At 45.4% G+C, this 144179-nt stretch overlaps 2 protein-coding genes and 2 long non-coding RNA genes across 4 annotated transcripts; 3 read left to right on the top strand and 1 right to left on the bottom strand.

The window, feature by feature from the left end:
* Nucleotides 1-39732: 39732 nt before the first annotated feature.
* Nucleotides 39733-103298, bottom strand: LOC142258809 (uncharacterized). Its single transcript, XM_075331401.1, is given in 8 exon segments — nucleotides 39733-43924; nucleotides 43927-44954; nucleotides 49215-49284; nucleotides 88181-89439; nucleotides 96134-96247; nucleotides 96331-96454; nucleotides 96536-96715; nucleotides 103122-103298. Coding segments are annotated over 8 exon segments (3390 nt in total). The 3' UTR covers nucleotides 39733-43486.
* LOC142258825 (uncharacterized) lies at nucleotides 65683-71320 on the top strand. The gene is made up of 4 exons (XR_012727881.1): nucleotides 65683-65752; nucleotides 66562-66685; nucleotides 70733-70782; nucleotides 71016-71320. It is a non-coding gene; the product is annotated as an uncharacterized LOC142258825 (long non-coding RNA).
* A 1890-nt stretch (nucleotides 103299-105188) lies between the features above and the next one.
* LOC142258815 (oocyte zinc finger protein XlCOF7.1-like) lies at nucleotides 105189-112902 on the top strand. The gene is made up of 7 exons (XM_075331406.1): nucleotides 105189-105304; nucleotides 106486-106636; nucleotides 106766-106945; nucleotides 107027-107150; nucleotides 107234-107331; nucleotides 107529-107619; nucleotides 111686-112902. Exons 2-7 carry the CDS (start codon nucleotides 106559-106561, stop codon nucleotides 112468-112470), a joined length of 1356 nt encoding a protein of 451 aa, XP_075187521.1. The 5' UTR covers nucleotides 105189-105304; nucleotides 106486-106558; the 3' UTR covers nucleotides 112471-112902.
* A 20954-nt stretch (nucleotides 112903-133856) lies between these two features.
* On the top strand, nucleotides 133857-134981 carry LOC142258827 (uncharacterized). The gene is made up of 4 exons (XR_012727882.1): nucleotides 133857-134021; nucleotides 134475-134535; nucleotides 134631-134776; nucleotides 134895-134981. It is a non-coding gene; the product is annotated as an uncharacterized LOC142258827 (long non-coding RNA).
* Nucleotides 134982-144179: the final 9198 nt, after the last annotated feature.

The following is a 144179-nucleotide window of genomic DNA, read 5'->3' as shown; positions in this document are numbered from 1 at the left end:
GGGGAGCATCACCGTGGGTTCGGGGGAGGTCAGTTGGACATCAGTGGGACTACGCTGTCCTACGGTTTGTGAGGTAACTGCCACTGAGGTGGCCCTCGCAGAAGCAGAAACCTCACTCTGCAGAATGTTGTGTGAAGCTACCAGGGTGCGATGCTCTGCAGCCAAATCCTGCACCAGCTGCGTAAGGTTGGCTACTTGCTCGCACAAAGTACTGAGTGGATCCATTACAGTCTGTTATCCCGCAAAGTTGGATCCCACTACCAAGAATTAAATGGCTTCCCCCCCCCCTATGGGAGATAAAGCCTATTGGGGCCGGCTATACTGTAATGCTGCCACCAGGGGGAGCCAGAGCTCTGCAGCAGACGACACTACACAGAGCAATGAGAACCAGGAAGGAAATGCACAGCGTTCTCATGCACTGCCTAATCAGCACAGCTGAGAGGCAGAACTGCAGGGTATGTGAGGAATAGTGAGACAGGCTGGGTCAAACTCCGTACGGGCAGAAGCAGGACCGGAGGAGCGAGCAGAAGCGAAGTCAAAGTCAGGCTAAGGTCAGTACCGGAGGAAGCAACCGAGTGGGGAAATAGGAGGGGGGACACAAGACAGGAGGGACGACCAGGGGACAGAACACAGACAAGGGCACGGGGGCACAGGAACAGACAGATCAGGATATCACTCACAGGACCAGCAATCACAGGCAAAGCAGAGCTAAGCTTATAGCCGGCGCTGGTTCACTGGAAGTGTCAGCTTTTAAGGCATCTAGGGGCCGGAAGTGAGGCCCGAGAGAAGGCTCCGCCCCCTAGCCATATGGATAGGGAGGCGAATCATGACAATAGCTATAGTTTTTTAGCAGTATCTGGCACTGTGCGGATAGGAACCTTTTTACAACCGCTCCAGTGCACTAATGTTTGTGATGGTACCCTTATGAGATAAACGCTGTGTTTTTTGTGGTGAATAGAGGCCCCCTGTGCATATGCCTACACTGTTTTAAACCTCTTTTAAAATCAATTTAATTGTGATCTATCGATTTGACACTTGTATTTATCTGGCTTAACAGTGTCTATGCATTGCACAGATGGGATTTCTGTCAAACCCTGCTGACGCAATTGTTGTGTGACAATTGCATGTATTAAAATAATCAAAACCTTTTGTTTGAATAATACTCATGATGAATGCCTTTAGTCTCTTGATGAGATTTTACTCTTGCACTTGACTGTTTTTTGTTGTTTCTGCAGCAAATATACCTAGGCGTTCGGCAGGTTGTGTATGTGCTTCTTTTTAACATCTCCCCTCTCGGCCACATTATCCATTTATTGTACTCTCTACCTATTTATATATGTATTTTTGCTCACTTTTTGATATATTATAAACAAAAAATATAATAAAATATATATATATATATATATATTTCTTGAAGCAATCCTACTCGTCTTTCTCCTGTTTTTTGAAGATATAGGTGCAAGCCTCACTCACAAAGGTGACATATGCAGCTTCCTCGCACATTTATTACAATGATATCGGCAGCGGGATTTACCAGTCCTCTATCATGTGGGTCCTGCACTGCCGGAGGTCCACAGCAAGTCTGCTCCATGGGAACGTTGTCTAAAGATTACTGGAAAGTGACAATTTACAGATTAATTTAGGAAATGCCTAAATACCACAATTGTTCCCCCTACATGACGTCTCTCAGCATTGATCAGGAGGCCGGGATGTCACCTATTATTTTATCTTCTGTCAATATTCACTTAGCAGAACTTACTATGGACGGACTTAGTGGATTTACTTCTTTCTTACAGCTGGGCCTGTGGTCTGTATTGCCAGTCCACATTATACGCATATATAGCCTGGGTCTCAGCTTCCCATACATGGTAAGTTTTTTAACTGCATGAGAGGACACACACTAGCTAGGGACCCCAACGTAGAGAAATACTTTGGCGTAGTGTTGGGGCTCTATTGCATTGATCAATTCAATAGCAAATTTCTCTTGATTCATATCTTCATGGCAGTAATGCAGATTCCATTTTTCATATTTTCATTCTTACCATATAGCTATTGGATTTTTCATGTCAGTATTCACACAGCAGTTTCTGATTTTCATATATTCCCCTTACATAGTCACTGGTGTGCATAACTTCTCTCCATATCTTCTACACCTATAGTCCAAACTGTAATAAAGATTTGTGAGCAGAGATGAGCGAACCCGAACACTAACGGTTGTACCGACCATAAACTTTATATAAAAAAAAATCAGCGTTTCAGTTCAGAGTTTGGGTGCTATATTTATCCTAACCACTCGATCTAGCATTGGTGTGCTCGGGTACGCTCGGTGCTCAGTACAGTGTGAGCTGCTTGCAGTGTTTGAATGGCTTTCACTTAGGGGTAAAAACATTGTTATAGGATGTAAGTGTAAACCCCGACTTCACACCCCTGAAAATGCTCTGTTTATGGCTGGCTCCATGTGGGCGAAGACCCAACTTCCCAATCAGTGACTTCCAATGGAGTTCGTACCAAGTCCGGTTCCTGAACTGAACGTTACCTAAAGTCTATTTGAAAAATCCGAACCCAAACTTCAACGGGTCTGCTTATCTCTATTTGTGGGTAGCCCCACAAAAAAATAATCCCTTTGATATCAGACATATAAAATCCTTTCTATTTTTTTTATTACAGCAATTATCCTTTCTAATAGGAATCATTCTTATAACATAAAGGGCCCAATTTATACGGGGGCCACTCCTGATTCATGAAATGGTGCATGCCTCTTCATGAATCCGGAGCGTTTGACGATTGGCATGTGCCTCCTTGTGCCATGCTAGAAATAGTACTCCCTTCAGGGACTGGAGTGCGAGCTCTGGCATAGGGAACACCACAGCTAGTCATGACTTTAAGGAGATGTGCTGTCACACTCTCGTCCCACGTAAGCTCTGCCAATTTTGGAGTGAAAATGCCAAAAGCCGCCAAAATTTGGCACAACTATGAATTGATCCAAATTTTTGTGACTTTTCAAAGTGTCACTTTTTGTGCCACGTTTTGGCATAAAAGCTTTGATAAACTGGGTCCAGAGTGTCTTAACAGCTTCCCCATATCTAGGATTCAGTTCTCCCCTGTTATGGCTGGTGAAAGAAGCTATACCAGCAGTATAGTTCAATACAAAGGGAAGGGGAAAGGAATGCCCTATCACTAGGGAAAGGGGGAAGTGGTGACTCCTTACAATAACCTGCAGCTCACCCTCACTGCTCTTACCAACCCTATACAGGCTCTGCACCTATTGCCGAGCAGGAATACCTCAACCTAGGCAAACCCTGATTTGGGCCCTAAGTAAGGATGATGGGTATGAGCTCTTCGTCAACACTACTAACGTTAAAGGAGACAAAAAGGAAACAATACAGAGGAAATACAAATGCTACCACCTGAACCAAGGTACATAGCAAAAGTCAAACACTTATCTTAGGAGCAGTTACCACAGAAGTCTCTGGAACAACAAGAAGAGCCGACCACTGCAAACCACAGCCAGAAACAACTATAAACCTCACCCAGAGCACCTCAGGGTGAGGTTTATAAAGGAAGTCAGAGGCTGACAACTGAGAGGAAAAGCTGACCGTTTCCCAGGGTCATGGAGTCTGCTGCTGCAGAAACAGAGAACTGTCAGATAACAACACGTGCTGCAAATTTCTGGGATTTTCCAACACTTCTGCCACTAGACTGTCAGGCGGCCGTGACATCTCCGTGACATCCCCTCACTATTTTTGTGCAAAATGCATACAGCTCTGCCTCAACTCCAGAGGTTCTGAGACAAAATCATCACATCTAGACAATAGAGAAAGACAGGCATGAAGAATATATATTTACAAGCATTTATTAACAAAACAACAAGTTTTCAAATGCAATTATATACAATATAATATACTTTAAAGTTCCTATCTCCAATCTGGTGCTGCGCTTTTTAGTAAATAAAGCAGTGGGCAATCTGAGATTAGTGAATTATCTAAATATAATCCAGTATCAAAACCTTTTACAAATATTCCTAAAGGCTCTCAAAATACCCAATTTACTAGCAAAGTTGAGCCCGAACTTCTAGTATGTTGGATCTCAGTGTGCAGAGCGGGACCCCACAAATCTCTGCAGCTGTTCTAAGCACAAGACATTGCTCTCTCAACTAATCCAGCGTGGTCACATACTTTTTTAAGGTTTTACTTAACTGCTTAAGAAGGATGCTATAGAGCTGGGGTCCTAGAGCTCATTCTTTCACGGAGAGTGTGATCTCTGAGGGTTGTGTGATCTCACAACCTGGAAGATAATTTTGGGGGACATTAGGGACACTTCCAAAAGTTTTGGTACTGGATAATATTTAGAAAATGCACTAATCTGTGGCTCTCCACTGTTTTAGTAAATAAAAACAGCAGCCACAGATTTGCGATAAGCACTATTTAAAGGAAAAGTCATCAAACACATTGTGCTAGAGATTGGGGATATTACCCCTGTAACAGTGTCAGCAGCAGATTCCCCCCCCCCAAAATAGCACGTCATGACCACATTTTTTTGCAACAGTCTTTTTCCCTATTTTCCTTCTTCATAACCTAGGTGTGTCTTATGGTCCAAAAAATACAATAAGTTTAAAAAGAGATAAAATGGTTCTTTCCCTCACCAATTCTTACTTAAGCAATTGTAGCCGATTTTTCGATAAAACCCTTTGAATTATAGTACATCATGATGGCTTCTCCTGTGTTACTCATCTGACAACAGGACCTGATTAATGATAAAAAAAAAAACATTTGGCAAATTCTGAACACAAGAATGGCTGCTCCGCTCTGTTGGTTTTCTGATGGTCGGCAAGACTTGATTTACCAGTTAAACATTTCAATTATTCACAACATGAAAAAGGTTCCTTCCCTGTGCGGCTTCTTCAGATGTTTAACAAGACCTGATTTCTGAGAATTACATTTTACACATTCAGAACATAAAAATTGTTTATTTTGTGTGATTTTTTTGATGGTAAACAAGATATGACTTCCTAATGAAACATTTACTACATTCTGGGCAGGAAAATGGCTTCTCCCCTGTGTGAGATCTTTGATGCCTAACCAGAGCTGATTTCTGAATAAAACATTTCCCACATTCTGAACATGAAAATGGCTTTTCCCCTTTGTGAAATCTTTGATGCAAAACAAGTTCTGGATTCCGAATAAAACATTTCCCACACTCTGAACATGAAAATGGCTTCTCCCCTGTGTGAGATCTTTGATGCTCAACAAGTTCTGATTTTCGAATAAAACATTTCCCACATTGTGAACATGAAAATAGCTTCTCCCCGGTGTGACGTTTTCCATGGTCAACAAGATTTGATTTCCTACTAAAACATTTACCACATTCCAAGCATGAAAATGGCTTCGCCCCTGTGTGATTTTTCTTATGCACAACAAGATGTGATTTCTGAATAAAACATTTCCCACACTCTGAACATGAAAATGGCTTCTCCCCTGTGTGAATTCTTTGATGCTCAACAAGATTTGATTTCCATATGAAACATTTCCCACACTCTGAACATGAAAATGGCTTCTCCCCTGTATGATATCTTTGATGGTTAACAAGATATGATTTCCTGGTAAAACATTTCCCACATTTTGGACATGAAAACGGTTTCTCCTTTGTAGGAGCTGTTTCATGTTCCACATCCTTTCTGTAACTTTTATTTTGTTTACAATTCTGTGATAAATCGTAATTATGTACTTGAATGAAAAGATCAGATGATAAAGCTTTCCGAGGAAGAACTGGAGGTATATCTGGGACAACAGCATGCTCTTCATATGTGTCATGTGTGATACTTTCATCATTTGTTATAAATTCTGAAGATATTAGAGGTCCATCTGAACTCCCAATACAGTCATCTGCTAAAAATAAACACAATGTTATTATTTTTTAATGATATTATCTTGAAAATACATTTTTTTAAACCAAAACATCAGAAATTAAATGAGGAAAAAAATGTATCCTGAATCTGTTTTCCAATTTCGACATCTAAAGGCCCCGTTACACGCAACAACGTATCTAACGATATATCGCCGGGGTCACGGATTCCATGACACACATCCGGCATCGTTAGCGACGTCGTTGCGTGTGACACCAACTACCGGCCATTAACGATCAAAAATACTCACCTTATTGTTAATCATTGACACATCGTTCATTTTCAAAAAATCGTTGATTGTTGAGGACGCAGGTTGTTTGTCGTTCCCGAGGCAGCACACATCGCTATGTATGACACCTCGGGAACGACGAACTACAGCTTACCTGCGGCCACCGGCAATGAGGAAGGAAGGAGGTGGGATGTTACGGCCGCTCATCTCCGCCCCTCCGCTTCTATTGGGCGGCCGCTTAGTGACGCTGCTGTGACGCCGTTCAAACCGCCCCCTTAGAATCTTAGAAAGCAGGCGGTCCGCCGGCAACACCGACGTCGCTAGGCAGGTAAGTCCGTGTGACAGCTCCTAACGATTTTGTGTGCCACGGGCAGCGATTTGCCCGTGACGCACAAACGACGGGGGCAGGTGCTTTCACCAGCGATATCGCTAGCGATATCGCTGCGTGTAAAGCCTCCTTAAGAGTTACATCGGCATTAATTCGGATCTCACATTCCTAGCACCAGTTCTCTGGAATGTGCAACAGTAAATACTCTAATTGACTGTCACAATGTGACTGCAGGATAATGAGGGACAGGGGGCTCCTAAACTGTCCCTCACAATAGGGAACCCTAAGCTATTCTTAACCTCTGGATTACCCCTGAAGATGGAAGGAAGGGGCAGGAGTATGATGGAAACACAGATTAAGACAGACGGGACACATGGCAAACTCACAGAAATAAACAGTGAGAGACTAAGGAGAAAAGCAAGAGCAGGAAGGCAGCAACAAAAAGACAACAAGGCTTAACACCACAACAGCTCACAGTAATAATTCACAACAACCACCCATAAGTCTGGATCACAACACCTGACCAGACCAGTATAGGCAAGCTATAGCTGGCATTAATGAAATAGTCCAGCCAGCATATACAGAAGGGGAGCGAACAATACTTTCTCCTCTACAGCATGTGATCAAAGACATTAACAAGCAGCCCAGCAGAGAATTAAGGCCACTTTACACACAGAGATAAATCTGCGGCAGATCTGTGGTTGCAGTGAAATTGTGGACAATCAGTGCCAGGTTTGTGGCTGTGTACAAATGGAACAATACGTCCATGATTTCACTGCAACCACAGATCTGCCAAAGATTTATCTCTGTGTGTAAAGTGGCCTTAACTCTTGCTAGCCTGCCCAAGCCTGTGGTTCCACGCCTGCGTCTCCCTGTGCTGCTCACAGACATCAGAAAAGTTAACATACAGAGTAGCAGAATCTATAATTTCCACAGATCCTGACGCCGCCATGACAGTTGGCAAAAGCTGCAAAAATCTCCTTGTAACATTGATCCATAACACGGACAATTTCAAAGAGATTTTTTTTTCGAAGTTAATTTAGACTCCTGCAATTAACAGATCTTTGGTTACATCATGTCACATGACTTTGAAGTCAAAGGTCCTTAAACAATCAACCTTAGAATACAACTGATGAGGTCCCTAAGAGAGTGGGGTTCCTGAGAAATTGCGCAGTTTGACTCCTCCCAACGTTGGCCCTGACTGTAACTAGAGCTTATTTTTGGAATAGGGCTTATATTTCAAGCATTCTCCAAAAATCCCATAAAATCATGCTAGGTCTTATTTTCGGTTTAGGTCGTCTTTTCGGGGAAACAGGGTATTCATGAACCCTCTGCAGGTCTTTGAGTTGCCTTCATAACAACAAAGAGAAGACACTAGAAACAAACAGCAGAAGAAGCAGAAGCAAAGAAAATACAGCTGAAAAAACCCAGAGCAGAAAGTGAAAAAATGTAAACACAAAATTAGTGCAGAAAGTTCATGAGTAGATATCTCTTACAGGATAGAGCTGGAGGAAACACATCCTGAGGAACATCGGGATCTTCTTGTTTACAGTCCTGTGGGAGAAGAGGACGGGGACATCTCTCTGGTGTTGTCCTCTTACTGGATAGAACTGGAGGAGACACATACAGGGACTGAATTCATTCCTTACATACAGATAATTATAGGCCGTGTGTATTTAGTCCTGTCTATTACCTGGTGATGTGAGGGGCTGGGGAACCTCCATCATGACGTCCTTGTACAGATCTTTGTGTCCTTCTATATACTCCCACTCCTCCATGGAGAAATAGACGGTGACGTCCTGACACCTTATAGGAACCTGACACATACAATGATACCGTCACCCCCCAATCCCTTCATAGCGTTACTGTATAATGTCCCAGCATTCCCAGCAGTGTCACCTCTCCAGTCAGCAGCTCAATCATCTTGTAGGTGAGTTCTAGGATCTTCTGGTCATTGATGTCCTCATGTATCGGGGGGTGAGGTGGAGGCCCCGTGATTGGGCTCAGGGGTCTTCCCCATCCCTCAGACACAGGGGCCTGACAGCGCTCACTAGAGGTCTTCTTCACTACTGTGTAATCCTGGTTATGGAGAGACACAGTAATAAATCTCACTCCAGACATTTCCAGAGTCCTCACCTCTCCAGTTCTGTCCATCTGTTATTCCCATAGATAAGAATGATGTAATGTGACGTCATCAGAATCTCTCACCTCTCCAGTAAGCCGGAAGAGGATCTCTAGGGTGAGGTGTAATATCCTCTCCGCCATCTTGTTCCTGTCCATATCCATCCTTCACGGGGCAATCAGGAGAATTCTCTTCTATAGAGCGATTGTTCTCCCCCAGCATCTAATGTGTATGGAGCCTGAGCCCAGTAATGGGGAATCTCCACACACCTCCACCTGCAGAGCCGCACACTAGATATATGGCTGCTCTGTGCTTACAGGACCTGTGATGATGTCACATGGAGGGGAGGAGTCAGGGGTCACATGATCAGCTCCTCAGTGTAGTCCTATATTGGCGTGCACACACTGGATGTCTGAGGCGCGGTGTCAGTGGACAGTTATAGTAAGCCACTGTTGCGTATGTATGTGACCCCTGTTGCATATGTATGTGACCCCTTTACACTGTTATTTCAATCTTTGCCTAATTAAATTCTTTATTGATAAGTTCAGGTGAGGAGAAGATTTGTTGAGCGACTTTCAAATAAAGACGTTTGGACGTGATCGGTCTTGATCACAAGTCACTGAAAATGTGTGTATGACATATATGGAGCAGAGCCGCATGTGTACGATGTGTATGGAGCAGTGCTATGTGTGTACGATGTCTACGTCACAGAGCAGTGTATGTAACGGAGCCGTTTGTGCATGACGTGTATTTAGTGAAGCTGTGGGTGCACATGTATGTAGCAGATACCCTCTTTTACCACTTTATTAATCCCCAAAACACCCATGCATCTCCAAGATGATCCACACGAGGTCCCACAACGATTCAAGCTCTGCTACATGTAAAGTTACAGTGCGTGATCATGACTGCCCGCTATGAGGTTCAGGCAGACACTAAGCAGCGATCAGTGGTGACGTCACTCAGGTTAGCTGTGGCCACAGCTGGAGGTTTCCACGGTCCTCCACTTGTGATCGCAAGTAACTTGACCTCAGGTGACGTCAGCGACCTCACCTGAATTCATTCACCTGTAGGGAGTCGGGAATAGGTCACCCCTGCACAACTGCGACACACTGAGGGGTTTAGTATATTGTATTTCAATGCATAGTACTGTGTGTGGGTCGTCACCAGGTGGCAGTCTGGCCCAAGGATCATATAGTATGCTTGGCACCTGGGTTGGCGGATAGAGGGTTAATAGAGGAGGAGAACAGGTGTAAAAGGGAACATTGTTGGAAGGGGAATAAAAGCACCAACACCCCAACTATTGTTGTGCAAAAGGTGTAAAAGACCTTCGTCTCTTTACTATCACAAAGGATCTATTCCCAATATCACAAATATACTGTATATATTCCCAAGGGTAATAATTTCTCTGTTCCTATTGCCTTATTCTGCTTTGCCCTTAATACCTGGTGCATCCCAATCAAGCATATACTCAGTCACTTTGTTATAATAATAAAATATAACAAGTTTATTATTAACTAACAAGACTACAAGAATACACTATATAATTCAAGCACATGTAATCACTATGAAAAGCATATACTAATATATACACATACAATACAATAAAACACCAGTAAATACTTTACTATAAAACCCACTTTTACATACCACCCACTAAGGCACTCACACAGTTACAGCCCACCCAACAATATACTATCTATCCCTATATGAGGAGTACTCAGCCATCCTTTTGTGTGACCATCCAGGAAGCAAGAGAGAAGAAGAGAGAGAGGAGAGGTCAGCTTAATATAGGGCTTATGACCAACATTCATTTAGCCCTATGATTGGCTGTAACCTGTGATGTCATGGGGGTGTGTGTATAGCCAGGTGTTGGAGAACGCCTCCCAACCTGGCTGAGAGTAAAAGACATGATCTTCTGTGTGTGTTACCCTCCCCCATCCAGCACAATTAACTTCCCTGCTAGATTCCCCCTGTTGTCGAGAACACGACAATTATGATGCGGGAAGCTTAGTGCTGTGTCTATGTGTCTGCTCAATCCTATAACTGATAATAGTTCAGGATGGAATGAAGTATTAAACTTAGGTATCTAAACATCACCCATTCTGGTAACTCCCCTGCTGTATGGTAACCGTGTCCATCCACACAATATACCGTCTTCATCCTGGTGTCCTGGCGTGATGGGACTGCCGAGTGTCACAACCGGTAGTTGGGCCTGGCCTCGTGGAGCCCCTCCCTCATTTAGGGGTACCAATAATCATGGCCTGTCTACACTCCCTCACCCAGCCACTCTTTCCATCCTGGCGTGATGGGGAACGGACAACATCATTGCCGATCTTATAGTATCCGCCTACCCAAAGTCTGTTATTGCTGGTCAGACTCTAGAAGGGCTCCACCCACATTGACCATAGGTCGCCCACGTAACTATCCTATGTACACACCCCTTACCCTGCCATCTTACCATTGATGAGGTTCATCCATGAATAGATACATAGGTTTATGCATAGCAGGTCGGAATATTTAGGGTGGGGCGTGATGTCAGCGATACCTAAGTTGACTGCGGGATTTAAACACCGTCTTAACTAACTGACTTTCAATTCATCCCTTATGAACATTACCAAATGCTAGGGTTGAAGTGGAACATAACTATGAAATGAGGGGAGCTGTCCCTAAAGAACCTTATTCTAATTTCCCCATTCACACCACACGACACATAAAAATCTTTATTACACAAAATTTAAACCTTTGCTACGAATGCATATATAGACTTAAGGTAAAAATAGCAAATATCTCCTGATCCATAAAGCCCATCCATAAAGATTATTGACCCATGTGTATATGGATTATCTCCCAGTGATAAATGCATGCTTATGAATTTAGTAGGGGTGCAATACCCAGACATAGACAACAAACACAACATTACCATATATTTATACATAAAATGTTCATATATATATAAATATATATATATTGGATCCGGGGTAAAGGACTGGATTCATCTTTTGTCCTTAAGACCCCGTTTCTGGCTGCGTTATAGTGCTCAGCCTTATCTCTGTGCTGTTGAGTAGTCCCTCTTTTGGTACTCCTGAAATTTTAGACAGTCCAGTATATAATGATGGAGTCCAGTATTAATGATAATGACCACGACAAGGAGGCAATATTAGAAGAGTGATGTAACTTTGTGAATGTAAATTAACAACCAATCCCACCCTCCCGCCATGACACTGGAATCTTTATATCCCAGTCTCCTCATAGCTGAAATCTGTCAGGACAGGTCTTCCATTCTTTGTCAAACCCACAAAGGATTTTCTGGAACATCACAGCCGAATCTGTTTGACCTAAAACGAGAAAGGAATATACGCTCCTGGATTGTCAGGTGCAGTTAGAACATAATATACAATGTTTTATTTTATGCTCAGCGACTGCACTAAACTCACTCCTTCCACGTTATACAGTGTGAGTGTGGCTGTTATTTCAGGTCCACCTCCCCCTGTTAACCTTTGGAGAGCTGCCCAATAAAATATATCCCATTTCCATTGTTTCTGCATTCTCTATCAACAAAAACAAACTTAGATACACTGTTTTATTTGTTTCCTACATCAAGATTTGAATAATCGATATGCCATCCCTCCGAACTTCAAGATCTAAGCATAATGGATAATACGTCACTTCAGCGTGCACGCTCGTTATCCATTCATACCTCCTGATTCTATTCAACCTGCATGTATAGTACAACATGAAAAACCAGTAACTTAACAAAAGAGCTTACAGTCAACCCTCTGCATCTACTTAACTTAGAGACAAAGCAAATTTACATTCCCTGCACTGCTGCTCAGTTATCTCAGCGATCTGGTAAAAGACTGTAAAACTATAGAAGACTGTAGCTTAAAACAAAAGTACAATCTCATATACTTGACAAAGGAGGTCTGATAGAAAACATACAGAAAACAAAGCAACAGCCTAGGCTGAGTTTACATTTAAATTACTCTCACATAAGAACTAAGATTACAACATTCTTCCAGCTTGTCTATACCTCACAAATCTAACCATTATTTCTTATCAAAAGCGAATGATAATGACCAAGCAAAAATAAAATACCTAAATACAAGACAACTTAGTATATTCAAACCTATAAAGTATTAAAGAAAACAACTGTATACACACAATATTGTATAGCCCAAAATAATAACTATGGGCCTGTTATCTCAAATCAAGACCTTAGTTGTACTCAATATGTCTTCCCTGTTTGTCACCCAGCCATCTTGTTGCACATGTGGGACCACACATGAGAAAAACACACCTTTCTGCCTATTCTGAGGCTTTAGATGTCTACTCCCCCTGGCGATATTGCTGGACTTACAGTTCCTCGCAATATGTCCAAAAAGATGACATTTAAAACACTGAACAGAACCATCTTTCCTCTCTAGTTTGGTCTCTGACCATTTACAAAACCTGGCTATGTGACCTAATCCATTACAAGCATAGCATCTTACACATGCCATGCTATATTTTGGGCCTGGTTTGTTTTCTTTAGAAATTTTAAATTCTTCCATTAGTAGTGATGTACTTTTTACTACTTTACTTTTACGCTCATTAAGAGGACTATGTATCCCCCCTCTTTGCCCGATATAGGGCAAAACTCTGGAGCTTTTAGCATGGTGCGCACGTTCATCTTGCGATTTAACGTATACGGGCACATGCTGCCTAATTTTGATGGACTTTTTATTGTGCAATAGATCTTGTCTACACTGCTCAATAATCATGGCTGCATCAGTGAGCGATGGTTCCCTCGCTGCACTCAGCCGGATTGCGGTATCAAGGTATGGGAATTTCTCCACAAACATGCGGATCATGCCTTGTGGAATCCCAATTCCTTGATCCATTGTGACCTTCCTGTACATAGCTTCAAACCGACTACACAGAGACAAAGGCTCATCGTTTATTGTTGGCTTGAACTTTGTCAGGATATCCGGAGTAACGTCCTGGTGTCCCGTAGTCAGTGACATAAGTAAAGAAAGGCGCTCTTCCTCACTATGGTACTGACCATTTCTGGGATGTGCTTTCCACGTTGCCTCATATCTCTGATTGAGATGTGTAGGCAACCACAATTTGAACAATTCCATGCGATATTCAGGGGCCACAGAATATTTATTGCAATGACCCTCAAAGATATCGCATGAGGTAAACGGATCAACATTGGGATCATATTTTGGGATCTCCTTGCAAATCCGTAACAGGAAATTTATCCTTTCCATACTTTTATGGTTTGGATAAAATTCCTCCTGTCTTTCTGAACAATTTGGTAGATTGGAAGTGGTGGGATTTGCATCCCACCTACTTTCACATCTCCAACTGTAGTCCTGACCCTGGAATCGGCTGCTACATCTGTCCTCCATTGGTATTGGAGTAAACTGTAGCGACCGTTCCACCTGTCCTCTGGTCTCTGAGTCTCCAGATCTATGATCCCTAGGAGGCGTGGACACTGTTGCCGCCGTCTCCTCCTGTGCCGTTCCCGAAACACAAACCTGTTTTGTGGGGACGGTTGACATGCTATTCATATCAGGCCGTGACAGATTAGAGATAACCTGTTGCAAATCCGCAATGATTTGCGTTTTTGCAGCCAGATCTTCTCTAAGTGTTGATACCAATGCATCTGTGGATGCGACTCTATTCTTAAATTGATTTATCTCCGTGTACAGTTGGAGGAGCTCTTTGTCCATATCGGAATAATAGGTCTCCTTCTCCAAGATCCTAGATTCCAACATACAGATCTGCTTGCCCCTCTCAGCTGAGCACTCAACCCTATCTCGTAACTCTGTTTCCAGTGTGTGGATGTGTTTCGTGTTTTCCACACAACACTGGCAATGGAAGGTAACTTCCTCTGCCTTCCTTGTGCTAGCAAGTGTTTCCAAGTGCTCTGACTTGGAAATGCTCTCCTCAAATGTAGACACTAATTTTGCTAGCATTACTAAGCGTTTTTTTGTTTTTTTTAAATCACATCTACTTATGCATGATTTATCATAAGCATATGCCTGGTCCAGCAGAGCGGACCAGAGCATCTCCGTGGACTTGTATGTGTTGGGAATTACAGGAATAAATGTGCTGTTTTCACTTATGTGTTTAAGTGTGGGGAAATTCATACTCACTCGTTCGGCCATCTTTTTCGGTGTCAACGCTTCCTTAGTCCCTTTTCCGCTGCTTGAAAACAGGTCCAACACTGGATCGCCTTGTTTTCCGACCAGCTGGACTCCTTCGATGACCCGACCCTTGATGGTCTGCCAACGACGTGGTGATCTTCTCCACCGTAGACCGTATGTGGCAAAGAGCGTGCAAAGGAATCAGAAAAACATTAAAAATCTGACAAAACCAAAAGATTAAGTTCTTTGTTGAATTTTGTTTCGTGTATAGCTCAGGCTGAATATCTTCGTCACCTGTCTGGGCTACCAGCGCACCGAACGCACAGATCAATATAACGCTACACCACGTCTATATTATCTGTCGCACGTTCCTCCGGCCTGGTCACTACACAGAGGATGACCCCTCGATTTCAACAGAGCAAAACACGAAAAAAAAAAAAAAATAACTCAACAATGAATCTTGGATTTGTCCTCTTTGTTCCTGGAGAACAGTAACTGCCTGTGTAGAGATCTACCCAAACACCGTATGCAAAGTAAACAGAAAAAATGTGGATACCCTTAGGACACAAAACGCACTGATTCTTAAGTTCTCTGATTTTAATTTAATTCTATGTTAAGTATAATTGCCTGAACTTCAAGGCCTAGGTGCACAGAATAACACAACACTTCACCGTATTCAATGTTATCTATCTGCAATCCTCTCTCCCTATCTTAAGGTCCAGTCACACATAACGAGATCGTGAACGAGATCGCTACTACGTCACACTTTCTGGATCGTTTATGAGTCGTTGTTGAAATCGCATGTTGGGTGTCACACATAACGAGTTTATGAACGAGCATGCGTCCCGTATAACGATCTTTCAAATCGCTGGGACCCTGTCACACAGCAACTATGTTAACGATTCTAATCCCATTAGGGGCGTAGTAAAATGCAGTGAGTCACGTAGGCGTGCATTTGCGTCGCCTTTTCCATACCCCCCCTCCGCTTTCATTGGCGGCCAATACTGCGTTCTGATTGGGGGCGTATCTAGCGGTTAAATTTTGGATCGCGTCACCCTTTGTCACTTCTTTTGCGCTTTGCTTTGAGATAGAACCTGCGTCTCCACCCTGATTCCTTCGTCCATTGTACCCGGTCGCTTTGTTGGTGTGTTTTTCGGATCGAAGCCGCACCTGCACCTGGAGCTAACCAATCGGTGCAGAGAGGGGCGCGGAAACGGGGACGCAACAACACGCCTTCGTGCATCTCATCTAGGTCGTCAACGAAATCGTTAATAGGGTGTCAAACATACAGATTCATGCAGCCCAGCAGGACTCCAACGAGCCAGAAATGGCCCAAGCTGTTCGGCATCGATCAGCGATTTCGCAGCAGGGGGTGAATCGTTGGTACGTGTCAAACGTGACGAGATCGCAATTGAAGTCGTTCTTGCGTCACAGAAACTGTGACGTAGTAACGATCTCGTTTACGATCTCGTTATGTGTGAAGTGGCCTTAAGTTCACAATTAATCACATAAACACAGAAAAACAAATTAAAAACAGTCTGGGCCTTGGCTCGCCATTGTAAAAGGGAACAATGTTAAAAGGGGAGTAAAAGCACCAACACCCCAACTATTGTTGTGCAAAAGGTGTAAAAGACCTTCGTCTCTTTACTATTGTTAAAAAATATACTCTTAAATATATTTTTCTTCAAATACGTAAAGCCGCATGAAAGAAAGAACTTCCAAAGATGTAAAAAATAAATGTATTTTATCTATTTAAAAATGGTTGCCAGGGTTCAGTTACAGAAAGGAAAAATAATATACTTTGATAGCTTATGTAAAAAGAGTTCATTTAGTCCATACTGAACAATGGGAAGTCTTTACCCATCTCTCTTTGGCTCCTGAACGGCAATGCAGGGGATGTCATCTCTTAGGCTGGACAACGTGTCATATCTTGCAGCACTGGAGTCTTCTCACCGCAGGCAGTGTGGAGGAGCAAGCCAATAACCCCCTCCATCGTGTATAATATACCAGCTGCTCAGTCCATATAGGGTGTTCTAGTTGAATATAGCTCCATATGACATAAGCTTCTAGAAGCTACCAGAAGCTTCTGGAAGGATTTATATATATCCTTCCATGCTCAGCATATATATATATTCAATATGGATATTTTAATACTTATTCCTTATAAAAACTTTATTACTATACTATGCCCTTCAACATAAACAGAACTGTGAACTTATATGTCTTACTATGAAATATTTGATAACTAGATGTATTAATTTTAATGTTTTTACAAACCCCCCTTGAAGCGGGTGGAGTAACCCCGATAATTAATTAATACATCATTAAAATAACAAATCTTCTTTCCTTATTTGGTGATAATATATTAATATCAATAATAATGATGAATAATAATTAATTTGCATTATTCATGTTGTACGTTCAATAATATAATAATGTGGATTCATGTTATGATAGGCCATGACTGATCAATCATATAAAAATATATAACTATACTTTGCTAGACCTAAAAAGAAATGCAAAAACAAATCCGGTCACCATATGATGTCCTCTGAGTTGATGTCTTCTTATCTCCGATGTAATCCGGCATAAACACAGTCTCTTAGAAATAAATCCTTTGATAAAAATGAATGGTTACCAATTTATACAGTCCCATATTGCGTTTATCATTGTTAGATCACAGTCCATAAACTTTATTTTTTATTGCAAAGTCCATAGCCAATGTTGATAAACCACAGTTCATGAGTGTAGAAGAAGAATAGCAAAAAGTCTTTGATGTCTGTGCAGTGTGATTTACACTAGTCACCTTTCATGCTGCCTGTTGTCAAATAACCCAGGAACAGATGTTAAGACGTTCTTGGTCAGCACGACAGGGGTTAACTTTAACACGTCCTTGCTCTTCTTAGTAACTTTAGGGAGGTCTTAATGCACAGACCATGTGTCATTGTCCATCCTGGAATCATAGGACTATTGTGTTTCTGAAGTGCAAACGCGGTAAGTGTATTTTGTATGTTTCACAGTCTTATTTGAGACGTTACCTTTTGGACCTTTTTGCAGAATCCCTTTTAACTTTAGGATAATTATAAAGTCTTTTTATCTTCTATAATCTTGATTGAAGACTGATTCATTCCCTAATCTAAATACCAAATATGGCAATAACTATCACTAATAAATGTCACAGCGTACCATAACTCTAATACTATAATACCATGTCATTATTATTATCGTAAAAGTATTAATATAATTGATACTCAGAATGATAAAATACTGCATAATGGTATAGACAATAGTATTTTCTTGTAATGACCTTTTTTGTCATTGGTGCATTACCCTTCCAAACCCATAGGTGGCAATGTGTTGAATGTAACCAAAATATAATATAAAATATGAAACAATATAATGTGTACCTATAACATGTATCATATTATAAATATGAAAGCAACAATGTGGCTTTTTAGTTAGATCATTTGTGAAATTATAAACCAAAGCAAATAACCTTTTGGAAAAGACTGGATGATTTCATCAAAACACAATAATACCCATTATAAATTATTATTGATTAAAAATATAATATATATTATTTGTAAATTTAGAAAGGTAAACCTAAATGTACCTTGATCTTCCATCTTTATTATTCTAATTTAATGTATTTGATTTGTCTATTATTTATTAAATAACCTACTATAAAAAAATGTGTAACTATAAGTAATACTTCATCCTTATTGTGTTAACATACTAATATAAAAATAATGTATTACTAGAAAGTAAACAATTGTATATATGATGAAGGAAGTATCTTTTCTTCCAAAAAGGTGGAACTTTTCCCTTTTAATATGATTCATATTTAATAAAGTAATATTCTTATATTAGATATTACTGAACTAAATATTGAAGTGTTTTCTCAATTGAGATATTTAAAATCTGAAGAAAAAATAAAAATTGTAGAATTAAGATTTTGATTAAAAATGTGAATATTAAATAATAATTAATATAAAAAAAAATAGGAATAAAAAGAAAAATGAAAATCGGAATAAAAATAAAACTTGAAATAAAAATAAGGCCTTCTATGTATATAACACCTATGTCTTTAATAATACATAACCTTTAATGTTACCAGATAACCTTAATATTACCAGTATCTTATAAAATTACCAAACCTATCAATAACCAATAAAAATAATTAAGTCATGTAACCTTGCAAATAATACACTTCTCTTAGTATATAAATGCATTATGATATACTTCAAATATATATATTTTTTTTTTATTCCCAATTCTTCCTTTGTACTTGAAATATTAATTATTAAAGTATCCTGTAAACACATATATTATCAAATATAAATGTGTGTGATTGAGACCAAACCTCTCCCTTTCAATATCATGAAATATGATATTAGAAAAATTAATATGTTTAGATTAAATTAAATTAAAATTTGTGTTGTATATCTTCAAGACCATATTATAAATATCACTTCCATATTTGAAAAGAAAAATGATTTTCAATCTATGTACCAATAAAAGAAGTGACTAACACAAAAGATATAAAAAAAATCAAAACGTTATAACCTTATTCTAGAATGTAACTCTTCAGAATAAACCCTTAATAAAAAATCCTAATATCTCTATATTAAAGAAATATGTCTAAGAATAAGATATACCCAGTATAAATTCCTTCATTATTTATACTTATGTACTATAACTTATTTATTCTAGATAGTATACATACATATTATAACCTCAAAGTTAAAACAAAAATTCCCCTTTTTTTTTTTTTTTTTCACTCTCTCTCTGGATCCAAGTACTTTGACTTTAGCATTTGCAGCTGCTCAAACAATCAATCATTCATAGACACATCTATGCACTCAAGACTGCCATGGTCTTTAACATACACTTCTACATAGAAACTGACAAACACATATCCCTTTTTTTTCCAAGTATTCTATGCGCATTTCAAAAATTATGTTACTAATTTGAAGTACTTCTTGAAAAATACAAATTCCAATGTATTACATACTGTACATTTGACCATAGAAATATTTGATATTAGCTTTAGTAATTCAAGTCACATGCTCTAGTACGTGCAAGGAACACCATTCCAAAACAGCAAGCAGTTTTACTACATTCCAAAGCTCAGATTACATTTCTAATAACTCTAAAGAAGATGTATGTGTATTCATAAAAGAAACATTAAAATAATAGTTCTCTGGCAATTGGTACCTGAGAAAATAATTATTATTATTATTCGTGCTTTCGCGATTAATCTTACCCAATAAAATATATGTTACCTGATTGAGGACAAGAACAAATGTATAAATAAAAAGTTAATACTTCATCAATCTGCTTTACTGATAAATTCTGAGGGAAATAAAAGAATAAAATTATTATCATATTTATGATAAAAATGAAACACTTAAAATCTGTTACTTTCTCTTATTGTTTTATTTTAAATATTATTATTCATATACAGAGATCAAATTATTAATTTATAACATTAAACTATCATTTTACTAAATGAAAATATGACCTTGATTTACTATCACTACCTTTAATATATATATATATATATGTGCATAGATTCACTGTATATGAATAAACATATTTATCAAACAATAAAATTAATTTACCCAGAAATCCACTTTATTTAACTGAAGACCATACCTAATTTTTTCTTCAAAGATTCGATTTATTAGATTCCCTTTGAACTTATAGGAATCTCTGAACTTATGTAATTCAAGGTTTTCTCTTATTTGAGAGAGAATGTCTCTCTCTGAAAAACCACCCAGCTGTCGCGGGCTATCAAACCCTAACCCAGGGAAAGAGTCTGCACAAGACACCTGTTTCTGTCTTTCAAAGCTATTACTCATCATTTGTCTGGGATTTTCAATCCCAGTGACCAATCCCTTCACTGGTGACAGGGGTTTTTCCTGTGAAAAAAGACTTTTAGATGATAAAAATTGGGGTGGATTGTATGGTTTATAACACGTATGCATCTTCCTCCAAATTGCATATACCCTGTCACAGAAATATCTGGATCTGGGAGACACTGTTGGTTTTTCACGGAAACTCTCCCTTTTTCGTGTTGGTTTTTCAGAATTAATTAATTTCTGTCTTGATTGACTTTGGCGACCTCTAACAAAATTGATAAATGTCGTACATTCGAATAGGGACTTTTTATTTAATGCCACCGCACAAGCTGCATTATCAAGGAAATTAAATTTCTTGATGAATAAACGTATCATTCCATCCAATCTGACATTTGGAATGACCGCCCTATACAAACGTTCAAAAACGGACATAAATGAGAACGTACTCTCATTCTGTTCAATTTGTAATTCCTTCAACATCTCATAGTTTGGATCAGATTCATTCCTTGTACAGAAGATGAGATTTTTCAGCCTTATGATATCATTATCATTTGAACAATCCAATGTCTCATTGTCAGAAGACTTTTTTAATGCCAATTGTCTAAAAAAATGCTGAGGTATCCACATACGGAATAACTGATTCGTCTCACTATTGGTTAAATTTAACTTCTCGATGGAACTTTCAAATATCTCTGAATTTCTGCAAACATGTATTTTAGGATTATATGCGGGAATTAATTTGCATATGTCCAATAAATTTTTTCTAAGTGTAATCCCTAACTTAGCCTGTTCTAATTTTAGAAACTGATCGTCGCCATTTTCTCTCTCCACGTGTCCTTCTCTGACAGCTTTCTGCCTGTGTCCCATTCTGGCTCCTCCCCCTTCTGGCTTCTCTATGTCATTTCCTGCTTCTTTCTCAGTATCTTGAAAGGCACCTTGATTAGGTAACACGTGTCTGTCGCCATTATCAAGATTCTGATTTGAATTACAGTCTAAATCATCTGACTCATCATTTACAACATTACAGTCAGAATTCACCATATCACTGACTGACATTCCAGGTTCTAAGCAGTCTTTGGATTTCTCTATCACTGACTCTCCTGACAATTCAGGTTGTCTATTTCCACCATTTTTACACTTTTCTACGATTAACTTGTGAAAATCATAGACTAAATGACAGACATTTCTGATTTTCTGTTTCTCTCTATTAAAAGACCTTGCACATTCTACACGTGAATTCTCAAGTTCACACTCCTCATAAAAGCGTAACCAAATCTCTTCTACATTAGAAATATCTGGATAAGTGAACTGAAGTTTACTTTGCTTAACATATGAAGAGATAAAATCCATTTTCTTACCTGAAATGATCAGATGATCTGATGGATGATCCTGTAAGACTTGATTCACTTTGTTCAACAGGTCCAATACTTCTTATGGACTGACTCTATCTTTCTTGCTCAAAAATACGTCAAAAGTTAACTTCTGTAACTTTGTAAAGAGCTTTAAAGTTCATTAAAAAAACATTCATGCAATCTTGACTTATACGTATTTCCTAGGTTCTGCGTGATTTTTATAAATTGTCGATTCCTGATCCTTTGCAGGAGATACTTGAGTACTTGAGATACCCCCCTTATGCAAAGTGAAGGAACAACAAAAAAATGCAAAAAAATTACGAATGGGTGGCTCACCAAAATGTTAAAAAATATACTCTTAAATATATTTTTCTTCAAATACGTAAAGCCGCATGAAAGAAAGAACTTCCAAAAATGTAAAAAATAAATGTATTTTATCTATTTAAAAATGGTTGCCAGGGTTCAGTTACAGAAAGGAAAAATAATATACTTTGATAGCTTATGTAAAAAGAGTTCATTTAGTCCATACTGAACAATGGGAAGTCTTTACCCATCTCTCTTTGGCTCCTGAACGGCAATGCAGGGGATGTCATCTCTTAAGGCCCTGTCACACACAGAGATAAATCTGCGGCAGATCTGTGGTTGCAGTGAAATTGTGGACAATCAGTGCCAGGTTTGTGGCTGTGTACAAATGGAACAATATCTCCATGATTTCACTGCAACCACAGATCTGCCAAAGATTTATCTCTGTGTGTGGCAGGGCCTTTAGGCTGGACAACGTGTCATATCTTGCAGCACTGGAGTCTTCTCACCGCAGGCAGTGTGGAGGAGCAAGCCAATAACCCCCTCCATCGTGTATAATATACCAGCTGCTCAGTCCATATAGGGTGTTCTAGTTGAATATAGCTCCATATGACATAAGCTTCTAGAAGCTACCAGAAGCTTCTGGAAGGATTTATATATATCCTTCCATGCTCAGCATATATATATATATTCAATATGGATATTTTAATACTTATTCCTTATAAAAACTTTATTACTATACTATGCCCTTCAACATAAACAGAACTGTGAACTTATATAAAACCACCATTAATTGAATAAGATCCATAGTATCATGAATTTTAATATCTCTGAACCATGATCCCAAAATCTACATTGAAACCTACAAATGACCATTGGTTATCAATAAACCCATAAATAACAATCCAATTGGACACGTCTTTATCTGAAGAATTGTATATAAATCTTTATTATCAAAATTAATTTTTGTGAGGGCACACAATATGGATAGACAGTGTTATTAAAAACATGTGTAAACCACCATATTAAAAACCAACAGGGCAGTGTGGTCAGTAAATAATATCATTCAAATGAAGCATAATACAGCGGTCATGGTTAAGCATCACAGGCTCAATTGTCCCCAAAGGGATAGTGATCAATGCATTACAATTTGTATAGCAGCTTAAGATGGTGTTCCCCAGGTCCCATACACTGGGAAACTTCAATCCATAAAGCACAAATGTCACGTCTGCAGATAGTCCTGACAACCAGCAAAATAGTGCAATTTATTGGCAACATATATAGAGGTAGTCAATATTTAACCTCATTATTATAGATAATATGATCGTTTTTATCAGCCAAAATTGCAAACATAGTTGCGGGTAGTCATAAACCAAACATGATTATAGATATTACATCCAAAAGGGGGACATGCTTACAGTTAATGAAAGTACAGCTAGTTAATGCACATAAATGTAGTTAAATGGTACAGCCAAATACATCAATCCATATATGCAGCCACGGCTATAACCGATTTCTAGCAGTCAATCAAGAATGCACAATTATAAATAGCATCATATGCCATGGAGTTTATCATAGACATTGAGCCAGGGAATAATATAGGCGTAAGCCCAGGATTTAGAAAAACCTTTGGGTATTTGTCTGAAAATACAGACCCGCTGTAGCCATGGTACCAATCCCGACCACACTGCCCTGCACCTCGACGCGTTTCGCAGGAAAGCTTCGTCCAGGAGGTGCAGAGGCAGTGGGGAAGGCACTTTTTAAGGACACCAGAATATAACGCACCTGTGTGCATCGGCGCACGCCATCCGGCCAGGCCACCATCACCGCGGCTCCCGGCGTCCCGGAAACCAGACCGCGCATGCGCGCGCGGAGTGGATCCGATAGGACGCCAGGAGTCACGGGGAGGGAAGGACAGACCCGAACAGCGCGCGCACCACAGTGCTGCTAATACGGCCATATCATGTAAGGGCAACCTGAGGGCAAACCCTCTCCAATGGGTAAATATTGTCAGTATAGTGCATTAGTCCACACAAGAGAGCACAACTGTACAATAACAAACATCATGTAATGTATATAAATGTATATGATGTAAAGCATGGTTATTGTACCAATTTTCTAGGGAACTATATTTACCGATTTTTGTACATATTATAGAGTCCTCACACCCTGTCTACAACAGCGCAGACAAATGCAAAATACATAAACTCCAATGCGACAAATAACATTAATGAATCATCTTTGCTTGATCTCAGATGTCCTTGAGCATATTCATTTATGAATTGATATTTGTGCCAATCCACACAGCCCTGTAAATTAAGAAATATAAAACACACATTAAAAACAGTGCTGGAGACAAATCACCGCAGTCATTGTTATATACAGCGGAGAGCTACAGGAAGGGTCTGAAACTGATAGCATCATTTAACCCTTTCGGTTTGATTGTATCCAAAAGGGTAATCCACTTGGCCTCTTTCTGAGCAAGTAGGTTTTTGAAATTGCCTCCTCTCATCCCTGGATATACCTTATCAATTCCCCTAAATTTCAGGAGTCTCCAATTATTCGCATGAAATTCCCTAAAATGCTTAGGGATATTTTTAAGGGCTTCCACATCTTCCCTACTGACGGCTTTGCTGGCATTCTTGATATCTCTTATGTGTTCCATAATCCTCACTCTGAGTTCTCTAGATGTCAGCCCCACGTATATGAGCCCACATGGGCATATAGCCCAATAGATGACTCCTGTCGTGCGACAGTTTATGTAATGTAGGATCCTATACGTGGTGCTGCCATCATTGTTTGAGAAGTCACTAACCCTCATAAGCTGTGAACAAGCGCCACAATCGCCACAAGGGTAAGACCCCCATCTTGGGCCCTTTGTACTGCCCAAAAAGTTATTAGGAGGGGGGACATAGTGGCTGCGAACAACTAAATCCTTGATGGTTTTGGATTTTTTGGGGGTTATAGCTGGTCTGGGTGTTAAGACACCAGCTAGATCGTTATCTGACAGCAGGATAGGCCAGTATTTGTTAATGATATTCGTCATTTCACGCCATTGGGCGTGGTATGGGGTGATATATCTTACCTTATGATCTTGTTCTCTTGTTGCCGTTTTGAGAAGCTGGGATCGTGGAGTTTCTTTTGCCCGTGTATAGCCCTTATGTATGGAGTCCTCCCTGTAATGACGGGAACGAAAACGCCGTTTTAGGTCATTTGCTTGATGTTCAAACAACGTATTAGTTGAGCAAATACGTTTAGCACGTAGGAACTGACCTATTGGGACAGCTTTGATGGTTTGTGCCGGATGTGAGGACCTCGCACTCAACAAGGAATTGACAGCAGTTCCTTTCCGATGAACGTCTGTTATCAGCATGCCGTCACATCCTTTTGATACTTTGACATCCAGGTATTCAATACTTTCGCTGCTGAAATTAAAAGTAAGTCCGATGTTTAGCCTATTATTATTAAGTCCATCCATGAACTGTTTTAGCTGTTGGATCTCCCCCTCCCAAATCATAAATACATCATCTATAAAACGCAGCCACATGTGGACTGCGCCAGTTGGACCAGACGGAAATTCAATGGACCGTTCCCACCATCCAAGAAAGAGGTTAGCATACGAGGGCGCACAAGACGCCCCCATTGCGGTCCCCCTCTCCTGGAGGTAGTAGCGGTCCTTGAATAAAAAATAATTGTGGGTTAACACAAATTTTAAAAGTAAGAGGAGGAGATCCACCAGCTGTTGGTCCATGTCTGTCATTCTCAAATAAAACTCAGCTGCACGAAGTCCATCCTGATGCGCTATAGAAGTATATAGCGATTGGACATCAGCGGTGACCATGACCATGTCGGCTTCCATGGTCAGATCTTCTAGCCTGTTCAAGAATTCCGTGGAGTCCCTTATGTAAGAAGGCAAAGTACACACACTGATCTTAAGGTAGTGATCTAGGAATCTACATATTGGCTCACACAGGCTATTATTTCCCGATACTATGGGTCTTCCGGGAGGTTGTTCTATACTCTTGTGTATCTTGGGTAAGAAGTATATTGTGGGAGTCACCGGATGTTCTTGTATAAGACCCTCAAAAACTGATTTGGGAATAATCCCCTGATCATAAGCCTTCTGGAGTATGGCCAAAAGCTCAATGCTAAATTTAGTTGTTGGATTCCCCTCAAGTTTAGTATAGCAGGCTTTATCATGTAGTTGTTTATAGGCCTCCTGCTCATAAGCTTTTGTGGACCAAATAACCACGTTTCCACCCTTGTCGGCCTGCTTGATCACTATATCCTTCATCAATTGTAGTTCTTTTAATGCTTGTCTCTGATGGCTACTTAAATTGTCATGAGTTCTTTTTGATGGTAGTAAACTTGAGGGGAATCCAACAACTAAATTTAGCATTGAGCTTTTGGCCATACTCCAGAAGGCTTATGATGAGGGGATTATTCCCAAATCAGTTTTTGAGGGTCTTATACAAGAACATCCGGTGACTCCCACAATATACTTCTTACCCAAGATACACAAGAGTATAGAACAACCTCCCGGAAGACCCATAGTATCGGGAAATAATAGCCTGTGTGAGCCAATATGTAGATTCCTAGATCACTACCTTAAGATCAGTGTGTGTACTTTGCCTTCTTACATAAGGGACTCCACGGAATTCTTGAACAGGCTAGAAGATCTGACCATGGAAGCCGACATGGTCATGGTCACCGCTGATGTCCAATCGCTATATACTTCTATAGCGCATCAGGATGGACTTCGTGCAGCTGAGTTTTATTTGAGAATGACAGACATGGACCAACAGCTGGTGGATCTCCTCCTCTTACTTTTAAAATTTGTGTTAACCCACAATTATTTTTTATTCAAGGACCGCCACTACCTCCAGGAGAGGGGGACCGCAATGGGGGCGTCTTGTGCGCCCTCGTATGCTAACCTCTTTCTTGGATGGTGGGAGCGGTCCATTGAATTTCCGTCTGGTCCAACTGGCGCAGTCCACATGTGGCTGCGTTTTATAGATGATGTATTTATGATTTGGGAGGGGGAGATCCAACAGCTAAAACAGTTCATGGATGGACTTAATAATAATAGGCTAAACATCGGACTTACTTTTAATTTCAGCAGCGAAAGTATTGAATACCTGGATGTCAAAGTATCAAAAGGATGTGACGGCATGCTGATAACAGACGTTCATCGGAAAGGAACTGCTGTCAATTCCTTGTTGAGTGCGAGGTCCTCACATCCGGCACAAACCATCAAAGCTGTCCCAATAGGTCAGTTCCTACGTGCTAAATGTATTTGCTCAACTAATACGTTGTTTGAACATCAAGCAAATGACCTAAAACGGCGTTTTCGTTCCCGTCATTACAGGGAGGACTCCATACATAAGGGCTATACACGGGCAAAAGAAACTCCACGATCCCAGCTTCTCAAAACGGCAACAAGAGAACAAGATCATAAGGTAAGATATATCACCCCATACCACGCCCAATGGCGTGAAATGACGAATATCATTAACAAATACTGGCCTATCCTGCTGTCAGATAACGATCTAGCTGGTGTCTTAACACCCAGACCAGCTATAACCCCCAAAAAATCCAAAACCATCAAGGATTTAGTTGTTCGCAGCCACTATGTCCCCCCTCCTAATAACTTTTTGGGCAGTACAAAGGGCCCAAGATGGGGGTCTTACCCTTGTGGCGATTGTGGCGCTTGTTCACAGCTTATGAGGGTTAGTGACTTCTCTAACAATGATGGCAGCACCACGTATAGGATCCTACATTACATAAACTGTCGCACGACAGGAGTCATCTATTGGGCTATATGCCCATGTGGGCTCATATACGTGGGGCTGACATCTAGAGAACTCAGAGTGAGGATTATGGAACACATAAGAGATATCAAGAATGCCAGCAAAGCCGTCAGTAGGGAAGATGTGGAAGCCCTTAAAAATATCCCTAAGCATTTTAGGGAATTTCATGCGAATAATTGGAGACTCCTGAAATTTAGGGGAATTGATAAGGTATATCCAGGGATGAGAGGAGGCAATTTCAAAAACCTACTTGCTCAGAAAGAGGCCAAGTGGATTACCCTTTTGGATACAATCAAACCGAAAGGGTTAAATGATGCTATCAGTTTCAGACCCTTCCTGTAGCTCTCCGCTGTATATAACAATGACTGCGGTGATTTGTCTCCAGCACTGTTTTTAATGTGTGTTTTATATTTCTTAATTTACAGGGCTGTGTGGATTGGCACAAATATCAATTCATAAATGAATATGCTCAAGGACATCTGAGATCAAGCAAAGATGATTCATTAATGTTATTTGTTGCATTGGTGTTTATGTATTTTGCATTTGTCTGCGCTGTTGTAGACAGGGTGTGAGGACTCTATAATATGTACAAAAATCGGTAAATATAGTTCCCTAGAAAATTGGTACAATAACCATGCTTTACATCATATACATTTATATACATTACATGATGTTTGTTATTGTACAGTTGTGCTCTCTTGTGTGGACTAATGCACTATACTGACAATATTTACCCATTGGAGAGGGTTTGCCCTCAGGTTGCCCTTACATGATATGGCCGTATTAGCAGCACTGTGGTGCGCGCGCTGTTCGGGTCTGTCCTTCCCTCCCCGTGACTCCTGGCGTCCTATCGGATCCACTCCGCGCGCGCATGCGCGGTCTGGTTTCCGGGACGCCGGGAGCCGCGGTGATGGTGGCCTGGCCGGATGGCGTGCGCCGATGCACACAGGTGCGTTATATTCTGGTGTCCTTAAAAAGTGCCTTCCCCACTGCCTCTGCACCTCCTGGACGAAGCTTTCCTGCGAAACGCGTCGAGGTGCAGGGCAGTGTGGTCGGGATTGGTACCATGGCTACAGCGGGTCTGTATTTTCAGACAAATACCCAAAGGTTTTTCTAAATCCTGGGCTTACGCCTATATTATTCCCTGGCTCAATGTCTATGATAAACTCCATGGCATATGATGCTATTTATAATTGTGCATTCTTGATTGACTGCTAGAAATCGGTTATAGCCGTGGCTGCATATATGGATTGATGTATTTGGCTGTACCATTTAACTACATTTATGTGCATTAACTAGCTGTACTTTCATTAACTGTAAGCATGTCCCCCTTTTGGATGTAATATCTATAATCATGTTTGGTTTATGACTACCCGCAACTATGTTTGCAATTTTGGCTGATAAAAACGATCATATTATCTATAATAATGAGGTTAAATATTGACTACCTCTATATATGTTGCCAATAAATTGCACTATTTTGCTGGTTGTCAGGACTATCTGCAGACGTGACATTTGTGCTTTATGGATTGAAGTTTCCCAGTGTATGGGACCTGGGGAACACCATCTTAAGCTGCTATACAAATTGTAATGCATTGATCACTATCCCTTTGGGGACAATTGAGCCTGTGATGCTTAACCATGACCGCTGTATTATGCTTCATTTGAATGATATTATTTACTGACCACACTGCCCTGTTGGTTTTTAATATGGTGGTTTACACATGTTTTTAATAACACTGTCTATCCATATTGTGTGCCCTCACAAAAATTAATTTTGATAATAAAGATTTATATACAATTCTTCAGATAAAGACGTGTCCAATTGGATTGTTATTTATGGGTTTACTGTGAACTTATATGTCTTACTATGAAATATTTGATAACTAGATGTATTAATTTTAATGTTTTTACAACTATCACAAAGGATCTATTCCCAATATCACAAATATACTGTATATATTCCCAAGGGTAATAATTTCTCTGTTCCTATTGCCTTATTCTGCTTTGCCCTTAATACCTGGTGCATCCCAATCAAGCATATACTCAGTCACTTTGTTATAATAATAAAATATAACAAGTTTATTATTAACTAACAAGACTACAAGAATACACTATATAATTCAAGCACATGTAATCACTATGAAAAGCATATACTAATATATACACATACAATACAATAAAACACCAGTAAATACTTTACTATAAAACCCACAGTTACATACCACCCACTAAGGCACTCACACAGTTACAGCCCACCCAACAATATACTATCTATCCCTAGATGAGGAGTACTCAGCCATCCTTTTGTGTGACCATCCAGGAAGCAAGAGAAGAGAAGAGAAGAGAGAGGTCAGCTTAATATAGGGCTTATGACCAACATTCATTTAGCCCTATGATTGGCTGTAACCTGTGATGTCATGGGGGTGTGTGTATAGCCAGGTGTTGGAGAACGCCTCCCAACCTGGCTGAGAGTAAAAGACATGATCTTCTGTGTGTGTTACCCTCCCCCATCCAGCACAATTAACTTCCCTGCTACAGGGCGCAACATGGAGGATGGGGGGATGGAACATGATATGGGGGATGGAACATGATATGGGGGCGCAACATGGAGGATGGGGGGGATGCAGCATGATGCGGGGGGTGCAACATGGAGGATGGGGGGATGCAGCATGATGTGGGGGTGCAACTTGGAGGATGGGGGGGATGCAGCATGATGTGGGGGCGCAACATGGAGGATGGGGGGGATGCAGCATGATGTGGGGGCGCAACATGGAGGATGGGGGGGATGAAGCATGATATGGGGGTACAACATGGAGGATGGGGGGGATGCAGCATGATGTGGGGGCGCAACATGGAGGCTGGGGGGGATGCCGCATGATATGGGGCGCAACATGGAGGATGGGGGGGATGCAGCATGATGTGGGGGTGCAACATGGAGGATGGGGGGGATGCAGCATGATGTGGGGGCGCACCATGGAGGATAGGGGGATGCAGCATGATGTGGGGGTGCAACATGGAGGATGGGGGGATGCAGCATGATGTGGGGGCGCAACATGGAGGCTGGGGGGGATGCCGCATGATATGGGGGCGCAACATGGAGGATGGGGGGGATGCAGCATGATGTGGGGGTGCAACATGGAGGATGGGGGGGATGCAGCATGATGTGGGGGCGCAACATGGAGGCTGGGGGGATGCCGCATGATATGGGGCGCAACATGGAGGATGGGGGGATGCAGCATGATGTGGGGGTGCAACATGGAGGATGGGGGGGATGCAGCATGATGTGGGGGCGCAACATGGAGGCTGGGGGGGATGCCGCATGATGTGGGGGCGCAACATGGAGGATGGGGGGATGGAACATGATATGGGGGCGCAACATGGAGGATGGGGGGATGGAACATGATGTGGGGGATGGAACATGATATGGGGGGATGCAGCATGATGTGGGAGCACAACATGGAGGATGGGGGGGATGAAGCATGATGTGGGGGCGCAACATGGAGGCTGGGGGGGAAGCCGCATGATGTGGGGGCACAACATGGAGGATGGGGAGATGGAACATGATATGGGGGCGCAACATGGAGGATGGGGGGATGGAACATGATATGGGGGCGCAACATGGAGGATGGGGGGATGGAACATGATATGGAGGCGCAACATGGAGGATGGGGGGATGGAACATGATATGGGGGATGGAACATGATATGGGGGCGCAATATGGAGGATGGGGGGGATGCAGCATGATGCGGGGGTGCAAGAGAAGAGAGAGAGGTCAGCTTAATATAGGGCTTATGACCAACATTCATTTAGCCCTATGATTGGCTGTAACCTGTGATGTCATGGGGGTGTGTGTATAGCCAGGTGTTGGAGAACGCCTCCCAACCTGGCTGAGAGTAAAAGACATGATCTTCTGTGTGTGTTACCCTCCCCCATCCAGCACAATTAACTTCCCTGCTACAGGGCGCAACATGGAGGATGGGGGGATGGAACATGATATGGGGGATGGAACATGATATGGGGGCGCAACATGGAGGATGGAGGGGATGCAGCATGATGCGGGGGTGCAACATGGAGGATGGGGGGATGCAGCATGATGTGGGGGTGCAACTTGGAGGATGGGGGGGATGCAGCATGATGTGGGGGCGCAACATGGAGGATGGGGGGGATGTAGCATGATGTGGGGGCGCAACATGGAGGATGGGGGGGATGCAGCATGATGTGGGGGCGCAACATGGAGGATGGGGGGGATGCAGCATGATGTGGGGGTGCAACATGGAGGATTGGGGGGATGCAGCATGATGGGGGGGCGCAACATGGAGGATGGGGGGATGCAGCATGATGTGGGGGTGCAACATGGAGGATGGGGGGGATGCAGCATGATGTGGGGGTGCAACATGGAGGATGGGGGGGATGCAGCATGATGTGGGGGCGCAACATGGAGGCTGGGGGGGATGCCGCATGATATGGGGGCGCAACATGGAGGATGGGGGGGATGGAACATGATGTGGGGGCGCAACATGGAGGATGGGGGGGATGCAGCATGATGTGGGGGTGCAACATGGAGGATTGGGGGGATGCAGCATGATGGGGGGGCGCAACATGGAGGCTGGGGGGGGATGCCGCATGATATGGGGCGCAACATGGAGGATGGGGGGATGCAGCATGATGTGGGGGTGCAACATGGAGGATGGGGGGGATGCAGCATGATGTGGGGGCGCAACATGGAGGCTGGGGGGATGCCGCATGATGTGGGGGCGCAACATGGAGGATGGGGGGATGGAACATGATATGGGGGCGCAACATGGAGGATGGGGGGATGGAACATGATGTGGGGGATGGAACATGATATGGGGGGATGCAGCATGATGTGGGGGCACAACATGGAGGATGGGGGGAATGAAGCATGATGTGGGGGCGCAACATGGAGGCTGGGGGGGATGCCGCATGATGTGGGGGCACAACATGGAGGATGGGGAGATGGAACATGATATGGGGGCGCAACATGGAGGATGGGGGGATGGAACATGATATGGGGGCGCAACATGGAGGATGGGGGGATGGAACATGATATGGAGGCGCAACATGGAGGATGGGGGGATGGAACATGATATGGGGGATGGAACATGATATGGGGGCGCAATATGGAGGATGGGGGGGATGCAGCATGATGCGGGGGTGCAACATGGAGGATGGGGGGATGCAGCATGATGTGGGGGCGCAACTTGGAGGATCGGGGGGATGCAGCATGATGTGGGGGCGCAACATGGAGGATGGGGGGGATGCAGCATGATGTGAGGGCGCAACATGGAGGATGGGGGGGATGAAGCATGATATGGGGGTGCAACATGGAGGATGGGGGGGGATGCAGCATGATGTGGGGGCGCAACATGGAGGCTGGGGGGGATGCCGCATGATATGGGGCGCAACATGGAGGATGGGGGGGATGCAGCATGATGTGGGGGTGCAACATGGAGGATGGGGGGGATGCAGCATGATGTGGGGGCGCAACATGGAGGATGGGGGGATGCAGCATGATGTGGGGGTGCAACATGGAGGATGGGGGGGATGCAGCATGATGTGGGGGCGCAACATGGAGGCTGGGGGGGATGCCGCATGATATGGGGGCGCAACATGGAGGATGGGGGGGATGCAGCATGATGTGGGGGCGCAACATGGAGGATGGGGGGATGCCAGCATGATGTGGGGGTGCAACATGGAGGATTGGGGGGATGCAGCATGATGAGGGGGCGCAACATGGAGGCTGGGGGGGGGATGCCGCATGATATGGGGCGCAACATGGAGGATGGGGGGGATGCAGCATGATGTGGGGGTGCAACATGGAGGATGGGGGGGATGCAGCATGATGTGGGGGCGCAACATGGAGGCTGGGGGGGATGCCGCATGATGTGGGGGCGCAACATGGAGGATGGGGGGATGGAACATGATATGGGGGCGCAACATGGAGGATGGGGGGATGGAACATGATGTGGGGTCGCAACATGGAGGATGGGGGGATGCAGCATGATGTGGGGGCACAACATGGAGGATGGGGGGATGAAGCATGATGTGGGGGCGCAACATGGATGGGGGGATGCAGCATGATGTGGGGGCGCAACATGGAGGCTGGGGGGGGATGCCGCATGATGTGGGGGCGCAACATGGAGGATGTGGGGGCGCAACATGGAGGATGGGGGGATGGAACATGATATGGGGGTGCAACATGGAGGATGGGGGGATGGAACATGATGTGGGGGCGCAACATGGAGGATGGGGGGGTTGCAGCATGATGTGGGGGCGCAACATGGAGGATGGGGGGGATGGAACATGATATGGGGGCGCAACATGGAGGATGGGGGGATGGAACATGATATGGGGGCGCAACATGGAGGATGGGGGGATGGAACATGATATGGGGGCGCAACATGGAGGATGGGGGGGATGCAGCATGATGTGGGGGCGCAACATGGAGGATGTGGGGGCGCAACATGGAGGATGGGGGATGGAACATGATATGGGGGCGCAACATGGAGGATGGGGGGATGGAACATGATGTGGGGGCGTAATATGGAGGATGGGGGGATGCAGCATGATGTGGGGGCGCAACATGGAGGATGGGGGGGATGAAGCATGATGTGGGGGCGCAACATGGAGGATGGGGGGGATGAAGCATGATGTGGGGGCGCAACATGGAGGATGGGGGGGATGAAGCATGATGTGGGGGCGCAACATGGAGGATGTGGGGGCGCAACATGGAGGATGGGGGGATGGAACATGATATGGGGGTGCAACATGGAGGATAGGGGGATGGAACATGATGTGGGGGCGCAATATGGAGGATGGGGGGGATGCAGCATGATGTGGGGGCGCAACATGGAGGATGGGGGAGATGAAGCATGATGTGGGGGCGCAACATGGAGGATGGGGGGATGAAGCATGATGTGGGGCGCAACATGGAGGATGGGGGGGATGAAGCATGATGTGGGGGCGCAACATGGAGGATGGGGGGATGGAACATGATATGGGGGCGCAACATGGAGGATGGGGGGATGGAACATGATATGGGGGCGCAACATGGAGGATGGGGGGATGGAACATGATATGGGGGCGCAACATGGAGGATGGGGGGGATACAGCATGATGTGGGGGCGCAACATGGAGGATGTGGGGGCGCAACATGGAGGATGGGGGGATGGAACATGATATGGGGGCGCAACATGGAGGATGGGGGGATGGAACATGATGTGGGGGCGTAATATGGAGGATGGGGGGGATGCAGCATGATGTGGGGGCGCAACATGGAGGATGGGGGGGATGAAGCATGATGTGGGGGCGCAACATGGAGGATGGGGGGGATGAAGCATGATGTGGGGGCGCAACATGGAGGATGGGGGGGATGAAGCATGATGTGGGGGCGCAACATGGAGGATGTGGGGGCGCAGCATGGGGGATGGAGCAGAATGGGAAAATGGGGGGGGAGGGAAAATGAGGGAGGGTGGTGGACAGTATAGCGAATGGGAGTTACAGTATGGAGAATGAGAGGCATGGTATGGAGAATGGGGTAGCATGGGGGGAGGCATGGTATGGAGAATGGGGTAGCACGGGGGGTACTCTGTATGGAAGGGGAACCATGGTGGGCTTGATATGGAGAAGGGGCAGCATGGGGAGCGCTCAGTTAGGAGCCTGGAAGGGCTGGGTATACAGAATGCGAAGCATAAGGCTCATTATAGAGTGGGGACATCATGAGGGGGACAGTGAAGTGGGGGCTGCATGGAGAGGTGGGGACAGTGGAGGTCATAGTTCATAAGTGAGGAAGGTCTGGAGGGTATAATTCAGTGGGGAGGACAGTGGGGGTTTTCATGTGAGGGGGCAGTGTAGTGGAAATGTTATAGGAGAGAATGTGGAGGCTGTATACTGTAAGTGACACGGTGTGGGGTCATTCTTTGTGCTGTGAGCTCAGTGATGGGCAATTATTTATTCTTGGGCACAGCCTTGGGCTTACTTAGGGTGGTTACTCTTTAGTGAGAATTATGAGTCTGTCACCAGGTTTTTGACACCTAATTTGAGAGCAGCATAATGTAGGGGCAGAGATCCTGATTCCAGTGTTGTCACTTACTGGGCTGCTTAGTGTAGTTTTGATAACATCACTGTTTAATCAGCAGTAGTTATCATTACAGGACTACTTGGTGTGCTGCAGGTAGTCCAGTATATTCATGAGCTCTGTATAACTGCGAGATCTGCAGCAGAGAAAATGACAGCAAACAGCTCAGTAAGTGACACATTGCTGGAATCAGGGGCTCTGTATCTACATTATGCTGCTCTCAGATGGGGGAGCAAAACCTGGTGACAGATTCCCTATACGGGCACCATTGCAGTATGTGCTGCAGCAGACCAAATAAGAGGGGAGTCTTGGGAGACGCAGGACAATGTGTTGCTAAGAGCGATGACATTTTACTTTTACTCCCAAAATGGCAATTAATCTGCAGACATATTTATACAGGGGACGTCGCTCTGGCATGTACAGGTTTAACTTAATATTTTATTATATATATGCAAACTGTTCTGTCCCCCCTGGTGCGGCCGATGTCTTGGTGCAGATGTGCACCGTCCTATTTGCATATTAAAGACAGTCCCTCGTCCTTAGGTGAGTCAGTGCTGTCTAAAATCACTTAGCATTTCTGCATGTGTCCTGACACTGGAGGAGCAGAGTAGCACTCCAAGTGTCAGTGTGGGTGCGCCTGCAGTGTGACTGCAGTGTCAGTGTAGGTACGCCTGCAGTGTGACTGCAGTGTCAGTGTGGGTGCGCCTGCAGTGTGACTGCAGTGTCCGTGTGGGTGCGCCTGCAGTGTGACTGCAGTGTCCGCGTGGGTGCGCCTGCAATGTGACTGCAGTGTCCGCGTGGGTGCGCCTGCAGTGTGACTGCAGTGTCTGCGTGGGTGTGCATGCAATGTGATGCAGGTACGTTCTGACACCTGGTTGCTGCCTGTATTTGACTGCCGATTCAATGAGGAAGGTAGTTGAAGTGAGCAGACAGCAGATCACAGCGCCGTGTCCCCCTCCTCACTGTGCTCCTCCTGTGTTGGATGCACACATGCACTGACGCTTGGAGTGTGCCGCTGTGCTCCTCCTGTGTTGGATGCACACATGCACTGATGCTTGGAGTGTGCCGCTGTGCTCCTCCTGTGTTGGATGCACACATGCACTGATCCTTGGAGTGTGCCGCTGTGCTCCTCCTGTGTTGGATGCACACATGCACTGACGCTTGGAGTGTGCCGCTGTGCTCCTCCTGTGTTGGATGCACACATGCACTGATGCTTGGAGTGTGCCGCTGTGCTCCTCCTGTGTTGTGTGCACACCCGCACTGACGCTTGGAGTGTGCCGCAGTGTTGGGTGCGGTGCAGTCATGAGATTTGGTGTTATGGTGCTCACTCTCACCAATGGATCACTATTAATCAAGACACAGGCCTGGCTAGTATTTTCCTATATTCGGTGGTATCGGTGCACCAGGCTTAGGCCGCGCAGAAATGTCCTCATTTTCATATCAAATGTGGCTTTTTCAGTGAACATTAAAGGGAACCTGTTACACCCTTTTTCAATTTTAACTGCCCCCCCTCTTGTTAGTGACGCAATGTAAGTGATGCACATTTTCTGACTAACAAGACAATGGAGCAGTTTAATATTAAAGGTTGTGACCAGTTCCTTTTGGGCTGAACTCTATATGGGTGGGATTATTTCTCCACAGATCATGTCCCCCATATAAATATTTCCGCAGTCTAGGTGTCATTTTGGGGTGACAGATTCCCTTTCAGTCAGCTTAAAAATCATCTCACCTGACGAATGAAAGTTTTTTGCTCGTGCATCGGGTGATGGACACTGTTTAGATAAATCAGTTTCCCATCTTTGGCTGCAGTGTTAATGCTGCTTTTTAAAGGGGTTTTCTCACATTGGGAACTTACCCCCTATCCTTGGGATGGGGAATAACTTTCCAATCGCTGGGGGTCCGACTACCGTGGTCCCGAGTGTTTCCCAGAACCAGAACATGCAGACAGAATGGATTCCGGGAGTAAAATTTCATAGTCCTGTCTCCTGAGCTGTGCACTTAAGAGGTCTTTTGAGCAATTGGTGGGGGTCTCAAGTCCCACCCCATGATGCCCCTTCTCCCTACTGAGCCCACCTCTGCCCTACTAATCTCCTCAGAATTAATGGACCTAAACCTATAAGATCTCGTCCAAAAGTTAAGTCTACTGCCTGGGACTAATCAGTATTGTGGTTCTTATATGGTCCACAGTCTAATGATGGCTGGTAACAACTACCAGCATCTCCTTACCATTGTTAAGGACATACTGAGAGTTGTACGTTAATGCAATATATAGATGTATATGGGTCTAACCTGACACTGCACTTGATTGCTGTGTGTAGTTGGCACTGTATTCATGTACTGATGGTGGTTTTGGCGATGTATTGTCTTCAGGGTGGGTTTGGTGATGTGCTATTGTGTTTAGGGTGGTTTTGGTGATATTACTGTATTGACAGTAGTTCTGTTGATGTATTACTGTACTAACTGTGGTTTTGGTTACGTATTATAGTATGTAGTGTGGTTTTAGTTATGTATTACTGTACTGATGGTGGTTCTGGTGATAGTCATGTGGCTGTTGTAATCTTTACCTTATCAGTCTTGATCCTAAAACATAGGGTCAGCGTGCTGGACTAAAAATACAGCTATCTGCATGTCTGTCAGCCGAATAAGTAATAGACTAAAGCCCCATACACTATAGTCTGATTTTTAGGCCGGCAGCTATCTTGCTCAGCTCTCCCATATATAGGAGCACTCATTCTGCCAAGTGTTTGTGTTCTCTATTAGAGCCGCTGCTGGACATCTCCGACAGCAGCTTATCATTTAGAGGATATTAGGATCTACACTCCGTAATTGGACATTCTGGATCCTTATTCCCCTGACAATCAGAATTGAGAGCCCCCATACACATTGGGCTATCAGCAGAACCTGTCGATATTGGCGGGTTTAGACCACTTTAGGTTAATGTGTATGGAGGTCTTAACTACTATCTGAAGGCTATGGGCTCTATCAGGGAATGTGCACACGTCTTGTAGTGGTCTGTGAACCCCCGGAATTATTCAGACAGAAAACACTTTAGGACAGTCATCATTTTATCCTGAAGCAAATATTTATTTTTTTTGCTGTGGCTTCTTGGTTGTTTTTTCCAACATCTTTTAGCTACTGGATTTTACTTATTTTTTTAAATGAACTAGTAAGCGGCATCCAAGCAGCAGGCGCCATATAATGGACCGGTCACTGTCAGCCGCTTCATGTCTGAGGAAACCTGACGCGCTTAAAAAAACTCCAAAGACTGAACATATGGACAGCAAGTCGTTTTACACTGCAGTGTATGAGTTCATTTCTTTAATATTTAGAGTTTGGGTTTTTTGGGCGGGTTATAGGGCGGATCTGTCTGAAAAAAAAAAAAAAAAAAAGCTGTGTGCACATACCCGTAATCTGACTGATCAGAAGGGGGCGCCACCACTGACAGTGCCTAGGGCAGCAAAAACCCCAAATACGGCCCTGGACCTAGGTCTTTTTTCAACCTAAGTAACTATGTAACTATGAGAAATTCCAGTAATAAGAGTATTGTATCCAAGACATTTACTGCCATAATGAGGGAACAGGTTGGGCGACCTCTGCTCCAGCAAAAAGGAAATGGAGGAAGAAGAAATGAAGAACATTAGTTTAGATACTCAGACTTTATTGGAAAAAATGTTTTGAGTGACAGGTTATTGGGACAATTTAGTAAGTATTTATAATCAAAGTCCCCTTAGAACAGGGGTCTCAAACTCATAGAAAAAAAAATGAGAGGGGACGCATTCTTTGCAGGACAAAGTGACATTTTTAATGATTCCATGTTTTTGTCTATACACCTTTGGATCACTTTTTTTTTAACATATTTTGCTTGTTTCTTATGACAAACCAGCACTTTTTTGTTTAGTTAAGTTTATATATAAAAAAAGCATTTTATTGCCCAAAAAAAGTCATGCTCTATTTTGAATTTTTTTTACATTTTATCACCTTCTTGTAATATTGTTTTACAATTAACAGCATCATACAGTAATCTTAGCTAACATCTTGTAGTAATGTCCCCATCTGTGTGCATATGTAATGTCCCCCATCCTTGTAGTATTGGGCTCATCCTTGTGCCCTGTAGTATTGTGCTCATCCTTGTGCCCTGTAGTATTGTGCTCATCCTTGTGCCCTTAGTATTGTGGCCATCTTTATGCCTTGTAGTATTGTGCCCATCCTTGTGCCCAGTAGTATTGTGCCCATCCTTGTGCCCTGTAGTATTGTGCCCATCTTTGTAGTATTGTGCTCATCCTTGTGCCCTGTAGTATCGTGTACATCCTTGTGTCCAGTAGTATTGTGCCCATGCTGTAGTATTGTGCTCATCCTTGTGCCCTGTAGTACTGTATCCATCCTTGTGCCCTGTAGTAATGTGCTCATCCTTGTACCCTATAGTATTATGCCCATCCTTGTAGTATTGTGTTCATCATTGTGCCCTGTAGAATTGTGATCATTTTTGTGCCCTGTAGTAATGTGCTTATCCTTGTGCCCTGTAGTATTCTATCTATCCTTGTGCCCTGTAGTTTTGTACCCAGTAATATTGTGTCCATCCATGTGCCCTGTAGTATTGTGCCCATCCTTGTGCCCTGTAGTATTGTGCCCATCCTTGTAGTATTGTGCCCATCCTTGTAGTATTGTGTCCATCCTTGTGCCCAGAAGTATTGTGCTCATCCTTGTGAACATCCTTGTAGTATTGTCCATCTTTGTGCCCTGTAGTATCGTGCCCATCCTTGTAGTATTGTGCCCATCCTTGTAGTATTGTACCCATCCTTGTGCCCTGTAGTATTGTGCTCATCCTTGTGCCCTGTACTATTATGCCCATCCTTTAGTAATACACTAAAAAAAATTCTCACCTTTCCTCAGTTCCCTCTTATTAAGCTTTGTGCAGCATATTTCAGCTGCATCCAAAATGCTGCGATATACAGTACAAGCAAAAGGATTCTTAACACTATAACTACTGGACTCGTGACACCTATATAGAAATACATAGTGCAAAGTAGTCAAAATTACTACCTCAGTAGTTCAAGTGTTAAAGGGCCAGCATGCCCTAACCTGAAACAACATCTCAGCCAAGGGCTGAGAGGCACTAGATAGTTAAGGCATCCTCCCTCTATGGTAGATACCTGAGCAATATGGTGTATCCTTTGAGACAAGAAGAGGGAGGAGGAATGTTGGGTATTTTTGGGGGGAGGGTTGCAATCCTCTTGTCCATATAGTGAATATAAATATATAACAATGTGAAATGTTCAATGTACATGGAATATTACTTTGACTTTTAGAAAACAGACGTCTTTTAGTAACTGTATTTATTATAATTCTAATGTAACTTCTAGCGTGCTTTCCCTTTCTTGTTTACTTGCTTTTTTTTTTTTACTATCTCTTTTTTTGTGTTTTCTTGTTCAGTTTGCCAAATACTCTATATGGTTTCTTCTCATGTGAATTTTCTCAGTGGTTATCAAATTAAAATTTAAGTAAGATATTTGTCATCTTATACAGTGGTGTTCATAAGTCCTGCATAGGATAAATTGATTTTTCAGGTTTTAAACGTTTTCGGTCGAATATCTTCGATACTAATATGACATATTATATATGGTTTTGTTCAGAAAACAATTTTGCATTCTCTCTCTGTAATATTTTTAGCTTTTGAAGCAGTTTTGCATGAAATTATAGCAACAATATGGGAATTGAAAGCACAACTAAATATTGTACAGCTTCCGATCCAAAATTAGCCAATCACAGATGAGGTTCTTGTGACCAATCATAACCTGGATATGGCAGCCAATCACATTCCATTCCATTGCATCACATCTGCTGCTTAGTTTGTTAGTTTTATCTGTAGGTCTGTCTAGTGAATCATACTGTAGAGCTTTATGATGGGAGCCTTCAGATTTTTGTCAGCGGAGGATCGTGTGCGAGTTGTGGTGCTACATGAAGAGGGTTATACTGGCCCCCAGATCGCAGGGAAGGTCGGCTGTAATCAGAGGACAGTTGTAAGAATTTTGCAGAAACATAAGCAGCTTGGAATTACCCAGGACAAGCCCAGATCTGGTCGGCCCAGAAAGTCAACTAAAAGGGAGGATAGAGTACTGATAAGAACATCCCTTGCCAATCGAAAGCTCACCTCTCCTCAGCTTCTGCGAGAATGGCAAGAAAAGTGCAATATTGAGGTAGCAACATCAACTGTTAGGAAGAGATGTTTGGAAGCAGGATTGAGAGGGTGCAAGGCCCGAAGGAAGCCATTGATGACAACCATACAAAGACAAAGGCGAAAACTGTGGGCATTGAAATATTCAAAATGGAGGAAGGAGGAGTGGGAAAAAGTGCTATTTAGTGATGAAAGCACTTTTTGCATTTTAGGAAATGATGGCAAGTCTTATGTGAGAAGGTTTCCACATGAAGAGTACAAGCCAGAGTGTTTGAGCTTCTCTGTGAAACATCCGATGAAAGTAATGGTCTGGGGCTGTATGGCAGCCAATGGTGTTGGAAGGCTTCATATTGTGGAGGGTATGGTTAATGCAAAAAAATACATAGACATCCTTAATAAGAAAATGCTGCCTTCTGCTCAACACCTGTTTTCAGGGGATTATATCTTCCAGGATGATAATGCTCCTTGTCACAGAGCTAAGACAGTAACGGAATGGAAAACAATGAACAAGGTGGCTACTATTGACTGGCCAGCCCAGTCCCCAGACCTCAATCCAATTGAAAATTTGTGGCACAAGGTATCAATAGAGATATCTAAAAAACAGTCAAGGACCAAAAGAGAGTTGATTGAGGCTTTGATACAGGCCTGGAACAACATCATCACTCGGGAACATCTGCAGAAGCTTGTTCACTCAATGCCACAGAGATGCAAGTTGGTGCTCAAGAGCAAAGGCTGACAAAGTATTAGAAGCTAAAGATGCACTCAAAAGGCCCTTTTCAGGACTATGAATTACATAAAAATAATAAATCTTAAAAAGTAAAATTTAAGTCTGTGTGAGCTTGCATTGGACGTTAATGAACTTAGAAACCTGTTCACCATTCTACACACTGTACTGGTGTAGGTATGGTTATGCTGTAAAAAAATATCAAAAATGCACATATCATAACAATCTATACACTTGGGACATTCAAAAATGAGTATGGCATACAATGAGGGATTACAAAAACATATATGTTCCACCAGTTTCACTGTAGAGATGCAGAAGTATGAAATATGTAGTTTTCTTTATGCCTATGCAGAACTTATGAACACCACTGTAGGTATGATAATGGCTTCTACCCTTGTGAGTTTTGTGATGTTTAAAAAGATCACATTTGTGTGTAAAATATTTACCTTATTCTAAACATGTTCTCCCCTGTGTGAATTCTTTGGTGTTTAGCAAGATTATATTTTTTGTTAAAACATTTCCCACATTCTGAACATGAATATGGCTTCTCCCCCGAGTGAATTCTCTGGTGTTTAACAACACATGTTTTAGATGCAAAACATTTCCCACATTCTAAACATGAGAATGGCTTCTCCCCTGTGTGAGTTCTCAGGTGTATAACAAGTTCTGATTTCTGTACAAAACATTTCCCACATTCTGAACATGAATATGGCTTCTCCCCTGTGTGAGTTCTCTGGTGTATAACAAGTTCTGATTTCTGTACAAAACATTTCCCACATTCTGAACATGAATAAGGCTTCTCCCCCGTGTGAGTTCTTTGATGTCTAACAAAATGTGATTTGTGTGCAAAACATTTCCCACATTCTGAACATGAATATGGGGCTTCTCCCCCGTGTGAGTTCTCTGATGTGTAACAAGATGAGATTTTATTTTAAAACATTTCCCACATTCTGAACATGAAAAAGGCTTCTCCCCTGTGTGAGTTCTCTGGTGCATAACAACATTAGTTTTTGTTCTAAAACATTTCCCACATTCTGAACATGAATAAGGCTTCTCCCCCGTGTGAGTTCTTTGATGTCTAACAAAATGTGATTTGTGTGCAAAACATTTCCCACATTCTGAACATGAATATGGCTTCTCCCCCGTGTGAGTTCTCTGATGTGTAACAAGATGAGATTTTATGTTAAAACATTTCCCACATTCTGAACATAAAAAAGGCTTCTCCCCTGTGTGAGTTCTCTGGTGCATAACCACATAATTTTTTTTTGTAAAACATTTCCCACATTCTGAACATGAATATGGCTTCTCCCCCGTGTGAGTTCTCTGGTGTATAATAAAATTTGGTTTATGGGTAAAATATTTCCCACATTCTGAACATGAATATGGCTTCTCCCCAGTGTGAATTCTCATATGTGTAACAAAATGTGATTTACGTGCAAAACATTTACTACATTCTGAACATGAATATGGCTTCTCCCCCGTGTGAGTTCTCTGGTGTGTAACAAGATGAGATTTTTTGTTAAAACATTTCCCACATTCTGAACATGAATATGCCTTCTCCCCTATGTGATTTCTCTGGTAACTAACAGAGTCTGAAGAAATTTTTTTCTCACCTGTGTGAATTTTTTTATGTACTTTTTGATATTCTGAAGTTGAAAATAGCTTCTTTGTTGTCTGAGCACTTTGATTTTTAATGTCTCTTTTGTGTATTTTGTTTCTGTTAATAGTATGTGATGAATCAAAAGGTTCGACTTGTTTAAAAGAATCAGATGATAGCTCTTTGCTGTGAAGGGATGATGGTATATCTGGAATAGTGGAATTTGCTTCGGTTATATCTTGTGGGATATTAGGGTCATCTGATTTAAAAACTGAAGATGTCAGTTGTGCCTCTAATCGCCTGGTACAGTCATCTGCCAAGAATAAAAATTATTTTAATAATATATACAAATTTAAGGATATACAGTGGTACCTCGCTTAACGAGTAACCCACTTAACGAAAATTTCGCTTAACAAGCAAAGCTTTCTGTAAATTTGTAACCCGCTTTCCGAGAAAGCTTTGCTGTACGAGCGAAATCCTCACCTCAGACACTTCCGGTTCCGTCCATCCACCGCGCTCTGACCCGCACTTTGAGTCCACACAAACACACACACAAGCACGCACAAACACACATGCACGCACACACATACAGTATTATGCTCACCTTACCTTCCGTTCCACCGGAGGTCTCATGGTTCTTGTAGTTCCCGGGTACATCACGACGTGCTCGCGGCGAACTACAAGTACCATGAGGCCGGCGGTGGAACGGAAGGTAAGGTGAGCATATAATATGTGTACCTTCCGTTTCATCGCCGGCCTCCTGGGTCCTGTAGTGCTCCGCTCCACTCCAGGCATCTGTATACATAGCGACGAAGCAGGAACTTCCTGGTTCCTGTCACCGCTACTCAAAGGCAGCGCGCTGGCCAATCAGAGGCAAGCGGCTCTGCCTTGACGCCAGCGCTCTGGCAGGAAGTTCCTCCCTCGTCGTTATGGTAACCTGATACACGACCCGCACCGGAGAACAGCAAGTCCCAGGTGACTGGCGATGGAACGGGAGGTAAGGTGAGCATATAATATGTGCGTGTGCTTGCGTGCTTTTGTGTGTTTGTGTGTGTTTGTATGTGTTTGTATGTGCTTGTACATGTGTGGAATGACAGAATAAGGGACCAGGATGGGACATTTAACTAGTTGTGGAACGAATTGTCAGCATTGCAATGATTTCCTATGGGAAATCTTGCTCTGCTGAACGAGTAACTTGGTTAACAAGCACACTCCCAGAACGGATTGTTCTCATTAAGCAAGGTTCCACTGTAATTTTATAAAATAGTTTGTAATACCGTAACCAGCATTCCCTTACTGTCCTGTCCTCCTTTCCTCGGTAAGGACACTGGCATACTTAATATCCCGGCCGCTTATAATGGTTTCCATGTCCATTATTTACATGGTATCCATGCACACCAAGCAGGTCTTTTGGGAGTGCGCATGACTGTATTCTTAAAGGTACAGCGTGCCCTGACCTGGAACAGCATCTCAGCCTAGGGCTGAGAGGCACTAGATAGTTAAAGCATCCTCCCTCTATGGTAGGTGCCTAAGCAATATGGTATATCCTTTGAGACATGTGGCTAAATGTCAGGTCCCATGCAACTTGCTGAGTTTTATGCTGTCTTTGCAAACATGTATGGAACCTATTATCCGTTGTGCTAGCTGTACCTGCTGCATCTATCTATACCAGCTATGCCTGCGGGACCTGCAGCATCTACCAGTAGACCATGATGTTCAACCCTCTTTGTTCATTTTGCTTCCCCTATATTGGAATAATAAGCCACCAGATAGTGTTTTGTTGGCCAAAATTATACCAAACTGCTACTACAAAGTCCTTGATGCTTCTCAGCCTCGCAGTGTACCCAGACACTGTTAGTATCTACATGTTTGACATTGCAAGAAACCACATACAAATTTACAGATTGTGTGTCTCGTGGAGCAAGAGATGGGTACTGTGTAGTCTGCACTAAAATGGCAGATTTACAATTTTCACTCTACAACATCCACTTCTTGCTAATTTACTGAGACTGTCTGTGGAGTCAAAGTAGTCATTTACACTAAAGAAGAAAACAGTAAATGTTATTTACTGACTGTATGTTGTGGTATTTGAACACTTTTAATTCTTTAAAATGTGTCGAATTTCAGTTTTTGTATTTTTTTTAAATAAACGGAAAAAACAACAACCTCACATTACAGCTAAGAAAATAGAATATGCCACAGAAAAAAAAAATCTCAGAAACACTGGGTTCAGATTCAGCATTACAAAGGTGTTATCATGTAAAGTGACAGATGTCAGATTGGAGAAATGGGGCCTGGATAGGAGCAGAAAACTGGCTGCAGTGGAAAGCCATGAAATAAGAGTGGCTTTGGTACTAACTACTATAGAGAAAACTGTGACTATAGACAATATCTACTAAAATGACCGCCCTCCACCCGACAGCCTTCACCGTCAGTGATTTAGTAACTAGAGGTGACACATCTGGAGTAATTACAGTATGTGGCTCGGGGGCTCTCGGCAATCCAAACTATTGTAGGGGCCAATATCTTCTGTCAGATGAGATTCTTGAAGAAATATTAGACATTTACTTTCTGCCTCTCGGACTCCACAATGGACGGCTCCAGAACAAGTTCTTATATAATGGACATTTGTACAATTCAGAGAAAATATCTTTCAGGATCTTGAAGGTAAAAATATTAGATCTTTATGTGTTATTACTTTCCTTTTTTTTCTAATTACATTTTAGAAATCCTGTGGGTGGGCTGCCCGGCCTCCATGTACCCACTGTGGGGTAATCCTAACCTCCCTCATATGTTACAGTTACCCTGTGCCCAACTTTGGATACAAACGCGCCTATCAGCACATTCATCAGAAGGGAGAGAAGGAAGATCCATCAATAAGAGGCCGAGATTCTAGGAAGATGGAGTCATTGCTCTCAGTGGGAGAAACAATAAGAATCTTGTAGTTATACTTATTAATGGAGAACAAAAATAAAATAAATGATGTTGTGACGCCCTGGCTTATCAGGTCATCACAGGGTATTGTGCAATCTGCCCTTCTGCACAATATCCACCTCCTCTTTGGTTACGGGTCCCTGACCTTTGGTGTTGCCAAGAACAAGCTAATCAAAATCCTAGGAGCACTCTGCACCACACCCACCAGTGGACGGCCTGAGTGGAATAGGGTCTCCCACTTGGGGGGTTGGTTAAAGGGAGGTCAGGAGTGTCAGGAGCGGCGCAGAGTAGTGTTGGAGGTGAAAGTGAGAAGAGGTCAGGAGCTACTAGGTGGCAGATGTTGGTCTGGGCCTGGTAGGAGCTGGACCCCGGTCGCAGGGGACCATGAAAAGGGGCACGGACTGTCGAGGAGGTCAGCCGGCAGCCTTGTGCCATCACCGGGCAGGGGCCAGGGCATGACGGGGGACGTGGACCCTAGGTCAGGAAGTAGCTTCAGGCGTCCTGGCAATTTACCCAAAGAGGACGGAGCCTTCAAGATCCGTTCTCCACCCGCTCCAAAATCGGGGTACTAGCGCAAAGAGGGGGATAGGACTTTCCACACATACGGTCCAGAAAATCCCAAGCGTGAACCCTGAGAGCAAGCTCAACCAGTTAGCCATACTGGTGAGCAGGACCCTATTAGTATCACACTAAAGGTACCACCTAGAAGAAAAGGTGCCACAGTAAAGGTCACAGACTAACAGGCAACACCAACGGGCACGGAATCCAGGCGTGCTCCCTCTCAGCGGCAGTGGTGTCAAGAACTTTGGTTTACCACAGTTGTCGGTGTCAGTGTTATTGGACTGAGTACACAGGTGACCCTTACCGTCCCAACGGCACCTCCCCGTCGCCCTCATCGAGTCCCAGGGCATTCCCCCTAACCGTGGAGGGGTTAAACACCTGGCTGCCCACACCATCACCACCGGGTACTCCCAGTTGCAGCGGTGGTACTCCACTTTACCACACACCACGGGTGGGGTCACGAACTTTGCACATCATTCCCTGTAAATACTCCCCCGTTTTATCCGAGTGGCCGCGCGACCCCGACCCCCGAGTCCAGAGATTCCTCGAGCCACCGCGGATCCGGATCCAAGCAGCCTGGCTGCTGACGCAGGGGCAGCACAATGTTACAAAGCAAGCTTTCCAGACTACTTAGTTCTCTTCATCAACTACAAGATTATTATTTTGTTTCTCCTATTGAGAGCAATCAATCTTTATTCAACTGGTGAATACGGCACCAAACAATGAATCTAGGAGTTCAACAGCATCATTACCCTCCACTTTCTCTTAGGGGTCCACCATACTTATTTCTTTTTTCTTTGCAGATTAGGGATCTGGGCAGCTAAGGATCAACGTCTTCTAATTTCATGGGATAGGATGGATCCTACCTGTAAGATCTGGCTGATACAGATCTCACTCCAACAGAAGATCGAGCAATGCTCAAAATAATGGGGATAGTTTTTGGGTGGAGGAGCATGTGGTGGTCTAGCAGCAGAATGGTGACCATTTGATATGGCCGGACTACAACCCTGATAAAGCAGCCACAGCCGGTGACTGAGAAGAATCTGTGACTTCTCTGCATTTAGTGGTCACTACTCACCTGGGCGGTTATCTGTAGGAATCTCCTCTTTACTCCGCTCATCACCCCTCACATATGTCTCTGTAGTATTAATATGGGGCAGATTTTCCCCCTGAAACAAATATTGTAAAAGTCACAGACAGATGGAGAAGTCACATCTATGATTAGCTCTAATCCTGCCATCTCCACCGCTCTCATTACACAAGTATAACACATATAATACTGGAGGATAAAACAAGACTGAGCACAAGACCTTCACAGCCGTCTACACATCATAGGGAGATTTCATGGCACCTTCTCTTCATCTACCTGATGATCCTGAGGAACATCGGGATCTTCTTGTTTACAGTCCTGTGGGAGAAGAGGACGGGGACATCTCTCTGGTGTTGTCCTCTTACTGGATAGAACTGGAGGAGGCACATACAGGGACTGAATTCATTCCTTACATACAGATAATTATAGGCCGTGTGTATTTAGTCCTGTCTATTACCTGGTGATGTGAGGGGCTGGGGAACCTCCATCATGACGTCCTTGTACAGATCTTTGTGTCCTTCGAAATACTCCCACTCCTCCATGGAGAAATAGACGGTGACGTCCTGACACCTTATAGGAACCTGACACATACAATGATACCGTCACCCCCGATCCCTTCATAGCGTTACTGTATAATGTCCCAGCATTCCCAGCAGTGTCACCTCTCCAGTCAGCAGCTCTATCATCTTGTAGGTGAGTTCTAGGATCTTCTGGTCATTGATGTCCTCATGTATCGGGGGGTGAGGTGGAGGCCCTGTGATTGGGCTCAGGGGTCTTCCCCATCCCTCAGACACAGGGGCCTGACAGCGCTCACTAGAGCTCTTCTTCACTACTGTGTAATCCTGGTTATGGAGAGACACAGTAATATATCTCACTCCAGACATTTCCAGAGTCCTCACCTCTCCAGTTCTGTCCATCTGTTATTCCCATAGATAAGAATGATGTAATGTGACGTCATCAGAATCTCTCACCTCTCCAGTAAGCCGGAAGAGGATCTCTAGGGTGAGGTGTAATATCCTCTCCGCCAACTTGTCCCTGTCCATATCCATCCTCGATAGGTCAATTAGGAGAATTCTCTTATATAGAAGATCTCCACTGAGAGGATCCGATATTGTAGGGACCTGAATGGGGAGAAGATGACGATGTGACATTATAAATAGTAATATAATTACTGGAGACTTTATATCCGATAACTGGCTGCAGAAATAACGCTAACATGTATGGCACGAAGAAGAAGACAATTCCTGGTTTTGGGCTGCAGGAACCGAAATGAAGATTCTTGATCCAATAATATTACGAAGCGGCTTTTACTTGACATGTATGGCATGTGACTATTTTATAATATTCATCTGTTTGCTTGTTTTTAGGGGTTTTTTTTTGTATGTTTGCAGGTTTTTAGCTTTCTAGATTTTTTTGGATGATTTTTAAACTGCAATTTATTTTTAAATATTTGCAAAATTACTGCATAATAATGACATTGAAAAAGACGTGGGTGTGCGGGTGGACGAGAAAACCTACCAGTGCCAGGAAGTTGCTGCCAAGGCAGATAATATAATAGGATGCAGTGAACGAGGCACAGATGCTCCGGACAAGAACAGTTTTGCCTATATACAAGTCACTAGTGCGGCCACACTTATAATATTCTGTACAATTTTGGGCTCCAGTGAATGAGGAGGAAATAACTGAACTAGAGCGGGTGCATAGAAGAGTGACCATTAGGCCTGCGACACACATCCGTGCCCCCGGTACGTGTTTGGTACGTTTTTGCACATATCGGAGACATGGAGACACGTTGACCAATGTTACCCTATTGTAGAAGGCACACACACGTAAAACCACACAGAACGTGTGTCAGTGTGGTTAGTACGTGTGTGTGTTTTTCCACACGGTCGACATGTCCATTTTTGGCCGTCAACACGCAGGCACAGACCCGCTAAAGTCAATGGGTCCGTATCTGCATGGACGGCACACGTAGCATGTCCGTGTGCTACACGTACCGTCAGTGTGCGTTTTTAAACGAGCGATGTCGGTTTTTTTTTTTGTTAAATGTCAGTATACTTACCTTTTTTTCTGCTGTTCTCAGTCATCATCCCTTTTGCGCTCGGTCTGTAACTTCCCCTGTCGCATACTCACCGATCTCCATCACCAGCGCGGCGAAGAATAGCTGTGCCAAAGATACGCGGCTTCAATTAATTTGAAAAAGCCGGCCGCTCATTAATCAATCTACTATTCCCTGCTTCCCCCGCCCACAGGCGCCTATGATTGGTTGCAGTTAGACACGCCCACACGCTGAGTGACAGCTGTCTCACTGCAACCAATCACAGCCGCCGGTGGGCGGGTCTACACTGTGCAGTAAAATAAATAAATAATTAATTTAAAAAAAAACGACGTGCGCTCCCCCCCAATTTTGATACCAGCCAGGGTAAAGCCATACGGCTGAAGGCTGGTATTCTCAGGATGGGGAGCTCCACATTATGGGGAAACCCCCAGCCTAACAATATCAGCCAGCAGCCGCCCAGAATTGCCGTATCCATTAGATGCGTCCGTTGCGGAATTGTACCCGGGTCATCCTGAATTGCCCTGGTGCGTTGGCAATCGAGGTAATAAGGAGTTAATGGTAGCAACCCATAGCTGCTACTAAGTCCTAGATTAATCATGGCAGGCGTCTCCCCGAGAGTAATCTGAAAGTTAAAGTAAATAAACACATACACCAGAAAAAATTGTTTATTTGCAATGATAAACACTAACAAATACCCTCGTTCACCACTTTATTAAGCCCCAAAAACCCATCCATGTCCGGCGTAATCCATGGAGGTCCCGCGTCGCTTCCAGCTCTGCTACATGAAGGTGACAGGAGCTGCAGAAGAACACCGCCGCTCCTGTCAGCTCCATGAAGCAACTGAGGTGAGTATCGCGATCAGCGATGACGTCACTCAGGATACTCGCGGCCACCGCTGGATCCTCCAACTGTGACAGCAAGTCGCCCGAGTGACAGCGATGAAGTTACAGGTGAGTTGCGGTCTCGGGTGGAGGATCCAGCTAGCCGCGTGTAGCCTGAGTGACGGCAGCGCTAATCAGGGCGCTAACTTCAGTCACTCAGGGGATTATCGGTCACCGGTGAGTCCTTCACGGGTAACCGCTAATCAGTACGCGACACCCAGCCATAGCCGCGGTATGACAATGAAGTCGGGTGAAGTTCACCAGAGTTCATGCTCATCGCGCAACTCTGTCTGCTGTCAGCCGACATGTATCAATGACATTGTGCATCACACACGGATCATTTCACACGGACATTACATGTACGCATACACAGACATTCCACACGCACACATGGCAAGCATTCGCCATCACACGGATGTCACATGTACTGGAGAAACGCCCATAAAAAACGGGACACGGACCCGAAAAACGGAACGGGAGACACGTACGGTTTTTATGCGGAAGTGTGTTTTAGGCGTAAAAGGAATGAAAGGTCTGCAATAGGAGGACAGGTTAGCAAGCTTGGGGTTATTCATTTTAGGAACACAATGGCTACGAGGCGATTTTATTACAATGTACAAGTATATCAGGGGCATTACTGAGATATTTCTAATGAGCTTTTTACAACTGAGGCCTGTAATGATGACAAGGAGGTTCAATCATAATCACAGATGGGGATTCTTTACTGTAAGAGCAGTGAGAATATGGAACTCTCTGACACATGATGTGATAAATGTTGATAGACTACAAAAATTCAAGGTGGGCTTGGATGCCTTCCGTAAAAAGTATATTATTGCAGGTTATCAGGACTAGATTTTGTGATGGGACATTGATCCAGGGAACTAGTCTGATATTTTTAGTCATGAAGGAATTATGCCCCTTGTAAAAGGTATTCGCACCCCCGGAAGGTTTCCACTTATTTTAGCGTAATACCCACAAATGTAAATGCTTTTATTGTGATTTTATGTGATATACCAGCATTAAGTAACAAGTATTTGTGAAGTGTAAAGGAAATGATAGATAGTTTTCTAAATATTTAAAAATATAAATCTGAATATTGTGATGTGCATTTGTATTCAGTCCCTTGTAGTATGATGCCCCTGAGTGACCAATTGCCTCCAGAAGTCACATAATTAGTAAACTGAGTCACCAGTATCATTTATTCTCAGTATAACTACAGCTGTTTTGTGAAGGTTTCACAAGTTTTATTTCAGAACATTAGGGATCAAACAGCATCTTGAAAACCAGGGAACCCACCAGACAGGTCAGGGATAAAGTTGTGGAGAAGAGTAAAGCAGGGTTCAGGTATAAAAAAAAAATTGCCAAAGCTCTGAACATCTCACTAAGCACTTTTCAATCCATCATCCACAAATAGCAGAAGTATAGTGTGGAGACAAGAGGGTCAGTGAGTACAGTCGTCCGCTGGCCTAGCGGTCTTCAAAAAGACAGCTCAGACCAGGGTTCATCCCACTGAACGCTCGCACTCATTTGGGCAGAACACTTCTTAGACAACACAGGGTGAGGGAACCACACCTTGGTAGGACGTTACTGGTTCACCAACAGGCAAACACATATTGTACATTTCCAGCAAGATCACAAGGTGGTACAAGCAACAGAGTCTCTCCCATCCGTTGGCTCGCAAGGGATTAGAAACTCTGCGACTTCGGGGCTTCCTGGGCCAACTATCCCAGTCAGCAGCACCTCGGTTTTGATGAGCACCCGCTGAGAGGAGATAGCGGCAAGCTTAGAAAGATGACTGAGCACAGCAAGATATATAGCCAGGCAACTGAACTGTCCTCACCTGGGTTCTCCTGGCACAATTGTGGGCTCAGCATTGAGGAGTGAAGCACATCTGTGATCCTCCAGCTAAAAATGAGGATTTTATGCTGAAGTCCTGCAAAATGAATGTGGAAAGAGGAGCAAAGTCCTTTTTATACCCCTCAGTTCTCATTTCAGAGTATTGTATCTTACAGGATTGGTGGGAGATGGCTCCTCTCTCATTGGTTCAGTTCAATTCGACTGCATAATAATATTCCTCTAATTGACGTAGTCAAAGAGGCTGAAGCAATCAACATTTAACAGACAATAGGGCTCTGGTAAGTCTGACATGAAACAATGGCTAACTTCTCTTGATTTGGCAATCAAAGGCACAATATGTCTGGGTTAATTAAGAACAGTTCACTCCTCACACAAATCTCCAGATGCTGAGTTGTCACATTTAGCACAACTGCAAAACGACAAAGACATGGCCGTCCACCTAAACTGACATCCCAAGCAAGGAGAGCACTAATTATAGAAACGCAACCAAGAGGCCTATGGTCAGTAGAAAAGCAGGAGGGATCCAGAGCTCAAGGGGAGAATCTGTCCACAGGACAACTATAAGTCATAAACTCCACAAATTTGGCCTTTATGGAAGAGTGGACATTTTTAAAAGCAAATATAAAAATTGAAAATTCACAGACGCATTCATCAAATTTACCTGAGATAGAGCTGTTTTATAATGTAGAAGGGGCAAAAATATCACCTCTAGATGTGCAAAGCTGGTAGACGCATGCCCCAAGAGATTGGCAGCAGCAATTGAAGTGAAAGGAGGGTCCTGCAAAGTATTCACTCAGGGGGCTGAATACTAATGCACATCACAATTTTCAGAGTTAAATTTCTTAAAATATTTACAAATCCGTGTATAATTTCCTTTATACTTCACAAGTGTTTGCTACTTTGTGTTGGTATCACATAAACCCCCAATAAAATGTATTTGTTTGTGGCTGTAATGTGAAAAAATGTGGAAAAGTTCACCGGGTGTGAATAGTTTTTCAAAGAACGGTATGTCTACCTCCAACCTAAAAACTAGGAAATTTTGTCAGAAATGTTCTCCAGTCCACACCAGAGATATTTTATGTAGACCAAATATTTTGGTGCAAATTATGAGACTTTTTGCACTAAAAAGTCATAAACACAGGTCACAGGAAAAATACAAAGCGTTTCTATTGTGCGCAAATTTCATGATCCACTTGGACCAATATGAAGAATCTGGAACAAAAAACATTAATTAATACGAGAAGATGAAAAAAAAAGTGACTTAGAAAAACCCAACAGAATTGATGAGTTGGATGTAAGTTTTGTGGTGCGGAGCCCGTTATACCGGCAGACGGGATGTGACCGGAGGCAGAAATATTCAGGGAAGGGAAAGATTTTACACTTTCTAGATAAATCCTCTCTTCCCGGGATGTAACGGCCTCTAATGCCGGGATCACACGGCCGGATAAAGAATCATCACAGCTTCCTCCAGAAAACTAGGACAAGTCTTTTCTTATTTGTCGTCCATATACAATCCGGTATTTACAGCCGCTATTAATAATTTACAAGACCATTTACAGCTTCCTCCATTACAGAACTGCAATGTATCCGTAACACAATGTCTGCTGTATGGTGGAGCTGGTGGGAATCTAATGGTTTGTGCAGACACAGACCTGAATGGACGAGTCTCCTCCGATTTACGGAAGGCACTAGAGGATGCTGGGATTATTCTCACACGCAGATTCTGTCAGTGAGAAAGAAAATCCCCATCTGCACTGCCACATCCAATAACAATGGTCTGAGGGCGAGACGTTGTGTTATTTTATGGACAGCACTGAAAATACAGTAGTGTGAACGAGAACTAAAAGGAACCAAAGCTCTTATCTCTCCTAATCCTGCCATCTCCACCGCTCTCATTACACAAGTATAACACATATAATACTGGAGGATAAAACAAGACTGAGCACAAGACCTTCACAGCCGTCTACACATCATAGGGAGATTTCATGGCCCCTTCTCTCCATCTACCTGATGATCCTGAGGAACATCGGGGTCTTCTTGTTTACAGTCCTGTGGGAGAAGAGGACGAGGACATCTCTCTGGTGTTGTCCTCTTACTGGATAGACCTGGAGGAGACACATACAGGGGCTGAATTCATTCCTTACATACAGATAATTATAGGCCGTGTGTATTTAGTCCTGTCTATTACCTGGTGATGTGAGGGGCTGGGGAACCTCCATCATGACGTCCTTGTACAGATCTTTGTGTCCTTCTAAATACTCCCACTCCTCCATGGAGAAATAGACGGTGACGTCCTGACACCTTATAGGAACCTGACACATACAAGGATACCATCAGCCCCGATCCCTTCATAGCGTTACTGTATAATGTCCCAGCATTCCCAGCAGTGTTACCTCTCCAGTCAGCAGCTCAATCATCTTGTAGGTGAGTTCTAGGATCTTCTGGTCATTGATGTCCTCATGTATCGGGGGGTGAGGTGGAGGCCCCGTGATTGGGCTCAGGGGTCTTCCCCATCCCTCAGACACAGGGGCCTGACAGCGCTCACCAGAGGTCTTCTTCACTACTGTGTAATCCTGGTTATGGAGAGACACAGTAATAAATCTCACTCCAGACATTTCCAGAGTCCTCACCTCTCCAGTTCTGTCCATCTGTTATTCCCATAGATAAGAATGATGTAATGTGACGTCATCAGAAGCTCTCACCTCTCCAGTAAGCCGGAAGACGATCTCTAGGGTGAGGTGTAATATCCTCTCCGCCATCTTGTCCCTGTCCATATCCATCCTTCACGGGGCAATCAGGAGAATTCTCTTCCTTCTATAGAAGATCTCCACTGACAGGATCCGATATTATAAGGACCTGAATGGGAAGGAGATGAGCCGATATGTAGAATTAATGGAGATAAGGGAGGTGAGATATCATTTGGGAACTAAAAAATATTCAACATGAAATGTGCTATGTACCGGTAAATAGTACAACCATAAAAGTAGCACATTATCTGAACGGAAAAATAAAAGAGTAATTGCTCCTGGAATAAGAGTAGGAAAATACAAAAGAGCAAAAACAAATAATTTCCCAGTTTTTCGGTTAAGAACAGGGAATGGAATTAGGATTCGATGTATTCTTGTTTCTAACGGAAGACGAGGGGCACACGTGGTGTGCGGATCTGTGCACTCGCTGACGCACAATTTACCACCCATTTCTTGTATGAGGGCAACAAAATGGGAAAATTAACCCCATTATAAAATATGCCCACATTATATTTCACTCCTAAACTGGAAAAATTATGTAAATAAATTGTTTTAGATATTCTAAACTGGTTTCAGAGCTCGTAGACTTAAACCCCTTAATGACCGCGGGCAGTAAAATAATGTCCTAGCGATCATAGTGTTAATCCCCTCCCGCTGCTGCCGGCAAGCAATAAAGAAATAAAGTGTATACCGGCCCCCAGCATCGCAAAATTTCCATGGTTTTAGCTACCGAGGGTAGCTTAGACCCTGGAGAGCAAGATTCGGGCTGAAAAAAAATGATTTATCTCCCATCTGGCATGATCAGTCATGTCAGATGGGAGATATGTCGCCTCCCCCCGGTCCCCCGATGTGGCCAGAGTGCCCCCCCAGTCCCACGCCCCACCCGATCATCTAAAATGGCCGGCACACACGCTGCATTCATCCTCCTTCTCTGAGTTCTGTCGTATCTGACATGTCAGATGCGACATCAAAGTTCTCCCCAGGTCCAGCCAGGTCACCCCGTCAATCCCCGGTCTCCCGTTGCCTCCTGCAGTGACGATCCCCCACGATCCCTCCTCTACCTTCTCAGAAGATGCTGGCCACTTGTGCAGTGAGGCACTCAGATGGCTCCCTGCTAGTAGTGACACTGAGCTACTGCAGCTCACACTGCCATGCCATGCCATGTGGACTCGGGGAGTGTGAGTGTGGCTTCACTGCAACCACACTCCTCACATGGAGGGTTTGCACTTCCAGGAAATGGGGGATGCATTCTCTGAGCATGCCCCCCATATTCTGGAAGGGCCATAGTCATCGTAGGACCTCCAAAATGGATCACGGCGGACCAGATTTTTTTTCTTTTCAATAAATTGGTGAAAGAGGGAATGTGTTGGGGAGTGTTTTTTCAAATATTTTTTTTGTCTTTTTTTTATTACTGACTGGATTAGTGATGTCGGGTATCTGATAGACGCCGTAAACCCTAACCCCAACCATCCCATTTATTACCCCATTTGCCACCGCACCAGGGCAATGGGAAGAGCCGGAGTGAAGCACCAGGATTAGCGCATCTAATGGATGCGCCACTTCTGGGCGGCTGCGACCTGCTATTTTTAGGCTGGGAAGGGCCAAATAACCATTGTTCTTTCCACCCAGAGAATAAAAGACCACAGCTGTCCACTTTACCTTGGCTGGAAATCCAATTTTGGGGGGAACCCACTTTTTTTTTAATTACTTATAAATTAAAAATAAAAACAGCATTGGGAGACCTTCATATTGGAATACCAGCCAAGGTGAAGCTGCCAGCTGTGGTCTGCAGCCGTCTGCTTTACCCTGGCTCGTTTGTTTTGTTTTGATGTTTTCTTTTCTTTAAATTATTTATTTAATTTTTTTTTTTTGGGCTAAATACAAGGTTAAACACCCTTTAGTGCCACATGAAAGTTACTAAATGGTGCCAGCTTAGAATATGCAGAGGGGTGGGACATTATATATGTGTTTGACATCAATTTATCTAGCCATCTACCTATCCTAGCTTATTAGGCTGTGTGCCTATGATCAGGATTTGCAGTGGTTTGGACGCAGAGTGTTTTGACTGCGATGTTGTGCAGTACAAGCGCAGTAGCGGGATGTTTAGAAATCTCATGCCCACTGTGCTTCTTTTCTCTGCAGCATACCGTATTTTTCGGATTATAAGACGCACTTTTTTCCCCCCAAATGTTGGGGGAAATTGGGGGGTGCGTCTTATAGTCTGAATGTGGCTGCAGGGAATGAGGGTGCTGCGTTGGAGCGGGTCATCGGGGGCACAAGCAGGCTGTAGCAGCGTCTGCCGTGACCATGTGGGCCCACTCATTTCATATGCACCCTCCCGGCCATCATCTCTCACCGCTGAAGCCAGCGCTGGCAGGTGGGCGGGATGATGGGTGGGGGGTGCGCGCATAATTAACAGCCGGCCGTGATCACCCCTAGCAACTACAGCCTGGAGTGATCACGTGTGGCTGTATTCACTGCCCCCCGTGCATCATTATCAGCACGGGGTGCAGTGAATCAGTACACTCACCGGTCACCATGTGCGGAGCCGTCCCCCTGCAGTATCGCGATGTCTTCCTGTCTGTGCCGGTCAGCTGATCTGTGTAGAGAGCGGTGAGCACAGCGATGACGTCATTGCTGTGCGCGCCGCTAGTGTCCACACAGATCAGCTGACCGGCACAGACAGGAAGACATTGCGAACCTGCAGACAACGGTGACGGCTCCACACACGGTGATGGCTCCACTCAGAGGCGCTGCTGCTAAGACAGAGAGGAAGATGATCGGTGCTGCAGGGTGTGAGGAAAGGTGAGTATAAACGTTTATTTGTTTTTCTGTGCCATAGGATACAGGCCATTTACCAGGATGGGGGTATTTTTTGAGCAGGATGGGGGTATATAGCAGGATGGGAGTATATGAGCAGGATGGATGGGGGTTATATGAGCAGGATGGATGGGGGTTATATGAGCAGGGTGGATGGGGGAATATGAGCAGGATGGCTGGGGGAATATGAGCAGGATGGATGGGGGTTATATGAGCAGGATGGATGGGGGAATATGAGCAGGATGGATGGGGTATATGAGCAGGATGGATGGGGGTATATGAGCAGGATGGATGGGGGTATATGAGCAGGATGGATGGGGGTATATGAGCAGGATGGATGGGGGTATATGAGCAGGATGGATGGGGGTATATGAGCAGGATGGATGGGGGTATATGAGCAGGATGGATGGGGGTATATGAGCAGGATGGATGGGGGTATATGAGCAGGATGGATGGGGGTATATGAGCAGGATGGATGGGGGTATATGAGCAGGATGGATGGGGGTATATGAGCAGGATGGATGGGGGTATATGAGCAGGATGGATGAGGGTATATGAGCAGGATGGATGAGGGTATATGAGCAGGATGGATGAGGGTATATGAGCAGGATGGATGGGGGTATATGAGCAGGATGGATGGGGGTATATGAGCAGGATGGATGGGGGTATATGAGCAGGATGGGGGTATATGAGCAGGATCATATACAAGGCAGGAGGATCGTTACCAGAATGGGGTACCTTAGTAGAGAATTTGGGGACATTATCCCCATAACAGTGTCAGCAGCAGATCCTTGCCCCACAAGTGTGTCATGACCACATTTTTTGGTTAAAATTTTATTTTCCTATTTTCTTCCTCTAAAACCTGGGTGCGTCTTATGGTCTGAAAAATACGGTAAAATGACCTACAGCGTGGCTTCCTGAGACGCAGGATGTCAGTTTATGCTGTGGAGAGGAGTGTGTTCTTCGCAGGGAGAATAAAGTCCGCAGCGGCCTGAACCCGGATCGTGGGTACAGCAGCTGCATTGTCTTGTGGACACCGGCATTTGCGCAGAAGGGCTGACACTGCGTCAGCGGATTGTGGGCACATAGCCTAAAAGTGAGAAGTTTGGCACTACAGCAACATTTTTTTGAACTACCTGTGAAGTCAAAATGCTCACTGTAACCCTGAATAAAATTCTTGAGTGGTGTAGTGTCCAAAATGGGGTCACTTGTGGGGGGTTTCTGCTGTATAGGTACCTTAGGAGCCCTGCAAATGCGACATGGTGCCCACCATTTATTTCAACTTTTCCAAAATTCACATGGTGCTCCTTCTGTTTTGAGCCCTCCTGCTTTTCCAAACAAAGGTTTTTGGCCACATGTGGGGTATCCCTGAGCTCATAAAGATTTGGTTAAACTGTGGGGTCCACTTTTTGGTGTTTCTTCTTGAAAAAGTGAGAAATTTGGTGGTAAAGCAACATTTTTGTTAAAAAAATGAACGTTTTCAATATGACGACCTAAGGTTATCAAATTTTAAGTACCTGTGGGTTAAAAATGCTCAATATATCCCTGGATAAAATTCATGAGGGTTCTAATTTCCAAAATGGGATCACTTGTGGGGGAGCTCCACTGTTTAGGCACCTTAGGGGCTCTCTAAACACGACATGGCATTCGCTAATGATTCCAGCCAATTTTACAGTCAAGTGGCGCTCCTTCCCTTCCGAGCCCTGCCGTGCGCCCAAACAGTTGATTTCCAGCACATATGAGGTATCTGTGTACTCAGGAGAAACTGCACAATAAATTGTATCATGCATTTTTTCCTGTTATCCTTGTGAAAAAAAGCTATCTGGTTGAAGTAATATTTTTGTGGTTAAAATGTATTTTTGTTATTTTCCCGGCTCAACATTCTAAAATCCTGTAAAGCCTCCGGGGGTTCCAGGTGCTCACCAAACATGTAGAGAAATTCCTTGGGGGGGGTCTAGATTCCAAACTTGGGTCACTTGTGGGGGGTTTCTGCTGTTTAGGTACCTTAAGGGCCCTACAAATGCTACATGGTGCCCGCAATCTATTTCAGCCAAATTTGCTTTCCAAGATTCAAATATTGCTCCTTCTGTTCAGGCTCCTCCCATTTGTCCAAACAGAGGTTTCTGACCACATGTGGGGAATCACCGCGCTCATAATAAAGTGGGCAAAAAACTGTGGGGTCCACTTTTTGGCGTTACCTCTCAAAACCTGTCAAAATGACACTGGTCAGAATTACAAAAAAATGGCCGAGTCATGAAGTACAAAACTGACTCCGTCCTTAAGGGGTTAAATTGAATGTAAATGAGCCGGTCAGGAATAGCGGGAAACTGGTCCTGAACTGGTTAAAGGTGAAAATAGTTGAGAAATGAAGGGGTTAATGATAATGATGACCCCGAAATAGAAGAGACCCTGCACCTACCTCCACCTGCAGAGCCGCACACTAGATATATAATACCCTGCACCTACCTCCACCTGCAGAGCCGCACACTAGATATATAATACCCTGCACCTACCTCCACCTGCAGAGCCGCACACTAGATATATAATACCCTGCACCTACCTCCACCTGCAGAGCCGCACACTAGATATATAATACCCTGCACCTACCTCCACATGCAGAGCCGCACACTAGATATATAATACCCTGCACCTACCTCCTCCTGCAGAGCCGCACACTAGATATATAATACCCTGCACCTACCTCCACCTGCAGAGCCGCACACCAGATATATAATACCCTGCACCTACCTCCACCTGCAGAGCCGCACACCAGATATATAATAACCTGCACCTACCTCCACCTGCAGAGCCGCACACTAGATATATAATAACCTGCACCTACCTCCACCTGCAGAGCCGCACACTAGATATATAATACCCTGCACCTACCTCCACCTGCAGAGCCGCACACTAGATATATAATACCCTGCACCTACCTCCACCTGCAGAGCCGCACACTAGATATATAATACCCTGCACCTACCTCCACCTGCAGAGCCGCACACTAGATATATAATACCCTGCACCTACCTCCACCTGCAGAGCCGCACACTAGATATATAATACCCTGCACCTACCTCCACCTGCAGAGCCGCACACTAGATATATAATACCCTGCACTACCTCCACCTGCAGAGCCGCACACTAGATATATAATACCCTGCACCTACCTCCACCTGCAGAGCCGCACACTAGATATATAATACCCTGCACCTACCTCCACCTGCAGAGCCGCACACTAGATATATAATACCCTGCACCTACCTCCACCTGCAGAGCCGCACACTAGATATATAATACCCTGCACCTACCTCCTCCTGCAGAGCCGCACACAAGATATATAATACCCTGCACCTACCTCCACCTGCAGAGCCGCACACTAGATATATAATACCCTGCACCTACCTCCACCTGCAGAGCCGCACACTAGATATATAATACCCTGCACCTACCTCCACCTGCAGAGCCGCACACTAGATATATAATACCCTGCACCTACCTCCACCTGCAGAGCCGCACACTAGATATATAATACCCTGCACCTACCTCCACCTGCAGAGCCGCACACTAGATATATAATACCCTGCACCTACCTCCACCTGCAGAGCCGCACACTAGATATATAATACCCTGCACCTACCTCCACCTGCAGAGCCGCACACTAGATATATAATACCCTGCACCTACCTCCACCTGCAGAGCCGCACACTAGATATATAATACCCTGCACCTACCTCCACCTGCAGAGCCGCACACTAGATATATAATACCCTGCACCTACCTCCTCCTGCAGAGCCGCACACTAGATATATAATACCCTGCACCTACCTCCACCTGCAGAGCCGCACACTAGATATATAATAACCTGCACCTACCTCCACCTGCAGAGCCGCACACTAGATATATAATACCCTGCACCTACCTCCACCTGCAGAGCCGCACACTAGATATATAATACCCTGCACCTACCTCCACCTGCAGAGCCGCACACTAGATATATAATACCCTGCACCTACCTCCTCCTGCAGAGCCGCACACTAGATATATAATACCCTGCACCTACCTCCACCTGCAGAGCCGCACACTAGATATATAATACCCTGCACCTACCTCCACCTGCAGAGCCGCACACTAGATATATAATAACCTGCACCTACCTCCACCTGCAGAGCCGCACACTAGATATATAATACCCTGCACCTACCTCCACCTGCAGAGCCGCACACTAGATATATAATAACCTGCACCTACCTCCACCTGCAGAGCCGCACACTAGATATATAATACCCTGCACCTACCTCCTCCTGCAGAGCCGCACACTAGATATATAATACCCTGCACCTACCTCCTCCTGCAGAGCCGCACACTAGATATATAATACCCTGCACCTACCTCCACCTGCAGAGCCGCACACTAGATATATAATACCCTGCACCTACCTCCTCCTGCAGAGCCGCACACTAGATATATAATACCCTGCACCTACCTCCACCTGCAGAGCCGCACACTAGATATATAATACCCTGCACCTACCTCCACCTGCAGAGCCGCACACTAGATATATAATACCCTGCACCTACCTCCACCTGCAGAGCCGCACACTAGATATATAATACCCTGCACCTACCTCCACCTGCAGAGCCGCACACTAGATATATAATACCCTGCACCTACCTCCACCTGCAGAGCCGCACACTAGATATATAATACCCTGCACCTACCTCCACCTGCAGAGCCGCACACTAGATATATAATACCCTGCACCTACCTCCACCTGCAGAGCCGCACACTAGATATATAATACCCTGCACCTACCTCCACCTGCAGAGCCGCACACTAGATATATAATACCCTGCACCTACCTCCACCTGCAGAGCCGCACACTAGATATATAATACCCTGCACCTACCTCCACCTGCAGAGCCGCACACTAGATATATAATACCCTGCACCTACCTCCACCTGCAGAGCCGCACACTAGATATATAATACCCTGCACCTACCTCCACCTGCAGAGCCGCACACTAGATATATAATACCCTGCACCTACCTCCACCTGCAGAGCCGCACACTAGATATATAATACCCTGCACCTACCTCCTCCTGCAGAGCCGCACACTAGATATATAATAACCTGCACCTACCTCCACCTGCAGAGCCGCACACTAGATATATAATACCCTGCACCTACCTCCACCTGCAGAGCCGCACACTAGATATATAATACCCTGCACCTACCTCCACCTGCAGAGCCGCACACTAGATATATAATACCCTGCACCTACCTCCACCTGCAGAGCCGCACACTAGATATATAATACCCTGCACCTACCTCCACCTGCAGAGCCGCACACTAGATATATAATAACCTGCACCTACCTCCACCTGCAGAGCCGCACACTAGATATATAATACCCTGCACCTACCTCCACCTGCAGAGCCGCACACTAGATATATAATACCCTGCACCTACCTCCACCTGCAGAGCCGCGCACTAGATATATAATACCCTGCACCTACCTCCACCTGCAGAGCCGCACACTAGATATATAATACCCTGCACCTACCTCCACCTGCAGAGCCGCACACTAGATATATAATACCCTGCACCTACCTCCACCTGCAGAGCCGCACACTAGATATATAATACCCTGCACCTACCTCCACCTGCAGAGCCGCACACTAGATATATAATACCCTGCACCTACCTCCACCTGCAGAGCCGCACACTAGATATATAATACCCTGCACCTACCTCCACCTGCAGAGCCGCACACTAGATATATAATACCCTGCACCTACCTCCTCCTGCAGAGCCGCACACTAGATATACAATACCCTGCACCTACCTCCACCTGCAGAGCCGCACACTAGATATATAATACCCTGCACCTACCTCCACCTGCAGAGCCGCACACTAGATATATAATACCCTGCACCTACCTCCACCTGCAGAGCCGCACACTAGATATATAATACCCTGCACCTACCTCCACCTGCAGAGCCGCACACTAGATATATGGCTGCTCTGTGCTTACAGGACCTGTGATGATGTCACATGGAGGGGAGGAGTCAGGGGTCACATGGTCAGCTCCTCAGTGTATGCAGGACTCTGCTGTGCTGGTTGTCATGGTGCTGGATGAGGGGAAGTTTATGTGTGAGGTCAGGAGGGGTTTACAGTGTGGATGTAGCAGAGCCGTGTGTGTGTGTACGAGGTGTACGGAGCGGAGTCGTGTGTGTACGAGGTGTACGGAGTGGAGCTGTATGTGTATGACATGTACGGAGCAGAGCCGTGTGTGTACGAGGTGTACGGAGCGGAGCCGTGTGTGTACGGAGCGGAGCCGTGTGTGTACGAGGTGTACGGAGCGGAGCCGTGTGTGTACGAGGTGTACGGAGCGGAGCCGTGTGTGTACGAGGTGTACGGAGCGGAGCCGTGTGTGTACGAGGTGTACGGAGCGGAGCCGTGTGTGTACGAGGTGTACGGAACGGAGCCGTGTGTGTACGAGGTGTACGGAGCGGAGCCGTGTGTGTACGAGGTGTACGGAGCGGAGCCGTGTGTGTACGAGGTGTACGGAGCGGAGCCGTGTGTGTACGAGGTGTACGGAGCGGAGCCGTGTGTGTACGAGGTGTACGGAGCGGAGCCGTGTGTGTACGAGGTGTACGGAGCGGAGCCGTGTGTGTACGAGGTGTACGGAGCGGAGCCGTGTGTGTACGAGGTGTACGGAGCGGAGCCGTGTGTGTACGAGGTGTACGGAGCGGAGCCGTGTGTGTACGAGGTGTACGGAGCGGAGCCGTGTGTGTACGAGGTGTACGGAGCGGAGCCGTGTATGTACGAGGTGTACGGAGCGGAGCCGTGTGTGTACGAGGTGTACGGAGCGGAGCCGTGTGTGTACGAGGTGTACGGAGCGGAGCCGTGTGTGTACGATGTCTGATGTGTTCCCAGTTTTAATTGCATCTATAACTGTTGTCAGGGGCTCATGTAGCAGAGTTGTTGGAAGATCGGGGACGAGGAGCAGAAGAAGCCGCAGCAGGAGACGTTCTGGAGGCCACAGACAGTCGCTGTGCACATAATAACAGTCTTACTACAAGGCACAGGTTATGTATTGATCGGCTTTATATAGGCCTCGGAAGCTCCACACATGGAGCACGCTGGATACTGGCAAAGCCCAATGTGGAGCATAAGTTTAGCAGCCCGGGGTGTAGGGAGAAGAGGCCAGACCCAGGACAGGGTGTGACAGGACCCCCTCAAAGCTCCCAAAAGAGTGTGTAACTGCGCCATTGGGAGCCATGGTCTTGGATTCTGTCAGGGGCTTGCAAAGTGAGGTAATGGAGGCTGTAGATCAGGGGGGAACCTTTTTTCTGCAGGGGGCCATTTGGAAATTTCTTCCAACCTTCAGGGGCCACAAAAAATTATCAATATGAAAATGACCCTCTATATTTGTTCAAACAATTACCGTATTTTTTGTTTTATAAGACGCACCCCAAATTTGGAGAAAAAAAGGTAGAAAAAAAAAGAGGTTTGTATTATAATCCGGTGGTGTCGTATCAGGGAGAGGGGGCAGCAGCAGAGCGGGGGTCACAGGAGCCAGAGGCAGTACTGGAGCACTGTAATGCTGCCAGTGGTACAGAGGTGGTCCAGATACTCACTGCAGGTGGTGCTCTGTGCGGGCCTGGTGACATGGCTCAGCTCTGCTGTTCGGATCTGGTGATGCGGCTCAGCTCTGCTGTGCAGGCCTGGTAATGCGGCTCTGCTGTGCGGGCCTGGTGACGCTGCTTGGCTCTGCTGTGCGGGCCTGGTGACGTGGCTCTACTGTGCAGGCCTGGTGATGCGGCTCTGCTGTGCAGGCCTGGTAATGCGGCTCTGCATTGCGGGCCTGGTGATGCGGCTCTGCTGTGCAGGCATGGTGATGCGGCTCTACTGTGCAGGCCTGGTGATGCGGCTCTACTGTGCAGGCCTGGTGATGCGGCTCTGCTGTGCAGGCCTGGTGATGCGGCTCTGCTGTGCAGGCCTGGTGATGCGGCTCTGCTGTGCAGGCCTGGTGATGCGGCTCTGCTGTGCAGGCCTGGTGATGCGGCTCTGCTGTGCGGGCCTGGTGTTGCCGCTCGGCTCTGCTGTGCTGTGTTGGTCTGGTGACGCAGCTTGGCCCTGTTCTGCGCGAGAGGCAGTGAGTTACCGGCGCGTGAGCAGATGAGAGCTTGAGTTGAGAGCTTCATCTGCACACGCATAGACTGTAGGCGCCATTATTTGAAGCCCTGATCGCCGACATCTTCAAAATGACCGCCCGCCAAACAGAGCAGTCGCATGCCGAGCAAAGCAGGACAGAGCAGAGCAGCCCTGTACAGAATAGCGCCACATCACCAGTCCCGCACAGAGCAAAGCTGATCTGCGCCACGCGATGTACAGAACAGCACCACACAGACCAGCGTGAGCACACCACATAGCATTACCCCTGCCTCCTTTGACTCCTCTTCACCACCCCGTGGTAAACTACTTTTGGATTTTAAAAGGCACCCTTCATTTTCCTCCCACATTTTGGGAGGAAAAGTGCGCCTTATAATCTGAAAAATGCAGTAATTAACTCACCCCTTGTCTTGGTCTGGAGCACAGCCAACTCTTTGTGATAATAAGATTGGTAAATCATATACAGCACATAACAGACGCTGTATATACATCACCGGAGACGCTGGAGGCACATATATCACATAGGAGACACTGGTACTGTTGTATATACATCATAGGAGACACTGGAAGCACATACATCACTGGAGGGGCTGGGGGCATATACATCACATAGGTGATGCTGGGACTGCTGTATATACATAACAGGAGATGCTGGGACTGCTGTATATACATCACAGGAGACACTGGGGGCACATACATTACACGTGGGGCTGGGGACATGTAAATGCCCCCAGCCCCTACTGTGATGTATATGCCCCCAGCCCTTTCTGTGATGTATATGCTGCCAACATCTCCTGTGATGTATATGCCCCCATCATCTCCTGTGAAGTGCATGCCCCCAGAGTCTCCTGTGATGTATATGCCCCAGCATCTCCAATGTGATGTGTAAGTCACAGGAGACACTGGTGGCATGCACATTACAGGAGGGGCTGGGACACAGACATCACAAGAGGAGCTGGGGAACAGACATCACAAGAGAGGCTTGGGCACAAACATCACAAGAGGGGCTGGGGCACAGGCATCACTGGGGGGCACAGACATCACTAAGAAGGGCACAGACATCACTGGGAAGGGCATAGAAAGAAGAATCCGGCACTCAATATTGTAGTGAAAAAAAGATGATCCTTTTAATTGGTATAGTGTATAATATCAATATCATCGACGTGTTGGTCTATATGACCTTCCTTATGTATACACTGTCAAACATGCTGAACGCAAAGAAGACAGATCAGCTGTGAAATGCTGTGCAGAGCAGGTGAGGGAATATGAGAGATCAGACCAGGTGGAGAAAGTGAATACTGCTCTTAAGGCCGCTTTACACGCTGCAATCTCGTTAGCGAGATTGCTAGCGTGCGTACCCGCCCCCATCGTTTGTGCGTCACGGGCAAATCGCTGCCCGTGGTGCACAAAATCGCGCGGACCCGTCACACTACTTACCTACCTAGCGACGTCGCTGTGACATTCTAAGGGGGCGGTTCATTCGGCGTCACAGCAACGTCACTAAGCGGCCACCCAATCAAAGCAGAGGGGCAGAGATGAGCGGCCATAACATCCCGCCCACCTCCTTCCTTCCTCATTGCGGGCGGCCGCAGGTAAGGTGAGGTTCCTCGTTCCTGCGGTGTCACACGTAGCGATGTGTGCTGCCGCAGGAACGACGAACAACATCGTACCTGCAGCAGCAACGATAATTGGGAATAGGGGGGCATGTCACAGGTTAGCGATTTTGCACGTTTTTACGACGATTTAAAATCGCTCATAGGTGTCACACGCAACGACATCGCTAAAGCGGCCGGATGTTCGTCACAAATTCCGTGACCCCAACGACATCGCTTTAGTGATGTCGTAGCGTGGAAAGCGGCCTTTAGAGTGACTCGTGACACAGGAAACCCTCACAGAATTCCACAATCATCTCAGTAGCATTTGGCCTGAGTTATCTTTTGTTATACACTCAGACCTAACACAGATTAACTTCTTGGATACAATGATCTGTAAAAGTGCTACTGGCGTGCTATCTACTGATCTTTACATCAAACAGACTGATAGGAACAATTTCTTACATTTTTCTTGTTGCCATCCTACTGCCACCAAATGTGCTATACCCAAATCCCAGTACATGAGGGTCAACAGGATTGTCTCTGACCCGGTTACTAAACAACAGAGACTGAAAGAGATGCAAGTCCGTTTCAGGACTCGTGACTGCCCTAATCATATTCTTGACCATGGTGATCAGTCTGAAAGGAGATCTGGTATTACTGACCCGGGTAAACGTATACCACTGGTACAGACATACCACCCTTATGCCTATAAATTACACAAAATTATACGGAAACATTGGAAGCTTTTGGAAGAGAGTTATCCTAACATTCCAGAATTTCGGAATCCTTTTCTCCCTTGTTTCAGATGTCCTAGTAATCTACAAAATAAATTGGTACGAGCAGACATAGGTTCGGGCTCACCAGGAAAGATTCAAAGCCATCTCCTAACACCTAGGTCAGGAACATGTCCTTGTTTGGGCTGCTTACAATGCAGCAATGTGCTAGAGGGTGATAAAGTATATCATCCACATGGCTACCCTATTAAGGGTGACTTTACGTGCAAGTCATCATTTGTGGTTTATGCCATCAAATGTCCCTGTACTTTATTATATATTGGGGAAACCCCACAACAGGTTAGGGACAGGATTTCGCAGCATAAGTCTACCATCCGCTGGGAAAAATGATCTCTGCCTTTGCCATTCCATTTTCATCAAAAGGGCCATAGAGTCTCACAGTTGCGTTACCAAGTTATTGAACAAATCCCAAAACACAGAAGAGGTGGTAGTAGGGTCTCTCTTTTGAAGAAGAGAGAGGCCTTTTGGATTTTTACATTCCAAACCTTAGAACCCCGGGGTCTTAGAGTTCGATATTAGTGGTTTCTGCTGAATTAATATGTGTCTAACTCTCCTTTTCCTTCTCCTACAGCACCGGTCATAACATGCTTTGGACGATGCTCTCACATTCTCACAGGATCGGTACCACTCTTGCACTGTTTCTTTCTCTCTCCCATTTTTTTACCATAATTTATTATTTTTCTCTCCTCCATACCTCTTTTCTTATTTTTATTTTTTTATTATTTTTTATTTTAGATTTTTATTATTTTCCCCTTATTATTCTCCCCCCCTCTTTTTTTCCCCTTCATTTTCTTACAGATTCTTCTAACAGGCTTCTTTAGTTTCTATGTCTCATTTTCTTTCCTTTCTCACAGATCAGATCACGCTTATATCAGCCTATTATTTCAGGCATGCGCACTTGTGCTCCCCATGTTATCAGACATTGCCATCCATTGCCAACCACAACAGTACCGCCAACCACATCACAGGATGTGACGTCACACCAGCATTGCTGGTTCACATACAGGAGCAAGTACGGGATCCACGTCACTTCCGGTCCCGCGGCACCTATTACCGCTCACTTGGAGGTTTTAAAAGCCCACCCTATCACAGCTCAGTCACGCCATTCACCACAGCGACACCGCTATCCGCAGGCGTGCAGTATTCATTTTCTCCACCTGGTCAGGTAAGTGTTTTCCCTCCAGTGACTCCTGCAATAACCATGGTTGGCTTATACTTTTTAACATAATGTATTCACCATTGTGCCTCTTTCTCATCACAGATCCCTCACCTGCTGTGCACAGCATTTCACAGCTAATTATCTGTTTTCTTTGTGTCCAGCATGTTTGACAGTGTATACATGAGGAAGGTCATATAGACCGAAACATCAATGATATTGATATTATAAAATATACCAATTAAAGGAATCATCTTTTCTTTCACTACAATATTGAGTGCCGGATTCTTCTTTCTATATGAATAAGGAGTTGGACCCTTTCTGAGCCCCAATCATAACCCCAGGAGTGCTGTACTCCTATATATTTGAAATCACTGGGAATGGCACAGACATCACTAGGGGGCAGCACAGACATCACTTGGGGGCGCAGACATTACTGGGGATAGCACAGACATCACTGGGGGGAGGCACAGACATCACAGACGTAGTTATACGGGCTAGGCCGCAGTGAGTTCGAGACGCCACCCACGGTGTGTGGTGAGGTGGGACACCATCACTGCTGTTGTGGGGCACTCGGGGTGTGATGTTGTGCAGGAAGTTGTTAACCCATCCGTGGGTAGGGATGGTGGCCCTGGGGCCCAGTGGCACAGTGCAGGGAATGGTAACCGCAGGGTGTGTGGTTGTACTCACTTTTAGTAAATACACGAGTCTCTGATAAATCAAGGTGGTGGTGGCCGGCGCCGCGGCCGGTTGCGTTCTGGTCCCCCACCCAGCTGGTAGTCTCTATCCTCCTCCTGCACTGTTTGTGTATGGTGGACTGTCCTTGTATAAAACTCAGGAGTCCACTCCAGGCTGGATGTGGCCTAAGGAGCCGTGCCCACAGACGCTGGCCCATGGGATCTATGGGCCCTGGCGGTGACCTCTTATCCCTAATCGGTGGGCTGTTGTCTTCTATGAGGGACTTTGGGTGGGACAGGACCTCTAGTCCTGGCCTCAATCGGTTAATTAGCTGGTCTCAGTTGTTTCTGGTGCCGGCTTCAGGGTCCGAGTACCCCCCTTTTGTGCTACGGTTTCCGGGTCGGTTCCCCGTGTCGGTACCGGCGGGCTACAACCCTGATCCGGTCCACCTTGGTTCTGCCAAGCTGTCTTCCCGTCTCCTGCTGACGGAGACCACCGTCTGCCTCCTAGCCAGTGGCACCAGGGCTCCTACCCTGGCACCGTTCAAATTGGGTTTCACTGCTGGAGGTACCCCTTGCTCCAGCCCACACTCCTCTCCAAACAGAACTTGACTCCTCTCTACAACAGATCTCAACTTTTTCCCGCCCCGGGCTGTCTAGACCCCTAGGTGGGCGTGCACCAACCGCCTGGTCACGCCCACTGGTGTGTCCATCTGTCCCTAAGGGGGGGTGACTAGGGTTTACTGGTTGGCTGGTGTTGCATTGTGAGGGAAGGTGTTGTGCAGGGGCCTATTTGTGACTACCTGGTTTTGCCAGGGCATCACATTCCCCCTTGGTTAAACACAGACCGTCTGCGGGCTGTCCGACCACCACCGTTTATTTTCTAAGAAAAAAAATGGGTAAACATTTTACAAATATATTAACATTTTTACAGTCAACCAGGTTTGTATTTTTCTTCCCTTTACAGGATGCATTTTTCTTAAACGTTTCACGTATAAAACAACCGGGACGGGACGGGACCAGGTCCTTTTCGCTTAGCCCACCCAAAACACCCTAACCCTGGTGCCACCACTAAAACACAGGTTGGCACCCCTTGCCCAATGTTCGGGTTAGGTCCGGGTGTTGCCCAAACGGGCTGGGTAAAAAGTTCCTTACCCGGCAGTCCTTTTTCAAGGGCCCCACATCGAGGGGACCCCTGACCCGGAGGGTAGTCACCGGTCTAAGTGGTGACAGGGCCTCGTCCTACTCTACTGCAGGCCCTTCCTCCAACCAGCCTCTCCAGAGACTGCGGCTTGGCGAAAAGGTTGGTCAGGGGCTAATTACAAGACCCAAACGTTTATGGGTTGGCCCGCAAATTCTGAGCCATTGTCTTTAGTAACGGTTTTAACTGTCAAGACACACAATCCCAACGGGGACTTCAACTTGTTGGTAGCTGGGAACCACTACATGAACATTCTTTTTAATATACGGGACTGAAGAGTGGCGGAGAGGGGTGGACGTGCAGCTAGGCTCGAAGGGTCACCCTTCTCCTGACATCCAGGGCAAACCACGCCCTCTCGCCGCAGTGTCAGGTGTAGGTCACTAGCTCCCCAGGCTCCAGGTCCCTGTCTGGATGACCAATGGGCAGGTGAGGGGCCACGTCCCTCCGGGACACAAAGATTTCGGCCTCCATGCCTTGCTCATATATGAACCCCCATCCTTTTTGGGGGTTGAAGTTCCGGACTTGGCCTTCGTATGTCGGGCCCCTCACCCGGAACGTAGCATTGCGAAGGTTGTCCTTCTCAGAGTAGGTCCGGACCAGGACCTCCGCCTTCCTCTTCTCCCGGGTGGTGATCTCTTTCCCCAGCTGGCACCGCTGCCACTCCCTGTATGGAGCTTCGGCAGCCTGCTCTGGTTCATCCTGTGCGGGGTCTGGGCCCAGCTGGAGTCCCTCCGTGCCGGCTACGACCGACACCTCTGGCAACGGGGGACCCCGCTGTGACTTGGCCTGTACTGCTGCTCTGCAATGGCAGCCCCGCTGTGCCTCAGCCGAGGCCAGGGATCTGGGAGCGGCCAGCATGGCCTGCCGTGCCGGCTTCCGGTCAGGAACCGCCTCCGCTTTGGCCAGGTGGACTGCCGGGGCCGTCGTTGTCTCCAGCGCGGCCTCTTCCGGGATTGCTGGTGAGTCCAAGGCTGGACGGTGCACCTTCCGAGCGCTGGTCTGGCGGGGAGCCGGGACGGGTGCCATAATGGTAGCTGGCGGGCTACGGGCGGCTTCCTCGGGCTGGTCCTCGCAGGCCGGTAGGAAGGACACCACTGCCGGTACCAGTGGCAGCGGGGAGTCAGAGGCACGTGCGTGAGGCAGCGTGGCGGGCAGGTACATTGCCCCCTGGGAAATATGCAAATCAAAAAGGTCTGTGGAGCCTCTGTTAGGAGTCTCAACACAGAAACCAGCCAGATATCCCTCCGGGAAGGGCCCTGGTCTCGTAAAAAGAGTCACCCCTTGTCTGGGCCCTTCCCTGAGGGATATCTGGCTGGTTTCTGTGTTGAGACTCCTAACATAGGTATCATACATGTTGTGAAAAAATCTGAAATTTGATGGAAAATTTTCAAAATTTTGCAATTTTCAAACTTTTAATTTTTATGCCCTTAAACCAAAGACTTATGTCACACAAAATAGTTAATAAATTACATTTCCCACTTGTCACTTTACATCAGCGCAATTTCTAAAATAATTTTTTTTAGGAAGTTAGAAGGGGTCAAAGTTCATCAGCAATTTCCCATTTTTTCAACAAAATTCACAAAACCATTTTTTAGAGGCCACATCATGTTTGAAGTCACTTTGAGAGGCCGAGGTGACAGAAAATACCAAAAAGTGACCCCATTCTAAAAACTGCATCCCTCAAAGTACTCAAAACCACATTCAAGAATTTTTTTTAACCCTTCATTTGCCTCACCAGAACAAAAGCAATGTGGAATGAAAAAATATATATATATATATTTTACCTAACAATGTTGCTCATGCGCCAATTTATACACTTTTTGAAGAAATAACACAACAAAATGGAACTCAAAATTTGTTACCCAATTTCTTCTGAGCGCAGTGATTCCCCACATGTGGTCAGAAACCTCTGTTTGGACAAATAGGAGGAGCCGGAACAGAAGGAGCAATATTTGAATTTTGGAAAGCAAATTTGGCTGAAAAAGATTGCGGGCATGTGACACCCTGGTCACAGAGGTTTGCATCCATCTTTTTGTTGCAGATCTCACTCTCCCTTGGGGAGTTTCCAACATAGTGACACACAACACCAGTGGGAGGGGCTGAGAGGTCTGAAGTGTCTGGGAGGGAACTATATAGGGAGTTTCCAGTTTGCAGGAGCAGTCAGTCTGCAGCAGGTGTAGAGTCTGGAAGGAGCTCCGGTGTGGAGCTAGGGAGAGGGGCAGTAAGGGCCTCAGGAATAGGCCAGCCGCTTGCGGGGAACCCGAAGTGGACCGGGACAGGGTAGTGGCCCGCCGGTGCAGACTGTCGGGGCCCGGTCTGGACCCGTGCACAGAGCAGACATAGACATGAGGCAGGAGAAAAGCACCTGAATTACACCCCTGGGTGAGCGGCCCGTCCTCACAGCATCCGAGGGCACCAGTTACCAGCCATTTGGTTAATTCCTGGACTTGTGTCAGTTATTGCCTGATATCATGAGTACTCCTGCACCACCTGGTCCAAGCTGTGGACTACACCCGCCACTCCCCGTGTCTTGGACACTGAGCCCCGGGGCATCCACCCCTACCCACGGAGGGGTTAACACCCAGCTGCCATCTCATCACCCCCGGGTGCTCCCTAATAGCAGCAGTGGTACCACATCTTACCACGCACCGTGGGTGGCGTCACGAAGTAGTCACAACAATCCCTGTATATATACGTTCCCTTTTTCATTTGAGTGTCCGCGCGACCCCTGGGTCTGGAGACCCCTCGAGCCACTATGGATCGGACCCAAGCAGGCCGGCTGCTACTGACGTGGGGTGGCACAGGCACCATGTTGAATTTGTAGGGCCCCTAAGGTACCTAAACAGCAAAAACCTCCCACAAGTGACCGCATTTTGGAAACTAGACCCCTAAAGGAATTTATGTAGATGTTTGGTGAGAACTTTGAACCCCCAGGGGCTTCACAAAATTTTATAACGTTGAGCTGTGAAAATAAAAAAAAATACATTTTTACCAAAAAATTGTTACTTCAACCAAGTAGCTTTTTGTTTTTACAAGGGTATCAGGAAAAAATGCACCCAAAAATGTATTGTGCAATTTCTCCTGAGTATGCCAGTACATCATATGTGCTGGAAATCAACTGTTTGGATGCACGGTAGGGCTCGGAACGGAAGGAGTGCCATTTGACTGCAAAATTGGCTGGAATCCTTAGCCGCCGCCATGCCGCGTTTGGAGAGCTCCTGAGGTGCCTAAACAGTGGAGCTCCCCCATAAATGACCCCATTCTTGATACTAGACCGCTCAAGGATTTTATCCAGTGGTATAGTAAGCATTTTAACCCATAGGTACTGTGAGGTAGCGTCGTCGGCTGCGCTGCAGAAGACACGGGATCCAGGCACCAAGGTTCACAGCACACGGTTTATTCCAAAGAAAAAGTCCACAATAGTACATATGTGCCTTTCCGGCAGAGAACTCAGGGAGATGTGATCACTCCCTCACACCCGGCACACCTGCCCTTGTTCCTGAATCTATTTAACCCTCCCTTCAGCCTGTAGGGAAACAGCATTAACCCTATAGTGGATTATCATGGAGTGAGCACAACCGGGGCGAGACATACCGGCCGTCATAGATAACCCCGGTCACAGTCTCACATACCCCCCCCTCAGTTCAAGCGTGCGGGGTTGAACTCCTGCCATCAAACACGGGCCGCGGGACAAGGCATCGGCGTTGCCCTGCAACCTACCGGCCCGGTGTTCAACCGTAAACCGGAAGTTCTGCAGAGAAAGGAACCACCGGGTAACCCGGGCATTCCGTTCCTTGGCGGACCTCATCCAGACCAGTGGAGAGTGATCCGTCACCAAGCGAAACTGACGTCCCAGCAGGTAATAGCGTAGGGACTCCAAGGCCCACTTGATCGCCAGGCACTCCTTCTCCACTACGCTATAATTCCGCTCGGGAGGGGTGAGCTTCCTACTTAAGAAGGTGACGGGGTGTTCCACCCCCTGAACCACCTGAGACAGCACTGCCCCCAGGCCGACCTCCGAGGCGTCAGTCTGTACTATGAACTCTTTCCGGAAATCAGGGTTTACAAGAACGGGCTGTCCGCACAGGACCCCCTTCAGGGCCCGGAAGGAGTCCTCGGCCTGCGGAGTCCAGCGCACCATGACGGACTTCTTGCCTTTGAGAAGGTCCGTCAAGGGGGCTGATAGTCCCGCAAAATCCTTTACAAACCTCCTGTAGTACCCCACGATACCCAGGAAGGCCCTAACCTGCTTCGTGGTCAGGGGTCTAGGCCACTTCTGGATCGCCTCAACTTTGTTAATTTGGGGCTTAATCACTCCTTGGCCTATTACGTAGCCCAAGTAGCGGGCTTCCGTGAGTCCCAACGCACATTTCTTGGGATTGGCTGTCAATCCGGCTGTTTGAAGCGCGTCCACCACCGCTTGTACCTGTTCCAAGTGGGTCTGCCAATCGGAACTGTAAATAATGATGTCATCAAGGTACGCTGATGCATACGCCTGGTGGGGTTCCAGCACTAAGTCCATCAACCTCTGGAACGTGGCCGGAGCGCCATGTAACCCAAAAGGCAAGACAACATAGTGGAAGAGACCCTCCGGCGTAACAAAAGCGGTTTTCTCCTTGGCGGACTCCGTTAGTGGCACCTGCCAGTACCCCTTGGTCAGGTCGAGCGTGGTAAAATATCGCGCCTGTCCCAGCCTATCAATCAGCTCATCCACCCGGGGCATGGGGTAGAGATCGAACTTGGATATTTCGTTCAATCTCCTAAAGTCATTGCAGAACCTTAAGGAGCCATCGGGTTTTGGTATTAGGACAATCGGACTAGCCCATTCACTCCGGGATTTTTCGATGACCCCCAGGCGTAGCATTGTCTTCACTTCCTCTGATATGGCTTGTCGTCGAGCCTCCGGTACTCGGTATGACTTCAGGCGTACCTTCAGGTGGGGCTCTGTGACAATATCATGTCGTATCAGACTGGTCCTACCGGGCAGCTCGGAGAAGACATCGGGGTTCTGCTGAACCAACCGTCTGGCCTCTCGCCTCTGTGTCTTGGTGAGGGCTTCTCCAATCCTTACTTCCGGTTCATCCTCTCTGGAGGGCGCTGGAGCCGGAGGTGAACGACCCGAAGAGGAGGGAGATGGGGAAAAAACAGCCATCAGGCTTTCCCGTTCCTGCCAAGGTTTTAATAGGTTGACATGGTATATTTGTTCAGGTTTCCGCCTACCGGGCTGCAATACTTTATAGTTAACCACCCCGACTCTTTCCTTTATCTCGTAGGGGCCTTGCCACTGAGCCAGGAATTTACTCTCCGCCGTGGGAATCAATACCAACACCCGATCCCCGGGATTAAAGGTCCGCACGGTGGCTTGTCTATTGTAGCGGCCGCTTTGCGCGGCCTGAGCCTCCTGTAAATGCTCCTTCACAATTGGCATGACCGCGCTTATGCGGTTCTGCATACCCAAAATGTGTTCAATCACACTTTTATGGGGGGTGGGCTCCTGCTCCCAGGTTTCTTTTGCCAGGTCCAACAATCCCCGGGGATGTCGCCCGTATAACAATTCAAAAGGCGAAAACCCCGTGGATGCCTGTGGCACCTCTCGTATGGCAAACATCAAATAGGGAAGCATCATATCCCAGTCTTTCCCGTCTTTGGAAATCACCCTTTTGAGCATGGTTTTCAGGGTTTTATTGAATCGTTCCACTAAACCATCCGTCTGAGGATGATACACAGACGTACGCAACTGCTTGATCTGGAGTAGCCGGCATAGCTCTTTGGTCACTTTAGACATGAATGGGGTCCCCTGATCCGTAAGGATCTCCTTGGGCAACCCCACCCGGCAGAACACAGCAAACAACTCCCGAGCTATAAGCTTGGCTGCAGTATGTCTGAGAGGTATCGCCTCTGGATACCGGGTGGCATAGTCAACGATCACTAGGATATGCTGGTGCCCTCGAGCAGACTTTACGAGGGGCCCCACCAGATCCATCCCTATCCGTTCAAAAGGGACTTCTATAATGGGTAACGGTACCAACGGACTGCGAAAGTGGGTCAGGGGTGCGGTAAGCTGACACTCCGGGCAGGTTTCGCAGAACCGTTTTACCTCCCCAAAGACCCCGGGCCAATAGAACCTTTGCAATATTCGCTCCTGCGTTTTCTTGACCCCTAGGTGACCACTCATCAGGTGTTTATGAGCCAAGTCGAGGACCCGCCGGCGATACGGCTGGGGCACCACCAACTGCTCTACCCCTACGCCCCGTATTTCATCTACCCGGTAGAGTAAATCCTGCTTAAGAGCGAAATGGGGGTATCTTACCTGGGCACCAGGCAGCTGTGCCACCCCGTCAACTACTGTCACCCGACTCCGGGCATGTATTAATGTAGGGTCCTGGAGTTGGGCTGTCCCAAACGTATCCGGGGACGCCTCCAACTCCGGGATGGGCTCGACCGTCTCAGCCTCTCCTGCCAATACCTCTAGGGGCGACCTATCAGGTTCACATCCTGTCCCTATCATGGGGACCCCTACGGCAGGCGTCCCGGATTCAGGATTGTAGGGCTCAGGTCCCGGACTGACCAATATCTGAGGGGACTTAGGAGGTCCCTTCCATAAAGTCCACAAATAGGGCAGATCCCTTCCTAGGATCACATCATAGGGAAGAGTATTAATAAGTCCCACCTCATGTTGCACCTGACCGCAAGGTGCTGTGATGGTGACAATCCCCGTGGGATAGTCTCGGCGGTCCCCATGTATGCAAACCACCCCCACGGTACGTCCTGTGGCCTTTACTTTAGCCCTTAGGGTTGATCGCACAAGGGTCACTAAGCTTCCGGAATCCAACAAGCCTGTAACCGGACATCCATTCACCTGAATTTGGCACAAGTGGGGCTCAGTCTCTGGGTAGACCAGGTCAGCGGTACACACCACCTGAGCATACATTGAACCCCGCCGGGTAACCCCACAATCCATGGGCTCCGTGGTGAGTGGACACTGGGCTTCCATATGTCCCACCCGCTGGCACCGCCAACATCTAATAGGGAAGGACACCCCCTTGACGAGTTGTCGTTTAGGGTACATAGTTTTCCGGACCTCAGGGACGGAGGGTGCGGCTTCAGACGGGACGGTAGCGGACTCCCGCACCGGTGTCAGCGGTGGGTCCTTGGCCCTAGGCTTGGAGGGGCCGGACCGACGGGCGGTACGCAAAGTCTCAGTGTCCCGTATCAAGTCCTGCGTAGCCACATGCCGCTCTACCAGGGACACTAATTGATCCAGGGTACTCGGGTCACCCTGTCCGACCCACCGTTGAACGGTGACGGGTAAAGTGCGCACAAAACGATCCACTACTACCCTTTCCACCATTTGCGCCGGGCTCAGAGTGTCAGGCTGCAACCACTTTTTTTCAAGATGTAACAAGTCATAGGCCTGGGAGCGTACGGGTTTGGCTTCCTCAAAGAACCACTGATTTACCCGCTGAGCCCGTACATAGGTATTCACCCCCAACCGAGCCAGTATTTCGGCTTTCAGGGTCACATAGTCAATGGCGTCCTCGGTACAGAGGTCCAGGTATGCTTTTTGGGGTTCCCCCGTCAGATAGGGTGACAATACCTCAGCCCACTGCGGGGTCGGCAGCTTTTCCCGCTCGGCCACCCGTTCAAACACCGCCAGGAACGCTTCCACATCATCACCCGGGGTCATCTTTTGCAACGCTTGTCTCACCGCTTTCCGGACGCTGCCGTCGTCACCCGGTCCCTGGGTTGTTGCTGCCGGTCCGGCACGGATCGACTTGGCCAGGAGAACCATCTGTTCTTGGTGCCTTTTTTCCTGCAATTGCAAGGCTTGCTGCTGACGTGCATTGGCCTGATCCATCTGTTCTTGGAATTTTTTTTCCTGCACTTGCAAGGATTGGAGCAGGTGTGCATTGGTCTGTTGCTGCTGTGCATTAGCCTGTTGCTGCTGTGCATTAGCCTGAGCCAAATGCTTTATTATGTCCTCCATGGCGTCGCCGGGTTTGGGCTGTAGTATAGCCGCTCGAATCCAGGACATGCGCAGCTGGGTCACCAGGGATGGATGCTACACCTCACCGGCTGTCATGCCCGCCGATTCTCCACCATATGTGAGGTAGCGTCGTCGGCTGCGCTGCAGAAGACACGGGATCCAGGCACCAAGGTTCACAGCACACGGTTTATTCCAAAGAAAAAAGTCCACAATAGTACATATGTGCCTTTCCGGCAGAGAACTCAGGGAGATGTGATCACTCCCTCACACCCGGCACACCTGCCCTTGTTCCTGAATCTATTTAACCCTCCCTTCATCCTGTAGGGAAACAGCATTAACCCTATAGTGGATTATCATGGAGTGAGCACAACCGGGGCGAGACATACCGGCCGTCATAGATAACCCCGGTCACAGTCTCACAGTACTTTACAGATTTTGATAACCTTAGGTTGTCATATTGAAAAATTTCATTTTGTTTCACAAAAATCTTGCTTTAGCACTAAATTTATCCCTTTTTCAAGAGGAAACACCAAAAACCTCTGTTTCAACAAATAGGAGGGCTTGAAATGGACATAGCACCATTTGCATTTTGGTAAAGCTGAAATAGATTGTGGGCACCATGTTGCATTTTCAGAGCCCCTAGGTTATCTATACAGCCCCACAAGTGACCCCAATTTGGAAACTAGACCCCTCAAGGGTTTTATTCAGTGGTATAGTGAGCATTTTGAACCCCCAGGGGCATCATAAAAATGTTGCTCTTTGGGGGGGATAAAGTGGAAATAAAAGAGGGTGGGTTAAGACAAGGGTGGGTAAATTGGTAAGGCGAATTTATTCTTGTTCAAATGTTAGACATATTGTAATGATTCTGAAAACTGCAATAAAATTTGTGTTTAAAAAAAAAAAATGTTGCTCTAGCAGCAAATTTCTCACTTTTAGGCTATGTGCCCATGATCCGGCGACAATGAGTCTGTGGAAATGTGAGTGATGTCCACGGCCATGATCAAGGTTTAGGCCGCTGCTGATTTTAGCTCTATTCTCTCCGCAGAGAACTCTCGTCTCCGCAGCATAAATTGACATGTTGCAGCACCATATGCCAGTTTATGCTGTGGAGAAAATAAACACCGTGAGCAGGAGATTTCTAAAAATCCTCCCACTGCACTTCTACTGCATAACGCAGCATTATGGACGCAGCGAAAACTCAGTGTCCACAACTATTGAAACCCTAATTGCGGGCATGCAGCCTAAAAAGCTAGGATTGATAGATAGACAGACAGATGTCAAACACATATATAATGTCCCACCTCCCTACAAATTCTAAGCTGGCATACTTTAGTGACTCATGTGGCACTAAAGGGTGCCTAGACTTGTATTTAGCCAAAAAATAAATAATTAAAAAACAAATAAAAACGTAGGGTCCCCCTATTTTTGATAGCCAGCTCAGGTAAAGCAGACAGCTGCAGCCTGCAAACCACAGATGGCATTTTTACCTTGGTTGCTGATCCAATTTCGAGGGCACCCCAGGCTCTTTTTTATAATTATTTATACATGAATAATAAAAAAAAACATGGGGTCCCCCCCAAATTGGATCACCAGCTAAGGTAAAGCAGACAGCTGTGGTCTGGTATTCTCAGGGTGGGTAGGTCCATAGTTATTGGCCCTTCCCAGCCTAAAAATAGCAGGCCGCAGCCACCCCAGACGTGGAGCATCGATTAGATGTGCCAGTCCTGGTGCTTTGCCCCAGCTCATCCTGTTGCCCTGGTGCGATGGCAAACGGGGTAAGATATGGGGTTGATACCAGCTGTGTAATGTCACCTGGCATCAAATCCTGGGGTTTGTGATGTCACGACGTCTGTCAGATACCCGATATCACATACCCAGTCACTAATAAAAAAAAAGACAACAAAAAAATGTTATTTGAAAAAACACTCCCCAACACGTTCCCTCTTTCACCAATTATTAAAAAAAACAAACAAACTGGTCCGCCGTAATCCATTTTGTAGGTCCCACGACAACTCTGTGTTCCAGGATATGGGTATACGCTCAGGGAACGTATCCACCATTTTCTGGAACTGCAGGCACTCCATGTGAGGAGTGTGAGTGCAGTGATACTGCACTCACGCTCCCCAGCACGTTCCCGGGTCCACAGCACAGCAGTGTTAAGCTGCAGCAAGCTGTGTCCCTGCTTAAAGAGAGCCGGCTGACAGGCGCTCTGCGCATGCGGACACCATTGCTGCTGAAGACAAGGCGAAGGAGGGGCGCGGGTGACCGACGCTGCAGGAGGTAACGAGGGAGACCGTGGGAGATCGGAGGGGGGGATGACAGCCTGACAGGGGGTGACCTGGGAGGACCTTTTTGTGCCATCTGACATGGCAGATGGCACAGAAATCAAAGAAGTAGAATGAATGCGGCAGGAAGTATCTTAGGAAAAAGACGTCTCAGAAGAGATCTCATTTATTTGTATAAATACATATGTGGTCAATATAAAGGACTGGCACGTGACTAATTTCTTCCAAAGACAATACTAAGGACCAGGGGGCATACACTGCTAGTGGAAGAAAAGCGATTCCGGCAGCTAAATAGGAGAGGGTTCTTTACGGTTAGAGCAGTCAGACTGTGGAATGCCCTACCACAAGAGGTAGTAATGGCATATATCAAAGCTACTCAGCCCTCTTCCTCCAAATCCAGCTTCTCCACCATGACAGAAAACACTGTTTCCACTCTACTCTCAAGATCACATCTAACCACCTGTGCACTTGACCCGCTCCCATCGCACCTTATCCCCAACATCACCGCAGTCCTCATCCCAGCCCTAACCCATCTCTTCAACCTATCACTAACAAGTGGTATATTCCCCTCATGCTTTAAACATGCCTCCATTACACCCATCCTCAAAAAGCCCTCCCTTGACTCATCCTCTGTGTCAAACTATCGCCTCATATCCCTTCTCCCCTATGCCTCAAAACTACTGGAACAGCATGTCCATCTTGAATTGTCCTCATACCTCTCCTCCTGCTCCCTCTTTGACCGGCTACAATCTGGCTTCCGACCACATCACTCTACTGAAACTGCCCTAACCAAAGTCTCCAATGATCTACTAACCGCCAAAGCCAAGCGACACTACTCTATCCTCCTCCTCCTGGACCTGTCCTCTGCCTTCGACACAGTAGACGATTCCCTCCTACTACAGATTCTCTCATCTCAGGGGAACACACACTTGGCCCTATCTTGGATATCCTCATACCTAACCGACTGAACTTTCAGCGTCTCCCATTCTCACACCACTTCCTCATCTCGCCCTCTATCTGTCAGTGTCCCCCAAGGGTCAGTTCTTGGACCCCTGCTGTTCTCCATCTGCATCTTCGGCCTGGGACAGCTCATAGAGTCCCACGACTTGCAGTATCATCTCTATGCCGATGACACACTGATCTACCTCTCTGGACCTGACATTACCTCTCTACTAACCAAAATTCCACAATGTCTGTCTGCTATTTCATCCTTCTTCTCTGCGCGATTCCTAAAGCTTAACATGGACAAAACAGAGTTCATTTTCTTTCCTCCTCCTCACTCATCTCCTCCAACAAGCCTTTCCATCAAACTTGATGGTTGCTCACTCTCCCCAGTCTCACAAGCTTGGTGCCTTGGAGTAACCCTCGACTCTGCTCTATCCTTCAAGCCCTCTTCACCTCATATAGACTACAACTTAAAAATATCTCCTGGATCCGTGCTTTCCTTAACCAAGAATCAGCAAAAACATTAGTGCATGCCCTCATCATCTCCCGCCTCGACTACTGCAACCTCCTGCTCTCTGGCCTCCCATCCAACACTCTCGCACCCCTCCAATCTATCCTAAACTCTGCGGCCCGCTTAATCCACCTCTCCCCTCGCTATTCCCCAGCCTCGCCACTCTGCCAATCCCTTCACTGGCTTCCCATCGCCCAACGACTCCAGTTCAAAACACAACTTGTCTCCTTCTTACATCTGTGACCTAGTCTCCCGGTACCTACCTGCATGCAACCTCAGATCCTCACAAGATCTCTTTCTCTACTCCTCTCTTATCTCCTCTTCCCACAATCACGTACAAGATTTCTCCCGTGCCTCCCCCATACTCTGGAACGCGCTACCTCAGCATATCAGACTCTCCCCTACCTTGGAAAGCTTCAAGAGGAACCTCAAGACCCACCTCTTCCAACAAGCCTACAACCTACAATAGCCCTCAGTCCAGTACACCACTGCGCAACCAGCTCTGTCCTCACCTATTGTACCATCACCCATTCCCTGTAGAATGTGAGCCCTCGCGGGCAGTGTCCTCTCTCCTCCTATACCATTCTGTTTTGTACTGTTAATGATTGTTGTACATATACCCTCTTTCACTTGTAAAGCGCCATGGAATAAATGGCGCTATAATAATAAATAATAATGGCAGATACTATAACAGCTTTTAAAAAAGGGCTGGATGATTTCCTCAGTACACACAACATTGTTGGTTATAAATGACTTAGTGACCAAATGTAGAACTGGTGGAGGAAGGTTGAACTAGATGGACATAGGTCTTTTTTCTACCTAAGTAACTATGTAACACGACTCGTGCGGCGGCGGCCATTTTAGTTCGTCGGAAGGGGGACAAAAACGGTGACCGGGACAGAGGGGGGGATGAGCAGACTTTGGCCATACCGGGGACCGGGGGAGGACATTCATCTCCCATCTAACATGTTTGATCATGCCAGGAGGGAGATGAATCATTTTTTACCAGTGCTGCATTAACTTTCACGTCGTCGCTGTTACACGGTTTGTAATTGCTATCACGTGAATGGGGACCAGAAAAAACGACCCTGATCGTGCTCTCCAGGTTCTCGGCTACCCCTGGTAGCTGAAATCCCGGAGATTTTCCGACTCTGGGGGGCACTATACCCTTTTTCCCAACCGCCGTTAAAAAGCGGTGGATCGGAAGAAGTAGCCTTAATTACCGCCGTTAAAAGGCTTATCGGCGGTCGTTAAGGGGATAATCTTTCTCCCTTTTGAACCCAGCAGGAGCTCGACTTCCACCCAGCTGTTGATTATCAGTATTCCCTTGGTGTTTAAATTCCCCTTCCTTCCTTTGGATTGTGCTGGTGATATTTTCAGTTCCTTCAAGCTGAGGTTGGAAGCAGGTGGTTTGGTCTCCTCTGTGGTATTGTGGCTGAAATCTCTGCTGAACTCTATCCGGAATCATCTAATGATAAGTAGTTCATGCTTTTTCCCGTCTCCCCCTTGTGTCCTCTATAGTTGTTTAGTGGGGTTGACAAAGAGCTCATCCCATCTGTTCCCTATTTAGGGCCCAGCATTAGGGATACCTAGGGTCAGGTATCCGGCTTGGCACATACGTGCTGAACCTGTTTTGGGTGATAAGGGACCCCAGGGACCAGCAGTAGGTTCAGTCAGGGATCACCATCTTCCTAGACACAGGGTTTCCCTTCCGCCGTGCACTTGGTACATCCCTATACCTAGCGTAACACTAGTGCAGTGTCATTAAATTTTCCCCTCCCTATTTTTGTGTCAAATGTCTACAGCTCTGCCTCAACTCGAGGTTCTGAGGCAAAATCATCACATCTAAATAACAGAAAGACAGGCATGAAAAATATATATTTACAAGCATTTATTAACAAAACAAAAAGCAATTATATACAATGTGATATACTTCAATACTCACTCTTCAATATTCACTGCTCCTCACTCCCATAAGCTGCGGCTGAGTGATTACGTGTGTCTGCTATTAGAGAATGAATATTCACTGCTCCTCCAGTCCATAATTCCGGGTGTGGGTAGCAATGGATATTCCGGTAGCTGATGTCTGTGTATAACTGCAGGTGCATGGCAGTGACGTCATGCAATGCACCGCTTACAAACTGAATTCACTTGCTGTCACCAAAGACAACACCGCATACTGGGGGAGCAGAGGGATGGTGAGTATAATCTTTTTTTTTTTTGTCTGCAGTGTGATGAGGGACATATATACCTGGATGACGGCAGAGGGAGATACATCATTAGTGCAACCTGCAGCCCAAGAGGTAAGGGGCCCATTTTCACCTGTACATACCTAGATGGGAATCATAAATAAAAGACATATTCCAGAATGGGCCCAGGATGGGGGCCATATATACCAGGATGAGCCCAGGATGAGGGCCTTATATACCAGGATGAGAGCTATACATACCAGGATGAGCACCATATATACCAGGATGGGGATCATATATACAAGGATGAGCCCAGAATGAAGGCCATATATACCAGGATGAGAGCTATACATACCAGGATGAGAGCCATATATACCAGGATGGGGATCATACATACCAGGATGAGCCCAGGATATAGGCCATACATACCATGATGATTGCCATATATACCAGGATGAGAGCTATACATACCAGGATGAGGGCCATATATACCAGAATGGGGATCATATATACCAGGATGAGGCCAGGATAAGGGCCATATATACCAGGATGCGAGCCATATACACCAGGATAAGACAAAAATAGGGAACATATTTACCAGGAAGAACCACATATACACCAGAATGATCGACACATGTAACTGAAAGGGGCCCAGGATGGGGGACATTAGTATAGAATTGGGGGATATTACAGTTATCAGCAGATTCCCCGCCACAAGTGCATCATTACTATATTTTTGCTACAATACTTTTCCCTATTTTCCTCCTCTAAAACCTAGGTGTGTCTTATGGTCATATTAATACAGTAAGTTTAAAAAGAAAGAAAATGGTGCTTTCCTTGACCAATTCTTACTTGAGCAATTGATTTTTGGATAAAATGCTTTGACTCACGGTACATCATGATGGCTTCTCCCATGTGACTCATCTGACAACAGTACCTGACTAATGATAAAAACATTTGCAAAATTCTGAATACAAGAATGGCTCCTCTACTGTGTGGGTTTTCTCATGGTCAATAAGAATTGATTTACCAGTTAAACATTTCAATTATTCACAACATGAAAAAGGTTCCTTCCCTGTGCGGCTTCTTCAGATGTTTAACGAGATCTGATTTCTGAGAATAACATTTTCCACATTCAGAACATAAAAATGGTTTATCCCCTGTGTGAAGTTTTCCATGGTCAACAAGAGATGATTTCCTAGTAAAACATTTACCACATTCCAGGCATGAAAATGGCTTCTCCCCTGTGTGAGATATTTGATGCGTAACAAGATGTGATTTTCGAATAAAACATTTCCCACACTCTGAACATGAAAATGGCTTCTCCCCTGTATGAGATCTTTGATGCACAACAAGATCTGATTTCCAATTAAAACATTTTCCACACTCTGAACATGAAAATGGCTTCTCCCCTGTGTGAGTTTTCTGATGTCTAACAAGTTCTGATTTCTGAATAAAACATTTCCCACACTTTGAACATGAATATGGCTTCTCCCCTGTGTGAGTTTTCTGATGTCTAACAAGTTCTGATTTCTGAATAAAACATTTCCCACATTCTGAACATGAAAATGGCTTCTCCCCTGTGTGATTTTTCTGATGTCTAACAAGTTCTGAATTGAGAATAAAACATTTCCCACATTCTGAACATGAAAATGGTTTCTCCCCTGTGTGAGTTTTCTGATGTCTAAGAAGGTCTGATTTGTAAATAAAACATTTCCCACATTCTAAACATGAAAATGGCTTCTCCCCTTTGTGATATTTTTGATGATAAATAAGGTTTGCTTTTCGAGCAAAACATTTCTCACATTCTAGACATGAAAACGGATTTTCATGTGTGTGAACCTTTTGATGGGCAACAAGATTTGATTTCCTAATAAAACATTTCCCACATTCTGAACATGAAAATGGCTTCTCCCCTTTGTGATATTTTTGATGATCAATAAGGTTTGATTTTCGAGCAAAACATTTCTCACATTCTGGACATGAAAACGGATTTTCATGTGTGTGAACCTTTTGATGGGCAACAAGATTTGATTTCCTGGTAAAACATTTCCCACATTTTGAACATGAAAATGGTTTCTCCCTTGTAGGAGCCATTTCATGTTCCACATCTCTTCTGTAACTTTTATTTTGCTTACAATTCTGTGATAAATCGGAATTTTGGACTTGTTTGAAAAGATCAGATGATAGCGCTTTCTGAGGAAGGACTGGAGGTATATCTGGGACAACAGCATGCTCTTCATATGTATCATGTGTGATACTTTCATCATCTGTTATAAATTCTGAAGATAATAGAGGTCCATCTAAACTCCCAATACAGTCATCTGCTAAAATAAACACAATGTTATTAGTTTTTAATGATATTATCTTGAAAATACACTTGTTTTTTTAATCCATAACATCAGAAATTAAATTAGGAAAACATGTATTCTGAATCTGTTTTCCAATTTCAACACCTAAGAGTTACATCTTTGTTAATTTGGATCTCCCATTCCTATCACCAGTTCTCTAGAATGTGCTACAATAATCTGATTGATTGTCACAATGTGACTGCAGGGTAATGAGGGACAGGGGGCTCCTATACTGTCTTTCATACTAATGGACCCTAAGCTATTCCTAACCTCTGGATTACCCCTGAAGTTGGACATGGCGGAGTCCCATGCCTTACTACATTTCCTGACCAGATCTAATCTGTTATATCCCTGGGGAAGGAAGGGTCAGGCATGTGATGGAAACACAGATTAAGACAGATGGGACACATTGCAAACTCACAGAAATAAACAGTGAGAGACTAAGGAGAAAAGCAAGAGAAGGAAGGCAGCAACAAAAATACAACAAGGGTTAATACCAGAACAGCTCACAGCAATAACACACAACAACCACTCGTAAGTCTGGATCACAACACCTCACCAGACCAGTATAGGTAAACTATACCTGGCATTAATAGAAAAGTCCAGCCAGCATATACAGAAGGGGAGCGAATGACACTGGCTCTCCTATAGCATGTGATCAAAGACATTAACAAGCAGCCCAGCAGACAATAACTCTTGCTACCCTGCCCAAGCCTGTGGTTCATACATAAAATTAACACTGCACTCTCAATGGGCAAGAATGAATAAAGATATAACTCTTTTTCTCAATGCTAATAGATTTTTAATACAGAAGGCAAGATAGTAACAAATGAAAGACATGCGACACTTGCGGCAATTAAAGTTTCGGTCCTCCAGGACCTTGATCACATTAATCGCAGAAATAAAAAAAAATGGCAATACGGTGAGGTTTTTCCTGTTCCCTCCACAGTGGAATTCAGAGTAGGAATATCCTGTCCTTCCTGGGCAGTTAGGGAAAACTAATCGCCTGTATAGAAATGCAGGAAGATCCTTGAAGTAATTAATGCATCTAGAGCACATATTCATTTTATGAGCCCACTCATAAGATATATGCATTAATTACTTCAAGGATCTTCCTGCATTTCTATACAGGCGATTAGTTTTCCCTAACTGCCCAGGAAGGACAGGATATTCCTACCCTGAATTCCACTGTGGAGGGAACAGGAAAAACCTCACCGTATTGCCATTTTTTTTTATTTCTGCGATTAATGTGATCAAGGTCCTGGAGGACCGAAACGCTAATTGTCGCAAGTGTCGCATGTCTTTCATTTGTTGCTAACTTGCCTTCTGTATTAAAAATCTATTAGCATTGAGAAAAAGAGTTATATCTTTATTCATTCTTGCCCATTGAGAGTGCAGTGTTATATTTATGTATGATTTTTCAGGGATTTTTGATCCTCTTACACTAGCACCTCCCCCATTCTTATAATTCTAAGTGTGTGCACACTATTTTCTTATTTTCAAGCCTGTGGTTCGACGCCAAAGTAGGTAGCAGGGTCTTGCGGTCTGTGCAGATAAACATTAGGGCTCCAAATCATCAAGACCAGCGATGGACACTGAAAAATGATGTCAAGGACTGGAGTGAGATTTCTGTAATATGGAATGCCACAGTTTGTTACAAATTAGAGAAGCGGTGGCATCATAATAATAATTATAATAATTTTGTTATTAGAGAAGCGGTGGCATCACACCCTTCTTCTGGCCGTGCTCTGCCCATTTTGGCAAAGCTGGTTAAAATTGGCGTTAACACACACACACACACACAGACACCAGCCTGTCGAATTTTCAGCTTTAGACTTCTGTAATTAAAGGGAACCTGTCACCAGTTTTTTGATTATTAGGCTATGTGCGCACACTGCATCTTTTTGACGCTGCGTTTTTGTGCGTTTTTGGCCACTAAAAACGCACAAAAACGCACCTGCGTCGAAAAAACGCACGCGTTTTGCCGCGATTTGGTGAGTTTTTTGCTGCGTTTTGCTGCGTTTTTGCTCACTGCGTCTTTTTTATCAGTGAACAAAAAAAAAAGGTCTGATTGAATTTCCTTCTTCAATGTGTTCTTCATTCTCCACTAGTGTATGCAGAAGAGCAGACAGCTGCAGAACTACAAGGCTCAGCATACTCCATCCAATAGTGTATGCAGGAGAGCAGACAGCTGCAGAACTACAAGGCTCAGCATACTCCATCCAATAGTGTATGCAGGAGAGCAGACAGCAGCTGCAGAACTACAAGGCTCAGCATGCTCCATCCAGGACTATATGCTTGAGGGAGAGTCAGGGGGAGCAGACCTACAAGGCTCAGCATCCTCTTTCCAGGACTGTATGCAGGATTTCTTTGCCCCCCCAAACAAAAAAAATGACGTGGGCTTCGCCATATTTTTGTATACTAGCCGGGTACAGCAGGCAGGTACGGGCTGCCCCCAACCCCCAGCTGCCTATTTGTACCCGGCTGGGAACCAAAAATATAGGGAAGCCCTTTTTTTTAAATTATTTCATGAATTTCATGAAATAATTTAAAAAAAAATGACGTGAGCGTCGCCCAATTTTTGAGTCCAGCCGGGTACAACTAGGCAGCTGGGGATTGGAATCCACAGTGCAGGGTGCCCATGCTTTCTGTGCACCCCCGCTGTGAATTGCAGTCCCGCAGCCACCCCAGAAAATGGCGCTTTCATAGAAGCGCCATCTTCTGGCGCTGTATCCAACTCTTCCAGCTGCCCTGATGTCGGGTGGCCCACTGGGTAATAATGGGGTTAGGGCTAGCTGTATAGCTGGCCCTAAGCCCGAAATTCATGGTGTCACGCCAATATTAGACATGGCCACCATGAATTTCTAGTAAAGATAAAAAAAAAACACAACACACAGAAAAATATTTTTATTAGAAATAAAACACAACACAATTAGTGACTCCATCTTTATTGAAATAAAGAACCCCCCCTCCGCAGTAATCCTGGGTCAGGGTCCCGCACCGTCCAATCCGGATCCAATATCATCTGATCGGTTTGCTGGAAGGCAAAGCGATCAGATGATGTGTCAGGATCAAGTGCCTGAATCCCATCACACATCAGCTGATTGTATAAATGCCGTTTATACAATCAGCAGATGCATCAGTAGAAAAAAAAAAAAAAAAAAAATACTCACTTATGTGCTGATTACCGGCAGCTCCTGCAGCGATGGGGCGGGAGTCTGATCCCGTCCGATCGCTGCAGCAGCTCCCGGTAATCAGGGATGAAGTCTCCTGAATCATCCGCTGATACCGGCCGGGAGCCCGCGTCACCGCGATACTTACAATCACCTGATGCGTCAGGTGACTGCATCAGGTGATCCATCGCCAGGTCCTGCATCCATCGGAGGTTTCCCGGCCGTCTGCACACAGCCGGAGCGGGGGTGGCGATACCGTGAGAGATGGGAGCGGGCATGGCACCGGGAGGCTGCAGACAGGTGAGTATAACTTTTTTTTTTTTTTTCTACTGTTAACTTTTGTTTTCGCAGCTGCTTCCACCTCCTGCCCATACATGGCGCCGCACGGCAGCATACATGCACAGGACGGGAGGTGGACGCAGCGGTGACGGTACCGGGAGGATTCACGCTTCTGTATATACTGACAGAAGGAATCCTCTTCCTGTACACGTCACTTTACTACCCACCTCCTGCGTTTATAGCTGCGTTTTTGGTCTTAGAAACGCACCAAAACGCAGCTATTTGCGTTTCTCATTGCGTCTTTCAACATCCCATTGAACTCAATGGATGAAAAGCGCAGTGAAAAACGCGAGAATAATTGACATGCTGCGTTTTTGTGGCACCACAAAAACGCAGCTGAAAAAAAACAGATGTGTGCGGACAGCAAAAATTAAAACTCATAGACTTTGCTGGGGAAGCAAAGTCCTGCAGTTTTGAGGCCAAAAACGCACCCGAAAAACGCGCAAAAACGCCGCGAAAAACGCACTGTGTGCACATAGCCTTAAACCAAAAGTCTCACCTTCTGCAGCTCCTGGGCTGCATTCTATGAAGGTGCACCTTGTTGCTGTCCCCACTTGCAGACCACAAAAAGAAATTTATAAAATCTCACTGTTTTGTATGCTAATGATCTGTGTTGGCCAAATGGGCAGGCTCTATTTGGCTCCTGTCCCTCCTTTTGGCCTTGCTTGCCGTCCTCCTGTCATGATTGACACGCCGCCGTCATCATACATTCCGCTGGCCAAGTCTCGTGCTAGCACAGATACATCACCGGCATGTGAGGGAAACTGTTTTTTGCTCGGCCCGTGATATGGGCAGAGCGCACTGAGCCTGCGCGAGACTTGGCCAGCAGCGTGCATGGTGACTGCGGCGTGTCAATAATGACAGGAGACCGGCGAGCAAGGCCAAAAGTAGGGACAGGAGCCGAAATAGAGCCCTCCCATCTGGCCAACACAGCTCATTAGCATACAAAATGGTTATATTTTTTAAAGTTCTTTTTGTGGTCTGCAAGTGGGGACAGCAACAAGGTGCACCTTCATAGAATGCAGCCCAGGAGCTGCAGAAGGTGACACTTTTGGTTTAACAGTCAAAAAATTGGTGTGTTTCCCTTTAAGAGATCTTTGATCACATGACATGATGTCAACAGGGTCCTTAAGCAGTCCTATAATCATCATATAAACACCGGGCCCTAGGAGAATGGGGGCCTGTGAAATTGTCCAGTTTGCTCTTGTGACGCCCATCTGTAGCGGTCGCCTCCGGGACATCAATCCACCTCCAGGGACGCCACAGGGTCTTCACTTGGTTATCTCTGGCAACAGGTATGTCAGTTTTATATGTATAGGAGTCGTGATGCCACTCACAGTTTGCGGTCAGGGTTATGGGTGACCGCCACTGCAGGTTTAACGAGCGTCTGGGGCTGATGGAGTCTGCAGTCGGGTGGTGTGGCCTCCCATGAGTGAGGCTGGCCCTGGGGCTCGGGTGTATACAACAACAGGTCTCAGAATAACTCAGTCTCAGTACAAGGAGTCTTTCAACTTGTTTACTCACTTTTGATGTTTTGTGAGGTACCTGGGCGAGATTAGACCAGGTGGAACCAGGTATCCTTTAGGCCGGTCTAAGGGTAACCGTTAACTCGCCTTCCTAGCACTTCTTGTTTCAGATAACCCATGACTTAAAGTACCGTGGGATTCATCAAGGGAAGTCGCTACTGCCTTTTCTCCCCTTTTTGGCCCGTTTGCCGGCAGCGTGGACCAAGGAAGATGGCTCCAGGCTCGATCCTCCTTATAGGCCCCCTTGTTGCTGCTGAGGCTCGGACTCTAGTTGGTGCAGGACTTGTTGTTCCCCTCACCGGCAGGTTTAGCAAATCAGTAAATGGACGTCTATTCTAGGGACCTGTTCCCCGTGCGTGCCTAGCCACCAGTAGTCCCTGTACTCGACTTCCTCTCTTCAGGTGTCTTTCAGACTGATTTGCTGATGACCGTTCTACCCCGCTAACGGCTACTTCACGTGCAAGGTCTTACTAGTGGCAGCGCACGTCCCACTTGCAACTGCCGCGCTTCCCTCTCAGACAGGCTCTCTCCTTTCTTCTTTCCTGACAGCCGCTGCAACCTAGCTTCCAGCCCCTCCCCCTACACCCCTTGCTGAGATGTGGAGGCAAGCCCCCTCTTGGGTCTGCCCAAGGGTCCCCTCTCAAGGTGTGGGAGACCTGGTTGCTATGTGTCTGTGCGTACACACCCTATTCCAGCCTTCAGGATTACCTGGAAGCATTGCCCCAGCATGGGTGCAGTACTCAGTGGCGCCTGACCAGGTTAGGGGCACCACACTCTCCCTTTACCCTAATGCCAGTCCTGCATGCCAGCCTGTGTCCTGTTCAGTTCTTTTAGACTTCTGCAATTAAGAGACCTTTGGTTACATCACGTCACGACTCTGAAGTCATCTAAGGTCCTTAAACAATCTACCTCAGAATACAACTGATGGGGACCCTAAGGCTATGTGCGCCTGTGTGCATATTACATGCAGTTACGCTGCGATCTGCACCGCAGCGTAACTGCATGCGTCCTGCGTCCCCTGCACAATCTATGGAGATTGTGCAGGAGCCGTGCGCACGTGGCATATTAGAACGCAGCGATTGGGCTGCTGCCCGAATCGCTGCGTTCTAAGAAGTGACATGTCACTTCTTCCGTGCGCTTTGCATGCTGTCTATAGGGAGAGGCACCATGCAAAGCCCACAAATTCTGCAGGCACCATGCGCTTCAGAACGCAGCTTTTCAGCTGCGCTCTGAAGCGCACCTTTTCTTTGCGGTGCATAGCGCACATGTGCGCACATAGCCTAAGAGAGTGCGACTCCTGAGAAATTGCAGTTATACTCCTCCCAACGCTGGCCCTGACTGTAACTAGGGTTTATTTATGGAGTAGGGCTTATATTTCAACCATTCTCCAAAAATGCCATAAAATCATGCTAGAGATTATTTATGGTGTAGGTCGTCTTTTCGGAGGAACTGGGTATTCATGAACCCTCTGAAGGTCTTTGAGTTGCCTTCATAACGACATAGAGAAGACACTAGAAACAAACAGCAGAAGAAGCAGAAGCAAAGAAAATACAGCTGAAAAACCCAGAGCAGAAAGTCTAAAAATGTAAAGACATAATTAGTGCAGAAAGTACATGAGTAGATATCCCTTACTGGATAGAGCTGGAGGAAACACATCCTGAGGAACATCGGGATCTTCTTGTTTACAGTCCTGTGGGAGAAGAGGACGGGGACATCTCTCTGGTGTTGTCCTCTTACTGGATAGAACTGGAGGAGACACATACAGGGACTGAATTCATTCCTTACATACAGATAATTATAGGCCGTGTGTATTTAGTCCTGTCTATTACCTGGTGATGTGAGGGGCTGGGGAACCTCCATCATGACGTCCTTGTACAGATCTTTGTGTCCTTCTAAATACTTCCACTCCTCCATGGAGAAATAGACGGTGACGTCCTGACACCTTATAGGAACCTGACACATACAATGATACCGTCACCCCCGATCTCTTCATAGCGTTACTGTATAATGTCCCAGCATTCCCAGCAGTGTCACCTCTCCAGTCAGCAGCTCAATCATCTTGTAGGTGAGTTCTAGGATCTTCTGGTCATTGATGTCCTCATGTATCGGGGGGTGAGGTGGAGGCCCCGTGATTGGGCTCAGGGGTCTTCCCCATCCCTCAGACACAGGGGCCTGACAGCGCTCACTAGAGGTCTTCTTCACTACTGTGTAATCCTGGTTATGGAGAGACACAGTAATAAATCTCACTCCAGACATTTCCAGAGTCCTCACCTCTCCAGTTCTGTCCATCTGTTATTCCCATAGATAAGAATGATGTAATGTGACGCCATCAGAATCTCTCACCTCTCCAGTAAGCCGGAAGAGGATCTCTAGGGTGAGGTGTAATATCCTCTCCGCCATCTTGTCCCTGTCCATATCCATCCTTCACGGGGCAATCAGGAGAATTCTCTTCTATAGAAGATCTCCACTGAGAGGATCCGATATTGTAGGGACCTGAATATGGAGAAGAGGACGATGTAACATCATAGAGAATCCGCTGTAATAATACAATTACTGGAGAGAATAAGGGGAAACATATAATGAGAACATTCTGGGGGAACATTATACTGTGTGAGGGCAGAAAGGGGCCGAGGACCGAGGGCAGAAAGGGACCGAGGACCGAGCGCAGAAAGGGGCCGAGGACAGAGGGCACAAAGGGGCCGAGGACTGAGGGCACAAAGGGGCCGAGGACTGAGGGCAGAAAGGGGCCGAGGACTGAGGGCAGAAAGGGGCCGAGGACTGAGGGCAGAAAGGGGCCGAGGACTGAGGGCAGATGGGTTTCCTCACTTCCGGCCTCTCATAGTTGAGGCGTCTGTATCTATCAGAGGAAAAAGAATAAAAACCTCATGATTCATAGAAATCAGCGAGAGAAAAACTCCAAGAAAGTCTCAGAGCTGAAGGGGTTAATGCCGCCTGCCCCAGTAATGGGGAATCTCCACACACCTCCACCTGCAGAGCCGCACACTAGATATATAATACCCTGCACCTACCTCCACCTGCAGAGCCGCACACAGATATATAATACCCTGCACCTACCTCCACCTGCAGAGCCGCACACAGATATATAATACCCTGCACCTACCTCCACCTGCAGAGCCGCACACAGATATATAATACCCTGCACCTACCTCCACCTGCAGAGCCGCACACTAGATATACAATACCCTGCACCTACCTCCACCTGCAGAGCCGCACACTAGATATATAGTACCCTGCACCAACCTCCACCTGCAGAGCCGCACACTAGATATATAATAACCTGCACCTACCTCCACCTGCAGAGCCGCACACTAGATATATAATAACCTGCACCTACCTCCACCTGCAGAGCCGCACACTAGATATATAATATCCTGCACCTACCTCCACCTGCAGAGCCGCACACTAGATATATAATACCCTGCACCTACCTCCACCTGCAGAGCCGCACACTAGATATATAATACCCTGCACCTACCTCCACCTGCAGAGCCGCACACTAGATATATAATAACCTGCACCTACCTCCACCTGCAGAGCCGCACACTAGATATATAATACCCTGCACCTACCTCCACCTGCAGAGCCGCACACTAGATATATAATACCCTGCACCTACCTCCACCTGCAGAGCCGCACACTAGATATATAATACCCTGCACCTACCTCCACCTGCAGAGCCGCACACTAGATATATAATACCCTGCACCTACCTCCACCTGCAGAGCCGCACACTAGATATACAATACCCTGCACCTACCTCCACCTGCAGAGCCGCACACTAGATATATAATACCCTACACCTACCTCCACCTGCAGAGCCGCACACTAGATATATAATACCCTGCACCTACCTCCACCTGCAGAGCCACACACTAGATATATAATACCCTGCACCTACCTCCACCTGCAGAGCCACACACTAGATATATAATAACCTGCACCTACCTCCTCCTGCAGAGCCGCACACTAGATATATAATAACCTGCACCTACCTCCACCTGCAGAGCCGCACACCAGATATATAATACCCTGCACCTACCTCCACCTGCAGAGCCGCACACTAGATATATAATACCCTGCACCTACCTCCACCTGCAGAGCCGCACACCAGATATATAATACCCTGCACCTACCTCCACCTGCAGAGCCGCACACTAGATATATAATACCCTGCACCTACCTCCACCTGCAGAGCCGCACACAGCTATATAATAACCTGCACCTACCTCCACCTGCAGAGCCGCACACAGCTATATAATAACCTGCACCTACCTCCACCTGCAGAGCCGCACACCAGATATATAATACCCTGCACCTACCTCCACCTGCAGAGCCGCACACCAGATATATAATACCCTGCACCTACCTCCACCTGCAGAGCCGCACACAGATATATAATACCCTGCACCTACCTCCTCCTGCAGAGCCGCACACTAGATATATAATACCCTGCACCTACCTCCTCCTGCAGAGCCGCACACTAGATATATAATACCCTGCACCTACCTCCACCTGCAGAGCCGCACACTAGATATATAATACCCTGCACCTACCTCCACCTGCAGAGCCGCACACAGATATATAATACCCTGCACCTACCTCCACCTGCAGAGCCGCACACTAGATATATAATAACCTGCACCTACCTCCACCTGCAGAGCCGCACACTAGATATATAATACCCTGCACCTACCTCCACCTGCAGAGCCGCACACAGATATATAATACCCTGCACCTACCTCCACCTGCAGAGCCGCACACTAGATATATAATACCCTGCACCTACCTCCACCTGCAGAGCCGCACACTAGATATATAATACCCTGCACCTACCTCCACCTGCAGAGCCGCACACTAGATATATAATACCCTGCACCTACCTCCACCTGCAGAGCCGCACACTAGATATATAATACCCTGCACCTACCTCCACCTGCAGAGCCGCACACTAGATATATAATACCCTGCCCCTACCTCCACCTGCAGAGCCGCACACTAGATATATAATACCCTGCACCTACCTCCACCTGCAGAGCCGCACACTAGATATATAATACCCTGCACCTACCTCCACCTGCAGAGCCGCACACTAGATATATAATACCCTGCCCCTACCTCCACCTGCAGAGCCGCACACTAGATATATAATACCCTGCACCTACCTCCACCTGCAGAGCCGCACACTAGATATATAATACCCTGCACCTACCTCCACCTGCAGAGCCGCACACTAGATATATAATACCCTGCACCTACCTCCACCTGCAGAGCCGCACACTAGATATATAATACCCTGCACCTACCTCCTCCTGCAGAGCCGCACACTAGATATATAATAACCTGCACCTACCTCCACCTGCAGAGCCGCACACTAGATATATAATACCCTGCACCTACCTCCACCTGCAGAGCCGCACACTAGATATATAATACCCTGCACCTACCTCCACCTGCAGAGCCGCACACTAGATATATAATACCCTGCACCTACCTCCTCCTGCAGAGCCGCACACTAGATATATAATACCCTGCACCTACCTCCTCCTGCAGAGCCGCACACTAGATATATAATACCCTGCACCTACCTCCACCTGCAGAGCCGCACACTAGATATATAATACCCTGCACCTACCTCCACCTGCAGAGCCGCACACTAGATATATAATACCCTGCACCTACCTCCTCCTGCAGAGCCGCACACTAGATATATAATACCCTGCACCTACCTCCACCTGCAGAGCCGCACACTAGATATATAATACCCTGCACCTACCTCCACCTGCAGAGCCGCACACTAGATATATAATACCCTGCACCTACCTCCTCCTGCAGAGCCGCACACTAGATATATAATACCCTGCACCTACCTCCACCTGCAGAGCCGCACACCAGATATATAATACCCTGCACCTACCTCCACCTGCAGAGCCGCACACTAGATATATAATACCCTGCACCTACCTCCTCCTGCAGAGCCGCACACTAGATATATAATACCCTGCACCTACCTCCACCTGCAGAGCCGCACACTAGATATATAATACCCTGCACCTACCTCCACCTGCAGAGCCGCACACTAGATATATAATAACCTGCACCTACCTCCACCTGCAGAGCCGCACACTAGATATATAATACCCTGCACCTACCTCCACCTGCAGAGCCGCACACTAGATATATAATACCCTGCACCTACCTCCACCTGCAGAGCCGCACACTAGATATATAATACCCTGCACCTACCTCCACCTGCAGAGCCGCACACTAGATATATAATACCCTGCACCTACCTCCACCTGCAGAGCCGTACACTAGATATATAATACCCTGCACCTACCTCCACCTGCAGAGCCGCACACTAGATATATAATACCCTGCACCTACCTCCACCTGCAGAGCCGCACACTAGATATATAATACCCTGCACCTACCTCCACCTGCAGAGCCGCACACTAGATATATAATACCCTGCACCTACCTCCACCTGCAGAGCCGCACACTAGATATATAATACCCTGCACCTACCTCCACCTGCAGAGCCGCACACTAGATATATAATACCCTGCACCTACCTCCTCCTGCAGAGCCGCACACTAGATATATAATACCCTGCACCTACCTCCACCTGCAGAGCCGCACACTAGATATATAATACCCTGCACCTGCCTCCACCTGCAGAGCCGCACACTAGATATATAATACCCTGCACCTACCTCCTCCTGCAGAGCCGCACACTAGATATATAATACCCTGCACCTACCTCCACCTGCAGAGCCGCACACTAGATATATAATAACCTGCACCTACCTCCACCTGCAGAGCCGCACACTAGATATATAATACCCTGCACCTACCTCCACCTGCAGAGCCGCACACTAGATATATAATACCCTGCACCTACCTCCACCTGCAGAGCCGCACACTAGATATATAATACCCTGCACCTACCTCCACCTGCAGAGCCGCACACTAGATATATAATACCCTGCACCTACCTCCACCTGCAGAGCCGCACACTAGATATATGGCTGCTCTGTGCTTCCAGGACCTGTGATGATGTCACATGGAGGGGAGGAGTCAGGGGTCACATGATCAGCTCCTCAGTGTAGTCCTATATTGGCGTGCACACACTGGATGCGATGAGGCGCAGTGTCAGTGGACAGTTATAGTAAGCCACTGTTGTGCATGTATGTGACCCTTGTTGCGTATGTATGTGACCCCTGTTGTGTATGTATGTGACCCCTGTTGCGTATGTATGTGACACCTTCAAACTCATTTCAAACTTTGCTAAATTTAATTCTTTATTGATAAGTTCAGGTGAGGAGACGATTTGTTGAGCGACTTTAGAAGAAAAACGTTTGGACCTGATCGGTCTCGATCACAAGTCGCTGAAAATGTGCGTATGACATATATGGAGCAGAGCCGCTTGTGTACGATGTGTACGGAACAGTGCTATGTGTCAACGTAGTGGAGCTGTGTATGTAGCAAAGCCCTGTGTGCACAACATGTATGTAGCGGATACCCTCTTTTACCACTTTACTAATCCCCAAAACACCCGTGCAGGTTCAACATAATCCACACGAGGTCCCACGAAGCTTCAAGCTCTGCTTCATGTAGTCACAGCGCGCGATCATGGCACATGACCGCCCGCTGTGAGGTTCAGGCAGAGACTGAGCTGCGATCAGTGGTGACGTCACTCAGGTTAGCCACGGCCACAGCTGGAGGTTCTCCACTTGTGACTGCAGGTAACTTGACCTCAGGTGACTTTAGTGACCTCACCTGAGTTCATTCACAGCTCATCACACGACTCACTCAGTCTGTGCTTGACCATCACAGTGTAGGTAGGAAATACTGCGGATAGAAGCGCAGAATAGGGTCTTAGCAGGTAAGGTAACAGATAAGCCAAGGTAACTTCATTCACCTATTAGGGTTGTGCCAACTCATAAACACACATAAACATTGGTGACAGCCGCAGCCCTGGAAAGCGAATTCAGTGCAGTGTCCCACGCTGGACCAGGTCCGGGCCTTCTTTCCATAATGGATGCAATCTCCCTCAGCTTTTCACTCACAACAGTCTTTGGGACACTTTGCTTTTTGGGCAGCTTTCCTCTCGCTCAGACTTTTGTGTCTCTCTCCTCCGGCAGCTTTCCTCTCAGAGTTTTGTTTCCTCTTATGCCTAGAAAGTCCCGCTGCCGGGATCCACCTTTGGGCTGCGGATTTTCCTTCTTGCCACACCCCACCTGGGGTTGACTGACAGTCATTAATGCTCCCGGGGGTGGGCCACACTTTTGCGCCATTCTGCTGTGACTCTGCCCACGCTGGGCCCGCCGCTCTTCCAAAGCGACCAGCGCCATTTTAGTTCTTCTCATGCACACATCACCAAGGGTTTTCTTTCTCTTTTTCTTCACTCTCACCGATTGGGTCACGTTAAAGCAAGGAAGTTGATACTGCCGACTACACCAAGATGTGAGACGCACGGGGCAGGCCGTAGTAGTTGTGCTTGCAGGGGTCAGCCAGCCACAGCACAGCCGCTCGCTAACCCCTGCCTCCCCGCTGCCACATCACGTACAGGATCACTCCCAACTCATCCACGCCACACTTCAGTCATTTTCAAAGGACATAAACAAGACGCCATATCATTTGAATTAATCAACTTGTCTTTACTTCCTTTCTTCGTTTCAATTACAATTCCACTTCTTTCCTTCACAACATTTGTTAACGTCTGGGCTACACGGTCACCGTATTCAGACCCATGGGGGTTCCCTCCAGACTCCATCTCGTAAATCAATTTAGTGGCCGACCGTCTTCCTTGCACCTGGGTTCTGTAAGATGCCGCTAGGCCCCTCAGTTCCCCGTTTGACGTCACTTTGGCGTTGACTGGATCATATAGTCTCTTAAGCCTTCCGATCCCTCCCACAGGAATGCTTGCGCTAGGAATAGCTCATAGCGTTTTTAACTCCTTGGTCACTGCTTAGGTCAATAACAAGCGTGTCCTTCTGCTTGAGGGCACCACTGACTTCGGTCTCACTAGGGACTTCGTAGGGAAATACGCTTCCAGGAAGATGGCCACCACCCCAATCACGGACTATACCCCAAGCACAGGGGACGTAACTAGACCGTTCTCCAACTTGTCGGCCTCCCACGTATCTGTAATCCAGGGATGACTCTTAAGCGAGCTTTACACAGAGCGACATCACTAGCGATGTCGCTGATGAAAGCACCAGCCCCCGTCGGTTGTGCATCATGGGCAAATCGCTGCAAGTGGCGCACAACATTGCTTACACCCGTCACACATACTTACCTGCTTAGCGACGTCGCTGTGGCCAGCAAACCGCCTGCTTTCTAAGGGGGCGGATTGTTCGGCGTCACAGCGGCCGCCCAATAAAAGCAGAGGGGTGGAGATGAGCGGACCGAACATCCTGCCCACCTCCTTCCTTCCTTATTGCGGGCGGCCGCAGGTATGGTGTTGTTCCTTGTTCCTGCGGTGTCACACATAGCGATGTGTGCTGCCTCAGGAACGACGAACAACCTGCGTCCTGCAACAGCAACTATAATCAGGATAGGAACGATTGGTCAACGATCAATGATTTGGTAAGTAATTTTGATCGTTAACGGTCATTTCTGCGTTTCACACGCAACGATGTCGCTAACGAGGCCGGATGTGCGTCATGAATTCCATGATCCCAACGACATCTCGTTAGCGATGTCGCTGTGTGTAAAGCCCGCTTTTGAGTCAGAAATCAGTCTCAATGTTGGCCTTATCTTTTCTACTTCTTCTTTGGGACTCACCTACCCTTTTCCCTCTAACCGCCCTATTTATAGTATCCTGTTCTCCTCCTCTATTAACCCTCTATCCGCCAACCCAGGTGCCAAGCATACTGTATGATCCTTGGGCCAGACTGCCACCTGGTGGCGACCCACACACAGTACTATGCATTGAAATACAATATACTAAACCCCTCAGTGTGTCGCAGTTGTGCAGGGGTGACCTATTCCCGACTCCCTACAGATGAATGAATTCAGGTGAGGTCGCTGACGTCACCTGAGGTCAAGTTACCTGCGATCACAAGTGGAGGACCGTGGAAACCTCCAGCTGTGGCCACAGCTAACCTGAGTGACGTCACCACTGATCGCTGCTTAGTGTCTGCCTGAACCTCATAGCGGGCAGTCATGATCACGCACTGTAACTTTACATGTAGCAGAGCTTGAATCGTTGTGGGACCTCGTGTGGATCATCTTGGAGATGCATGGGTGTTTTGGGGATTAATAAAGTGGTAAAAGAGGGTATCTGCTACATACATGTGCACCCACAGCTTCACTAAATACACGTCATGCACAAACGGCTCCGTTACATACACTGCTCTGCGACGTAGACATCGTACACACATAGCACTGCTCCATACACATCGTACACATGCGGCTCTGCTCCATATACGTCATACACACATTTTCAGTGACTTGTGATCAAGACCGATCAGGTCCAAACGTCTTTATTTGAAAGTCGCTCAACAAATCTTCTCCTCACCTGAACTTATCAATAAAGAATTTAATTAGGCAAAGATTGAAATAACAGTGTGAAGGGGTCACATACATACGCAACAGTGGCTTACTATAACTGTCCACTGACACCGCGCCTCAGACATCCAGTGTGTGCACGCCAATATAGGACTACACTGAGGATCTGATCATGTGACCCCTGACTCCTCCCCTCCATGTGACATCATCACAGGTCCTGGAAGCACAAAGCAGCCATATATCTAGTGTGCGGCTCTGCAGGTGGAGGTAGGTGCAGGGTATTATATATCTAGTGTGCGGCTCTGCAGGTGGAGGTAGGTGCAGGGTATTATATATCTAGTGTGCGGCTCTGCAGGTGGAGGTAGGTGCAGGGTATTATATATCTAGTGTGCGGCTCTGCAGGTGGAGGTAGGTGCAGGGTATTATATATCTAGTGTGCGGCTCTGCAGGTGGAGGTAGGTGCAGGGTATTATATATCTAGTGTGCGGCTCTGCAGGTGGAGGTAGGTGCAGGGTATTATATATCTAGTGTGCGGCTCTGCAGGTGGAGGTAGGTGCAGGGTATTATATATCTAGTGTGCGGCTCTGCAGGAGGAGGTAGGTGCAGGGTATTATATATCTAGTGTGCGGCTCTGCAGGTGGAGGTAGGTGCAGGGTATTATATATCTAGTGTGCGGCTCTGCAGGTGGAGGTAGGTGCAGGGTATTATATATCTAGTGTGCGGCTCTGCAGGTGGAGGTAGGTGCAGGGTATTATATATCTAGTGTGCGGCTCTGCAGGTGGAGGTAGGTGCAGGGTATTATATATCTAGTGTGCGGCTCTGCAGGTGGAGGTAGGTGCAGGGTATTATATATCTAGTGTGCGGCTCTGCAGGTGGAGGTAGGTGCAGGGTATTATATATCTAGTGTGCGGCTCTGCAGGTGGAGGTAGGTGCAGGGTATTATATATCTAGTGTGCGGCTCTGCAGGTGGAGGTAGGTGCAGGGTATTATATATCTAGTGTGCGGCTCTGCAGGAGGAGGTAGGTGCAGGGTATTATATATCTAGTGTGCGGCTCTGCAGGTGGAGGTAGGTGCAGGGTATTATATATCTAGTGTGCGGCTCTGCAGGTGGAGGTAGGTGCAGGGTATTATATATCTAGTGTGCGGCTCTGCAGGTGGAGGTGTGTGGAGATTCCCCATTACTGGGGCAGGCGGCATTAACCCCTTCAGCTCTGAGACTTTCTTGCTGTTTTTCTCTTGGTGATTTCTAAGCAGGTTTTTGTTCCTTTTCCTCTGATAGATACAGACGCCCCAACTATGAGAGGCCGGAAGTGAGGAAACCCGTCTGCCCTCAGTCCTCGGCCCCTTTCGTTGCTCACACAGTATAATGTTCCCCTTATTATCTCCAGTAATTGTATTATTACAGCGCATTCTTTATGATGTTACATCGTCATCTTCTCCCCATTCAGGTCCCTACAATATCGGATCCTCTCAAGTGGAGATCTTCTATAGAAGAGAATTCTCCTGATTGCCCCGTGAAGGATGGATATGGACAGGGACAAGATGGCGGAGAGGATATTACACCTCACCCTCGAGATCCTCTTCCGGCTTACTGGAGAGGTGAGAGATTCTGATGACGTCACATTACATCATTCTTATCTATGGGAATAACAGATGGACAGAACTGGAGAGGTGAGGACTCTGGAAATGTCTGGAGTGAGATTTATTACTGTGTCTCTCCATAACCAGGATTACACAGTAGTGAAGAAGACCTCTAGTGAGCGCTGTCAGGCCCCTGTGTCTGAGGGATGGGGAAGACCCCTGAGCCCAATCACGGGGCCTCCACCTCACCCCCCGATACAAGAGGACATCAATGACCAGAAGATCCTAGAACTCACCTACAAGATGATTGAGCTGCTGACTGGAGAGGTGACACTGCTGGGAATGCTGGGACATTATACAGTAACGCTATGAAGGGATCGGGGGTGACGGTATCATTGTATGTGTCAGGTTCCTATAAGGTGTCAGGACGTCACCGTCTATTTCTCCATGGAAGAATGGGAGTATTTAGAAGGACACAAAGATCTGTACAAGGACGTCATGATGGAGGTTCCCCAGCCCCTCACATCACCAGGTAATAGACAGGACTAAATACACATGGCCTATAATTATCTGTATGTAAGGAATGAATTCAGTCCCTGTATGTGTCTCCTCCAGGTCAATCCAGTAAGAGGACAACACCAGAGAGATGTCCCCGTCCTCTTCTCCCACAGGACTGTAAACAAGAAGATCCCGATGTTCCTCAGGATTATCAGGTAGATGGAGAGAAGGGGCCATGAAATCTCCCTATGATATGTAGACGGCTGTGAAGGTCTTGTGCTCAGTCTTGTTTTATCCTCCAGTATTATATGTGTTATACTTGTGTAATGAGAGCGGTGGAGATGGCAGGATTAGAGCTGATCATAGATGGGACTTCTCCATTTGTCTGTGACTTTTACAATATTTGTTTCAGGGGGAAGATCTGCCCCATATTAATACTACAGAGACATATGTGAGGGGTGATGAGCGGAGTAAAGAGGAGATTCCTACAGATAACCGCCCAGGTGAGTAGTGACCACTAAATGCAGAGAAGTCACAGATTCTTCTCAGTCACCGGCTGTGGCTACTTTATCAGGGTTGTAGTCCGGCCATATTAAATGGTCACCATTCTGCTGCTAGACCACCACATGCTCCTCCACCCAAAACTGTCCCCATTATTTTGGGCATTGGACGCTCTTCTGTTGGAGTGAGATCTGTATCAGCCAGATTTTACAGGTAGGATCCTTCCTATCCCCTGAAATCAGAAGATGATGACCCTTAGCTGCCCAGATCTCTAATCTGTAAAGCCAAATGACAGTGTACGCAGAATGTGCAGACAACTTGGAAATCATGGGAAGAAGAATCTAATCAGTATGGTGGACGCCTATGAGAAAGCGGAGGGTAATGATGCTGGTGACCTCCTAGATTCTTAGTTTGGTGCCGTGTTCACCAGGTGAATAAAGATTGATTGCTCTCAGTGGGAGAAACTAAATAATAATCTTGTAGTTGATGAAGAGACCTCAGTAGTCTGGAAAGCTTGCTTTGTAACATAATTTATTTTATCTTTATCCGCCATTAATAAGTATCATAACTACAAGATTCTTATTGTTTCTCCAACTGAGAACAATGAATCCATCTTCCTAGAATCTCGGCCTCCTATTGATGGATCTTACTTCTCTCCCTTCTGATGAATGTGCTGATAGGGGCGTTTTTATCCAACGTTCAGCACAGGGTAAAGGCCACTTCACACATAACGAGATCGCTAACGACATCGTTGTTACGTCACAGTTTCTGTGACAAAACAACGACTTCACCAGCGATCTCGTTATGTTTGACATGCACCAACGATCCGCCCCCTGCTGTGAGATCGTTGGTCGTTGCTGAATGTCCTGGGCCATTTTTGGCTCGTTGGAGTCCTGTTGGGCCGGATGGATCTGTATGTTTGACACCTACCAGCGATCTCATTAACGACCTAGATGAGAGCTTAAAGTGTGACACGTAGGCGTGTAGTTGCGTCACCTTTTCCGCGCCCCCTCTGCACTGATTGGTTGGCGCTGAGAACAGTACTGCGTTCTGATTGGGTATCGCTTCATGCTTCGTTCCTTTTTGAGCCTTGCTTTGAGGATAGAACCTGCTCAAAATGGGACAAAGGATGAAGCGATACAAAGTTGCGTTCTAGGCCGGCCGCCTAATCAGAACGCAGTATTGGCCAGCAATCGGAGCAGAGGGGTGTGGAAAAGGTAACGCATATGCACACCTACGTGGCTTACAGCGTCAAACACTACGCCCCTATTCGAGGTCAGAATCGTTACATAGCTGCTGTGTGACAGGGTCCCATCGACCAACGAGATCGTTATACAGGTCGCTACATCGTTACTAAAGTTGTTGGGAAAATGACTGTGTGACATCTCACCAACGATCTCACCAACGATTTAACAACGATCCGGAAACTGTGACGTAGTAACGATCTCGTTAACTATCTCGTTATGTGTGACTGGACCTTAACTGTAACATATGAGGGAGGTTAGGATTACCCCACAGTGGGTACATGGAGGGGGAGTTGGAAGTTTCGCCCCCAACATTTCGTCCCCAGCATTTCACCCCCAGGTACACTTTGCACCCGAACATTTCACCCCCAGCATTTCGCCCCCAGGATGTTTCGCCCCCAGCAGTTAGCCCCCCGATGTTTTGCCCCCAGATGTTTCGCCCCCAGCAGTTCGCCCCGGATGTTTCGCCCCCAGGATGTTTCGCCCATTTCGCCCCCGCACATTTCGCCAACAGCAGTTCGCCCATGGATATTTCGCCCCCAGCTTTTTGCCCCCAGATGTTTCGGCCCCAAATTAGGCAGGGAATTTCGGCCTTGTGTTTTAGCCCTAAGACCTCTTTCACAGTAGGCACTTACCCAAGTGCTAAGCACTGGAAAATCGCTAAGAAGATTGCCAATTTTGAATATATAAGTCAATGGCTAGAAAAGCGAGGTGTTGTTTCGGCCAGCTCTTTTTTTTTTTTATTTTATTACAGGAGCTATTTTTGAGCACTTAGCGTTCATCAATAGCCTGTATCTTATGGGTCATTACCGAGAGCGCTCACAAAAGCGCTCTCAAAAATGACAGTAAAGCAAGTGCTTTGGAGTTCTAAAACAGTGGCAGCATCAGGGTGCTTTCACACTTCCGCTACATATGCACTACAGGCCGCCCGTTCGCTTCTGTAATGCCGCCGTTCCGCTAACCTGCGGGCTGCAGTTAGGACGATGGAACCGCCGCTGCTGGGTTGGCTATCCCTAGTGCTGGTGGCAATGGCAGCTGTGGTGGTAGGCCCTCCGCAGGTAGGGCTCAGCCCAGGGAGCTATATGGTAGACGTGCCGGAGTAAAGGAGGCCACACCGGGGTTGTAATTCACAGTCTGTACTCACTCTTGGACCCTTGGACAGCTGGTTCAGGTCCCTGTATTTCCAGTGCCAGCTTGATTACTTTGCTCTGTTCCCGGCACCCTCATTGTGTTTTGGGTCCCCGTACCTTGAAGCGTTTTGGGGGCCAACTGTCCCTTATTGTGCCAGTCTCCTTGTCCATATGGCGGGCAGTGTGGATCCTGTAGGGCTGGTCTGTGTCCTGAACCCTGATCCTTGCTTTACTGCTGGTGCCCCCGGATCTGTGGGGCAGTGAGGTCCATAAAGGTCCCCTCACTGTGCAGGTATTTGCCAGGCCGTATGAAACTATCGCCTGACCTAGAGATCTGTGCCCCGTCGGTGCTCTGGTCCCAGCGGTACTCTGGTGTACCCGCCCAGGCAACCACTCTCCTGTGCCCCCGGGTCACTGTTACATGACCCAGCTCAAGGCACCTCACTCTCCTTCACTGTGCACTACTGTTCTGTCTTGTCCACTCCCACCAGGCTGTCTAGTCGCCTGGTCTAGCTCCGCCCTATAGGTGGCCATTCCCCAGTGTCTGACTAGTCCAGGCCCCCTGGTGTGTCATGGAAACTAGGATTTTAGTGTGTGTGTGTGTGTGCGTGTGTGTGTGTGTGTGTGTGTGTGTGTGTAGATGTTACAGGCACTGGTGTTCCAGGTTTAGAGGGTAGGCCCTGCATCCTTGTGAAGATGCAGTATCTAGTAGTGCCCTGAGTGGCTCAGGGGCGCTACACTTGCGCACCATTGCACTGTGTCCCAGGATTCTCTGCTTGCCAGAAGCAATCAGTATCTCTGGATGAGGTGAATGTGCGTGTGTGCGCGCGATGTGTGTATGTGAGTGTCTGCCAGAGCAGGGAAGGACCACACGGAGCATACCTGCTGGGAGCACATGCTGAAGATCACAAGAGGACCTGGGAGCCACGCAGACGTCCGGAATCTGGAAAGTATAATTCTCACGGGAAGGTGGGGGTCTGTTTTTGTTTGTTTTTTTTTTGGGGGGGGGGGATTTTCCCAACGGAGAATAAGCCATAAAATGAAAATGAGCCCTAGTGCATTTTTCAGGGCAAAGACAAATCTAACAGTGTCATATTTTTGGGAAAACATGGTATTTTGACTCTACAAGCAGTTTATGGAAATTAGCATGGAGTAGATGTTGCATAGTGAAAATAGTAAATATGTCATTTTATTGCCCAATACATAGTGCCCGGCTTGTGCTCCAGGAGACACGCGAACTGTAAATATTTATGCGGTTTCTTCCCTGTGGAAATGACAAACATGTGGATACTAACAGTGTTTGGGCCACTGCAAGGCTGAGAAACATCAAAGACATTTTGCTGGATTGGATTATGAGGCCATATCTCTTTTCAATAGTCTTTCCGATACAACCAATGTGAAAACACTCTGTTTTTCCACTGATGGAATAGTAGTTTTTTGGTAAAAATTTGGCCTAGAAAACATTATTTGGTGGATTATTATTTCAATATTTGGGAGGCAAAATTAACAAAAAGGGTTGAACATCATGGTCTACTGGTTCCTGCTCTGACGTCCACTGTTAGATTGTGAATGATTTTTGTTTCAGTAAATTATCATACTTTGCTAAATAACTCACAATTTCTTCAGCTATTTTACAAATTATATACTTACATTTTTTTTTATATATTATTAAAAACAATTTTTATTCTTGCCAGATGTCTGTACCAGGAGATCAGAAACACAACTGACATCTTCAACTTTTACATCAGATGACCTTAACATCATACAAGATATAACTGAAGTGAATGCCATTATTCCAAATATACCATCTTCCCTTCACAGCAAAGATCTATCATCTGATTGTTTTAAACAAGTCTTACCTTCTGATTCATCACAGACTATTAAGAAAAATAAATGTGGCAAAAGGGTCATTAAAAATCAAAGTGCTCTTACAGCAAAGAAGCCATTTTCAACTCCAGAAATTAAAAAAATCCATCAAAAAATTCACACATGGGATATAGGAGTTTCTTCAGAGTCTGTTAGTTACCAAAGAACTCACACAGGGGAGAAGAAATATTCATGTTCAGAATGTGGGAAATGTTATTTACAGAAATCAGTTTTTGTTGGACATCAGAGAACTCACACGGGGGAGAAGCCATTTTCATGTTCAAAATGTGGGAAACATTTTACCTGGAAATCAAGTCTTGTTGATCACCAGAAACTTCACACAGGGGAAAAGCCTTTTTGTTGTTCAGAATGTGGAAAAGGTTTTGCAGTTAAATCAAATCTTACCACACATCACAGAACTCACACAGGGGAGAAGCCATATTCATGTTCAGAATGTGGGAAATGTTTTACAAGTAGATCACAAGTTGTTAGACACCAGAGACTTCACACAGGTGAGAAGCCATACTCCTGTTCAGAATGTGGGAAATGTTTTACACAGAAATGTCATCTTGTTATTCACCAAGAAATTCACACAGTGAAGAAGCCGTTTTAACCCCTGCACGACTGGCCAATTTTGCATTTTCCGTTTTTTTTTTCGCGATTCTTCTTCCGATAGTCGTAACTTTTTTATCTTTCAGTCAATATGGTCATGTGAGGTCTTTTTTTTGCAGAATAAGTAGTATTTTTAAATAAAACCATGAGTTTTACCATGTAGTGTACTGGAAAACGGAAAAAAAATTGCAAATGCGGAAAAATTGCAAAATAAAGTGCAATAGCATTATTGTTTTTGAGATATTTTATTCACACTGTTTATTATATTGTAACACTGATGTGTCGGTGTGATGCCTCAGGTAGGTGCGAGTTCGTAGACACCAAACATATATAGCTTTACTTTTATCTAAGGGGTTAAAAAAAATCTGAAGTTTGTTCGAAAAAAGTGGTGTACGTTTTACGCCATATTCCGTGACCCGTAGCGTTCTCAATTTTCGGGATCTATGGCTCAGTGACTGCTTATTTTGTGCGTCTTAGGCTGACGTTTTTTTAACTGTACTACTTTTGCACAGATGCTACGTTTTGATTGCCTGTTATTGCATTTAGCGCAAAATTTGTAGCGACCAAACAATTTAATTTTGGTGTTTGGAATTTTTTTGCCCGCTACACAGTTTACCGATCAGATTAATTGATTTTATGTTTTGATATATCGTGCGTTTCTGAACACAGTGATACGAAATGTGTGTGTGTGTGTGTGTGTGTATATATATATATATATATATATATATATATATATATATATATATATATTTATTGTGAGGCAGTGACAGGGGTAATATTTGAAGACCGCTATGTGTCCCCCAGAATGTGTCTGGAAACCCTCTTAGTTTGCTATAGCTATTACTGGGAGTATAGCACAAAGGGTAACAGGGAGACAGATCCCTCCTCCCAGTCCAGGTTTTGTAGCAATTCTCATGTCCGGCATTTTCGTTTAAAATCATGCAGAGCACAGCAGGGTGTGTCTCAGTTTTGAGCCAGGCTTGGTGAAGCTAACACACGCCGTGTGAGCTGGGCTGGCTCTGTGTGGAGTGAACACAGGCCAAGAGTGTGAGCCTAGGAGAACCTTACACAGATCCCTGTGGTTAACGGGGTCCTAAGGTAACAAGACTTTTTGATGCAAAGAATTTGTCTATATGCACCGGCTGTGATCCGGAAGAGACTTTGACAGTGGGAAATTTGATCTATTTATGCTGCAACAATAAATAGACTGTTGGTGTGAACATGCTGCTGCCTCACTGCCTCACGTTTTTGCCCAAGCAACGCTGCTACCTCACATTATGGTGGAGAATGCGGGCATGGCAGCCTGGTTGCTAAGGGCAATGGCCTAAGAGGTACTTACCCGGGGAAAAAAAAAAAAAGATTTTTTAGTTTTTTTTACTGACTGTTTGCGGTGGATCGGCGGGTCCACGAAGCTTACAGGCGTTGCAGCCTGGTTGCTAGGGGCAACAACCCAGTTTTCACATGTTTATGATCAAGCCTACAAAGTTACAGTTTAACTCAGCAGCCACTATGGAGGATCTTGTAAAGCAGCTGGCCCAGGCTAATGCTCAGCAGCAACAAACCAATGTCCAGCTCCAGCGGGCGTTCGTTCAGAAACAGGAGACAAACAGCTTGTTGGCTAAGCAGCTTTCTGCTCTGCGAGAAGCGCTCCCAGCGGTAACTCCAGGTCATCCAGTCCTTCCTGCGGCCCAGGACAGAGTAAGGGCAGCACTTACGAGGATGAGTGCAGAGGATGACCCAGAAGCCTTTCTCTCCGTGTTTGAGAGGACCGCTGAGCGAGAGAAATTGTCTATCGACCGTTGGACTGATGTCGTGGCCCCGTTCTTGGTAGGTGAACCCCAAAAAGCCTACCTGGATCTCAGCACGGAGGATGCCAAGGACTATGGCACACTGAAAGGTGAGATCCTTGCACGAATGGGGGTTAACACTTATCTCCGGGCCCAACGAGTGAATCAGTGGTCCTTTGAGGAGGGAAAATCTGCACGCTCACAGGCCCATGTCTTACTGGACCTTGTCAAAAAATGGCTGCAGCCGGAGACCTTGAACCCCGGACAGATGATTGAGCGGGTGGTGATTGAACGGTTTGTGCGGACTTTGCCAGCCCCCATTCAACGGTGGGTGGGACAGGGGGACCCCGGTACCCTAGACCAGCTAGTGAATTTGGTGGAACGCTACACAGCTACCCAGGAGTTGGTCCGGGACTATGCTTCACGGCGGGCACTCCGTAGGGATACGCCCCCTTCACAGTTGGTAAAAGACTCCCGTCCCTCCTCGGGTGCTGCCCCGTCTTCAGCCCTGGCAGAGAGTAAACCCCAGACTAAGGTCAGCCGGAGTCCCGGTTCCCCAAAGTCAGACACCCGAAACAGGGACACCTCTGCTGTTATGTGCTGGCGGTGCCATCAGCTCGGGCATGTGATGGCACAGTGCCCACTCACATCAGAACCCATGGACTGCCGGTACGCTCGCCGGGTATCAATGTATGCCCATACTGTTTGTACCGTAAGCACTGTTACTATGGGGGAGGAGCCCCATCTCTGCAAAGTACGTGTTAATGGCTATACAGCAGAGGCTTTGTTGGACTCAGGAAGTTTAGTGACTCTTGTACATGCCTCCTTGGTCTCTGGGGAAAACCCTACGGGACATAAAGTAGGGGTACTTTGTATTCATGGAGACCTACGTGAATACCCTATGGAAAGGGTCACCATTGCTACCTCGTGTGGAGAGGTTCAACATGAAGTGGGGCTGATGAAAAGACTTCCATATGCTGTTATTTTGGGAAGAGACTTGCCCCTGTTCTGGACATTATGTGGGAGGCGACCTAGCCCTCCGAGGTGTATGATTGAACCAGGCCCTGAGCCGGACGATCCCGACTCAGGGATACCTGCCGTAGGGGTCACCAGTATAGGGACAGAGTGTAACCCTGCCAGGTTCCCCCTAGAGGTAATGGCAGGAGAGGATGAGCCACCCAAGGCAATCCCGGAGTTGAACGTGTCTCCAGATAATTTCGGAACAGCACAGCTCCGGGACCCCACATTGGCTCCTGGACGTGGAAATGTACAGGTAATTGATGGGGTACCCTAGCGGCCTGGTGCTAGGCTGGAAACTCCCTACATGGCTCTAAAGCGAGAGTTGCTCTATCGTGTTGATACAATCCGGGGGGAAATAGTGGAACAGTTGGTGGTCCCTCAGCCGTACCGCCGTCAGACCTTGGAATTGGCTCATAACCACCTAATGAGTGGGCACCTAGGTGAAGAGAAAACGCGGGAACGCATGTTTCAGCGGTTTTACTGGCCAGGGGTCGGCGCAGAAATTAAGAGGTTCTGTGAGTCCTGCCCAGTTTGTCAGTTGACCGCACCAACGCACCGTTTCCGTAGTCCTCTGATATCTTTACCCATTATAGAGGTGCCTTTTGAGCGGATTGCTATGGATCTGATCGGACCCATTGTAAAATCAGCCCGTGGTCACCAGCACATCCTGGTAGTGATGGATTACGCGACACGTTATCCGGAGGCCATTCCACTACGTCACACCTCGGCGAGGCTTATTGCTCAGGAGTTGTTTGCTATGTTCTGTCGCGTGGGGTTACCCAAAGAAATCCTGACCGATCAGGGCACTCCCTTTATGTCTAAAATTACAAAGGAACTGTGCAAACTCCTCCAGATCAAGCAGCTACGCACGTCAGTGTACCATCCCCAGACTGATGGTCTAGTGGAACGTTTTAATAAAACTCCTGAAGGCTATGTTGAAAAAGGTGGTCTCCAAAGAGGGGAAAGATTGGGACATGTTATTGCCCTATTTAATGTTCGCTATCCGCGAGGTCCCACAATCTTCCACCGGGTTCTCGCCATTTGAGTTACTGTATGGCAGACATCCGCGGGGACTGCTGGATATAGTTAAGGAAACTTGGGAACAGGAGCCCACCCCTCACAAAAGCACAGTGGAATACGTTATGGGTATGCAGGATCGTATCACGGCAATAATGCCCATTGTTAAAGAGCATTTGCTGGATGCTCAGGCAGCCCAAAGTACTCAGTATAATAGAAAGGCCTCCATCAGGTCTTTTAAACCGGGAGATCGTGTCTTAGTCCTAATACCTACTGCAGAAAGTAAGTTCTTAGCCAAATGGCAAGGTCCCTATGAGATCCGGGAGAAAGTGGGGGAAGTAAACTATAAGGTGTATCAGCCAGGTAGAAGAAAACCAGAGCAAATCTACCATGTAAACCTGCTGAAGGCGTGGAAAGGCAGGGAATGTATGGTGGCTGACGTAACGTTGGACCTAACCTTTTCAGGTGCCTTGACAACAACAAAGGAGGAGTCCCCTGATGATGAATTGGGAGTGAGGATAGGGGATTCTCTCTCAAAACAGCAGAGACGGGAGTCTCGGAGATTAGTGCAGCGGAATACGGATGTGTTCTCAAGCCTACCCGGCCGAACAACCGTAATCCACCATGATATTGTCACCAAGCCTCAAGTAAGGGTACGCCTGAGGCCATACCGGGTACCAGAGGCTCGTAGGCAAGCCATTGCGGAGGAGGTAAAAAAAGATGCTCCAACTAGGGGTTATTGAAAAATCCACGAGCGAATGGGCCAGTCCCATTGTGCTGATCCTGAAACCAGACGGTTCTTTAAGATTCTGTAATGACTTCCGAAAGTTAAATGAGGTATTAAAGTTTGATATGTATCCCATGCCCAGGGTCGACGAGCTGATAGAGAGACTGGGACGGGCCCAGTACTTCACGACTCTCGATCTCACTAAATGTTACTGGCAGGTGCCGCTGACAGAGGCGGCAAAAGAAAAGACCGCTTTTGTCACGCCAGGGGGGCTCTATCACTATGTCGTCTTGCCATTTGGTTTACATGGGGCTCCGGCCACGTTTCAGAGATTAATGGACATAGTGTTAGAACCCCATCAACCATATGCCTCCGCATATTTGGATGACATCATCTATAGCAGTGACTGGAGCACCCACTTATCTCAGGTACAAGCGGTAGTGGATTCGCTCAGAGCTGCTGGTCTGACGGCGAATCCAAGCAAATGTGCTATGGGTCTCAAAGAAGCCCGTTACTTGGGGTATGTGATAGGCTAAGGGGTTATCAAGCCACAAGTAAACAAAATCGAAGCCATTCAAAACTGGCCTCGTCCCCTTACCACAAAACAGGTAAGAGCCTTTCTGGGTATAATGGGGTATTACCGACGATTCATACCCAATTTTGCTGGACGGTCGGTGCCTTTGTCCGATCTTTTAAAAGGGAAGAAGTCAGTCATGGTCCACTGGAATACACAAGCAGAGGAAGCCTTTCAGGGGCTAAAGGTAGTCCTATGTGGTCAGCATGTCCTTGTCAACCCTGACTTTCAAAAGGAGTTTATAGTACAGGCAGATGCCTCTGAGGTGGGTCTGGGTGCAGTTCTGTCCCAGGAGGTAGATGGAGAAGAGCACCCGGTCACCTATTTGAGTAGAAAACTCACCCCGGCAGAGAAGAACTATAGCATAGTGGAGAAGGAGTGCCTGGCCATCAAATGGGCTCTGGAATCCCTACGCTACTACCTGCTGGGGCGACACTTTCGCCTGGTGACAGACCACTCCCCTTTGGTCTGGATGAGGAATGCTAAGGAGAGAAATGCTAGAGTCACCAGGTGGTTTCTCTCCTTGCAGAACTTTCACTTTTCTGTGGAACACCAGGCTGGTAGGTTGCAGGGCAATGCGGATGCCCTGTCCAGAGGTCCCTGTATGTTGGCAAAAGTTCAACCCCGCCCGTTTGAACTGAGGGGGGGGATATGTGAGGCAGTGACAGGGGTAATATTTGAAGACCGCTATGTGTCCCCCAGAATGTGTCTGGAAACCCTCTGAGTTTGCTATAGCTATTACTGGGAGTATAGCACAAAGGGTAACAGGGAGACAGATCCCTCCTCCCAGTCCAGGTTTTGTAGCAATCCTCATGTCCGGCATTTTCGTTTAAAATCATGCAGAGCACAGCAGGGTGTGTCTCAGTTGAGAGCCAGGCTTGGTGAAGCTAACACACGCCGTGTGAGCTGGGCTGGCTCTGTGTGGAGTGAACACAGGCCAAGAGTGTGAGCCTAGGAGAACCTTACACAGATCCCTGCGGTTAACGGGGTCCTAAGGTAACAAGACTTTTTGATGCAAAGAATTTGTCTATATGCACCGGCTGTGATCCGGAAGAGACTTTGACAATGGGAAATTGGATCTATTTATGCTGCAACAATAAATAGACTGTTGGTGTGAACACGCTGCTGCCTCACTGCCTCACGTTTTTGCCCAAGCAACGCTGCTACCTCACAATATATATATATAATTATTTTTTTATTTTTTTTTTTTATTTTCTTTTTTACCCCTTAATTTTCAAAGGGGCGAAAGGGGGGTGATTTGAACGTTTAGGTTTTTTTATTTTTTTAAATTTTTAAACTTTTTTTATTTTATTTTACTAGGTCCCCTAGGGGACTATATGGATCAGCAATCTGATCATTCTTCCATATCTGCTGCTCACAGCTACACAGCTGTGAACACCGGATATGCTCATTTCCTGTCTCATCCAGCCCTCGGCCGAGTGAAACAGTAAGTGAGTCACGTGAGCTACAGAAGTCATGAAATGACCCTGTGCTATCGTGACAACCACTGGAAGTCACATGATCACGTCACGTGACTTCCGTTATCGGTAGTTAAATGTTTATCGCGATTATAATGACGTTGTCACTTATTGACATCGCCTTTGAAGGGATTAAACTGCATGGGCGGATAACAATTCCGCTTGTGCCTAACAGGCCCACATCTCAGCCGTATAAATCAATGGCAGCAGCAGTGGGAGATTAACAATATGACCACTAGGACGTTAAAGGGTTAATGTTCAGAATCTGGGAAATATTTTATAGATAAATCAAATCATCTCACACATTACAGACCTCACACAGGGGAAAACACTTTTCATGTTTAGAATGTGAGAAATATTTTACACACATCTTTGTGAAGATCAAAAAATTCACACTGGTAGAAGACATTATCATACCTACAAGTTTAGAAATATTTTACTTGAAAATTGTAATTTGTTGACCAGTAAGAAAAAATCATATGGGGAGAAAACATATATTTGACAAACTGCAGAAGAAAACACAAAAGAGATAGTCAAAGTAAAGGCAAGTAAGTAAACAAGAAAGGAAAAGCGCGTTAGAAGTTACATTAGGATTAAAATATATATACAGTTACTAATAGACGTTTGTACATGTGTGGTCACTATAAAGGACTGGCACATGACTTATTTCTTCCAAAGACAATACTAAGGACTATGGCGCACTCACTGCGAGTGGAAGAAAAGCGATTACGACAGCTAAATAGGAAAGGGTTCTTTACAGTTAGAGCAGTCAGACTGTGGAATGCCCTACCACAAGAGGTAGTAATGGCAGATACTATAACAGCTTTTAAAAAAGGGCTGGATGATTTCCTCAGTACACAAAACATTGTTGGTTATAAATGACTTAGTGACCAAATGTAGAACTGGTGGAGGAAGGTTGAACTAGATGGACCAAGGTCTTTTTTCAACCTTAGTAACTATGTAAGTAACTATGTTTTCTAAAAATCAAATAAAAATCCATATTCCATGTGCATTGAACATTTCACATTGTTATATATTTATATATTCAGTATACGGACAAGAGTATTACAACCTTTCCCAAAACTACCCAACATTCCTCCTCTCTCTTCTTCCTAACTCCCAATCTCAGTGATCTGCCATTCATTACAGTTACTTTCAGTGCACAATCTCCATGTCTGAACAATGTCTGTAACGTCTCTATACTACAATAATAAACATGTTCATATTACAAATTACTATTTCCATCTACCATCCATTCCTTCTTTGTGGGAACATCTGATGTGATCGAGTTTCTAAAATCACTTTTCGCTAAGTTTAGTAGTTTTCTCATAATCATCGGGAACTGACTCCCTTCTCTATTCCATAATACACAGATTATAGGTTCTAAGGGGACTATTATTTTAAATACTTACTAAATTATCCCAATAAGCTGACACCCAAAATTTGCACTTTAAAGAGAATGTCATCAGGATTTTATACCCCCAATGTAATGACCTGTATACCAAGTGACAGTTATTTTGAATAACTACTTTCTAGTAGAAATTAATTTTTTTTTTTTAGAGAAATCCATAGTTGAAATTGTCTGCTAATGAATTACAAGTGCAGGGGCTGCACTTCCGGCTCTATATACCTATAATTGACCTGTAGTATAGTGTTGTGCACCAAAATATAATCCAAAATTGGAATTTAATAAAAAAATGTTTTCTTCTATAGTCACACCAATCAAGGGCTCATGAGCGGGTAGGGCTGCAATTTAAGTGCTGGCTGCAAAGCAAGTGCATATAATAATAGAATACAATATCATATTTGGGATAACTGTGTAACTGTTTAAGTTATCTGGGGTATTATATATCTGCAATATCTCTGTTACTGTGAAAGGTAAACAAAAGGAGGACGTCTTGTGATTTGTGTCAGGTGATTCATTATTTGCATTGCTAGCTGCTTAGAGAATTACAAATGCCGGTCACACCAAGCGAGGGCTGCTGAGCCTTTTAAGGTTGCAATTTAAGTGCTGGCTACAAACTAAAGGCCGCTTTACACGCTGTGACATCGGTCAAGCGAACTCGTTGGGGTCACGGAATTTGTGACGCACATCCAGTCGCTTTAGCGATGCCGTTGCGTGTGACACCTTTTTGAGAGATTTTGCATCATTGCAAAAACGTGCAAAGTCGCTCATCGGTGACATGGAGGTCCATTCTCTAATATCGTTGCTGCAGCAGTAATGAAGTTGTTCCTCGTTCCTGCGGCAGCACACATCGGTACGTGTGACACCGCAGGAACGAGGAACTTCTCCTTACCTGCCTCCTGCCCGCAATGCGGAAGGAAGGAGGTGGGCGGGATGTTACGTCCCGCTCATCTCTGCCCCTCCGCTTCTATTGGGCGCCGGATCAGTGACGCAGCTGTGACGTCGCTGTGACGCTGAACGAACCGCCCCCTTAGAAAGGAGGCGGTTCACCGGTCACAGCGACGTCGCAGGGCAGGTAAGTAGTGTGACGGGTCTGGGCGATGTTGTGCGCCACGGGCAGCCATTTGCCCATGTCGCACAACCGATGGGGGCGGGTACCCACGCTAGCGATATCGGTCACGATATCGCAGCGTGTAAAGCGGCCTTTAGTATATAACACAGTTGAACACAATATCATAGTTTGACACAAGCATAGTTTGATGTTACTTTTTATAGTTTTCCATTGTTTTTATCTCTTCTGTTTATCCCCATTTAGTATGTGCTCGATGGACAATGCTACCACATGTGCGTCTTGTGAGATGTTGCATGCCTTGAACAGCCATTCAAGGGTGAATATGTCTGCCCCCGATGTCAGTGTCTTATATATTTAGAAGCCCAGGTAACTGATCTAAATATGCAGCTCACAACACTCAGGAGCATTGCAAACCTGGAGAGGAGTTTAGAGCTCACTGAGCTTTCTCTGGCTGGGGCCAGTATTATGGAGGAGGGTGAAGGTGGGGAAGTTAAAGACCCAGAAGTAGGTAGCTGGGTAACAGAAGAAGAGGAAGGGGAAAAAGTGTCAGGAAGCAGTAGTAAGGGGTACATATGTCTCGTCAAAAAGAAATCTAACAGGTGCCCCGCCCCTATCTAAGTGTATTAAACACACCCACTCCCCTCCCCTAACATTCCAAGTGCTATCTGATTTCTACATTCCCTGTATGTTATAGGCTTTTGATTAGGAATTTGATACTGCAATTCTGATAGTGTAAATGATTAGGATCACACCATTTTATTCACTGATTATGATACAGAAATCTGATTTAGTGTAATTGATTGGAATCTTGCCATTTTATTCACTGAGGTTTTGATGCAGAAGTCATTCTGATAGTGTAATTGATTTGATTGGGCATATTATGTATATGGACAATTATACTATTACGCGTCTTATGCTATAAAGCATTTCTTATAACACTAATTCTGATAGTGTAAAGCATTTCTTATAGCACCCATGTAGAAAGTTTGTGTTTATACTGTGTATAAAATGAAAGACAGACACAATATCAAAATGTAAAAAGTTTATTGCTCAGAATTTAATTACATTCAGTTGCACATTACAGCCTTACCAACACGACAAGTTTCTTACAATTACAATAAGTGTATCAAACCTGTTCATTTAGATACAAAGAGGACCTCATATCTGATCACAACCATCTTCACATACTTCACACACCCTTACCAATACAATGACACTCTCGCTCTCAAAGCTGCTCATAGCCAGATGCCATACATATGTTGTCTTTTTGAAACAGAGAAATATCTATAGCTGCTTATAGATAAGCCCATTTAATCAACATATATTAACTTTTTTAAGACATGATCAATGATCACTTCTGACTACTTGGCATAGGGGCATACAAAGCTGCTTCTAAAGGCATCCTGAATTGATCGAATGCTCAAGTAAAAGAGACGCGACAAAATCAGACACAATATTGTCATTTGCTTTTAAATCATTACTAAAGCATTGTAATATTTTATTGAATGACACTCCCCGCGCTATATGGTACAAAACGTAAACACAGTAATGTCTAGATACTTTGCTAAATGTGTCCTGAATCTGAATGGATTGAAAAGGATATAGTTCACTGTTTCTATTTAAGAAGGTTACAAACTCGTCAGGAAATAAAACACTTGTCGGTGAACACTCGTAACTGTCAAAGAATATTGCCTTCTTATCATCCCAAAGTACAATCAATATACAATGTCTCCCACTTTGACCGGAACTGTCTGTATTCACAATGTAGGCAGCGTGTCTCTGGGTCACTCTATATGCCGGTAGCAAATCACACAGAAACACACCAGCAAATATGCATTCTGTATAACGATCAGACTTCAACAGGTTTGTGAAATGGAAGTTATCCATAATTTGATGTAATCAAATAATACTTCTCTTCTGTGGTTGATTTGAAGTATAGTTGTGTTGAGGGCATATATTATCATATTTACAGTATGCGGGGTAGGTAGCGCAAACCGCACTTCAGCATGCAGGTTACTCGATTTAACAAGCGAGAAACGACAACCAGGCTTTTGATTTGGTGATAAATCAAATGCAAACAATGTGAACCCGGCCATAAATTCTTCACGATCTATCGCCAGAGCATGATGAGATTTAAAACGGCCAGAAACATGTGTCAAAGACATAAATTCGTGGATGGCTAAAGCATCATTGAAATTAGGTTGGAAAGGGCGGGCTGGAATCTGTTGGCCACCCAGGTAAACCGCTGCATGGCTTACATTGTAATAGTGAAAGCACAATGCGTTTTTATTGTACGACCCGTTAAAGGCTTCATTCTCTACAAAGCCCAATATAACAGTTTTTGGAATTTGTCCCAAGAAGAGGTTCTCGTGGTTTGTAATTCGCGTGCCGGCTGGAATACTGTATACTTTCATGCAGGCCCTATCAATAGCGTATTTGGCTGTCGCGGATAGTAGGTCCTGACTGTGACCTAAACGTACAGCTGGAGAGACTTGCACTCTCTTCACATAGAGAGACGCTTGTAAGATCTGCACTTATACGGTTCCGCATCACCAGACATCAAACAGAAAGTGTCCTTATTTCTCGACAACTTGATCTTGAGGTCAAGGCCATTCAGTATGAGCTTCGGTTGATTAAATACATCTCCAAAAATTGGCCCCAATAGATCCACAGGCTTAGAGTGCTCGGTTATACGCGCTCTTTTGACAAATCCAGCATTTAGACCATCCAAGGCCCGATCATTATGATGCCCCGCACTGTCTTTATAGAACAATCCAGAGGTAAACTGAGTCGATAGTGTTTGCGAGCTGTAATTTATGAGTTTCAATGTACGCTCTATAGCTGTAGAGGTTATCTGACTGCGAGATGAGGCGATCCCCCAGAGTGATATCAACCTGATTGAACAATGTTGTCAGAGGGTAATTTATAAATGCAACACGCACACCATCACCGATAGCCGTATTATCTTGTTTCACGATACGGCAATTTATATACAGTAGGGTATTGTTCAGATCATAATAATATTCATCGCTTCCAGATATGAAAAATTCCAGGGGGGCATTGTCTGACAGAGCCGCAACAGGTTGTACTTCTCCAAAAAGCGATTTGTCGATACTTGTTTGCGTAGGGGGAATGACAAAAATATCCAGTTCAGATTTTGTGCACTCTTCAGAAGCATCATGTACGAAAGCCATTATAGTTGATTAGAAGATGTTGTCCACAGAGCGTCTTAAGCGGGCTTTACACGCTACGATATTTCTAGCAATTGCTAGCGATATCGTATGCAAAAGCACCCGCCGCCGTCGTGCATGCGATATCGTGTGATCGCTGCCGCAGCGAACATTCTCGCTACGGCAGCGTCACACGCACTTACCTGGTCGGCGGCGTCACTAAGCGGCCGGCCAATCAAAGCGGAGGGGCGGAGATGAGCGGGACGAACATCCCGCCCACCTCTTTCCTTCCTCATTGTGGGCGGGACACAGGTAAGGTGAGGTTACTCGCTCCTGCGGTGTCACACACAGCGATGTGTGCTGCCGCAGGAAAGAGGAACAACATCTATAAAAAACATTAAAAATTTTTGGTTTTAGGACGACCTCTCCATGGTGAACGATTTTCACCACTTTGGAGGATGTTTAAGGTCACTGGTAAGTATTACACGCTGCTATACCGTTAATGACACCAGATGTGCGTCACTAACGACGTGACCCCGACGATAAAACATTAACGATATCGTAGCGTGTAAAGACCCCTTTATTCTTTTCTGACAGTTTTGTCTCTTGGTGGGTTTTTTATTCATTAGCATTGGGGGCTATGAATAGCGCACACATCTTTTTCTTTTTTGTTGTTTTTAGCAACATAAACTATGCCGGAGCCCTTCTGTGGGTGGGTGTTTATTCGATTCATTACAGCTGATGAGAGGGATGTGACCGCATCTTTAGCAATGTTTTTGACAGTCGTCTTCACATGAGGCTTTACTATTTCCAGTCCTCTCCTGAATAATGGTACGGCTCTTCTAAAAAGGCCTCTTAAAATTCCGTCAAGACCGGCACCATACATGTACTCATCACCGCGAAAAACCTGTAATCCATGACCCGATTGCGCTATGTAATATCTGGCATAGATGGTGGGGTCACCATATACCCTCTGAGACACTATTTTTCTGTGTCAACACCTCCGCGGTCTGAGATGCAATCGAACAATACTTTTTCCGTACTTGAATTTAACAGGGGTGCCCTGATCTGATAATATAGAGATTGTCACAGAATCAAAATGTTGTTTTCAAAGGGGTACATAATCGGGTCTTGTGTACTGAATGGTGACAATTTCACTGCTCTTACCAGCTACCTGAACAGTTCTCAGAAGTTGCACGTAGCTGTCACCTACAAGCTGATGTTGAATTATATCTGTGTACACATATAATGTATAAAATCCGTCTTTTATATCAGCATACGACTTCTTCTGTTCCAGACGTGTGTAATCTATAGAGGCCTCAAAGGGTTGTAGGCCTAAAATACGTGATAGTTTCGGGCCTGGAGCAAATTGTATTGTTGCAGAGTCTGACATGGCAACACTTCTCTTTACCTCATCGTATCAAAGTTTAAAACCATCGGGTGCCACCTTCAAAACATCAATACACTCATTAATGGCTCTTATGAAATCAGTAATGTTTGAATAAAATCCTGATTTCAAATAAAATTCTTTAGATATATCACCGCGGCGTGCTATAAAGAAATTTCCGTCATTCTGCTCAAACGTATACTATGTAAGCGGATATTGAATCTCTGTGAGTGCAACTTCAAACGGACCAGAAAGCTGTACAGGTTTTGCCAATTTGATGGTATAATTTGATATCGTGTTTTCGGGGTACATTTTAGAAGAAGCATTACACTGTAGTGTTTATATATATAATTAGCCCTCCTCCATGATTTATACGTCCGTCAGCTGGTCTTCTGTAATCCAACTGTTAAATGTTGTTGTTAGGCCAGCCATTTCACTAGAAAATACGTTGACCTGCTAATATGTTTTTTTCTTAAAATCTTTTCAATTTTGTAGATGTGATGCTCATCCAAAAGTATTTTTTTATTTCTTCTTTATAAAATGAACCACTGATTTCTTCTCCGTTTAAATCAGCAATTTTATAGAGGGGTTTTTTAAATTTGGTGTTGATGGCCGTAATAACAAATATTTCATCCGTGTATGTTTGTTCATACCCCTTAATGAAGATACCTTTACATCATGACACTCTCACATGACCACCGATTTTTAAAGACGGTTTAATAGGCTTAGCACTGACACTAGAAGCGTAAATATTTTTCAAGATTTGTAGTGAGTTACGCTTTGTCACATCAACAGGTCTACATCGAATTGTAGTATGATAGCTATGATTATAGCTATAGACCAGATCAGGTAAAATTTCAATATACCGAAGGCCCGATTCACACGTCAGTGAAAAACACTGATGTTCTTCACTGACGTGTAAAACACGCACACGTTCCTCCATGTTCCGTGATTCACGGCACACGTGGGTTATCCATGTGCAATCCGTGATTGCATATGGACATTACTCAACTGCCTTCGCTCCTGCTGTCCATGGTGCTGAACTCATCGGCTCTCCAGCGTCCGCCCACCGCTCTCAGCAGCTACTTCCTGGTCAGCTATTCCTGCTCTCATGAATATTCATGAGCCAGGCAGGAGCTGCCGAGAGCGGAGGCTGCACAGCGAATCACAGGCAAGGTAAGTTGAAAATATTTAATATTTAATATGTCCATGATTTTCTGGTACGTGTTTCACGGATCACACCATAGTATGGTTCGTGGGTCATCAGTGATACCAGAAAAAAACGGACTTGTCTCTGTGCAGAATCACGGCTATGGGTGTACGCTGCACGGAGACACATTCAGTAAAAAATCACTGATGTGTGAGCAGACCCATTGATTATAATGGGTCTGCGTATGTCAGTGATTCTGGTACATATTAAAAAAAAAGCACATACATACCAGAATCACTGACGTGTGAAGGGGGCCTAAAGGTGTTATGTTTCGTGAGATAGCGCCACATTCGTGTTTTTAATGTACGATTAAATCGCTCTACCAAGGCTGCTTTTCCAATATTGCTTGTAAAAAATTGATGAATCTTATATATTTTACATACACGTTTCAGGGCGTTATTCATAAATTCTTTGCCACGATCAATCTGTAATTTCTTTGGTATGCATTGATCATTTTCAAATATTATTTCGAGGGATCTTGCAACAGTTGTTCCGTTCTTGTTTGGTAAGGCCACGCAAATTTTGATAAGATATCTATAACTGTAAGAATATATCTTATACCATCATTTTCACGGGAATAATCAATCATGCTGACAAAGTCAGCCTGCCACTGTGTATCAATATCTCTCACAATAACCTTATTTGTTAAAAATCTTTTTCTCACTGGTTTGTGTAAAGTATATGCATCTTGATTATTCAGCCAATTAAGCACCTCTGTCTTTTTAATACGTTGATTGCGTGCTACACGGAATAGATTTTCAGCACCGCCACAGGAACCAACATTTTTAGGGTCGAAATACTGTTTTTGTAATATTTTTTCACAACGCCGAGACCCCATGACTGAATAAATAAAAGTTATGTGATGCGAATCAAGACCCGAATGTCTCTATCAGAAATTTAGCAGTATAAATGATATTAAAAGTGTGTTCTAATATAAATATTCCTTGAAAAATATATTTTCTTTTATTGACTTTAATATTTTATTAACTTTGATATCTCATTATTGCTCTTTGTTAGCATTTCATTACCATTTTATATCTTTTTATAGACTACCAATATCTTTTTATTAAGTTTGGATAGTGTGAGCTAGCGTAATTGGGCGTTACAGAGGTGGCATGGGCTGTTCGTATGGGCTTATACAGAGGTGTGTGCGCTGCTGGAAGATGTATATACAGTATATATACAGCCTTAGGCTATGTACCCACGGGGGAAAGTGTCCTGCGGTTATTTCCGCAGGAGATTCCGCAGGAGCTCCCAGAAAACCGCAGCACAACTTTGTCTGTTTCAATGCAGCGGTTTATTTGCGGAATGTCCTGCGGATATCCTGCGGGCATTCTGCATTGAGGATACAGTACCATGACTTCAGCACTGCATCCTCAATGCAGAACAAGTGCTGCAGTGATCGGGGGAGTTCATACTTACCTCCATCACACAGCACTTCTCTCCGGCATCTGTCAGCGTCTCTACACTGTGCAGGAGAAGGTGGGTGGGCCTGAACTAGCTCTGGCTATCACATGACCGGAGCTCGTGCAGGCCCCGCCCACCTCCTCCTTCCTGCTTATGGATCCAGCCTCCTGTACACCGAGGGAAAGCCGGGTGTCTGCTATCAAGGCATGTAAGTATGGGACCATCTGCAGGTAAATCCGCAGGAATAATTGACATGCTGTTATGTGCGGCTGCGGGATATCCGCGACATATTCCGCAGTCGCACATTCAGTAACGTGGACACAGACCCTCCCCATGTCCCATAGGATAAGATGGAGAGTGTCTGTACATGCTAAAACCTGCGGATTTATCTGGAAAATCCAGATAAAGCCGCAGGTTTTCCGTGGCAAAATCCGCAGAATCAAGCTCCCGTGGGCACATGGCCTTAAAGTAGCACTAGCCAAACTACCTTGCAGAAGAACACTAGCTGACAAGACAAAAGTGAAACCATCAGGCCTAAAAAGTGAGTATTAACTTATTTAACTTTTAGCGCCTAATATTGTAACCATTTGTCCTTATTAAGTCTATATAGTTGCGACATTAATTCCAGCGATGTTTAATGTAACAGTATTTATATTTCCTGTTCTCCCACTATTTTGTAAAGATTGTTGTCTTGATTTTTATATTTTAACATGTGTGTCATTGTATGTTTTTATCCACTCCAGTCTTCCCTTTTTCTTTTCTCTCTGCTGGATATCCTACAACTAATTTGTTGGAAGTTGCCCTGAGTAACACATGTGTGTCTGATTGTAGGAAGCGGAGAGTTTGGACAAAGGGAAGCTGAATGCATTTGCTACCAGAACATGAGTAAGACCTAACGTCGAAACGCGTTGTTCTGTTGGTCATCCGACTTATGCCTCTTCTTGCTGGACTTTTTATGATTAATTTACTCTAATAAAATGGACTTTTAATTCTCCCTCCTGGCGCTGGATATACTCCTTTTTTCTCTTTCATATTGATTGGTTGCCAAACCATTTCCTTGCGCAGGCGTTGGATTATTTCAGCAAGGCAGCACGGTGAGCTGGACTTTCTTTTTCTATTGACTCAAATCGGCTTTACTCCGGTGCTCCCGACTGCAGTATAATTTACCATAGTATTGGTTTCTACTTCTTTTTGGCATGTCTGAACCGAATGTGGATTTCCCTATGGATAAGGATGATTACTCGCAAAGACTTTCGAAGGTGGCACAAATATTTAATATGGCTGGAAACATGACGGAGAATTTACCTGCTTCAGAACAGGATTCATTTCAAGAACATATGTTGGACTTAGAACGTAATTTGGTGAAAGAGCTCAAGACCTGGTGGGATTCAACCTCATTAAAGACTTACATCGATAAAGGTATGATACCCAGAGGTTTACGATTAAAGAAATTTCCCACCAGTAAATATAACACTGAATTTATTACAAGCTGGAACACCATTCTGAGTGATTGTTCCATTAAACTGATGCACTTAATTATTAAACAGGAGGAATTGGAACTTGTTCAAATTAAATCCAATATTGTGAACATACAGGACTCCCTCAAAAAATTTAATCGGTTGGATGATTTTAAAAAATTCTATGACAAAATTCAATCCAAATTGTCTAAATTGGAGGGCAACATCATGGATATCAAAAAGAAAAAATTTATGAGGGACTCCAATGACTATGCCAAGAATGAGGTTTATACTTGGAACTACAAACCGAGATCTATTATAAGAAGGAGACGTCAATCTACCTTTAATAGAGTCAACTTTGATAATTCTGACTCTACTGGGGATGTATCCCTAGCCTCCACTTCTGATGGAGCTACAGATCTATCCTACACCTCACTAGATGCATCTGGTATCACCACTCGTTCTAAACAGTACAAGTCCAACTATCCAACACAAGTCCCCTATAAGAACAAGTCAAAAAACGGACAAGACGAGCGGGCACGAAACATCAGAATTTATTCTGCCCACAATCAAAATCGGAGATATTAACTATTCCTGTCTGGAATCTGTCCAGCTATTGTCCTGTCTGGAGAACAGATATCATTGCTGAGTAAGGGGCTGGGATTTGCTCCCAATATCAACTTTAACATTTTCCAGACTATATTGGACTTAAATAAATTTGCTCGTAATGTTACGCTTAAATGCCTTTTTTTGATGCTAACAAAGAGAATTCTTCACTACAGGACAATATTGAGACAGACATCTCTTACAGTAAGGACTATCTCTCATTCCGGGAACAAAAAGCATTAATGGATCTGAGACTCCTTTCTATTAACCCTGATATCACACCAATGAATTCTATGAGTTCCATTCACCCTTTGCTCTCCAATCGGGAATATTTTCCGGTTCAGTCATGACCGGCTATATTGGATATATTTCAGGAGCTTGTTGTAACTGAATTGGTAGAATTGAAAGAGACAATGGTTCCCCCTAAAGATAATCTGACCCATAAGGAAAGATTGGCCTTGAATGAAATAAAAAATAACTCTGATCTCACAATTAGGGAGGCAGATAAAGGGGGGGCCATTGTCTTAATGAATTCTGGTCTGTATAAGAAATTGATCTTACAGGATTTACAGGATGTGGATACATATATTGAATTAGATAGAGATCCCACCAGACACTTTAATAATTTATTGTTGAAAAATTTGGAAGAAGGTGTGTGTGTGTGTGAGCTATCAATGATAAAACGAAGGATTTCTTATTCAATAAGAATCCCGTTATACCAATTTACCACTGTCTTCCGAAAGTCCACAAAAATGTATTCCCCCCCCTCCTCTACGCCCAATAGTTTCAGTTCACTGGGGGAAAACTTGGGGTGATGGATTGATCAGTTTCTACAACCCCTTATTTTGGAGATACCGGGTTTCATTAGGGACACCAAGGAAGTGGTAAAAGCTTTAGATTGTTACAATTGGAAACCCTTCTATAGTTGGCTCTCCTGTGATGTGGTATCTTTATACCCATCTATACCTCACAATGTGGCACTATGTTGCTTATCCTAGCACTTAGATAAATTTAGTGATTATGACATCTGCTTAAAGGATTTTTTGATCTCATCAATTGATTTTATGTTAAAATATAATTATTTTTCCTTTGATAAAAAGTTTTATCTACAGTGCAGAGGAGTCAGCATGGGGGCTCGCTTCTCCCCCTCGCTTGCAAATATTGTCATGGCGAGGTGGGAGAAAGATTTCCTCTATGCTGACAATAATTCATTTTCAAAATATTTGCAATGGTATGGCAGATATCTAGATGATCTGCTTATGATCTGGTCAGGTCCTCAGGACATTATACAGCAATTTGTCTCATATATAAATAATAATGACTTTAATCTAAAGTTTACGTACCATAATCATCCAAAGATTATGAATTTTTTAGACATCACATTATCCATAAATTCTTTGGATTTAGTCACAATCACGCCATACCGCAAACCTACAGCTACAAATTCTATATTAACGGCAGATTCCTGCCATAGTCTGCATACCAAAAATAATATCCCAGTAGGAGAGCTTATCCGTACAAAACGCAACTGTTCCCAGTCTAGTGACTACATTAGGGAAGAAAGTCAGATCTGTGATAGATTATCTAACAGAGGGTATCGCCCCTGGGTTTTAAATAGAGCTAAACAAATAGTGGGTGAAATTAATAGGAAAGACCTACTGTATAAGAATAAACTATCTTATAAAAAGAGAACCAACAACAATATTGTTTTTTCCACCAATTACAGTAACCAATATGCTGCCATCACACATATCGTGAAAAAATATTTACCGATATTGAATGATGATCCAGTATTGAAACAAGTGATACAGGGCAATGTTGTTTGTGTCGCAAAACGAGCCCCAACACTTACGAATATACTTTCACCAAGTTTATTTGTGAGTGATGATGGACACACAGAGAGATCCTCCTGGATTACTTTGAAGGGATTTTACAAATGTGGTGCAACCAGGTGCAAAACTTGTAATTTTGCACAAAAAGGAAAAACTTTCCACTCTATTGTGAATCAAAAAACATTTTCTATAGGCTCTTTAATCAGTTGCAACTCTACCTTTGTTGTATATCTGATCACGTGTAGTATATGCAAGGTACAATATACTGGTTGCACGACGGGTCCCCTTAAGGTTAGGATCAGGAGGCATCTCTCAGATGTCACTAAACAAAATGTGATCGCAATTTCTGCAGTATCAAAACACTTTGCATCTGTTCACAGGGGTGATGTTAGCGGCTTTCAATTTATGGGTGTAGAGCAGGTTCATAGACCAGTCCGGGGTGGAGATCACAGAAGGAAACTCCTCAACAGGGAATCCTTCTGGATCTTCACCCTGGGCACCAGACACCCTAATGGCCTAAATAATCATCAGGATTTAATTCTACAATATTAACCATGCGGGTATTTTTTTAATTGAATTTTTTCAAATAATTCCTTTTTAGTCCGTATGGTTTCCTGATGGTCCCGTTATTTAATTAATGCATAGGATGATTGTCCTCCCACAATGGAATTGTAGATGTATTTATGTTTCCAGAGGTTATAGATTTATCTATTCTGGATCATTTTTATAACAAATTTTTATTCTATGTGATTCATATGCATTTGACTTGTGTTCTGTCTCTGACTTATATTTATGGAGAACTTTATAATGACATTTATACATGTTATTCTATTTAATCTTAATTCTTGGATTGTACTATTGACATGTTCTCTATTGATTTAATATTTATATGTCTATTGCCTAAATATAAAATGGCTATATATTATATGTCCTATGTGTAGAATTAAGGAGTACATATACATCCTGTTCTCCCACTATTTTGTAAAGATTGTTGTCTTGATTTTTATATTTTAACATGTGTGTCATTGTATGTTTTTATCCACTCCAGTCTTCCCTTTTTCTTTTCTCTCTGCTGGATATCCTACAACTATTTTGTTGGGAGTTGCCCTGAGTAACTAACACATGTGTGTCTGATTGTAGGAAGCGGAGAGTTTGGACAAAGGGAAGCTGAATGCATTTGCTACCAGAACATGAGTAAGACATAACGTCGAAACGCGTTGTTCTGTTGGACATCCGACTTATGCCTCTTCTTGCTGGACTTTTTATGATTAATTTACTCTAATAAAATGGACTTTTAATTCTCCCTCCTGGCGCTGGATATACTCCTTTTTTCTCTTCCATATTGATTGGTTGCCAAACCATTTCCTTGCGCAGGAGTTGGATTATTTCAGCAAGGCAGCACGGTGAGCTGGACTTTCTTTTTCTATAGTATTTATATTTATAACAGTAGTAGTTGTAATTCGTAGCACGTAAAATGTAGTTTATTTATAATTTAGTCATATATTCAATATATTAGTTAATAATTGTTCTCATTTAATTTGCACAATTGTTTATACTGTCTGAGGGTGTTTGTGTTCTCCTACATTATTTAATTATCATCCCATAGTATGGTTTCTAGTGATTTGATGTTTGGTGTGTTTAACATTACACTAGTTATGTAATTGGCAATAATTTAGATGATGTAGAACAACATTTGGATCTATTTAATCTATCCAACTGTCTAATATATTGCATAGGTACAACATCAACATTATAGATATATGAATGTTTATTATATAGCATATATAGTCTATTTGTCCTTTGGTATAGATTTGCATGAAATACTATGGAAAATTCACACAGGCTTAATATTTTAGATGGAAGTTCAATATTTTATGGATGAATTTGATGATAGCCTTCCCAATGCCCAACAATTTGGTATGTATTATTCTGAATAGAACTGTAAATGTTACATCATCCTGGTTGAAAAATTGCATAGTATACTACTTTTATATGTATCTTTCTTGTTTAAGATGACACTTTATGGACTGCAGTGTTTCCGATGTATTTTTACGTGCTATGAGTGATGATGTTGGTGCTGATGCGGGTGCAGCGGTGGTAACTGATGCTAATACTAGTCTGTGAGCAAGCGGGACTAATTTACAGCAGACTATGTGCGGTAAGCTGCATATATAGCTATATATTTATATATGTGTGGTGGAGTAAATACTAATTCATTATGTATCTGTCGGGTTTGCTTTGAATATTATTTTTATATTATTTCTTCCTTTCTTAAGATGACTTTATGGATTTTGATCTTGACCCTCTGTTATTAAGCGCTATGGAGTGTGATGCCAGCAACATGATGGTGGCAGGGGCACGGACTGGTGCTAATTCTAGTGCTGCTACAAGCAATATTAATTTACTACAGGCTATCTCCGGTAAGTTGTGTATGTATATGTGTGTATATATGTATGTGTATATATGTATGTGTATATATATACATACATACATACATACATACATACATACATACATACATACATACTAAATTTTATACAGATGTTTTGCATCCGGACTACGGGACTGGCACCCATCAGACTCCTACACCAGCTAAAAAACGTGGCACGCCACTACACCTAATCCCGGCGAATAGAAAATGGGCAAAAGAAATGAATTTTTGCCACAGACTAATGGTTATATATTTTATTCATATTTTATTTTACACATAAACTGATGTGGAAGAAAAGCTTATTTTCAAAAGAAAATACACCCACCTCCCCTAGGAAAGCAAGTATTCCCACAACAGCAGCCGCTGCTGCAGCAACTAATATGGTGACATCAACTATCACTTCACCGCCTCACAGCTGTAAGTATATATTTAGATATTTGTATACAGTCTTTATACATGCAATCTTCACATTGTTTCACGTGTTTCTGCCACAACTATAACTCTTTTCTTTTAGCTACACACGCTGTCCAGAAAAAAACAGCTAGTGCGGTTCTACAACCACTAGCGGAGCATGATGCTAACAGTACTACAGTGCGAGTCGAAGTACACGCGACTAACAGGAGTGTGTGAACACATCCTCTATCACCGCTTTGTGTGGAAGGACAAGAAGGAAGCGCTGTGCCAGCCAAACATCGTGAAAAGACATGTCCAATACCGATGCCCCGTAAATTCGAGCAACGCTTAATCAAGACCGCAACAACACCATTACCCACAATAACACAGAGCACAACCACGATTGACCTGATACAAGCAGAATGTGTTGCGCCAACAACACAGAGCATACCAACAACTCACAAGACTCAAGCGGATCGGGAAGCACTCGATAGAGAAATCGACCAGTTAGCTGATGGTAAGACTGTGCGTCATGATTTTAATATTGTGAAGCCCTTGAAGAGGCGACGTTCAGGAAATAGTAAAAGTAAAAAACAAAAACTTAACGCAGCGGAAACATGCATAGGTTCCATTGGTTGGTACGGAGAAGAAATTAAAATGGCGGCAAAGTACGTTGAATACAGAAATGTACGTTGCCAGATTTTTTTCTGTGATACCTATGATAGGTTATTATCAGCACCCCTAACACGTGAAAATGTTGCTGAGCTACATGCTTTCACAAAGCAGTATGGAGATGTACCATCTGATGATTCAAATAAATCGATGTGACTAAAAATTGTTGGATATGGAATGCATAAATTGCCTAAAATTACGTTACATTGGTCTAATAGGTCTAGAGTTATAAAACGAGCTGTAAAGCTATTAATGAATGCTAGACACTCACTAGCGGTGAGAAGGTGCAAAGAGGCCACAATAACTACACAAGATCCACAGGCCCCGATAAACCACCCGAACCAGTCTTTACCATCCCATAATACAGCTGTAGATGACAGCAACATTGCGTTTCCAAGTTCACAAAGCGACTCATATTGAAACACATGCTGAAAATGTACATGACCATGTTGGCGCTGGTGATATTGCTGATAATGCTGAAGGTAATAATGTACAGGGCGTTAATGCTAGTAGCGACAATGTATGTGTCACTGGTAATCCTGTCGTTTTACACTATTTTAATCACCATGAAAGACAGCTCCGCAATTTCAACACACGCATGCATAGTGGTCATTTTAAATTTGTAAATTTAGAGTGAAATACATTCATTTGTAGAGGCCCTGAATGTTGTCCATGATTCCATTCAATCATTACTGGACAGAATCATCAGAGACATTGAGCCTGGTGACTTTATTCAGTTAAGACTGGAAGGCGGTGACACCTTAGACTCTATTTTCACTACAAAACAAACACGGGAGGATTTTAGTTCTGAATAATTTTTAAATTCTGTTGCTCGTGCTCTGTAAAGTAATGCAGAATGCATAGCATCCAATTCCCTGAAATTACTCCTGACAATTATTAAAAACAGACGCGGGGGTGTGAAAAGATGGTTGAAATCTATAGCGAGCAGCCAGATCATTAAACAAAAGAGACGCTGGCTGTACGACTTTAACAACTACAGCACAAATCTGTTTTTTGCTGTTAGCGTGTGTGCACTGATGGCTGACACACTCAGTGACGTCGTCTTATTGAGCCGCGCTAAAAGCATACACACAGCCCTGAGCATCCCCGAGAGTCAGCTAGTAAGCTTTAGCGATATTGCAGTTTTTGAGAATCATCTGGACGTCACAATTAAAGTGCTGTACTACAGTAAGGGTGATTGGCGTTACTTTCAAACAGGTAATATGTGACGCCCTGACAAAACCAGGTAGTCACAGATGACTGTACCCCCCCACCAAGGGGTACAGGAATCTCCTCCTCCTTGGGAATTAACACCACACATCAAACACAGGGGAACATCAGCCACAAATCCTAGTCACCCCCCATGACACACTGGACAAACCAGTGGGCGGGACCAGGTGGATGGGAACGCCCACCTAGGGGTCTTGAGGTGACAGGGGGTGGGAACAGTCAGTCAGTGGAGTCTGGAAGCTCAGTCGGTGAAGTGTGGAGGTTGGAGTTGAGTGGAAGTCAGAGTGCAGTGGGGTCAGGGTTGGAGCCCTGGGATCACGGGAAAACCGACTAGGTGGCAGACGGCTCTGTAGGGCCATAGAAGACCGCGACTTGGTCGCGGAAAACCCGAAGTGGACCGGGGCAGGGTCGTAGCTCGCCAGTACCGACAGAGGGAATCCGGTCCAGAGACCGTGCACGGGCGGGGTACCTGGACCCTAGGACGAGGCAAGCTTCAAGCCCCTTGTTAATTGACCAGCAGGACAAGGTACCAGGCCTTGTTCCCGAGGAGAGAAGCCCAGATGGGCTGCCGGTCTGCTCTAACACGGGAGACAGGGTGTCCGCCAAGAACCCACTGAAGTCCCACGGGTCAGCGTCTGTGGGCAACGACTCCCTCTGAGTCCAAAGATGCAGGGGAGCGGATTTTTCCCGTTCCAAGCGGGGTTAATCCACACACCAAAAGACACAAGTGCAGGAGGAAGGGCCCCTACATTGTCAACCCCTGTTTTCGGGACCAGCACACCCCTCCAGAGGCAACCGGCATCCTGCCTTGGTTTACAGTACGTACTCTGTGTGGATCATTCATAATTGTGAGTACACCGGTGTCATCCGGTCCAACCTGCCGACAAACTCCCCAGCCCTGCTTCTTACCCACACCTGGCCCCGGGACTACAGACAACCCCTACCCGTGGAGGGGGAACCACCTTGCTGCCCCCCTACATGACCGGCCCCGGACGGCGGCCCTGAGAGACAGCGGCGGTGCCACCATCCCATCACCGCAACCCACGGGTGGTGTCACTGACAATCTCCCCTGTAAATACCCCCTCTTTCACTATGTGTGTGGATGGGCGGTTGCGCGAGCCCCGGGTCCGGTCACCACTCGAGCCCCAGACACGATCCCGGACCCAAGCGCCACTCGAGCAGCCCCGGTTGCCGCAGCAGAGGCGGCACCTGTCCGCGACAACACAAAACCTGGCGTCACGAACAGGGTTCTTACCCCATCAGTAGATGCCGTGTGCCTTGCTTTGAAATCCGTGAAACGTTCCAAAATTTTGGACTGCCACCATCTTGCCCGCCATCTTTGGCGCCAAAACAACAATATCATCTTCCCCAAAAAAGGCGCGAAGCTGATGCTCCGCCCCCTTAGAACGCGGGCGGAAGCTGGTGACTCCCAAGACAGGAAGCGCAAAGGACAGTGGGTCCCGCGAGACTGCTGTTGAAAACCAAGGGGGAAAGAACGGAAAGATGTCGGCGCCCAATAGTGATGGTGGAGCCGCGGCTCCCGCTGCCGTACAGGATGACTGAGACGCAGCAGGACCCGCTCCGGTCGCAAGAGCGGCGGACCCCGCAATCCTGGCAGTCACGCAAGTCATGCCGATTACTTTGCCTTATGTGCCCAGTGCCGCCTGGATGCCCCAGTATGATGGCCGACCTGACGCCCTGCAGGTCTTCCAAAAAAAAATATGTACTGTCCTCGACATGTATGCAATGACCGGCAGGCAGCGTGCGTCCGTGGTGCTCGGACAGCTGACAGGAGAAATGGACTGATGAGGATTGGGCCTCTGTACCCACCATATTTGATAAGCTACAAGTTGCCTTCGAAACCCGTACGGAGGCGGAGCTACGAATTAACTTTTATAACTGCAAGCAGTGTCCCCAGGACAGCATCTGGGACTACGCTCTGAGACTACAAACCGCTCTGCGTACCCTAAGACTCGTTGATCCGATCAACGAGCCGGAGAGCAACAAAATGCTGGTAGAACAGTTCTTGCAGGGGCTGGGGTCGGCAGAGGACTGCAAACAGACATAGACTTTGCAGTTCTAAAGGACAGAGCCATAAAGGCTCTGCAGGCCCCTGAAACCAGTGACCCTACATCATCATCCTGGCCGGCAGGCACCTCCCACTTGCTGATGAAGCCCCCTCTCCTGGCTTTACCAGTGCCTGCAGTGCCCACAGACCCCCAGGAATTCCCAGAGATCTGACTTCCCAAGTTCAGCAGCTGAGCCAAGGACGTCGCCAGGATCCTCGAGGCCATGCAGCTAAAGCCAAAGCCCAAGCCACCGGAGAAGATCCAGCTCACCGACAGCCCTGAAGACGTCCCCTGGATGCAAAGACGAAACAACAACCGGTATGGACAAACCGTTGGTTACAGGTGCAACCAGACTGGCCATTATCCCGTTGGTGCCCTTTGAACGGGCCACCCCTGAGACCAAGGGCTAATCCTTAGGAATAGACCAACAAGGCCCAGCTGATTGGTGGGAGCGGTATGTCAGAGGCTGCCCCATCATCTCCCTTACCGTGGATGGGATCCCGACGTTCCCGCTCCTGGACACCGGCTCACAGGTAACGACTACCTCAAGTACTGTACAAGTGCTACTGGTCTGATGCTGACCTTACCCCACCAGATTCTGGCCTGACTATCATTGCAGCCAATGGACTCCTTATGACCCAAGTGGGGTTCAAGGAAGTGACTCTTAAGGTGGGAAAGTTGGAGTTAGAACACCAAGGACTCATAGTGGTGCAGAAGGACCCAAGTGACCGTAACCCGAAAATGGTCGTAGGGACCAATGTAATTGAGAATTGCATGGGGGAAGCAGCTTCAGCAGCTGTCTGCAACCGCAGGAGTGGGCCGGCAGAGGGCTTTGCAACGTGAGATCTGGGCCCCTTCTGCAGCGGCAACAGGTGAACCTGTCTGGTGGAGAGACAGTGTGCGAGTGATGGATGCATCACCTCTTGTTGTGCCTCTGCGGAGTGAGATGATGATTTGGTGTAGGGCAGCTGTAGGTACCCAAGGACAGGATTATCAGGCAGTGGTGGAGCCCCTGCCTTCAGAACACTGGCCCACAGTTTTGGCAGCCAGAGGGGTGATTGATGTCCGGAAGGGGAGAGTGCCCGTGAGAGTGATGAATTGCGGAGAGGAGGAGGTTAGGCTACCTAGATATGCCACTATTTCCAAGCTGTTCACAGTAGACACACATGCCATCCAAGCAGCAGCCCCCACTAAGCCTACACCCCTACCACAGTCAGTGAAGACTCACCAAGCCAGTCAGAGGAGTGGTGTGAGGAATTACATGTAGGCACTGACTCCACACATCCACACCACAAGCAGGGGATCTACAGGGTAGTACAAGACTACGAACAGGTCTTCAGAAAACACCCATTCGATTTTGGGAGGATCAAAGGGGTCCAGCATCACATTCCCACAGGTGCACATCCACCCATCGAGGAGAGGTATAGGCCAATACCACCTGCAAATTACCAGTGTGCCAAAGACATGTTGAGGAACATGAAGGAGGCAGGGGTAATCCGAGATAGCTGTAGCCCTGTAGCTGTAACTATAAATTGTATATGATTGATGCTAATGGTTCATATTTCTAATTGAGGGGTGGGGTGCGTGATTATGGGGTCCTGTGTGTGGTTATGCCGGCATTGTCCTTCGTACTAGTCATGTGGGAGGGCTTCTCGTTTGAAGCTTGTGAACTTTCCGTAATCTGCGCAGGCGCAATGAGGTAATTCCCACGGTCTGAACTCTATTAACCCCCACGCATGCGCGGTGTGGTTCTCTCCCACGGACCTGAACTCCTGTTACCCCTCACGCATGCGCACTCCTGCTTTGCTCTGGCACTCGCTTTCTGAACCTTCACAGCTAGAATCACTATACTAAGGAATACAAATATATGGTGCACATCAACACTCCCCACCAATAACTAATATTATTTAATTCAATTAAAATTCATTATTTCAACATTCCTTTTTGTTTTTAAAACTGAAGAAATGTTCATTAATTACTTTCCTCCATGGATTTTTCTTCATTGCTTCCTGAGCAGCTTCATCTGTATTTGCACAACATGAAAACCCGCAGGCGGACCGCCACCTCCATGGCTTCTAACTGGGTCTGTTTAGGGCCCTTATACAAAAAGAAATTTTTTAAATGTTCACCCATATTGCTTTTGTTGCTTATATGAACTCCTTCTAGTACGTTAACCTCATATGTACGATTGCCGCACGCGGTCTCTGCACACACACTGTATATTATGTCTGCACTACTATATGAAACCTCTCAACACTTCTTAACCATAAGGGCTTTCCTGCTCGTGGTCTCTGAACATTCACACTGCATATCAATTTTTACACAACCCGTCACTATACACACGCAATTTTTTATTTTTCTTCAGTTTTCGCCTTTTCCCTTTTGAGAAATAATACATGATTGTGAGATTCAAAATTTTTAATTATTTTTCTTTTTTTTTTTTTCTATCTCTGTAATATCATCATCAATTTAGTTTTTCAACACAACCTCTCCCATTTTTTAACACAATAAATACCATAACCTTTCTTCTCTCCCCATTGTTTATCATGATCCCCTATATAGGGCTGTGGATAGAGCTTCCAGCCAGTGTATTACTACGATCCCCAGTAAATTCCACAGTTCTAGACTCTCAGCATTCTGTTATATTTCCAAGAAATATTTTTGTATTATTCTTTTTCTCTTTTTTCTTTTTGTTTTGTAATTTCTATATTGTTGCGATATTTGTTACACGTCCAGGACTTTTAAGTTGTCTTTTAATACATTATGTTTTAAATCTTGTTGCCGTTATATGATAAGTCGATTGTTGTAAAATAATGAGTTATGAATATTTATTCCATAATATCTCTACATACATTCTTATAATGTATGTATAGTAATCACAGGCCTTAGCTTGTATGAAGTGTGTTTGTGAGGTTGGAGAACTTCTAGCTAGCATCTGACATGATTAAATCAAACCTGGCTGACAACTCAGTGCTATTTTTCTATGTGGTTTTGATAAGGCCTTAATTTAGGTTGATGCCATTCAGTCGTGCATCCCTCTTAAACTGTCTGCAGTCCAAATTATGAGTCACCCATGGTAGCATGCATAACCACTCTCTTTCACTCACACTAGAGACGTACTCAGATATGAATAGAAAGCAAGACTCCTTTATTCCGGAAGTTTGTACAGATATTTAACCGGACTTCTTGGCTAGGTGCCAAGAATACGTAACACGTCTCCTATTGGATAAAGTAGAACAGCTTATTCTGTGATATACAATTTACTGTAATGTGCTTGGTTCCTCATTTATATTAAGCAATGTCAGCATGATTCACTCATCACATGAATAGCCCAGACTGTCTGAGTTTTATGTCCAAATGCAGAACTAGGTGGGGGTACACAGTCTGAAACAGCATCTTAAATCCTGTTCTTTATGGATATCTCCATATAATTCTTATATACTCATAATCTTGTCCATAACAGTTTCTTAGCGATGGACTGGAATTAGCATTGAAGCCCTTCTAAGCATTACTTTAGGTCAAAGGTCAACTAGCCTCAAAGCCTTCTATACATTCTTTAGGTGAAAGGTCAACTAGCTGGTTTTGGAAAACCTGTTCTGCGCAGGACACTACGTGTGCAGATTTAGGACCACGTGACAATGACTTAATGCATGGGCTAAAACTGAGAATGAGTTATATTAGGTTTTTGAAGACATGTTTAAAGCCATGTAAAGACACAAGTGAGGAAAGGAGGGTGTGTTGAAATGTATTTTAGCTTGACCATATTTCATAGAGTTTGGAATGCGGACCATTCTCAACCAGATGGAAGACTGCCTGCATAACATCACAGCTATGTAAGATAATGGACTCTTTCTCTATCTTTTTCTCTCTTAACTCAATTCTAACTAAAGCCAAGCATGATTTTCCTGTAATGATTTTTTAACCTTTATTGAATAAACCCACATATGGTTTGCACCTATATTTCTCTTCAATCATTATATACTGGCTAAGCATAATATACGTCAAATCCTATTTTTAACAATTGTCCCGCCAGTATTTGACATACAGCGGCCGATCCTCTGACGTATCTGTATGTATGTATGTATGTATATATATATATATATATATATATATATATATATGTTCTTTCCTCTGTAGTAGACTGTTGATTTTTCCTTGATGTCCTGATGAAGGAGACTGAGTTCTCTGAAACGCGTCGACTTGAATAACAGCATAAGAAGATGAAATAATCAACATCTGATTTTCTGGTGATAGCGCGGCATACACCCGATCTTTTTTTTACATCTGAATTCGCTTTCGCTGCCACCATCCTTTATGTGCATTTAGGAGTTGTGACTGGCACAACCCTTATAGGTTAATGAAATTACCAGCTAAGGTAACAGATAAGCCAAGGTAAGACCCTGTCCTGCGCTTCTATCCACAGTATTTCCTACGTACACTGTGATGTTTAGGCAGAGACTGAGTGAGTTGCGTGATGAGCGGTGAAGTCTGAAGTCACCTGAGGTCAAGTTACCTGCTGTCACAAGTGGGGGACCGTGGGAACCTCCAGCTGTGGCCACGGCTAACCTGAGTGACGTCACCACTGATCGCTGCTCAGTTTCTGCCTGAACCTCACAGCGGGTGGTCATGTGCCATGATCAAGTGCTGTGACTACATGTAGCAGAGCTTGAATCGTTGTGTAATCTCGTGTGGATTATGTTGGACTTGCACAGGTGTTTTGGGGATTAATAAAGTGGTAAAAGCGGGTATCCGCTACATACACTGTG

The sequence above is a fragment of the Anomaloglossus baeobatrachus genome (genome assembly GCF_048569485.1).
Source record: "Anomaloglossus baeobatrachus isolate aAnoBae1 chromosome 5 unlocalized genomic scaffold, aAnoBae1.hap1 SUPER_5_unloc_12, whole genome shotgun sequence".
Lineage (NCBI taxonomy): Eukaryota > Metazoa > Chordata > Amphibia > Anura > Aromobatidae > Anomaloglossus > Anomaloglossus baeobatrachus.
Note: the sequence above shows the minus strand (reverse complement) of the source record. Positions and strands in the feature narration are given on the sequence as shown.

What these genes read in the sequence shown, in the direction of transcription:
- LOC142258815 (XM_075331406.1), top strand. Translation starts at nt 106,559, where the DNA reads ATGGATATGGACAGGGACAAGATGGCGGAGAGGATATTACACCTCACC. An exon ending in TTGAGCTGCTGACTGGAGAG is followed by an intron (nt 106,946 to 107,026) that starts GTGACACTGCTG and finishes TGTATGTGTCAG; the next exon opens with GTTCCTATAAGGTGTCAGGA. An exon ending in ATGTTCCTCAGGATTATCAG is followed by an intron (nt 107,332 to 107,528) that starts GTAGATGGAGAG and finishes TATTTGTTTCAG; the next exon opens with GGGGAAGATCTGCCCCATAT.